This window comes from Hirsutella rhossiliensis (genome assembly GCF_020360975.1).
Source record: "Hirsutella rhossiliensis strain HR02 chromosome Unknown scaffold00015, whole genome shotgun sequence".
NCBI classification, from domain to species: domain Eukaryota; kingdom Fungi; phylum Ascomycota; class Sordariomycetes; order Hypocreales; family Ophiocordycipitaceae; genus Hirsutella; species Hirsutella rhossiliensis.
The window spans coordinates 473,586-613,707 of NW_025408681.1; the positions used below are offsets into that span (position 1 = coordinate 473,586).

Sequence of the window (140,122 nt, forward strand, 5' to 3'; positions counted from 1 at the left end):
CCATGGGCTTTTAGCCATTCCCTTGACAAAGCGCGTGCTCAACCCTCACTCCTACCAGCTAAAATTGCCACACGAATTAGAGTCAATTCACAATTCATTCCACACCAACCTCCTGCGACCATCACCAAACGACCCGCTCCCCGGCCAACACAGCCCACCGCCCCCGCCAATAACGCTAGATGGAAAGGGAGAGAAACTCTGGGCGATTGAAGCAATAATGGACTCTAAACGCACAAAACAGAAGGGTTTCCAGTACCACATACTATGGAGAGGCTTCGATCCTGAGCAAGCAACATGGGAACCACTACACAACGTCGTCAACGCTCACATAGCCGTCAAAGACTTCGAGAAGCACAACAATAACAAACCCAGACCTACGAAACAAGAAGTGCAAAATGCTCGCCTCCAGGCTCAGCAAGACGTGGAAGAATCAGAAGCGATGGAGTAAAGGAGGCCCATATGTGAGGGAACGATCATGTGACCTTTATCTCCACTTTTACTCCTGTAAAGTAGCGTAAGTCAGAGTCTTCCTTAGGAATCTCTTTCCCTCTTTGTAGACAATCACTTTACCCAAGTCGCACTCGACCTTGTTCGTGCTCTTGAACCGTCACAAGAACCTTCCGTAGTTGATAGAGCGCGACAATCTCTTCCGATAAGGGCAGGAGGCACTTGACTTGCTGGTGAGTATCAACGAACTCGGTATATTCTGCCTCAAGCTCCAGGAATTGGTCAATCATGTCGTAGGTCGAATTCCAGCGAGTGTCGACATCGTAGGTTAGCTTCCGATGGTGCGTGCCAGGCTTTCTAATCATACGCGTATGGTTTAATTAAACCATATATTGCCCATATATTGTCAATAAACCTATACCATACTGAATCAGCCGTATGACCATATATGGCCATACGCGGTGTAAAGTTCCCCCGAGGCTGAAATGCTTGGCGAGTGGATGGGTGTGTTACGGCCAGGCACATACGAGCCTTGACGGCTATAAAGATGTATTGGCACTATGAACGAAGACTCAAAGCTAAGGAGCAAGAAAGAAAGACTAGACTACACGACCGAGCTGGCCCTTATGTGCATATGCACGAGGTTACCTCAGCAGCGCTCAGGTAAGCACGAGGTCGCACGTGGGCACGTGATGCTGCTTTGGCACGTGACACTGGTGAGGTTCTGCGCTGGTGTCTCTACGCTGGCGCGCAGGGTCGTGACACTCTTCCCGGATGTAGTCCGCTGTTGCTTCGCTGATGCCTGCCGGCCACCCCTGAGGTGGTTTATGCATCTTTGGCCAGGAAATCTTCAGCTTCTGCATCGATGCGCCGATCACATTCGTTAATGCTGCAAAGTTACGAGTAGCCAACTTCCCTGTAGGCGCAGGGGGAACCGAATCGTGCAGACTAGTCCGCAGCCTCCCTTGCGCCGGGGTTCAGGAAGGGGACGTGAGGCAGGATATTGTCCGTTAATTTCTCTTCCCTCGTTTTGGCCCAAAGTATGGCAATGTACATGCACATGCCTGGGAAGTATTAAGGGTGGCGAAGCTTGCAACGGATGGAGCCTCGTGACAAGGGGAGGGCTGCCCACGTCGGCATCAACTTCGGGAAGAAGACGGCGACTTCTGCGAGACCTGCATTTGCGGCTAATGATATAGCAATACTCTGCAATGTATGAAAATTAGCTGGGGCTCCAAAGGAGCGGCTCTAGAGAGCCCTCGGGGACACCCCGTAGGGTGGGAAAACGCGACATCGTGATATTCACACGCTCCGCTTGTTAGACGCCACCATAGACTGCTGGTTTGTATGATACCTATCCGGATTCCACGTCGTGTTTCCCAGCTCTGCTATCAACTCCGTCTTCCATTCATACTTTGACTCAACACTCCACTTCTAGGTCGTGGGTATCTTGCGGCACTTACGTCTTACACGCTACCTGCGGGCACATGCGAGAGCTTGTGGTAGCGAATCTAATCGAGACAATGTCACAAGCTCAGCGTCCTGCTTTCGACTCCTACGCATGTGCGAAAGGCTCTTCGGCCCTTCAGCAACAACCCAACCTACACGCCGAAGCCACGACAGCTGCTCCAAAGTCCGAGGGCCAGGACAATAGTAAGAACGGCTTCGTAATATATCATGGCGGTAGCGAACCTTTGACTGACGTGAATAATATAGGGGACTCAGGTAGCGCCGCGGGCGAGTCGAACAATGCGGGTGAGCGCGGGCCCAAGACGGCGCGAATCGAAGAGGCCATGAAATCTCAATTCGAGGGCCTCCGTCAGACATCCAGTCGTTTACCCGGCACACATGCGGAGGTCCCTACCGTCGCCTTCCAAACAATTATCTTTGGTATCATGCGGCAACTCTTCAAAGAGATTGAAGAGAATTCGGAGAGAGCACGCGTATTTGCGCAAGAGTGCTCATCAGTTTTATCACCTCAGGATCTCCAGGCGATTGCACAATTCCAGGGACAACTTGGATCCCCAGACACATTCGGAGGAGACCCTCCATACCCTGTGGCCGAGAACATGGAGATTTCTCGTCGGTATGTCCTTTACGAAGACGGCTGTTTTGATCGCGAGGGGACGGAGAACGCATTTGTAAGTTCTCTCAGAAGCAACCCTGATTGGGAACTAACCCGAGCAGCGACGGCTTTTTCAAGCTGTTGAGAAGACAGCGAAGGGAATAGACCTTGAAAAACTGAAGAGATATGCGAGTGAAAGCTTGAGAGATATGGATGAAGATGCCACGGCAAGAACGAGCATGTACTGATATAAACTCGCCTTCTAAAACTAGCTACAGTACCGGCTCAGCAGAGACTTCCCCCTCCCAGAAGGGCGACGCTAATTTGACTGGAGGAAGTATCCCATAAACTTAACCTTCCGTAGCTCAAAGATATGCCGAGCCGTAATGAGGGTGACTTAATTAAGTACGTCCAAAAACTTTCACGTAGGGTCGCGCGTCCCATATCGTCGTTACGGCGCAAAATGACTATTTGAGACGCCAAAGTGCATATCCAACCGTCCCCTGTCCGAATCCCCGAGAAGGCTGCAAGGGCTGCGCCATGTTTTTCATCCGTCTAGATTATAAAGGATTGGAGCTGCTGGAGCAATTCTTCTGGCTCTCCCCTCCAGAACTCTCCTTGCCAGTCTACTAAAATTTGTTAATTTTCCCATTTCTCGTTCTCTTACACGCTCACAAATATTATGCTTAGGGACGATTTGCCCCCCCCCCTTTTTTGCAATCCTTTCCCCCTTCATTGGTCAAAGAGAGCATTCCCAAACAAAGGAATGTCAAGCCAAATGTCGATCCTCGCAGTAAGTGACATTAGCCCGGGTAATATTGTAGACGGGAAAGGCCTTAACTAACAGCAGAGTCCCTCTCTCTTTCTCTGCTCTAGCGTGAGAACAAATTAGCCCGAATTCGAGACAACCAGAGGAGATCGCGCGCCCGACGGAGAGAGTATGTCGAGGACCTCAAACGGCGACTCAGAGTATACGAGACTCAGGGCATCGAGGCCTCTACCGAGGTCCAGATGGCCGCGAGGAGAGTGGCCGAGGAGAACAAGCAGCTCCAGGAGCTCCTCAACAGGCATGGCATTAGCGATGACCACATCGCCCATTTCTTGCAGTCGGGCACCTTGCCACTTGATTCCAACCAAGGCCAACTCTTTCACGCCGGCGACCCTAGGGCCGCTGTACAGTCGCTGCAACAGCTCCTGATGCCGCGACAACTGGCCAGTCTAGATCAAGACTTCTCTCCATCTTTGCCGAGACAGTTGATTCGGGACCCCTCTACCACTGGCGGGTCGACGACGAGTTCGTCCGTCTGGGAGCCGTCGCAGCTCGTGACGTCCTCGTACGGCTATCAACATCACATGGGCGTGGCTACCACAGTCATGGAATCGGCTGTTCATTCTACGCATCCACCGACAACCCTATTGAGTCGCGCGAGCACCACACGACAAGGCCGCGTCTATGGCGAACAACCGTCCTCGTCGATGCTTGACAATCCCGGCCAAGCCATGGTAACAACACAGCCTATGTATACCAGCAGCCGTACGGCAATGCACTTGCATTACCCTGTGCCGACTTATCCAAACGCAGTGATACCACATTATGATCCCCAGGGAGCACCTGCTGACACGCGTTGATGAGGGCCCGCAGGGGCTTATCGCCAATTCCATCGGTTGTATTAAACACATATTGAAGATTGGCACTGTTGGCCATGGCCCTAACCGATTTATTAAAGCCTTCTGATATCCTTTACATACGAGTAGAACAGACTTTCCTGTCGGGCTTCTGTGTAGCCCCTGATGTGAACTTCAGCAATCATCCCGTGAGCCACAGCAGTGCGGCTCTAACCGTCTAGCGGCATCTATCTGTCCAATTGACTCTTACGCCATCTTCCTCTTTCGGAACTGTGATATACTAGTCCTTGGCTGATGCCTGCGAGCCGCCCCTGGGAGGGAATCCATAGCGGTTGGCCTTCCTCTTTGGCCACCCTTCCATCAGATGATGCTTGCATCCTTGGCCGGAACACCGTCAGCTTCTGCATTAATGCGCCGGTCACCCCCTCACTAACGTCATTAGCAGCCAACTACCAAGTATGAGCAGGGACAGACTTCCAAAGTGATTAGGGAGTCTTAAGTCAGACTATCTTGTAGGATCCCCTGTACTGAGGGCCAGGGGGTGGGCATGAGGCAGGATCACGCATTGATCTCTACACCATCAGCTTAGCTTGAAGCAAGGCAATATATATGCATATATATTGGAAGTAACGGGAAGTGACGTAGCTTGCGGAGATACTGCCACCGAGCCATGGGGCGGGATGCTGAAGTCGAGATTAACAGCTTCAAGAAGCGTGTCAAGTCGGTGAACAGATTGCAGGTGGTTGCACAACGTGGTGGCCACATTGCGTCTCCAATCTGCAAGGCATGGTCGAGCGGACGATTCGAGGGAAGGGAAAGTCGGCCCCAAGGTCGTGCCCGGGGAAGCCGGGACGGCTAGAGGGCAGCCTAAGGGGTGGTCTCGACTCAGGCCAGAGCCGGCGTAACTACCTGCTCCGTGGTGTCGATGGCTGGGATATTTAACACCGGGAAGAAGGGGGTGTAAGGAGAAAGTTTACAATGGAGGGGGCGTGGGGGAGGTGCTACACCGTGCTAGACGATGAGGCCGGATTCTGGCCACTTGATACACCTCATACTGCTTTGTTGCTCTAGCCTGTAGCATCAGCGAAATTTTATCCTGCGCGGCTGAACGAGAAGATACCGGTAAAGAGGCCAGAGAAGGCGAAATTGACAGGGAAGGATGGCTGCGACGGGAACCGGGTTGCCCATATCGGCACAATAACTCCGGGAGTAAGAAGTAGCACCTCGGTGAGACATGCGTTACAGTTGGGGCAAGAACTGGGCATAACGGTTGGAGTTTGTTACCTCCGATCATCCAGCCAGCCTGACGACCGTGACGTGCGCACGGCAACACAACCGTGGTTCTCTCAAAGTCAGGGAGGAAGTATTGCCTCGCCAGCTCTGTTCTCATCTACTCGCCATTGATCACAGGCTTCATTTCCCGCCCCCGTTATTTCCAAATTTCACTCTACTGTATGCTCTATTTTTGAGCAAAATATGACAACATGGCACGACAAAGACGGCGACAACAAAATGACGGGAGAGCCAAAGCGGACGCGCAGCAAATCTTCTCGAATCAGGGCTCCCGGGAAGACTATAGGCACCTCTCGATGTGCTACCATGCCCCACCCCCCTTTCGGTAACACCCACCTTTCGGTAGCGCATTAGAAAATATCCCCACCAAAAACCATCAATTTCACTTACACCGATTCCAGCCAGCTTTGAAGATATTCACAAGCCGTCACTTGGAGTAGATAGAGGATTGATTGAATTCTACTTTTCGATGGTTGAATGTTTGTACAAGGGTCTGTGGCCTGTGCGTACCTTGCACGCGAAATTACCATCCAACCCCCTAATCTCCTTCCGCCTCCTGACGATGATTCTTCTCGTTATTCCTCCACCACATGACCAAAATGACCTTAAAGCGGCCTCGGGTATTTATACGGAGGATATTATGCCTAATGCGATAATTGATGTCACAAAAACGGCTTGTCGCAGTACCGCGCCGCCCAAAGTATGACATACCTCAGCAGTCTATTTCCGACAGACTCAAAGGCCAGGTAGCCCTGGCTGATCAGATCCAGCCTCGTCAACTCTTGAGTAAGTCTCAGGAAGCTCGCTTGGTTTCTTGGATCCTCCGCCAAGAGTCTCTCGGCTATGCTCCCTCCCACAGTCAGATCCGCGCATGTGTGGAGGCTCTTATGAAGCAACTGAACAACGAGCGGACAGTGGGGCGCAAGTTATGGATGCCTTCCTGTCGAAGAAGCAACAGCTGAAAGAGGACCTCCAGCGGTCGCGGAGTAGAATCTCCATCTCCTTCGACCTCTGGACCTCGCCAAACCCGTACGCAATCCTGGGTGTCGTCGCCATGTGGATTGACGCCACCGGCAAGCGACGAAGTACCGTCCTGGGCATGCGACGCGTTCATGGCGAGCACAGTGGCGAGAATCTTGGGTCGACCGTTCTCGAATTACTGAAGGAATATGACATTGGCGGAGATCAGATTGGATACTTCATGCTGGACAATGCTTCATCCAATGATACCGCTGTTGAGTTTATACTCAAGGAGCTCTGCCCATGGATGAAGCCGCAACAGCGTCGCCATCGCCGACTGCGCTGCTTGGGTCACATTGTCAACCTCTGCTGCCAGGCGTTTCTCATCCGTCGAAATTGTGAGAAGCATTTGGCAAAGCTTGAAAAGCACCACCAGCGCGGAGATTACGTGAAGGTAGAGGAGCTGTGGAAGAAGTTTGGATGTTAGGCCGGCTCCATAACCTTGTGCGGTACATCCGGCTTACTCCTCAAAGGCGGGAGGAGTTTGCAGCAATTATTATCGGCGGCCATCTCTCCGAATTCGATGGGCTCGAGCTTATCCAGAACAACTCCACACGCTGGAATTCGTGGTTTCATTCGATCACACGAGCGTTAAATGTTCGAGAACGTTTGGAAATCTTCTCAGCTCGTCATGTACCAGGGAAAGGGTCTCAAGGGATTTCGAACTTCAAACTAGATGGACAGCACTGGTTCGAGCTCGAAAAGATCGAGCTCGCACTAAAAGACTTCTTCGCGGCAACTATGCTTGCTGAAGGAAACAAGACATCCCTCGCTGACTGGTTTTCGACTTTGGACTGTCTTCTTCGCGAGATCAACGAGACGAAGGATCACTACCATGACGTTCACGAGGAAGACGACAACGACAACTTCACGTGGAAGTATCTCCAAGGTTGTGCAGATGCTGCGTGGTCAAAGTGCGAGGAGTATTACAGCAACCGACAACGGAGTTGGCAACTTCGATTTCCTGAAGATACTGATCTTCCGCCAGCGTATTACGCAGCTCAAGTACTCAATCCGTATCGAAAGTGGGCATGGTTCAGGCAAGAATGGGTTCTTCAGGGCGACGAAGGAAGACAGAAGTGGTATGAAAGCGCACAGCTGGCGGTGAAGCAGCTCTGGGAGACAGAGTATAAGGGAAAGTACCCTGTTGAGGCGCTACCACCTCCAGTCAGGAAGGACAAGGATCCAGACCCGGCATTCGATCGGCAGAGGGAACATAAACGCATTCGCATAGACGGCCCGGCTGCTGCCACCGATCTGTATGAGCAGTATATTTCGACCGACCGGCTGCATGACGAGGAGGCAGGTTGCGATGAGGCCATCGCCTATTGGCTATCCCGTTATGACTCGCAAAGAGACCTCGCCCGCTTCGCTCTGGATCTATTTGCAGTTTCCCCAATGTCAGATGAGTGCGAACGGCTTTTTAGTAGCGCAAAGCTTGGTATAGTTGATCGTCGAGGTAGGCTTAAGGCAGATATCATAGAGGCTTGCGAGTGTCTACGTGCCTGGTATGGGAAGCCTCGGGCTGAGGATAGCGAAGATAGCGGGGATAGCGAGAATGAAAGCGATCAAGCTGACAGCTAGTAGCCAATACATTTCCCTATTTTTGCAACCCGCCTCATTCTGAGCGGTCTTGGCGGTATTACTGGTATTACCGGTAAGCCATACCGGTAAGGATATCAGCAGGTGGTATGGTATGGTATAGAGGTCATACCATACCATACCGGACCATTCCGATCACTGCCATCATCCAAAAACCCCTGGAAGGCCAAGGCATGCGCAGCTGTACAGATTGCGGTCAATGGCGCCTCCAATTATGGAAGACAAGTCCGACCGGACCGCTTGAAGACCTGCAAGGAAGCCTTGAAGCAGGCCAGGTGGAAGAGCCTTCTCGATGCAGTCAAGGAATCTGGAGGCAGTCAGCAGCAGACCAGCAGCACAGGGGAGCCGCGGAAGCGAGGGGACTTTGTCGGCGTGGCCATCAGCGCTGAATGCCTCTCTGATGGAACAACAGAATCGGTTTTTGCAGCATTGCAGCAGCAGCATCCTCTTTACGACTCCACAATCTACGACGGGGGTGCAACCACGCACGTCGTCAACAACAAGGATCTGCTGGCCGACATCAGGGAAGCATCAGAGTCTGACTACATCCTGATTGGCGACAGCAGCCTCAAGGTCCAGGCGAGAGGAACTCGAAGGATGGAAGACATACTTGATGGCGAGGATGGGAAGAACACACGGGCACTTGTCTTGCTCGATGTGGCCTTCGTTCCACGATTCCACACGAACATCGTCAGCGCAAAGAAGCTTGAGAAGAAGGGCTTGTGGCACCGTGGCTTTGACAACACGCTTAGAATGGGAACGTACGACGACAATGACGTCCTTTGTCGGCTTACGGAAAAGTACGATATCTAACTGGCCTCACCACTTGGCGTCCACAGGGGAGGCGTCCTAGCCAGCCACCGTCAGAGTGTAACCAAGAGGTCAGAAGTAATGCCCCTCGGGCTGGGACGAGTGGGAATGTCAAACTATATTCCGCCCCAGTCGAGGAGGTGTCCCGACCCACATGGGCACCGTTCTTGTGTATATAACTGGGACCTTCGTCCCCTTGACTTGGGCAGTGGTTAAGGCTAGTTAACTCTTACATGCATGGCATCTTCCTGTTCATTTCTGACAGCGTTCAAGTCCTGGCGTGGAAACTTTTCAACGAGCTCGTAAAGCCTCATGACAAATTCGTGGCTCGCACCTTGATTTTAACGTAGTACTGAAAATCATTCTTATCAGATTAACATCTTTCAACAATCAGCAGCGTGGGCCGTTTTCCCTTGCCTCCTCGCCGCTGAGCAGGCCGTCATTCTCGTTACATCGGATCGAGCCCCCGTGGAGGACCTTGCTGCAGTGGATGCTTATGGGTCGTCTGCAATCGAGGAACCTCGCTCCGGAGAGACAGATACTTCGATGAAGGAATCCGCTTCGAAAACTGAGCCTAGGTTACGCTCAGATTGAAGGACGGAGATAAAAATGAATGGCGGGCCGTAGCATCAACCGAGTGGATGGCTTCTGGTGCTCAGTGAAGGATGGTGGTCAAAAGTCAGGGGGGAAGGAATGAAGGGTTGCGTAAATGGCTGGTAAAATTAGCGCGAATGCACCAGTTTCCTTCCGTCGCACGAGGGCGCCGCAGTTGACGTATGCCGCGAGTTCCGCGTCAGCTTTGACAGTGGACGGCTGCCCAAAGCCTGCTCGGTTAACAACATGGCCATCGGTTGTGAGCATCGGTGCCCCGAAGAGCTTGATGACCTCTCTCCCGTCGAAGATTGCCCTGCATGCGTCTTTTGGCTATATCACCAAGTTCACAGTCGACAACAAGACCCGTTCGGGAATAAGCTACCGCAAGCACGTGAAAGGACATATCGTCGTCTTTCCGAACAAGGTGGACGGTCTTGTGGCCACGGTTCTTCCTCATCCCCTACTGCATGCCATTGAGAATATCCACGTCTCCTGGAGCGGTTCGGGTAAGCCTGGCTCCGCAGACGTCAGACACCTGCTTCAGGTGCGCAAATCTCGAGTGGCAGCTGCCCTGGCATGGCTGCAAAGGAACAACCCGCTTTACGAGGATGTCGCAATCAACCAAGCAGAGATAGATGGCTGGCAGTATGCCAACGGCTCCAGTGTTCCGACCGTCATCATGGACCGCATGCAAAGAAAGGAACCGTCGACCGTTGAGAAGACACAAACGGACCACATAGTCCCGGACACTGATCGAGGCTTGGAGGAAAACAGCCCTAGAAGCATCGATGAACTCGTGAACTCGATCGATCCTACTTTCGTCGCTGAATCTTGCGATTTCGGCTGTACTCTGTCGACTGAGCAGACTAAACCCTCTCCTGGTGAGCCGCGACTCTTGTCCCCGGCTCGGCTGCCATCGGCCAGAAAGTTGACACTGTCTGTGAGATGTCTACGTCCGGCATGTTTCCTCTCAATGGACCGGCTGCCTTCGCGGAGTTCGATAAACTGTCGTTTCTGGCCGACATCGTGAACGCCAATCCGTATCGACATGGAAACTCTGTGCCGTGCGTTATGCAGGTCCAAGCTACGCGAGACCAGCCGTTTGTCCGAGTAGAGCGTGGTGCGGATTTTGCAGACAACCTACACGAAGATTTCTTCCCTCGAACATTTCCGAAGCTTTTTCTGTGGGGAAAGAAAGGGCGGCCCGAAATCGAAGTGCAGCTCGAGTCACGCGATGCTGCCGACCGTTATCCGAATCACTCTCTGAATTACTGGGCCAGATACGTATTGCAACGGCATGGAGGCCGATTTGCCACCCATCCTGTCTTTTGTTTCTTAGTATTCAACACCCTCCTTCGCTCCTCCAACCGCAGCCGAGTGGGCCGAGAAGCCCCTGGCTGACAAGGTCACGGTGAGCGACGAGTACAAGAGGCGCCTGGGCATGGCGGGTGGAAGCACGGGCGAGGCGAGGCCCAAGATATAGAAGTCCTTCACGTGCAATTGCGCCATCATCGTGTCTATACATGACTGTGGCCGCCCACGGACAGACTGACAATTTCTCGTGTTCCGCCGAGCAGGCCACCCGATAACCGAGCCACTCCGGCATCCAAATCGACCACGTCTGCGTGCCCCCTACATATCCAGCAGCACCAGACACTCGGAATCCAAACCGCCCCCGGGCTAGATGTAGTACATGGAGTCCTGCAGCGTCTCATGGACCTGGCGGCTCGCGGCGGGCGACGCCTTGCCGGCGGTGGAGACGCTGTCAGCGTCGCTCGCATCGAAGATCTCGGGCCGGTGGGCGCGGGCGCGCTCGCACACAATGTCGGCGTAGTAGGCGGGCGGGCAAATGCTGACGGCCTTTGTGGCTCGGCCGTACAGGTAGCAGAGCTCGTGGGTGAGGCGCTCGAGCTCGTTGGCGGCTGTGGCCTTATACTTTTGGCGGAAGATCTCGTCGAGGATGACGGTGTAGTGGGCCGGGCGCGCGGTGCCCTTGAGGGCGTGGTGGGCCGTCAGGAAGAAGTCCCAGTAGCGGGCCTGGGTGACGCCGCGGTCGACGACGGTGCCGTTGCGGATGTTGCCCGAGTCGGACATGGCGTCGCTGCTGGTCGGGAAGAAGCGCGTCTGGTGGCGCTTGACCGAGACGACAATGGTCAGGCGCGGCGGCGACGCATTGGCCGGATACTTGGCGCGGCAGGCCTGGCGGATCGACGGCAGCTCCAGCTCGAGCACCTGCGAGAACTGGCCCTCGGACACGCCGTCGCGGAAGATGACGATGTTGTCGGGAAGGGCGCCCTGGTTGTGCTTCTGCCACAGCTCGAGGCGCGTCTTGAAGGCGTCGACGAGCTGCCCGCTCAGCATCTCTTGCTTGGACGGCTGCTCCCACGACACGGCCGGCCATTGCGCCAGATCCTTGTCGATGCTGGCCACGAGCCCGACCAGGCTGGGCGCCTCGCGCGCGTCGCGGGCCGTCGTCATGTTGGTCGGGTGCGTCACATCGTAGCCGGCCACCATGGTCCTGCCCTCCTTGAGCAGGCCCACGTCCTCGCGGAGCCGGTGGTTGACGCCGCCGGCCTTGAGGTTGACCTTGAGGCCGACGTTGGCGTAGTACATGAAGTTGTTGGGCTTTAGCAGGTGCTTGGACGTGACGACGCTGGTGTGGATGCCAAAAGTGCAGTCGCCGAGGCTCTTGATCCTCGAGTACAGGCCCTGGCTGTCCTTTTCTGTCAGGACGAAGAAGACGTACTGGATCCGGTTGTTCTTGGCCCACGTGAAGAAGTTTTCGAGCCCGTCGCTCATGGCCCGGTCCCAGCTCGTAAACATCTTGCCGTCGCCCGGCACTAGGGGCGAGTCCTTGATGCGGATGCCCATGTTGCTGCCCAGGAACTTAGCAAAGTCCTTCATGGCCGGCACCTCGATGATGGGGCTGTCGCTCCGCTTCATGATGTTGAGAAAGGTCCAGCGCTCAATCATGGCCCCGGGCTTGACCACGCGCACGTTGCGCATGTTCCAGCTGCCGTTGAAGGGCGACACGTCGGACCGCTTCTGCTGGTTGTTGAGGTAGCTGATCATGGGCACGTTGAGCACCCGGCCTCGGACCGTGAGGAGGCCCTTGTCGACCGAGATGCCAAAGGGCTTGAGTCCGTTGTCGTCGAGCCCGAGCGTCTTGCGGCCGTCGGCGCTGATGGACGTGGCGTTGGAGAAGGGCGAGCGGCATGCCACGTCCAGCATGGCTGTTGTCTCGTTCATGGTGAGCCGCGCCTTGACCGACTGGCCCGGCTGGATCTCGATGACCTCGGCAGGGAAGAGCGTCGGCTTGTCGGCGCGGCCCAGGTTGACCAGCGGGTAGTCCTTGAGGGTTTTCTTGTACTCTGCAGCCAAGGGTCAGTCGCCCATGTATCCCAAGAAATGGCAGCCAAACTCACTCATCTTGAAGTAGTCAAAGACGGAAATGTACTGGCCGCCGCCTTTGCCGTCGTTGAGGAAGAACTGCACCTGCTTGGGCCCCGGGTACTCGTAGTTGGGCGCAAACTTGAGTGGCTTGCCGTCGGAGGGCTTCTGGCGGGACAGCTCCGACTGGCTCACGATGGCGTGGATGGACTTTGTCCGGCGCACCGCCTCGCCCGTCGACAGCGTGATTTCGGCCCAGACGCGCGTCTTGGGCATGAACTTGGCAAAGGCCTTGATCTTCCTCATGGCCTGGTTGTCAAAGGCCTGCGTCGGCCGGATCTGGAAGCGGTCAAAGAGGTCGGCGAGCCTGCCGGCGGCGCGGAAGACGCCGTGGCTGACGTTTGCGTTGAGCAGAAGCCGGCCGGTGCCTAGGCGGGCCGACTGGAAGAAGCCCCGGGCGGCGATGAGCTGGTGAAAGTCCTGGAACAGGTTGGTGGCGGCCTCGTCTTTGCCAAAGGGGAAGAAGCGGGCGCTGCCGACGGCCGAGATGTCGTGCAGCTTGGAGCGCGGGCCGTGGCCGAGAATGACGTTGAGGCGTCGACGACGTCCGGGTACTTGGGAAGAGGCCGTCGACGGGGCCCTCGCTCATGGTGCCGACGTACTTGAGCAGGGCGTCGAGGGGCGCCTCTGTCGGGCCGTGGATGGTGGCCTCGATGACGTCCCACTTGTCGCCGCTGGTCTCGACGGCCAGCCGGAACCGCACCGGGTTCTCGGCCAGCTTAAGCTTCTGGAGCGAGACGAGCTGGCTCTTGTACTCGGTGGCGAGCACGAGCGTCTTGTCGGCGGCCTTGAGGGTGGCGAGCAGCTCACGGACGGCAAAGTAGAGCTTGCGGCCCTTGACCTCGCGGCTGGCGGCCTTGGACGACTTGGACGGCTCGCCCGACGACGTCTCGGAGCCGACCTGGACAAACTCAAAGGTGTACTTGTACAGCACCATGGGTTTGAAGGTGACGTTGAAGTAGTTGGACCACAGCGTGACGGGCTGGCCGCTTGTGCCAAAGGCCGGCCTCAGGGGAAACACGTCAGTGGACCGGGCCTGGAGGGGCGGCGCCTGGATGTTGGTCTTGGCCATCTGCGCCGCGAGGCCGGCGGCCGAGGATGTCTGCGTCTTGATGAGGCGGTCCTCGAGGGCCGTCACGGCAGCGTCGGGCTGCGGGAAAGATCCATTGACTCTGCGGGCCTTGTCAGCGGGCCGGGTGTCGAGCACGGCAGACGGGGGCAATATACACACCTATACGCCAGCTCGATCGTCGTGTCGCGCGGCCGGCCCCCACGACCACCGCGGAAGCCGCCTCCGCGACCGCCCCGGTCACCGCCGTCGCCGCGGCCGCCGCGATAGCCACCGCGTCCGCTCCGGTCCGAGAAGCCGCCGCGGCCGCCCCGGTCTCCGCCGCGGCCGCGTCCGCCTCTCGCGCCGCGGTCTGACATCGCAACAGCCAAGTCTATCTCCAGGGACGTGTCAAAAAAAATTAACGCGGACCGAGCAAGGGATGTCGCGACAGGCCAGGGTCTTGCTCGGAGCACGGCAGCGGGGGGCTTACATGTTATTTATATATACGTGCACGCCGAGGCGGTGAGCAAGCAAGCAGCGCAGTCTCCGTTTGCGCGTGGCGGCAGAGGCCGTGAAGAGGAATGTGTGCGAGGCAAGCGCAGGCGCAGGGCAGGCCGTTTGCTGCCTGTGAGCAAGAGCACGGGCTCGCACGAAGTGAATGGCGAGATGGGCCGGTGCTGGGTGACGGGCGGCGGGCGGGGAGAGCGCCTTGCAAGAGCTGTGTCCCGTCCTTTATCCTCTTTAGCCAGGGCCTGTTCCCGCAGTCTTTGCACCTCGATGCGCCCGCTGTTCACGACACACTAGAGAACAGGGCCGGAGAGGATGCTGGCTGGCCTGGCATCGTCGTGGAGGAGGCGAAATATGCAGACGAGACGAGGGTGAGGTGGTAGTTCAAACCGTTCCCGCTTTTTTGGTGGATTGTCGCATATCAAGCCTGCCTAGGATGATTATTCATGAAGTGGCGATGTTACGCTGTTGCCTGCTAGGCAACCGCTACTGCGTAATCACGCGACGGACCTTTTCATTTGTGTATAAAGAGCTGCACAACTCCGTGCGTTCGTACATTCCCTTCTTGTTCTTTAGATAATTCTCATCAATTGCCTGATGCCATCTCTGACCCGTGTAGAGCCAAATGTCTGACATGGATACCGGTAGTAGACAGGGTTCAAAGCCACTACACGAAAATCCACATGTGGACTCACATATGGATCCATGTCAAGTACACTCCACTCCATGGAGGCACTGCCACATGTGGAAATCGTGGAAATCGTGGATTCATCGAGGCAATAATGGGGATATGTCCAGGGTCAGGCTCTTACCAGGGTTCAAACCTACTACACAAAATCCACATATTGACTCACATATGGATCCATACCACGTCCGTGATCTTAGTCATCATCCACATCCATTCCATATTCTCAGATGTGTAGTGGAGTGTAACGTAATCCAACCCCTTCCCGGTCAGACCCCCTACTCGGTCAGAAAAATTCCCCACCGCCGCGACCCACACTTATGGCAAGACAAACCGAGCACAATAACCACGACATATTTACTCCAAGAGACAAGTAACTCGATTTAGGACTATCTATTACACGTACGGGCAGTGTGTTCAAAAGACCTACATTTACTACCGGTAGCATAAAAGGATGCTCCATGGTTGGCGATAGACAAAGAAAGTAGTAGTATTAGACACATTCGTCACCCATCGTCATCACGTTCGATCATAAACGTCCCTTTCTCATTCCTGGCCGTCCTCCATCCCCAGGAATGCTGTCCTCACCATCAGAGTATCCTCCGCGAATCCACAACTACCCGCGCCTCGCCGCTTGCATGCTCTGCCCTTCCCTGAACCTGTCGTGTTGCCCGAGTCCAATCTTCTCTTGTTGGGCACCAGCTGCGCAAGTGGCCATCGCACTGGTTCAAGCAATATAGCACGCTCAAAGTCGATCATCATCACACCGTCCGTCTCTTTGTTGATTAGCATGTTGGCGCTTCGCACGTCTTTGTGCACTACACCTTCCTGATGTATCGCCCGCAGGGATGCAAGCGCCTTGGCCTCGAGGATTCTTCTCGTGCTGCCTGCGACCTTGGCCTCGTCAATCATGTCTCCTCCCCATGAAAGAAACGTCATGTGCACGACGTAAACCCGATGGTCGTAGTAGTAGGTCCTCTTCAGCGGCCGAAGGTCTACGGCACCGAGAAAGACGGGTACGTTAACGCCCTGAACCTGCTCTAGGCGCTTGTAGACGGCTGCTTCATGCTCAAGGTCTCGGATGAAGGCCTGCACTGTGCCCTTGCACACAAACGTGTAGCCGTACGACAGAAGGGTCACCTTGAAAAGCACTCCTCGAGCACCGTGCTTTCCTAGCTTCGTGATCCCGGCATCCAGCGTCTGTCGCAGCTGCTTACTCAGAAGTTGCAGCCATGTAGAATGACTGATCGGATGTGGCGCGCGAGTGCATCCTCGAGGTCCGCCATGACACCCCTCGTTGGGACAACGAGGATCGAGGGTGCCTCCCCGAACCAGTCCAAGGAGGCATGCTTGGGTGCAGTACCGCCGTTCCACTTCCTCACCAGTCCCTTGGCGTGGTCGGCGTGCCAGGATTCGTTGACTTCGTCGAGGTACATTTGCATCGCCTCGTCCACGTTGTCCGCGTTGTCCATGTCCTCCTTGCCGCTCAGAGGGGCTCGGCGTATCCGGAGGCCGATATCCCGACTCGTCGTCCGATGATTCCGACTGATCTCGTCTAGTCGCAATTGTGTCGCGCTCGTCGCCTCTTCTACCTCGACGGCGTCTCCTCCCCTGCCGCGTAATCGGCGACCGGTCAAAGTCCTCGTATGTCGTAGGTGCCCAGCTGGACGCGCTGTCCGACGCCATTCGTTCGCTCTCGGGAATCGATCGCAATGTCGTTTCGAAATCCTCCGCCCACCTGATGAGATTCGCCGTCGCCCGATCACGCTCATCCTGCCCGTGTTCCACCCGTCTGCCCGGCCTACCTAGCGCCATCAGGCTGAACGCGAGATACTGTCCCACCGCGGAGCTAGACTGCATATGCTCTGGATGAGCCAACACCTCCGGCCCGGGCTCTGCCAGGTGATAATACAATGTCTCAGGCTCTGCCCAATCCACCTTGAGAAAGACGGTCGCTTCGCCAGTTGTCAGCAACCCGTACTCGAGACCGCCCTCGATCATGTAGTGATACGTTTGTGTGAGGGCAGACGCCGTCAGTCTCTCGGCGTGATATTGAAAACGGCCGTCCGGGTCCATAGATGGCGGGATCGTCTTCCGATTGACGACTTCCTTGTAGATATTCATCGGCCGTAGTCCGGCGCGGAGGTGTGGAGCTGTGAGCTTATGGGGTGCCTTATACTCGGACACGTAGATCATCGTCCGCTTCTCCGGGGATGGGTCATCACCTGACCGATAAATGCAGATTTGGTCGGGCCGCAGCCGATGAAGATCTCGTCGGTGGTCCGGTGTTTGCGGCGGTGTTGACGGGTTCCCCCGGGCGACTACTTCCTCGGCGACGTCGCTGATGGCGTGAGGGTGGTTCTCGAAGACGATCCCGTTTCCCATGTCGAATGCGTCGCACACCTCGTCAATCTGCCTGAGTTGCTCCATAATGACTCTGACAGGATCTTCGACACTATTATGCATGAAGTATTCCAGCGTCTTCTCATCTGCTATCGGTCGCTGCGCCACTCTCCGTCCTAGACCGGCTAGGAAGTTTTGGCTCTCGAAGACACGAATGTCGACGGGCAGACATTCGTAGAGAGTATTGAAAACGCTCCCCTGCAGTTCCAGGAAGCGTGGCCAAGGCTCAAGACTAGTAGGGCACAGCTTGTTTCGGGGGTTGGTGATGGAACCCCTTGACGTAAGCCTGCGGTCTCTTTCCACCGTGAACTGGGAAAAGACATGGTGATGACAAGCAGCGATGTACTCGTCGAATGTGGTCGGTCGCGTCTGTTCCTCTGCTTCTTCGGCGCGTTGCTGCTCCTTCTCGGCGCGTTGCTGCTCCTTCTCAGCGCGTTGCTGCTCCTTCTCGGCGCGTTGCTGCTCCTTCTCGGCGCGTTGCTGCTCCTTCTCGGCACGATCTCGCTCTTGTTGACGCTCTCGTTCTGCTTTTTCGGCGCGTTGTTGCTCCTTCTCGGCGCGTTGCTGCTCCTTCTCGGCACGATCTCGCTCTTGTTGACGCTCTCGTTCTGCTTCTTCGGCGCGTTGTTGCTCCTTCTCGGCGCGTTGCTTTTCGCTTGCAATGCGTTCTTCTGCCTCACGAAGTCGCCTCTCTAGCTCCTCGATCTTGTTTGTTTCCTGCATGTGGTAGTGATGTTGGCTGGAACTTGTTAAACGGGTGTTTTGAATGGTGACGACACCTTCATGGGAACGAATACTACAAAAAGGCTAACTTACAGGCAGTTGAGACGGCAATTACCTCAGCAAGCTCAGGCCATTAGGGTCGTGCCTCAGGCACCGGACCAGGCTATACCTAATCGGTACGGTCCTCGACCAAATGGCCTGAGGTCCGTGTCAATGGTTTTGGGCGTGAGTCAAGATGAACACAACGCGTTTCCTGCAAAACGATAGACACATATATCTTGGCTGAGGCAAGCATTACGCAACGCTCAATAGAATCATGCCCATTTTGAACGGTACTTCTCTACGGTTCGTAGGCTATATGGCGGAAGAGTGGCTGGGATGATGATTGTGCCAAAGTCTTAGCTCTCCACGTACCAGAGTTTTCCACAAGATACAGGCATACGGATGTAAAAAAAAAAAAATTCGGATAGGGAGTGCCTTAATAAACAGCCCAGTGAAATTAAGGACATATATAAGACACTTTGATGTGATCATTGATGGATATGGAAAAAAGTGATACTCCAGAGTCGCGAAAATTGTCGAGTAGTCAGTGTGAGGTGTTGGACAGAATCCTCAGGCCATTTGGTCGAGGACCGTACCGATTAGGTATAGCCTGGTCCGGTGCCTGAGGCATGGGCAATTGATATGCGCGCCGAACCACTTTGCTACGGACGCCGTCTTACGGACGCCGTGTGGCTGACCCTCCTAAATCTGGCAATTAATATTCCTCTTGCATGCGCCTAGCCGCTTCCAGCTGACGCGAATCAGACCTCTAAGTAGCCTTAAGGGTCGAGGCCATATAGAAGTCATGACGAAAAAGGGTGTCGCATATCAAGCCTGCCTAGGATGATTATTCATGAAGTGGCGATGTTACTCGCAACGCCGCTGTTGCCTGCTACCGTAGGCAACCGCTACTGCGTAATCACGCGACGGACCTTTCATTTGTGTATAAAGAGCTGCACAACTCCGTGCGTTCGTTCATTCACTTCTTGTTCTTTAGATAATTCTCATCAATTGCCTGATGCCATCTCTGACCCGTGTGGAGCCAAATGTCTGACAAGTAGTTTTGGGTTTTTTTCCCGTCCAGAAGAGCCTTTCGTTCCTCAAGGCATTCGTTCCTCAAGGCATTGGCGACAGGAGAAAGTTGGCGACAGGAGAGAGTTGGCGATAGGAGATAGGAGACAGGAGAAGTGAAAGGAAGACAGGAAGAAGAGTGAGGTCGAGAAACGAGATAGGGTGAGAGACGTAGAGCATTATCGTGAGTGAAACCGAGACAGAGCGGAGGGGAGGCAGGCTAGGGCTAGCCGCTAGGCCGCTGGAGGGAGATCTTTCTTTGCAAAGGCGCAAAGGGCGTAGAGAGACGGCAGGGTTGAAGAGATATGTGGGTGGGTAATGCATGTCTGGGCGAGTGGAAGGCTCAGAGGATTTACAGGTGCTATAAGTCGTAGATATAATCAAAATAAGGAGTATATTGGGGAAGTTTTGACTCGATTGTCTTTGTGAAAAGGAGAACAAGAGAAGAGACTGTGTTATTCGAGCCTTTGGCACTTGAGTTTGAGGATAATGAAACATGTTGTCATGTTGTATTGTTTCGTTTGTTGCTTTATAGAAAATTCTTGGGCGGACGTCGGGCGCGGAGCGGTCGGGAAGAGATGGACGCGGGAGGTCTGATAGAGCCAGAGGCGGATGTGCCTGGGTGATTGAATGGTTCGGTGTCCGTCTCTGACTCTGCGGGGTCTTCCGGGGACAGAAAGGAGGAAGTGCCGGACTGGGCGGAGTCTTGATCGTCACAGGCGGTGATTATGGTGGAAGTTTCGGGAGAAAGTCGCGGTCTCTTGGTATGGGTTTGGTAGAGATCGGGCAATGACCGACTTGATGTCAGTATAAGGGGATCGACTGGGCTGGATGCAGGCGACGTGGGGAAGGCGGGGCTTTGGGCGGCCTTGCGCTTTTTGGTAGATGTAAACCTGGCCAACTCATCGCTATAGTCCGAGGGATTGCCGACCGTGCCCTTGGGTGTCGTCGGCAGTAGTTGTGTCGCAGAAACCTGGTTGGACATGGCCCTGTCGAGGAAAGTCCACGTATCGGGGACGACGATGAAGATATAGTCTTGGTCGAAAGCCGGGACATGTTTCATGATCTGGTGATCCAGTAAGCCGGTGATTTTGCCCGTACAAGTGAAGAGAGCGTTCGGCTGGAACTGGCTGTCGTGCCTCTCGGTCATCTTCTTGCATAGAGAGGTCCAAGGATTGGCGTGAATGGGGAAGATGACGAAAACTTGGAAGGGGTGAAAGCCCTTGAAGGGTGTTTTTGCCGGGAATCCCAGGACAAATATAGGTGGAGAGTTGGACAAAGCCGCAGCACCTCAGCTGGCTGTCGTCAAGGGCCGCAGCCGAGTTTCCATGCAGGAGGTCGCGGCCGGAGCCGATGACAGGTCCCGTGAAGGAGACAATCGGTTGTATCGTTGGGAAAGCATCCACCGAGTTGAGGGTGCGAGTGACGACTCTGCGGATATCGTCAGGGAGGGTAGTGGCGACAGAGAGGTTTGGAGAATAGACTTACGGTTGGTAGCTGTGATCGCGGACTATAAGCGCGGGGACGGTGTATTCTGTGATGTTATCATCGACCGACTCCAAGCCATCACGTCGCTCGATTTCCCACGTCAGGGCAAAGGGATGAACACGGCCGACCATAAAGAATCATTGCTCGGTCCATTCGGAGGGGATTATCTGTTGGTTGTATATGGAAAGATTAATGCTGAAGAAGATGCAGGTCGATGAATTGTCAGTATCTGACCGGATTGCTGCATACCCTGGAGTCGACAGCCATGAGGGCGTTGGAAGGAAGACCACCTTCCTTTGTCATCACACTTTCTTGGCATGCAATTGTTAAGAAAGTGGCACAATTTCTACCAATTTGCTTAACACGTGCACGACAACCTCTGTAGCCGCGCTCTGCGCTGGCTTCGGCTGCGGCCATGGCATCTGCCACGAGCTCGCATGCCAGCTCGGATCCCTTTGATCTGGGTGCTCATACCCCGCCTAACCTTGCTCGCTTAGCCCGTGCATCTCAGCTGCGAAATAGTTCTCCCATTGTGACCCGTCCCATTGGTCTCTCTTCAGCATTCCGGCGGCCGGCAGCAACGCCGTCGTCGCCCCTCATCCGCCTGTCCAATGCCGCCGCTACGGAAGGAGCGCGGCGTGAACCGTCCCGAGCCTGCCCGGCACCACCGAGACCGACGTGCTCCAACCGGTGTCTATCATTGATGCAGCTAACAAACTCGCCGGCGACGAAACCGATGCCCACAACGCCAAAATGACGGTTTTTCGGGCCTTCTGCGAATCATTCGAGCAGACTGCGAAGCAATTCACATCTGGTCTCGAACACAGCTTCGCAGAGCACTTCTCCAACCGTTTTCTCGACCTCTGGAGGCAGACGCCCTCCGATCTCCGACTCGCATCTGCGCCGACGTACAGCAGCGTGGCCGCCGGTCGCACCGCAAGCCAGCGGCCATGTGGCCACTCTCCCACGGCCGCTGCAGCCCCGCAACAAGAGCCACAACAGCCAATTTCCCGTCTCCAGGGACGACCAATCCCCGCCCGCCGAAAGAAGACCTCCGGGTTTTGTGCGACTCCCGGCCGAAGCACCGGCGAGGGACCACAATAGCTACGCAATCCGGACCCACATTGCCGCCAAAGTCGGCATCGACCTTCACCAAGTCCCAGCCGCTTTCAAGGTGAACTCCGGATGGGCCATCAGAACAACAGATGCGACCATTCGGGATCTTATCGTCCAACGACAGTCAGAGTGGTCCCAAGACATGGGCGCGACAGATGTAGAAATCAGCCAGAGATGGTACACCTACGCCGTGGCAAACTGCCCTATATTCTTACCGACCTACAGGGAAAGAATTGGACTACGAGCCAGCCGCCAAAGATGAAATCGCCTGCCAGACCGGCCTCAAACCCATCAGGGTGCGCCCCGCCAGGCGCAAGCCGAACGACCCCCTGACCTGTACCTTGATTGTCTCATTCCTCGAACCGACTGATAAGCCCTGGAGGCTGTTTGGATCCAGTCGGCTCGCCCAATACATTGAGAGATCTAGCCTGCCCAGCCAGTGCGACAAGTGCTGGGACTTTCACGCCCGACACACCTGCGACCGACAAGCATCCTGCAAGCGGTGCGGACGGCGCGGCCACGACGCGGAAGCTTGCGTGGCCCTCGAGCGGTGCGCGAACTGCCTTGGGCCCCACGCCGCAGACTTTGCGAAGTGCCCTGCGCGCCCGAAGCGATCACACGGCGTCATTCGCCGTCTGACGAGAGAAGAGAAATCTCGCGTCCGAGAGCTGGGCGCTCAACTGTCCGCCCGGCGAAAGGAACAATACGAAAGAGTAGAACGATCCGAGCAGCCCGAACGGGATGCCACCTGCTCGCCGGGTGGTGTCACCGAAAAGACAGTAACGCCTGGGCCTGACAGGGAAGACCGCCTCGGAATCGACGCACCTCACCCCCCGACCTCAAGTGCTGCCCGGGACGACGGACAGCAAGCCCAACCTCATGACGAAGCCCCACGGCGCGGTAGCGAATCGACCCTAAGCTCGACCAGGACCGTAACCCCGCCTTCCGTCATGATGGCCTCGGCACCCAAACCTCCGGGTGGAGGCCAACGACACAGATCTGCTTCTCCTACGAAGAAGCGACGCATCATTGAGGACTCTGTCTCTCCATGACGAGATACCCACGCACAAATCAATGTGGCAATAAGACTCTGCGAGTCTTCCAAGCGAACGTGGGCAAGATCTCGCCGGCGCACGACTGCGCCCTTGCCCTCGCCGATTCCGAACATTACGATGTGGTGCTCCTCCAGGAGCCATGGACAGAAACAAAGGGCGGCCGATGCCTTACCAAAACACATCCCGCCTACGACACCTTCTCCCCGGTTGACAGCTGGGAAGACAATAGCACCCGACCCAGAGTCATGACCTATGTCCGCCGCAGGCCTGGGCTGATGGTAGATCAGAGGAGGCCCGCGGCAACTCGTGACATTCTTTGGCTCACGGTCAACGACATCACTTTGGTCAACGTTTACCGCCAACCGTCATACGACGAGGCCCTCGACATACTACTCCAATGGCCCGCGCCAAACAGATGTCTGGTAGCAGGCGATTTCAACGCCAAACACCACAGCTGGCAAGCCGGCCGCATCGAGGGCCGCGGCGAGGCTGTAGCTGCATGGGCGACAGCCAACGGTCTGAACCTGCTCAACCCGGCTGACGTCCCGACAAATCCTCATGGCAATACGATCGACCTTGCCTTCTCTAATATCGCCTTGGCCAATGCCGTGGTGGAAGACCATCTTGCCACCAGCTCCGACCACTTCACGCTCAGCACTACCCTGCCTGAGCTCGCTGTAGCGCCCCCACCCACTGGGAAGGTTCGCCTTACCTCTGACGAGGAAATAAGACGCTTCGTAGAGATGGTTGAAAACGGCGTGGCGGCTATCGAGCCGTCAACCGCTTCCCCTCAAGACTTGGATTCACTTGCCTTAGCAGTGACTAACCTACTTCAGTTTGCCGCCAAAGCTGCAGGCCGGCCGGTCCGCAAGGGCGCACGCAGCGCGCCCTGGTGGACGGAGGAATGCTCCTTGGCCGCGGTGGAGTATCGCGCAGTGAGGAGAGTCTACGCTCTCGGTTTCGGCCGAGAGGTTCAGCTCGCGAAAAGGAAGTTCCAGAGAGTCGTGCGGCGAGTCAAGCGCCGTTACTGGCGCGATCTGATTGACAGCTTCACGGACAGTGCGTCCGTCTTCAAGGCGGTCCGTTGGCTGAGATCGCCCGGTGCTTTCCAACCACCGCCTCTGCAAGTGGATGATACCGTCTATGAGACCCAACTAGACAAAGCCAACGCCCTGCGACGAGCAACGCTCGAACGTCGCACTTCGCAGGATGACATCACGGATCCGTGGGTCCCAGTGGACACAGCGAGGACGATTCCTTTCGCTCAGAACGTTTCCCTGGAGGAGGTCCGGGACGCGACCCTTCGCACGGGTAACACCTCTCCCGGCTCCGATAACATTACGGTCAAGATGCTCCGTGCCGTCTGGCATACCATTGGAAGCCTCGTCCACAAGCTGTATCAGGGCTGTCTCGACATCGGTCACCATCCTAAGCCTTTCAGGGAAGCGGAAGTGGTTATGATCACGAAGCCGGGGCGTCGGAACCTGTCAGAGGCCCGCGCCTGGCGTCCAATCTCTCTCCTCTCCTGTCTGGGCAAAGGCCTCGAACGGCTTATTGCGCGCCGTTTGGCGTGGGCATCCGTCCACTATGGTGTCTTGCACCCACAACAAGCTGGCGCATTGCCGAAAAGGTCCGCTGTTGACCTTGTCGCCGCATTGGTACACGACATCGAGGAGGCTTTCTCGCGCAAGCAGGTCGCCACACTCGTGACAATGGACGTCGAAGGCGCCTTCGACACTGTCCTTCGTAGCAGGCTCATTCTTCGCCTTCGGCAGCAAGGATGGCCTCGGAATGTCGCTCGTTGGGCTGGCTCCTTTATGCATGACCGAGCAGCACGTGTCCGCTACCAGGATGTCATGACACCCTCGTCACCCTTGCAGTGCGGACTGCCGCAAGGATCGCCAGCTTCTCCCATACTTTTCCTACTATACACAGAGCCAATCTACCGCCTGAGCAACCCCAAGGGGCGCTTCGGCTATGCAGACGACACTGCCGTCCTTTGCGTCGGAGACTCCCTGGAGGAGACTGCCCACAGAGCGTCGAAACATGTTCACGAACTCATGACATGGGGCACCGCGAACGCGATAACCTTCGACCCCAAGAAGACTGAAGTCATGCACTTCTCCCGAACTACACCGAGGAATGCACCTCCAGTCTTCCATGGCGAGGTAGAAAAGCGGCCAGGCTCAGCCATGCGGTGGCTCGGCATCTGGCTTGACAGCACCCTGACGTTCAAGACGCACGTCGAGAAGTGGACTGCCAAAGCGCAAGCAGTGGCCTACCATCTCAAGGGTTTGACAAATACCAACCGCGGCCCCTACCAGGTGCGGTCCGGAGAGCCGTCCGCGCCTGCATCGAGCCGCAATTGTTCTTTGGGGCAGAGGCGTGGTACCCGGGCATGACCTGCCCGCGATGGAATAAGCCGGCAAAGGAAGGGCCATCAAGAATACGGCACCTCATCCGGCGGATGGACAAGTCGCTCAACACGGCCATGCGAGCCATCCTCCCGGTCTGGAAGACGACGCCGCTCAGCGCCAGGCACCGGGAGGCGGGCATACCGCCAGTTTCGCACCTGCTCCAGGCGTGTCGAACGCGCTTCGCAGCCCGTCTCAAGTCCTCGACGAAGCGCACCCGCTTGCGGTGCGAACGAAGCCGATCCGGGCCCCTGTCATCAACAGGGCCATTAAGTTAAAATACCAGCGTCCACGACAACCTTTCCGGACCAGACTGCGTCGCACTGACGAGCTGCTCCCAAGGTGCGCCAGGCCAGACCTTCTCGCACGTAGGTTCGCCAGCGACCAGCGTGGACCCTTGCAAACTGCGCCGAAAGAAGAATCGGCGGCAAACTTCGGCGAGTGGCTCCAATCAGTTGCTCCACGGACAGCAATCGTCTACTCGGACGGATCCCTCTCCCCGGAGGGAGCCGCGGGGTACGGCTATGCGGTACATCAGGATGGACTCACCGTCCTCAGCGGTAACGGCCGTCTTGGGCTTGCTGAGGTCTTTGATGCCGAGGCGAGAGGCTCCCTAGAGGGTCTGCGTGCTGCGTTGAGCCTCCCGGCTGCAGACCAGATTGTCGTATGCCTCGATAACCTCGCGGTCGCGACGTGTCTTCAAGGCATGCCGTCAGATTCCTCCCAGAAGGAGTTCCTGGAATTCCAGGCCTTGGCCGCAGAACATGGTGCCACTGAGATCCGCTGGATCCCCGGCCACACCAACATCCCAGGTAACGAGCAGGCAGACGCCTTAGCAAAGGCAGGAACCTCTCAACCCGAGCCTGCAGACGCTCTCCCGACGCTGGCATATCTGCGCAAGGTCGCTAGGCAGCGACCAAAAGACGCATTCAAAGCCTGGTGGGAAGTTTCTGCACCCCAACAGTACAGGGTCCTCGACCTCGATGCCACGACTGGCTGCCCGCCAGAACTTACCATTCCACGACCTCTGCTCCACCATCTGCTCGCAGCAAGAACCCACCACGGGGACTTCGCTGATTACCACGAAAGGTTGAACCACGACGATGCGCGACTGACGTGCTCATGTGGTCGACGAAAAGAACCAAAGCATCTCTTCTATTGCCGGAAGATCGCGCCGCGACATCGGATGAGGTTGGCACCCTCACCGAGCGCGGCGGTCAACCGAGCAATAGGCAGAGACTTCGACCAGTTCGTCAAGGTGGCGAAGGCAAGCTCGTTCTTTGGAACGATCTGCCCTCGCCACTAGGCGGCAGCAACCGCTTTCCCTCCTTCCCTTCCCCTTTGTTTGCACACACACCCATTTTCTCTTACCCGACTCGGCCGGGCGGAGGGTGCTCTCGGAACCGGCCCTGTGAGGCCAAAACGAAAGACATGGCTGTCGCGCCTGAACGTCCCGCTGACGGGCAGCAGGCTGAGCAAAGAAGCGCCTTTGAGCCGATGAAATGCTGAATGGTGGATTGTTTACGTTCTGTGGAAGGGGCAGAAGACGCGGATTGGTACTCGTTTCGTTTCGCGTATTGTGGGCCTACTCCGCGATAGTAGACTTCCAGCAGCTCAGCACGTCCTGTGCCCCGTCTCGGGGACCTGAGCGACCTAAAGGTCGCTGGACGGAAAATACAATAATAATAATAATAATTGGAAGGAAGACCCTCGCCAGGGTTTCTGCGTTGAGCCCTTTGACACGATGCTCATTCTGGTAGGCGAACCTAGCCGGGCAGCCGGGCTGGACAAAGGCCATCATAGACATATCAGCGCCAGCATTTTTCTAGCTGTCAAGAGGTTGCCGCGGGGAGGACGAGGTATCGACGTTGAGCTGGGAGGCCGACATCGTGAGAACATGGCAGATGTAGTCACGGTGGAAGTGTAAAGGAGGGGTTACGCAGAGTAGAGGTAGGCATCCTACAGAGCAGATTTTCTTGCTGCTCGAAAGACGGCTCGCGGCTAGGGTCGGGGAGACTTAAGAGTCAGTGAATGCTACCTAGGTGATGGATTAGAAGCGGGGGTATGCGGGAATGAGCTGGCGAGGTTCTCGAACAGTCTCGACCATCTGGTTCTGTGGTCGTGAGTGAAGTAGGGAGCCGGGGGTTGGAAGTTGAGTAGGGGTGACGGCTACGCTGCGAGAAGTTGGAGGTCGGCGAACGGTAAGGTTTGTGTGGGTAAGTCTGCGGAGAAAGAAAGTCCAGTAGTACCCTTCGGTGTCATCGTTGCATGAAGTAGATAGCAAAGGCGGCAATAACGAATGAGAGTGAAGGAAAGAAAGAGGTTATGGTAGTATTGTCGCGAAGCACGTCTGAGATCTTGAGCTCGAGGTGACCATAAGGGGTATACAGCTAAGGGCCCCGACAGGCTAGATCGAAAAGCAGCCTGTAAAGAGTTCTGAGGCTGCAGAAGGCTATTAGGAGACCATTAGGCAGCCACATAGGCTGTAGAGAGACTGCATATACGGGGAAGCTGAAAGAGCCCTCGGCGACTAGGGAAGTCAGTATGCAAAGGGGCTGGGAAAGGAGCCCAGCCTCCTAGATATTGTACCTATACAACTGAAAAGGGGATATCAATAGGGAACCAAGGGATATAAATAGGGAGCCTAGAAGAGGGCATTGCAAGAGGGACAGACACGACGGAATACAACAAAAACACACCTATTATTAAAACAATCAATGCCCACTTGCATGCTCTCTTCGTGAGACTCTGAAGATCCCATAAAATCCCGAGAATAGGCACCCTTCTTATATTATAGCATCCTCCGTTTCCTGACGGCGTACTCCGAGACATCTCGGAGGTATTCCTTTTCCAAGCGCGTGACAATGCATCAGGGAGAGGTACTTGTGATCGCAAGCGACGCGTCATTTGGAGATGATATCGAGACCCGTCGTTCATCGCAGGGATATGTGATGATGTTGTTCAACGGACCGGTCATATGGAAAGCTGGACTCCAAGACACAGTCACGACTTCAACCACCGAAGCAGAAATTCTCAGCCTAGAGAGAACAACCAAGGAGAGTTACGCCCTGGACCGACTATTAAGGGATATCTCTCTTGATCTCGGGCCTCTGAAGATTTACTGCGACAACCTTCAGTCGATCCGACTAGTGGTTGAGGAGAACCAGAGAATCACGACCAAGTTGCGGCACGTTGACATACAGAACATGTGGCTAAAACAGGAATTCAAGAAGGGTAGGTTCCTAGTGGAATACTTGAAGACTGATCAGATGCCAGCAGACGGATTGACCAAAGCGCTATCGAGAGCGAAATTCGAGCACTTCCGATCGATGCTGAATCTGACAGATATCAAGACGGAAGCAAATTTGGAAGTGGGATGTCGATGACCTTCTAGGTCAGGCTGGTTGTGATAGCTTCTAGCAGCGTTGACTTGATCACTCAACGCTGGGGGGTGTGTCGCATATCAAGCCTGCCTAGGATGATTATTCATGAAGTGGTGTAAGAGGCTGGCCCGGAGTTTACTCAACAAGCAGGTGCCTATGTGTTGTCTATCTAGAGCTAAAGAGGAAAGGAAGCTGAACTCGAGGCGAAGCCTCGAGTCCGAGCTTATATCGCCTCTTATAGAATGTTCTCGCAACTCCGGGGCCCGCGAAGCGGGGCCGGTGTTTCCATCCGAGCATGATCCACCGGACCCGGTACAACCGGGTCCACCAAGCCGGGCACAGCCCGTGACATTACCCCCCTTCTCCCCTCCGACTAGGCCGGGGTCGGCGGGTTTCTTGTGCTCTTGTCGACTTTTCGTAGCTCTCCCTGGGGCCATCATTAGTCTGGATCGGGCCGTACTTGTCCTCAAATATCTTCATAGCAATTGTCCCTTGTAACCACTCAACTGGTTCCCAGGTCGGATTTGCGTAACCGGTCCATCGCACTAGTGCTTGCCTAAATTGTCCTCGCCCACGCTTCTTCCATCTCGCGCAGAGTATCTCGTCAACATCCCAGAGGTCCTCCCCAGCCTCGTCTTGTATTGGTGGAGGCTGCGCGTCATCCACCTTCTGGCCAGGCGCCGGGTCTTGGTGAGCCCGTCGCAAAAGATCGACATGAAAACGCCGGTAGATTGAACCACGAACGTCGAGTTCGACGACGTGCGAATTGATGATCTTAGTGACTGTATACTTGTGGTGCAGCCAGTCGAGCTTCTTACACGGTCGCAGCGATTTGTAGTTTGCCATGGAAAGCCACACCTTGTCGCCGACTTCGAATCGCTCCGCAGCCTGTCTTTTCGCATTCGCAGCCTCTTCTTGTTGTTGCTGGGCGGCGGCCATCACTGCTTGCATGTACTCGTTGACCTCTTGCAGGCGAGCGAGCAGGGCGTCTGCTTTGCTCTCTTCTTTGTCACGGGGTGGCTCGTCCGAGTCTTCGACGCTTATTGGGTCGACGTGAAATCCATGCTCCACGAAAAGGGGCTGATTTTGGTCGTCGCGGGTTCCCGATTGTTGAGCCCCAGCTGCGCGGCGGGAAGCAGCTCTCCCCAGTCGTCCTGGGCGTACGAGACGTAGGCTCTCAGGTAGGCCTCAATCTCCTGGTTCATTCTCTCCGGCCCTCCGTCCGTCTGGGGGTGATAAGCGGTGCTCAATTTCTGCGTAACGCCAGCAAGGTGGCAGAACCTCTTCCAAAATCTGCTCAGCCAGTTGCTCCCACGGTCGCTGACGATGGATCGTGGCATTCCGTGGAATCGATAATGGCATAGGAGGAAACGCTTCGCGCACGCCTCGGCCTCCATGGTGTCCATCACCTCCAGGGTCACCGCCTTCGTCAGTCTGTCCACAATTACCCATAGGTGCCTTGCCTTGCTCAGTCCAGTCGGCGGGAGATCCGTGATGAAGTCCATGGACAGATGGCTTCGAGGTCGATCTGGAATTGGCAGGGGCTTGAGAAATCCCCTTTTTGACTGTCGCCAGACGTGTGCTCGGCCGCAGGTGTCGCAATTGGCCACAAACCGGCGAACCAGCTGGGACTGCCCAGGCCAGTAGAATCGCCGAGCCACGATTGCCAGCGTTCCTTCTCTGCCGGGGTGACCCGTCGCAACGGAGTCATGCGACTGTTGCACGATGCGGGTTCTCAACTGGTCCTTCTCGACCTCTTCCCGATTGCCCCTCTCCCCAGATCCTCCTGGCACCCAGATGCGGTCCCTAAATGTCAGCCTCTTACCGGCATCGATCGCACATTCTGAAATCTGTATCTTCAGGCCCAGCGAGGGTGGGAAGACACGCTCGCGATCGCGGACTGCTTTATAGGCTGCTCGGAATATCGAATCCTTCTCCACCGTTCCGTCCCAGAGTTGCTGCAGGTCCGCTTCCTCGAAGACCTTCATCTCCGGCAGGGTAGAAGTTTCTGAACAGTCAGAACTCATCGCGTTGATACGTGCTCTTGTCGATGACGAAATCGCACTGTCCGGTATCAACTGTATCATTCTTCCTTGTTCCCGCTCGTCGTCGATGCCCTGTGGCTTGTCTTGTTCACGGCGGGACAACGCATCGGGCACGGCGGCCTCGCTTCCCGGTCGATACTCGAGCTTGAAGTCGAACTGGGACAATTCGGCTGCCCAACGGCTCTGCCGTTCCGTGAGCTTCTGGCGTGTCATGAAATACTCCAGGTTGCGGTGATCGGTGAGGATTGTGAATGAGCCGCAGCTTCTGAGCTCGGCACTCCAATTATCGAGGCATCTCATGATGGCGAGCATCTCCTTGTCGTGGATTGGATAGTTGTACTCTGCTGGTGAAAGTCGTTTCGAGAAGAAGGCGCACGCGTGTCGACGTCCATCTTGGTCCTCTTGCGCCAGGACGCCTCCCAATGCATAGCCTGAGCAGTCCGTCTCCAAGAATGTCTGCAGACTCGGGTCCCACTGCTTGAGCACGGGCGACTCACAAAATCGTCGCTTCAGTTCATGAAACGCCTCGTTCTCCGCCCGCCCCCAACATAAGGCAGTTCCTTTCTTCAGCAGGGCGTCTAACGGCTGAGTGATCCTAGCGTAGTCGGGGATGAAGATCCTGTAGTAGTTGGCGAAGCCCAGAAAGCTTCTGACACCCTTCACCGTGGTAGGGGCTTCCCATTCGCGGATGGCGTGCTGCTTCTCGGGGTCGCACGCGATTCCCTTCCCTGCATTGACAATGAATCCAAGGTACTTGACCTCTTGTACTGAGAACTCGCACTTCGCTGGGTCTAGATGTAGGCCGGCGTCAGCGAGTGCTTGGAGAACCTTTCGCACCTTGGCCTCGTGATCGGCCTTTGAACCACTCGAGTAGATCAATACATCGTCTAGGTTCGCCGTGACGAAATCATCCAGCCACTCGCGCAACACGCTGTTCATGTATCGTTGGAACGATGCCGGGGCGCCGCTTAGGCCGAAGGGGCACACGAGCCACTCGTAGAGCCCGAACCTCGTGCGGAATGCCGTCTTCCATTCGTGCCCGGGGGCCATGCGGATTTTGTGGAAGGCGGCTACGACGTCCAACTTGGTAAACCACTTGGCCTTGGCCAAGTTCTGCAACGTCTCGGCGATGAGTGGCAGCGGGTATCGGTCGCGCTTGGTGATTGCGTTCAGCGCCCGATAGTCACAGCAGAATCGCAGCCCTCCACTTGGCTTCCTCACGAACAGCACCGGCGCTGCGGCCGCCGAGCTACTCGCTCGGATGAACCCTCTATCCAAAAGGTCTTTTAGGGTCTTTCGCAAGACCAACAACTCTTCGCGTGACATGTTGTAGAGCGGTCCCCATGGCAGGGGCGGCTCGTTGCCATTCTTGTCAGGCTGCAAGTTTACCTCGTGGTCCACACCTGGCCGGTGTGGCGGCAGCTTCATGGCCTCCTCTGGTGAAAACAGGTTGCGGAACTCTTTCAACACTTCCGCTGGAACCATCTTGCTCGGATCAACTGGCGGCTTCGGTTGAAGCGCCTTTTCTATGTCTGCCAAGCTGATCGCTTGTATCGAGAACGCGTCGCACGTCTGGCGTCTCTTTGCACGCCGGCACTCTGCCGTGAACACGGCTGCCGACACAAGTCTTGCGCTTCGAATTGCGCGTACTTTGGCGGGCTCTTCCTGCCCCACGAGGCGTATCGTCACGCCTGCTCTTCCGTGGTACACTTGCCGCTTAGCAGCGTCGTACACGACCTGGTTCCTCTCCATCCAAGGCCGGCCAAGGAACATATCCTGGCCGAGGCTTGGGACGACGTACGCAAAGGTGCGTTCGTCAAAACCGGCGGTCTCCACAACGACAGCCACAACTCCCGGCGACGTGACACTTTCTGAGGACTCCGAAATCCCCGATCTCTCGAGGCTTCGAATCAACGAGAGGGATCCGAAACTTCCGGACGACCGCTTCGTCAATCACGGCATAGCAGTCACATCCACTATCGACTAGGACGCGTATCGGATTGCCTCTGTTGAGCCGTGCGTTAACGAGCACGGGTCGACTATTCATACGCGGCTTGAACGCCTCCCAGTCTTGGACATCTGCCTTCGAAGGCCCCGGCGCCCGCTTTCGCACCGGGGCTAGTCTTTTCCCATCGGCTCGTCATCCCCATTGGATGTTGCGGCCGACTCCGAATCATCGCTAGCATCCGGCTGCTTCACCCGGGCGGCTCCTGACCGTTTTTTCTTCGCTTCGCCAGGAAAGACCAAATGAGCTGGGCATTCCGCGACGAGATGACCCTTCCGGCCGCATCGGTAACAGCGGCGCTCGTTCTTGGGCGCCGCATCTGCGTTGCGACGTTTCTTCGGCTCGTGACTTGTACGGCTGACATCTGCCATCTTGGTATCTCCGTCTGCGTCGCGGCCTCGACTATCATGGGTTGCACCACCGCTTCGAAGGGCGTTCCTTTTCTCTACATTCTAGACCTGAGGACAGCCTTTGAAGAGATTGGACCCATTCCGAGTACGTGGAGCGAGTGGGCGCCGCGTAGACAGTTGCCAGTCGCAACTCCGGACTCAGGGCGCCCTCCAGGTAGCTGATTTTGACTTCTTCCGGCCAGGTGGCGCCGCCGGAATCAGCGAGTTCTTTCTCGAAGCGAGGAGCAGTGTCGCAAAGCTTTCCTTGTCTCTTTGCCTCAAGGATCGCAATTTGTCCAGCGCGCGAGTCCTGGCGTTCGGGTCCCCGTAGCACTCTTCCAAATATTGGAGGTACTGGTCCGGATCTGAGTCTCCACCCCTTCCTCCGGCTTCTACATACGCGATCGTCATTTGCTGAGGGGCACCCCCTAGTCGCGCGTAAATGTAGGCGAACTGGTCCGCCTTATTCCCAATTACCCTTCCGTCTACACGAAGCTTGTTCTTCATCTCGCTCAGCCAAGCGCGAAACTTGGATCGAACGCCCTCGAATCGCGGTGGGTCTGGGAGAGTCGGCCTAGTCTTCCGCAATGGTGTGTCGACCAAACGATTCAGTTCATGCAGAGGTTCCGCTCTGCTCTCCGACTCGGTCCCCAAGAGCGTTGGTCTCGAGGTCGTCAGACTGTCTTGCAGCAGTTGAATCTGCTCGCGCGTGGCGTCGCGATCGGCATCGCGGTCGGCACGCAAACCTTGCATCTGTTCAGCCATCTGGCTCATCATCTGCATGACGAGCTGGGAGGTTCGCTCCGGGGAGCTCCCGTCTGCAAGGGTTGAGTCCATCGGTAGTGAGCTCTAGATATGTAAGAGGCTGGCCCGGAGTTTACTCAACAAGCAGGTGCCTATGTGTTGTCTATCTAGAGCTAAAGAGGAAAGGAAGCTGAACTCGAGGCGAAGCCTCGAGTCCGAGCTTATATCGCCTCTTATAGAATGTTCTCGCAACTCCGGGGCCGGTGTTTCCATCCGAGCATGATCCACCGGACCCGGTACAACCGGGTCCACCAAGCCGGGCACAGCCCGTGACAAGTGGCGATGTTACTCGCAACGCCGCTGTTGCCTGCTAGGCAACCGATACTGCGTAATCACGCGACGGACCTTTCATTTGTGTATAAAGAGCTGCACAACCCCGTGCGTTCGTTCGTTCACTTCTTGTTCTTCAGATAATTCTCATTCAATTGCCTGATGCCATCTCTGACCCATGTGGAGCCAAAATGTCTGACACCCCGCATGTCTAAAATAAGCGTCGATGCTAGTACCTTGTAAGACAGGCAGCAAGAGCACCTAGCCGAGCAGAGTCTCCGCACGTTGGCTTCGGCTTCGCATTCACGCGCAAGGTTATCCACCTGGCAGTTGCCACTAACCGCTAAGTGCCGGCTCGCAAGGCGCCGGTAACGACCACGCCGTTGCCAGTAATCGCTCGGCTGCGAGTTCCTGTCAACCAGGGGCTGCCAGTAACCTATGGGCGTCGGTTGTCGGTACCTCAAAGGGACCGGTAACCTCCGGGCGCTTAGCCATACGCTGCTAGTAACACCCATGAGAGGTGCCAGTAACCATTGTGGAGCAGAGTTCGGTCACCAGTACCATGCCCCACCCCCCTTTCGGTAACACCCACCTTTCGGTAGCGCATTAGAAAATATCCCCACCAAAAACCATCAATTTCACTTACACCGATTCCAGCCAGCTTTGAAGATATTCACAAGCCGTCACTTGGAGTAGATAGAGGATTGATTGAATTCTACTTTTCGATGGTTGAATGTTTGTACAAGGGTCTGTGGCCTGTGCGTACCTTGCACGCGAAATTACCATCCAACCAGGCTTTCTAATCATACGCGTATGGTTTATATAAACCATATATTGCCCATATATTGCCAGTAAACCTATACCATACGAGATCAGTCGTATGACCATATATGGCCATACGCGGGGGAAAGTTCCTCCGAGGTTACAATTTCGGCGAAGAAAAGATCATTCGGCGATTGATGGTTGCATGCCAACATCTCCCGAGAAATATATCGGAACTACAGCAACATACTCTGTTGTTCTATTGACGTTCGGGGAAGATTCCACAATGAAAAAGACCGAAATGACTAACTGCTCTGTGTGTATTCATCGTTACGGTAGAAATGAGTAAAGATCGCGCGACATTACAGATCATGCCTCTAATCTCGCCGAAGAAGAACAAAAATCTCAGATCAGTATCGCTCAAGCGGTTCTAGGGTAACCGACGTCACATTGGACGTCACCTCCCAGAATCCCGTATAGGCAGATCGGAATAAATTGGAGCTACTAAAGACCTTGAGATATCCAGTTAGCACCTAACATTCTTCGTCACTCAGGGTTTCATGCCATTATTCATCCGGCTTTGTGCCGTTTGCGACTCTGATGACGAGTCCACCCATCTTCCGCGGGCCAGCTGACGATGACAGTTTCGTATCCGCCACAGCCATAGAGGCCTCTGGGATCCAAGACGCACAAGGCTTAGCATCGTTCGAACCTAGTACCGCGACAACTTCCAAGCGCAAAAGAATGACCACAGCGGATGCCACTTGGCAACACACACGGAAACCTCAGGGATCCGAGCCTGAGCGTTGTGGGCCAAAACGGGATTTGGTGTTCTACTGCAAGTATTGCAATAACCCGTCCTATTCGACTTACGTCTCTACCACATTTCGCAACCATCTGCTGAAGATACACACGATAGACGTCGCTGGTCTTGAGTCAACCCTGGCCAAGAAAACATGTCATAACCTTCTGAAAGACGCTTTCAACAAAGCCGGAGAGGTTGATCTTGTCAAGTTTCAGGAAAGAGAAGAGCAGGTTTTGCGAAAGGCAATCAATCCGAAGGCCGCAATGGAAGCTTTGGTTCAGCTTGTCACCGTGCGAAACCTCCCATATAACTGCAATACCTGGCCTGAGTTGCATGCTTTGCTCATGGCAGCGAATTCCACTGCGGAAGGGCTGATCAGCACCTCACATGGCCACATTCAAAAGCTTTGCATGAACTCCTATGCAATCCATAAAGATATCTTACGAAAACGGCTTCAATCTTCGCCTCCAAGCTTCACCTCTGCCGACGTATGGAGCGCGCCGAATCACAAAGGTTTCCTCGGAATATGTGTCCAGTTCATGCAGGACGACCAAAGAAACCCTTCTCAAGCATTGCTGGCTTTACCTGAGCTTCCTGGCATCGATGGTCCCGGTAGTCACGGTGGAGGTGAACAATGGAAGCTGCTTCAACCAGTCATTGAGGACTACGGCATATCAAGTCTGCTAGGGTACTTCACAGGAGACAACCACGGTTCCAATGATGTGCTTTGCCGCCTGATGAGCAGCTTTCTAGAGAGTCAAGGCATCGCATGGAATGCAAAGCATCGACGGATCCGCTGCCATGGCCATGTGGTCAATCTTTGCGTCCAGGCTTTTCTTTTCATGGACAACAAAGAGGCCGTACTCGAGGCATGTAGACAGATTGAGGAGATGGATGAAGCGCCGTGCGACTTGGACATGATGCAAGGGTGGAAGAAGCGGAAGGAACGTGGCTGGAGCCAACTTGGTCCGCTCGGCAAGGTGCATAATATTGCGGTTCATATCAGAGCCAACGATTACAGGTACAACACTTTCCGTCAGCGCGCAGGGAAGGTTCTCGGGCTCGACAACGACACACGCTGGAACTCTTGGTTCCTCCTACTGGATACTGCTCTTGAAAAGGAGGAACACGTCAAGTGGTATCAAGACAAATACTACGAGACACTTGTCAATGACTATCTGGCACCTCGAGACTGGCAAGCCCTTCGAGATATAAGAAACTTCTTGCAGCCATTCTGGAGAATAACACTCCTTACTGAGGGCTATCGCTCAACACTAGACCGCACGCTCTTCACGATGGATGTCCTTCATAAACACTACCAGCAAGCTTTCGAGAAATACAAGCTCAATCAACAACTTCTCGGCCCGGTGCTGACCAGCTGGCACGTTTTCGACAAATATTATCGGCTTTCTGACGAGACCCCGGCATACGGTGCAGCCCTGATTCTTCATCCGTCTCGAGGAAAGGCTCATATTGAGAAAAACTGGCCCAAGTCATGGCATAAAAGAACCTTCGACGCAGTGAGAAAGCTCTGGGAAGAAGAGTACATGGATCTGCCGACAATTTCTGTCACGCCTTCCAAGGTTTCAGTACTGCAACAGGACGAGTACGACTTACTCGCACAGGAACTCGATGTCATAGGCAAGGGACCAGACGCAGACGAGTACGAAGCCTTCACATCGCAGTCGCCTATTCAGATTGACGGTTCACCACTTTCCTGGTGGCATCGTGATGAACACCGTGAACGTTTCCCTCGGTTGTCCAAGATGGCGATAGACATACTCTCAATACCCGCCATGTCTGCGGACCCAGAGCGCACATTCTCAGGCGCAAGGCGCACTATCTCTTGGGATCGAATGCTTCTCGGAGCATCGACAGTCGAGAGAGAGAGTGCCTGAAAAGCTGGATCCGCAGCGGCATCACGGCAGGGTTACGAATAGAGGAGGTTGAGCAATACGGGTCCGAGTCGGCCGAAGAGTGCAGTAATAACACCCCCTTGGGCACGGGAAGTATGACCCAATGACGTCATTTCTTGTATGGGCAATATATGGTTTAGTTCACCATATGAAAATAAATCATACACCATAAACCATACAGGTCCATATGACGTATGGCGTATGGTTAGAAAGCCTGCATCCAACCCCCTAATCTCCTTCCGCCTCCTGACGATGATTCTTCTCGTTATTCCTCCACCACATGACCAAAATTTCCTTAAAGCGGCCTCGGAGTATTTATACGGAGGATATTATGCCTAATGCGATAATTGATGTCACAAAAAACGGCTTGTCGCAGTACCGCGCCGCCCAAAAGTATGACATACCTCAGCAGTCTATTTCCGACAGACTCAAAGGCCAGGTAGCCCTGGCTGATCAGATCCAGCCTCGTCAACTCTTGAGTAAGTCTCAGGAAGCTCGCTTGGTTTCTTGGATCCTCCGCCAAGAGTCTCTCGGCTATGCTCCATCCCACAGTCAGATCCGCGCATGTGTGGAGGCTCTTATGAAGCAACTGAACAACGAGCGGACAGTGGGGCGCAACTGGGTCTCTAAATTCATCAATCGCCATCCGGACATCAAGAACAAGCGTGGGAGACGTCAGGAAGCTAACCGATTTAATGCTTTTACGCCTCGGGCGGTTCACTGGTTCTTCGATATCAGGGAAAAGGAGTATGGATGGATTAAACCAGAAAATACCGTGAATGTTGACGAAGGCGGTATTATGTCTGGCTTTGGTGAGTATTTGGCTTGTCTTTCATTACTTTTACTAACCAGACTCTTTTTGCCAGGTTTGGATAGTCTTGTGGTTGGGAGTGCAGACCCAAAACGGAAGGCCCTTCTGAAAGGGCCACAGTCCCGCAACTGGACCTCATTTATTGAAGCTATCACCGCGGACGGCCGTGTCCTTACCCTGGCATTATCTTTAAGGGCAAAGAGCTTCAGAAACAGTGGTTCTTGACGGAATTCGGCAAAATAGCCGACTGGCATTACATAACGTCGCCCAACGGATGGACGGACAACCATATCGCTATTGAGTGGCTTGAGAGGGTCTATTTGCCCCAGACGCGACCAGCCGATGCCTCAGATGCTAGACTGATCATATTAGATGGACATGGAAGTCATGCAACGGTGCGTTTCTTTATCCACCTCTGTAGGAATTACCGTTAACCGGGACCAGGATGCATGGATGGCCACATGCTTTTGAACAACGTTTATTGCTGTTACCTTCCTGCCCACTGCTCTCATGGCCTCCAGCCGTTAGATAACGGTGTATTCAATGCCTCCAAGGCAGCTTACCGGAAAGAACTTCAGAAATTGACCTGTTTGACCGATTCTGCGCCTGTTCATAAGGTCAATTTTATACGGGCATATGCTAAAGCGCGCGAGGTTGGAATGACGGCAAAGAATATATTGTCCGGCTGGAGGGTCACTGGGAATTGGCCGATCTCACGATCCAAGGCATTGCGGCATCCAGAAATTCACGCGGACATTGTAGAGACGTCTCCAAAGTCCGCGCCATTTTTGGGTTCTGATGATACGCCAAGAAACAGCCGCCAGATTCGCGATTTCGGAAAGAACAAGACTCCTGGCACCCGGAGACGATACGCCGTGATAGCTAGAGGCTTTGAAGCCAAGAACAGACGCTTGCCGAGCACAGCAACAGAATCGCGAAGCTAGAGGAAGAAGTGGCCCGGCTGCAGAGAGGCAAGAAGAGGAGAGCAATTCCGAACCCGAACAGACGGTTCATGACTCTCAGTGAAGCTTTGGTGGCTGAGGAAGCCATTCCCCAAATTAAAAGCCAAGAGATAGCCGTTGTGCTGAATTCTGACACAGAGGAGGAGGCGGTCTCAGAGGTGGAGACAGCTTCAGTGATCGAAGTCAAGGTGGCACCGAAGCCCTTCCAGTCACCACCAGATCCGGGCGAATGGTAAAAAGCGCCGGTACATATAAGAGCGTCCATTTCTCTACGGAATGATATAATTTTTGTGTTTATAATGTTAAGTTCTGATCATATTTCATGTAGTTCAAATGGTAGACTTTTGGTGGAGAATTTTTCAATTGCGCTACCGAAAGGTGGGTGTTACCGAAAGGGGGGTGGGGCATGGTATACCATACCAATACCAATTCATACCAGACCATTCCGATCACTGGGTCAGAGACCGAACCTGACCGCCTTGTTGGGTTGGTATGGACCTTTCCATACTGTATCCGTATGTGGAAACGCTTCTGTGAGGGAACGATCATGTGACTTTCATACTTTATGAAATGTCTCACTTTGATTCATGTAAATAGCGAAAGTCAGAGTCTTCCTTAGGAACCTCCTTCTCTCTTCGTAGACAATCACTTTACCCAAGTCGCACCCGACCTTGTTCGTGCACTTGTACCGTCACATATTGTCTACCAACTACCCTCCTCAATAGATCACCGTCCGCGACGTGACTATTGATTTCGATAGTTCTAAACCGCACTTGTCGCTTTCAAACCTCACCAAAACACCCTGCAACCAAATTCTCACCTAAACCACCACACCGTCAACAACCCAATGGCTACCGCTGCCCCACACCCGTCGATCGAGTGCCCCCTGCCCCCTCAACGCCAGCAATACCAATGAAACGTTCCGAAATGCCTTTGTTGCTAACCCAGCCGGTCTCATGAAAGAAGTCTTCCTCGTATGCAATGCCGCATACAGTATGCAAGCGGTAATCGATTCACTACGTGCCTCGACCACGACGACAATAAGGGACATGGAGGACCTCCAAACCCGCCTAGAAAACACGCTCATTTCTAAAAGTGATGGAGACGCAACGATCGCCCGTCTTATGGCAGAAAATGAAGCATACCTAAAGATCATTCAGTCAAAGGGCTTCACACCGCACACCAGAACACCCTGATCCTGAGGCCTTCACCGGAGAGGACCCCACGCTTCTGCCGAATTTCCTCCAGCACCTCGAGTTGAAGCTCGAAATGAATAAAGATTGGTGGAACTCGGAACCTCAACGTATGGGATATGTCGTCTCATGCCTTAAAGGCAAAGCACATGACCAAGTCCGCTACAACATTAAAGATGGGGTGGTTCTCTTCGACGATGTCAATGCCATAAAAGCACCCTTCAGTCAGCCTTCGGGGATATTGACGCTAAAGCTACCGCCCAACTCAAAATCTTTGACATGAAACAAGGCCATAGATCCCTTACGACATTCCTTCCCGAATGGTATGCCGTCGCCAAGCTCACCGAGTGGGATAGTGGGGCGCTCATTGCTCACCTCCGACGTGCCCTCCACGACAACGTTATCTGGAGACTTTCTCTCACTAAGGGCAAAGATACACCTACCGAACTTAGTCAATTTATGGACCTTGTCCGTATCTGCGATAACGAATGCCGTCAAGTCAATGCCAATTACTTCAAGAAAAACACCGACAACTCAGCAAGTCACAAAGCAACCTTACAACCTCCACCACGCCACAATCGACGACCTCTAACGGCGGGGATTCAATGGATTTGAGCGTCATCACCTGGGGGCCAAAGATGTCGCCTCTGGTCGTAGACCCCAAACGGAAGCAGAGAGCGGCACGCAGAGCCTATTGCACAACGCATGGACTCTGCCATTGGTGCAGCTCGGGCAAACATCGTTCCTCAATTGCGACACCGCACCATGGAGGACGGAAAAGTGTAGTCTCCGACGGAAGTCGCCGCAGGAGACGCAAGAAAAGGGCGATCTACTGCTCTCTTCTCTGGACACCAACCAAGCTCATTTGCTACTGCCTTGTAACCTAATCGAAGACAATTCCACCGATTAAAACCGAAGCAATGCTTGACTCAGGTGCCACCGGAAAGGGGTTTATAGACGAATCCTTCGCGCACACCAACAAACTCACGCTTTATGAATTACGAAACCGTCGCCGGCTGAACGTAGTCGATGGAAGACCCTCCTCGGCTGGCGACATCACTCATGTGGTGAAGCTCAACATGGACATCAAGGGACACAAGGAGAAGATGCTTTTTTACGTAACGAAGCTTGGGAAGTATAATGTCATACTTGGAAAACCCTGGCTAACAGATCACAACCCAATCGTCAATTGGAGCACGAATGTGGTCACTTTCAACTCTGATCACTGCCGCAAATACTGCATGGAGAAAGGACAATACCAACTGCCTGTTTCTGGAGCTCCCTCTTTGTCAAGTTCTGCAACTACGACTATACTGCCACGCCCATCAATCCCCCGAAGAGTCGGCGCAGCCGCATTCCACATGCTGACCAAAAACCGCGACGTCGACGTATTCTCATTATCACTGTATGAGATCGACAAAAGGCTGGCTGAACTTGGGGTCATCACAGAAGCCTCCACCTTCGTAGAACCTAAAACACGCCGACGGGTCCGATTCGACTCTGCACTCACAGACATGGACAAGATGAACCGAGAGCTCCAGCTACAGGACGGAATCACCCCTTAACCCCAAGGACCAACAAACACAGGAACTCCGAGCTTCCCGGAAAATAGCAGCCGATATGTACCTTTCAGGGCATCACTCGAAGACATTCACAAAGCCCTCGAACCCAAGACTTTGATCGATCCTGCAACAAAAGTACCACAACACTACCATGAATTCTTGAAGGCATTCGACCAATCAGAGGCGGATAAACTCCCCCCACACCGAGACTGCGACCACGAAATTGAACTTCAACCTGGAACGACTCCACCACATGGACCTCTGTACGGGATGTCCCAAGACGAACTTCTCGTCCTCCGGAAATTCCTTCAGGAAAACCTTGACAAGGGTTTTATACGCGCTAGCACCTCACCGGCGGCCTCGCCGGTGTTATTTGCAAAGAAGCCAGGAGGGGGCCTTCGTTTTTGCGTGGACTACCGAGCTCTTAACGCGATAACCATCAAGAACCGCTACCCGCTACCGTTAATCCAGGAGACACTTTCTCAGCTAAGCCAAGCCAAGTATTTCACCAAACTCGATGTCGTCGCAGCGTTCAATCGAATACGCATCAAGGAGGGTCAGGAGTGGATGACGGCGTTCAACACAAGATATGGTCTCTTCGAGAGCATGGTGATGCCTTTGGACTATCAAACGCCCCAGCTACCTTTCAAGCTCGAATCAACGAAGTCTTACGCCCATTCCTTGATAGATATTGCACAGCCTACATCGACGACATTCTCATCTACTCAGACGACCTCGCCACCCACAGACTCCACGTCAAATCAGTACTTCAAGCACTTGAAGCCGCAGGCCTACAACTTGACGTCAAGAAATGCGAATTTGAGACTACTGAAGTTAAATATCTGGGCATGATCATCTCAACCACTGGAGTACGGATGGACCCAGAGAAAGTCGACTGTCTCATCAACTGGGAGGCCCCTATCAACGTCAAAGATGTTCAAGCCTTCTTAGGATTCTCGAATTTCTACAGACGGTTCATCAAGGGATTTTCACGCATCGTACGACCACTTGTTGCCCTGACACGGAAACTAGTCAAATGGAACTGGACTTCATCGTGCCAAGAAGCATTCGATATGCTCAAAAATAGCTTCACTTCAGCGCCAATCCTCAGACACTTCGACCCCGCAAGAGAAGTGTTTGTCGAATGCGACGCATCCGATTTTGTCTCTTCGGGCATCCTCTCCCAGGAAGATGATCAAGGAGTGCTACACCCAGTGGCTTTCATGTCCAAGAAGTACGACCCCGCTGAGTGCAATTACGAGATCTATGACAAAGAACTTTTGGCTATTGTACGCTGCTTCGAATGCTGGAGACCCGAACTCCAAGGCACGCACCACCAGATTACAGTCATCACTGACCATGCCAACCTTCGATATTTCATGACAACCAAGCAACTTTCAAGACGACAAGTCAGGTGGAGCGAATTCCTATCACAGTTCCAATTCGCTATCAAGTCAGTGCCTGGGAAAGAGAACGGAAAACCTGACTCACTCACACGAAGATCACAAGACTTGCCGAAAGATGAAAATGACGACCGCATCCAGTACCAACAACAGTCGCTGCTTAAGCCTTGCAACGTAGACTCCTCCGTACAAGAACAACTAAAGCTTGACCCCGAGCTCTCAGAACTCTTTGCCAATCTCTCCTGGGAACAAGAAATTGCACTATGTCCCGCCATTCTTGACGAAATTCAGCCAGAACCAATCAACCACAGAATCACAAGACTTCTAGACAAGGGCTATGAGGAGGACGAATGGTGGATGAAAATCAGGGACGAGATGCTCAAACCCCATGGCACTCCTCACTCGAAGGAAGTTTCTCTATCGGAATGCATGATAAACGAAGGCCGATTATATTTCCGAGAGAGGCTATACGTACCCGCAGGCGAACTACGGACCCTTCTCACTCAACTCGCCCACGACAGCGTCGAATCAGGCCACCCCGGGAAAAACAAGCTATACGAACTCATTTCACGCTCTTATTGGTGGCCAAGGCTTAGCGCCGATACGAAACAATTCACACGCAATTGCCACGGATGCCTGAGGAACAAGACCTCCCGGTTACGGTACCAGGGGACGTTGAAACCGCTCCCAGTTCCCTTGCAAAGATGGAGGACTTGTCCGTTGACTTCATTGGCCCAATTCAGCGCACAGCTCGTGGATTCAACGCAATCATGGTGGTAGTCGATAGGCTGTCAAAGGACAGACATTTCACGCCTTGCAAGACCGACATGAAAGCACATGACTTGGCAACGCTCTTCGTACGAGATGTCTGGAAACTCCATGGACTACCGGATTCAATCGTATCTGATAGAGGACCACTGTTTGTCTCGGAATTCTGGAAAGCGGTTTGCCACCGCCTACAGATCAATATCAGCCTCTCACAGCATATCACCCCGAAACTGACGGCCAGACGGAAAACGCTAACTCATTTCTCGAACAATACCTTCGCCAGTATGTTAGCTTTGCTCAGGACGACTGGGACGAGTGGCTCCCATTGGCCGAATTCGCAGCCCGTAACGTTGTTAGCGATTCAACGGGAATGTCTCCATTTTTTGCGAACACAGGCTACCACCCCCGAATGAGCTTTGGTCCCCCTCGCGCAATACCACTCGCGGCATCCAAAGACCTGGCAGAACGCTGCAACGAGGGGAACGAATTTGTCGCCAAGATGCAAGAAATCACTGATCTACTTCGGACAAACCTGCTCTCAGCTCAAGCCTCACAAGAACAGTTCGCCAACGCAAATAGATCACCGGCGCCAGCGTATCGAGTTGGAGACATGGTGCTACTTAGCACACGCAACATCGATTCGACCAGACCCATCCCCAAACTAGATCATAAGTTCATTGGCCCTTTTCGAATCGAGCGCGTGCTCAACCTCACTCCTACCAACTGAAGTTGCCACATGAATTAGACTCAATTCACAATTCATTCCACGCCAACCTCCTACGACCGTCACCAAACGACCCGCTCCCCGGCCAATACAACACACCGCCCCACCAATAACGCTAGATGCAAAGGGGAGAAACTCTGGGCGATTGAAGCAATACTGGACTCGAAACGCACAAAACAGAAAGGCTTCCAGTACCATATACTATGGAGAGGCTTCGACCTTGAGCAGGCAACATGGGAACCACTACAGAACGTCGTCAACGCTCACATCGCCATCAGAGACTTCGAGAAGCACAGCAAAAACAAACCCAGACCCACGAAACAAGAAGTGCAAAATGCTCGCCTACAGGCTCAGCAAGACGTGGAAGAATCAGAAGCGATGGAGTAAGGGAGGCCCATGTGTGAGGGAACGATCATGTGACTTTCATACTTTATGAAATGTCTCACTTTGATTCATGTAAATAGCGAAAGTCAGAGTCTTCCTTAGGAACCTCCTTCTCTCTTCGTAGACAATCACTTTACCCAAGTCGCACCCGACCTTGTTCGTGCACTTGTACCGTCACAGCTTCCCGGAGGTGATAAGCTTCGACAACACTTACAACACAAATCGCTTCAAGCTCCCGCTCTTCCAGGCGACGGGTCAAACTTGCCTCAAGTCGGTCTACAACGCTGCCTTCGGCTTGATCGATAACGAAAGGCGTGAAGGCTTCCAATTCCTCGCTGTAGGGATTAGGCAGTTGGTTGAGAGGCATGGAATTCAACTACCCAACGTTGTGATCACGGACTTCGACCAACAGATGAAGGCGGCACTGGAAGATCAGTTTCAGACGCTCAACAACAGCTTTGTATCTTCCATATCAACTCGAACGTACTACTTAACGCCAAGCGCAAGTGGAAGCACGCCAAGGAAGACAGCGACGGTGGCTCTAATACTGAGCAATCGCAGGCAACGTTAAATTCGCGCGACAAGGAGGCGGTCCTTGCTGCGGGCGTACAAGACGAGCCGCTGTCTCGGAGCAACGTCTCCACGACCGTACCCCACAACTACCGTGGTGTCCTTGAAATGTGGAAGCTCGTGGTTTCGCAGAGACAAAGGAAGACTACGAGAAGGTTTGGGTGCGCTTATGCGACGAGTTCGATGACCAGGAGGCCATTCTGATCTACCTTTACAATACCTACTTGCCCCTGAGCCCGCAATGGTCTCAGTGCTTCATCAAAAAGCATCGTAACTTCGGTATTCGCGTCACGTCTGGCACGGAGGCAAGCAACAACAACGTCAAGAGCTATCTGCTCAATGGAATGAACCATTTATTTGGGCTCATCGAGGCGATAGAGGGCATGTTGGGTGATCAGGAACGAGATTTTATCGACAATTGTGCACAAGATGAAGTTTTAACCACGCGTACCTACTCTAGCCCTGGTTCTGAGTACCTGGGCGAGCTCCGCATGACTGCATCTCAACAGGGGCTTAATCTCATAGCCAGGGAACACCGCTACGCCTTGAAAGCGATACCAAGCAGGTCTCGCCCTTGGCCAGAACCAATCGGAGACTGCGGCGAGAACTGTTCCGTATCCTGGCAACTGGGGATCCCTTGCCGCCATACGATCTACTGCAAATTGGAAGCAGGTGAGTTCCTAAGGAGGTGGGATGTCCACCCACGGTGGCATCTACGGGAGCCTTCTTCACGGGACCCTTACCGCCGAATCCTGGATCCCAGGATCGCAACGAGCCTTCGTGGACGACCGAAGAATACGGTACAGCCTGTCCCTACGAGTATGGTGGTTAATCGAGCGGGTAGCCGACGCCGAAAGAGTCAGACAGTGACGGGCAAGAAGACGGCCATCCTCAGGCCGGGCAAGACGACAGGCGTTCGGGCTACTGGGCGCAGAAGTCGGCCGAGCGTACGGAGGCAACGGTCGCAGTGGGAGCTCATAAGTGATGACGAGAGGCAAGCGCCGCGACCAAGCTCGACTGGTCGTTCGGGTTCCCGTAAGCCGCCCGCTGCCTCGGCGAACTCGACTGCACCGAACCCGCGCAGCGAGACAGGCATCAGTGAGTGTGTTATTGTTCGGACGAGCGAGAGGGTGACTAGATCCATGGCATCTTCGCAGGGTACGTTGGAAAGCTGGCCATCCTCGCGCCTGTAACGGACTAACGGTAGGTTCTGACTGTGCACATATGTCGATGTCTGTTGCATAATTTCTTCTCGAATTCAGTAGTGATGACAAGGTTATCAGATTAGCGGTAGAAGATGTCATCTTAGTGAGCGAATGCGTGTGTTGTGGTGGTCTCACCGCCTTTGGTGGGCTGACGGGCCGTGTTGGTGGGGCTGGCCGGTCGTCCATACAGCCCGTGTAAGGCAGGGTGGTTTTCCATATATGGAAAGGTGTGCAATCCATACTGGAGTATCGCCCCACATTTATTGCAAGTATTGCAATACACCTTTCCATTCTTGGTCCGTGCGCATCCCGCAACAGCTCACCTATATGGTCTCGGCAAAACGTGCCAAACACGACATGAATCAATGAAAAATCAAGGAACAGTTAACGTGAACGTAATGACAGACGACCGGTCAAGGGGATGCCAAGCAGAAATTTGCTCCTTTTGCAGGAAACAGGCGTAGAAGTTGAGCCAGGATTTTACCCAAAATCTGGGGACCCGCCACCACCCTCGGCCCCTTGCAAGATATCGTTCTTGAGCCAATGCTTTAAACATTCTCCCTTTTCGACTTGTTTCGCGTCCAATTGGGCTCTTTCCCATGAGATTGTGCGACGCGCCCCTGAGAACACCCGCTCAGGTTCATCACTCATCGCCGGCATTGATAGGATGTCTATGGCCATTTGTGATAGCTTGGGCCATCGTTTTCTGTTGCTCTTGAAGCCACCATGACAAGGCCGTCGTCGGCGTAATGTCGTACGGATCACATGAAATGTAATCTTCGTACTCGTCCTGGCTTGACGGTCGAGTGCAATTCTGCAGGTTCCTTGAAATGCGATCAAACGCGTCAAGGTCCTCGTCATCATCGTCATCTAGTAAATGTTGCGAGAGGAGCCATCCACAGTGTCTCGGTATGTGAGCCAAAGGTCTTTGACCTGTTTGAACGCAGGTTTTGCCACTTCTTCTTCCAATTTGCCTGGATGTATGTTGTGCGATAGCTGGGATGAAGGATCAAGGCAGCTGCATAATAGGGCGATGCTTCTGTCTTGCTATAATATTTGTCAAAGACTTCCCACCCTCGTTTGATCCTAAAGGACAGCTCGGTGTCTGATTTGTACGTGACCTATTGCACCATCTCAGCGCTTGCACAAGGAGATCAGAGGAATGGAAGGCATGGTACCAGGGCTTCATCAAAGCATCGGATCAAGACGTCCATCGTGAAGAGCACTTTGTCCAGGGTCGCATGATCCTTGTGTTGCTAATGTCGCTCGGGCGAACGGTTGAAGGATCTTCTCAATTATTCGGAGCCGGGCCCAATCTTCCGGCAATAGAAAATCCGCAGAAAGATCTTCGAAATGATTCTTGGTGTAGGTGTCCAGAGCGCTGGCAGTTTCCTGCTGAGTGGCAACATGCAGCATCTGATACCAGCTATTCCACCTCGTACGATTGTCAAGTGGAATGCCCTCTCAGCGAGTTCCATAAACTCTCCACTGCGTCCTGATGAACTCCGGATGTTGACAACCAGGTTGTGGAGCTTACCAAGTGGTCCAAGGCGGCGAAATTCGGTGCGCTGCCTTGAACTTTTGCCAGGTCATCTGCGTCTTCGCATATTTCGCCCTCTTTCAAGTCAATAGAATTCTGGAACAGGAAAGCTTGAACTGCCAAGTTGATAACGTGGCCTAGGCATCGGAGGCGGTGAACTTCAGGATCCCATTTGACGCCCTCTTCCTTGAGATACGTGCTCACTGCCCGGCAGAGGGTGTCATTCGTGCTCGAATTATCCCCAACGATGCTTCCAAGGCGTCGCAGAATACCAAAGTCCCGCAAGATGGGAAGAAGTGTAACGAATTGCTCCTCCCGGAATGGTTCGCCACAGGCCGAAGTGCAAGGAGAGCTTTCCGTCGTGCTTCTTGTGCGTGGTCAACAAAGTGGGAGCAAACTCCGAGAAGAAGGAGCCGATTGGGGGACGTCCAAATGTCAAGCGAGAGGTGAACCTTGGATTTTGCTGACTGGAGCTTCATTCGCACGATATCCTTGGCCGACTGGAAATGATTGTCGATAATTCGTGGAATAGTCGAGTGGGCGGAAGGGAGATGGTCCTTCGCGACCGGGTTCAAGGTCGAAATGAAGAGGTGAAATTCGCGGATTCGACAATTCGATAAGGAAGGTTTCGTGCGACGATCAGCCAAGCTAAGGCTTTGTTTATCTTGTCTTGGTCCAGGTAGCGTTTGAAGACCTCCGACTCAATCTCCGTTGTGTGGCCCAATTCCCGTGCTTGCTGGTAGAGTTGCTCAAACCCTCAAAGATGGATGATTGAAGAGGGGTCAAATCTTCCACGACTCGAATATCGTGCTTACCCTCCAGATGTTTTCGAAAGTTAGTGGTAACTGAAGTGCTGTACGGGTTCGTCTGGGGACAATGGCTGCAATAGAGAAGACGATTTCGGCCCTTAAACTCTTCCTCCCCCTCTGCTGCAACGCGAGCATGCTTCCACGTTGCGATAGCCGCTTTGCCTCTTGTATTGCGAGATCTTGATGTCGTAGAGTCCGACAATATAGATTCAGCATCGAAGAAGGATAGCACACTTGCAGAATCCATAGTTCGACAACTGATTCGTCCGACGCGTTGGTGCAAAGTGGTGGGGAAAGCGATTTGTGTTTGTGTGGGAATTAGCGGGGTTCAAGGCCCTCAGACCCCTGGACGATGGCGCTGTAGGGGTCCCGGTCAGTGGCGCAATTTGGCCAATTATTGACTGAGCATTGAAATACTATGGATCCATATCCATACCCTGTCCATGCCATAGTATGGAAAGGGTATTTCCATACTTGGGTATGGAAAACCACCCTGGTGTAAGGAGCGCCCGTGTAGTAAAGTGGTTGGGCCCGTATATCAATTGCCATTCTGATATTAGCAAATACCACATCCTTGCAGCTTGCTTCAATCCGTACAAACTCTTCAGGATCTGAGCGTATTTCCCGAAATATTGCTGGAGCTCAGTTGGCACTTTCATGAAGATCCTTTCCTTTAGGTCTGCTGCAAGGAACGCAGCCACAGCATCCATCTGGTATACCTTCCAGCCTTTCTTCGCCGCTAAAGCTAGAATGATCCTCATCGCATCGAGCCGGATCGTGGGTGCGAAGGTTTCCTCGTAATTGATCCCGTGTTTCTGTGTGAACCCTCTCGCGACTAGACGTGCTTTATACCGTAGTATCTTCCCTTCTTTGTCTTTCTTGCGATCAAACACAAGCTTGGCATCAACTACTTCTTCTCCGTGCACGTCAACTTCGTTGATTTCCTCCGAGAATGTCTGTCGTCGAATGAGATTCTGAACTTCCTCATCTATAGCTCCTACCCATTGATCCTTCTCACTGCCTTCCATCGCCTGTCGGAAGGTAAGCTTTTTCGGGTCGAAGTCGTACAGGTCTGTATTAGGCTGGAGAAGCGTCCTTGCTACCATGGCTCTTTCCTTCCTGCCACCAGACTTGCAAATAGATAAATCAAATCAAATCCGGGGTCCAATTTGATTTGATTTGGATGGCAAAATCATGGATCTGATTTGATTTGATTTGATTTGAGTCGATTTGGATCTCATTTGGATATCTGGATAACTCCACTTTTTCCCACGACGAAATACACTGAGCCGCCCGATAAGGTCCGCTTTGAGGGCCTCTCTGAGCTGTGACCATCTGTCCGGCAAGGCTAAATATTCTCTCCGGCTCTGAAGACATTGCCGGAATAGAAAAGAGGTCGATTGCCATTCGCGACAAGCGTGGATACTGGCGTCTGCGGAGAAGCCAGTACTGGATGGGATTGTCCACAAGACAATCGCCCGGATCGGTACTGGCCACCCATTCTGCGTATTCGTCACGCGTGGAGGACGGTGAGGGCGCAGGTTGGGCGCCAAGTTTCCTAATTGAGGTCATGAAGTCATCTAGGTCCGTTGTCTTCCTTGCAGCTGTGGGCTCCTCGGGTATCGTATCTTGCTCGACCGCGAGGGTTCGGTACTCCTCCCATAGCTCTTGCACAGCCGCCCTTCCTCTGGCCAACCAGTCCGGATGATCGGACCACTGCGACTCGACGGTGGACCAGCGAAACGCGGGATGGAGGACGAGGCTTGCGAGGTACGCAGGGCTATCCTCCGTAAGGGCGTAGTATTGATCCAGCTTCATCCAGCCGAGATTGCAGCCGATTCGCAGGTACGGTTCCTCGTCCCGTTCGTGCTGTAGCTTTGCCTCTTCTAGGTGCTTCAGAAGCCACCCATTGTGAGCAAAACTTCCCAAATCGCGCCGAATTTGCCTTGTCGTGGCTGGCCCTCTAGGCGCTTTGTCGCGATCTTCAATGGTTTCAGGATCGCCAAATACTCTGCAATAACGGACCAGTCCTCAGTGACCATCTGGTCGTCCACAATTGTAGGCTTCTTGCGGCACTTCTTCGGCATCGGCTTTGCCCCGTGCTGTGTCCTTCTCGCCACATATTGATTCCACTCTGTCACTTCCGCTTGACCAGCGAATCGAGTGCATTGCGAAGCATGTAGCCCCGCTCCATCATCGCTTCGGACGAGTTCCAGCGAGTAGCGTTGTCCATGACCACATCGTAGGTTGTTTTGTCTTCGAGGCCCAGGGCGGTGTTCTCGATGGATTGGAGCATGTGGAGCCTTTCAATGCGCTGCCCAGACCTTTCCACCCAGTGAACGATATTGTGCAACTTGCCGATGGGGCCCTTGATCTCCAGAGTCTGACCTCATCTTGGATCTCTTGGTTGGCTTGGCAATCCTCTTCGAACGCGTCGGCGTCCGTGCCGAAAAGGATGGATCGGGCGACGAGGTTGATGATGTGGCCGCAGCAACGGAGCCGACGATGCTGCTTGTTGAACCCCAACTCAGCGCCCAAGTCTTCAAGGCACGTGTCGTTGCTCTCCGCATTGTCTGTGACAAAATATCCAACGCGATCCTCGAACCCATACTCGTGGATTATCTCGCTGACACGGTCGGCCAGGTTTTCTCCACAGTGGCGACCTTCAATCCGTGGCAAGCCGAGGAGAAACGTACGGAACTTCCCTTCGTCATCAATAAAGTGTACGGTAAGGCCGAGCAGAGATGTGAATTTTCGGGAGGACCAAGCATCAAAGGAGACGTTGATGCGGCTGAGCGACCGACGAAGCAATTCCGTCACGACACCTTTGTGACAATTGAAGGAGCGCACAATCCAGTCGCGTATTGTGCTATGAGTGGGAATACTGCCCGAATCCGCAATTGCGCTGTTCGCGTAAGCCATAAGGTCACGAAAGTACGGACTCTCCAGTTTGTGGAATGGTATGTTGTCGCATGCCACCCAGCGTATCAAGAGATGTTGAAAGCGAAGTGGTTCAAAGGACGAGATGAAGGCATTCATCAGAGCCTGATCCTTCGGTCGGTTGGAGTCTAGGTCAACCACGTCGAAAAGAGTGCGTTGCTTCTTCCTCTGTGGTAGCATTGGCCCGCCTTTGTTGATGTGGTGAATTTCTTCCATGTGACTGTTCGCTGACTTGTGGATGCAGCATCGTACATATGGGTAATTGTCAGTGTGGCTAACAATCAATCGAGTTCAATTTCGATCATCGAACTTGATTGATTGAAGGTATGTCCAACTCGATTGAAACTTGACTTGACCAGTCAATGAGCTTGATTGACAACTTGTCAAGTACTTGATGTACTATGCCTAATCCGGTAATTGGTACAGGCACTCGCGGTGCAGAAATCCCGCGCAAAATTTTTGGAGCTTGGAGTGCTGAATGACCGACTTGGGCCCCCCGGAACGCGTGTGGCAACGTTATCACGCGTCGAATTGACGCGTTGTTGATGGCTGTTTGGTGTGATAAGAGTGGGGTTCATTTTCGCTTGTGTTGGGACGGTTTGGGGGCCCCCGCGCGGGCCCACTTACGCCTAATGCGCGCTAAGCAACCACTTTCGGCCCCACAATATTTGAGGGCGAATCCCACGATTCGAAGCGATGTAATTGGCGGATTACTTCCCGATCTAGGGTAGTCCTCTCTTTGCCATGTGGCGTCAAGTACTTGACGACTTGACACTCCTTGAACTCGATTGATTGATGACTACTACCTAACTTGACTTGAGAACTTGACTTGACGAAAAGTCAAACTTGATTGAGAATTGTCAAGTTCGAGCTTGATTGTTAGCCACACTGGTAATTGTAGCCTTCTTCCCGTGGCAGGCCTTGCAAAGCCAAAACCGATGACCGGAATCGGTTTTCTCGATATCGAACTGTCAGAGGGAGCAGACTGACGGTCTAATCCGCACACGTATAAACTCCGGTGAAAGAGGCAGGTCAGACACAAGGACTTGAGTCAGGTATCGATACAGTAGAGGAACATTGCCCTAATCGGGATACACGGGAATTGGCACTGATTCAGGGCCACCACGGGTCCCAGATTGGTATCTATTCGTATAAATACCCCTCAATGTCGCACAGATAGATAAAAACATGCATCATCGTTTGGACTCAATTGTGCCTGCCCTTATCCTTCCGCCCGCGCTCTCAGCTTGCTGAGAGTTATGAGCCCGGTTTGCGGTGCTCTTTATCCTTCGCATTCCTCTACCAACTGTGAGGCTATCACGAATCTCAACGCACCATATATCCTTCACCCTTGGGGTTGACGCGAGGAAGAGAGCAAAATTCAGGGCAACACCCACAACTACGCAGAGTCAACGTGACGCGTGCATCCCTCGCAGGAGGTAAAACACACGATGACACTAGGCCCCAATATCAGAAGGGGAGGTGTACATCACCACACTCAAGGAAAGCCTTGACTGGACCCCATGGATTAGGGTATCAAATCATGGGCTCAAACGCACCACATCTGGGAGTACGTTAACCCAGAAGGGACCGTGGTGCTCGAGGAGCCCTGAGGCCTAGCTGGGAAGAGCTACTCGAGAAGGTAGGGCAGAGGCCCCACTGAGGAAGCTTTCCCAACGAAGAAAATAAGTATAAGGCAGCAAGGAAGACTTCAATGAGAAGCTTCAAGATGCCAAGGACCTCTTTAGGTACAAAGAGAAGACCTTCCAGGATCAATTGGACCGCTTCAAGGCTAGAGAAAAGCCATGATGCAGATCGAGGAGGTGATCAAGAAGTCCATCAGTGAGGGGCTCCAGGGCGAGACCCTGATACAGCTGACGCCCCGGGACAAGATCAAAGAACTCAAACAGAAGGTTCTCCTCAGCGGAGGAAGAAAAGAACCTTATCGATGAAAGGTATCATCAAATCATCAACAAGAAAGGAACCGGGACTGGAAGGCCTGGGCAGAGCAGCTGGACCAAGTCATCCTGATTCAAGAGACCTAGCGGTCTCGACTATTAATGACACAAAGATTCGTCAGGACTTCCTCAAAGGGACCGAAGAATGGGACCCTAGCTGGCCCATGACGATTAGGCTGCTGGACGCACTCCTGGAGAGAACAGGACTCCCAGCAACCCCTTTGCGCACCCTGATTGCCGACTTTAAAAGGGAGGTTGGATTCAGGAAGAAAGGGAAACCTCAGAAGACCCCAGGGTCAACAACGCAAACAACGCTCCAAGATCATCTGATCAGAGGACTAGGAATGGCCCAGAGGGGTCACACAAGTGCCCGGCATGTAAGCAACACTGGGTCAAAAGGATGAGTGGTGGGAAAGCTGCTGGACCTTTAGAGCGATGTTCCAGAAAGACCCCGAAGGATGGATTCCCAGGGACCACCTTAAGGAGGCCATCAACCAGCACCTTAAGGAGAACCCTTGGACAAGACCAAAGCCATGGAGTGGAAGCCAAAAGCCAAAGACATCACAGTCCCGCAGAATAACAACAACTCGAGCAAACAGGCTAATACAGTGTCGCACGTGCATAGCACTAATACGAGTGAAGACTCTCTCGAGGACAAGGCCATCTATGATTCAGGGGCTAGCGTACATGTCTTTAACGACCTACGATGGTTCGATGAGGATACCTTCACCTGGGGATCGTCAGAAGAAGTCCGGGCAGGAGAAAACTCCTCCAAGTCAAGGGGGTAGGCATGGCCGTTATCCCAGTGAAAACGGGATCAATTTGAAGCTTGAGAGCAGCTACTACATCCCAGAGATGCCAACAAGTGTGTTCTCAGCTCGTCAGGGGATTGTTGCGAAGATCTATTGGAACCAGGTTAACGGCACACTCTACCATGAGCCCACAGGGCGCACTCTGGTCAGTCTGCAAGAAATTGAAGACCAATACGTTATTGCAAGCCTCTCAAAGCGGCCCCAACACAGCGTCTTTGTCACAAGCAGGGCTCCTAAGCCACCAATGGGTGGGCAAGCAGACCTTTGGCACAGACGGCTAGGACATCCGGGGCCAGAACCCCTTAGCCACCTAACCAAGATGGGGGGACCGGCCACGTGTGAATGCGAGGTCTGCGCAACAGGCAAGGCAAAGAGGCAGGTCTCCCGTGAGGAGCCCACTTTACGACCCAGAGGGGCCGGAGCTCAATTTAGCTTCGACTTACACCCAGGCCCGGTGGCCGGATTCGGGGGTGAAAAGTACTTTGCGCTCTTCACATGCATAACGACCAGGATGAGGTTTTATTACGCGTTGAAGAGCAAAACCGAGGTCCGAGATGCCTTCAAGAAGCTAACATCAATGCTAGAAACTCAGTACGGGATAAAACTGATCAACCTGGCTTCTGACGGAGAAAAGCCCTTCTAACAAAGGAGCTAGTCAAATTCATCGAAGGATTGGGCATTCGGGTCTTCCAGTCAGCTCCATCCACGCCCACGCAGAATGGGCATGCAGAAAGGTCCGGGGCCGTGGTCAAAGAAAGGGCCCGGCTTATGAACCTGGACTCCGCATCCCGGAGGAGCTCTGGACCGAGACCTACCGCACAGCAGTGTATTTGCTCAACCGTACGCCACTTAAAGGATCTGATCATAGCTGGAGAAGCCCACACGAACGATGGTGGACCTATATGAGGGACCACAACCTCTATACGGCCACATCAAGCGAGTCCAGCCGAGCATAAATCACCTGCGTGTCTTCGGCTGTGTGGCCTACCCAATGACAATCACTGCGTTGGAGCATGTAAAGTCACATAAGACGCAGTCCCCGCTTGAGCAGAGAGCTCATATCGGTTACCTGGTGGGCTACAGATCGACCCATCAATATGTCGTGTGGATACCCTCGATCCGCCAGACCAAACTGATGGTCTCGGCGAATGTACAATTTGATGAGTCAACAATGTACGATCCGAAGAGGGAAGAAGACGCGGAAGCCTTCCAGGTCTATACATACGATGTTCTTCGTCAAATGGTGGCGATAGACGTCCCTGACGACGAAGACATAGAGGAAGCAGGAGTGCGCAATTACTCCGATGATGAGACAGATGACGGAATGACGCCGTACACCTCGGAGTCAATTGCGGCACCTCTGCAGACGAGGCGACACAAGAAGCACCGAATTTGAAGACTTCGATGAGGGCTACAACGGACAGTGCCTATATTTCGCCTCCAAGCACTTCAAACAGTAGGGTGGAGGAAGAAACCTCGCCCTCCCCACCAAGCTCTGTCACCACTAGCGTGACCCAGCAGGAGGTCACACACCACGGGAGTCAGGACCCGGAGGTGGAAAACTCAAGCATTATCTCGAGCCCTACGCGGACCGACCCGGAGCCTCAGGTATCATTAGGCACGCCGATCCTAGACGTATTGAATGAGCGATTGAATGAGCCGCCTGTCGATCCGGGGTGGTGCGCTCGAAGAGCCACAATGGTCAGAATTCGAGGAGCTGTCTCTGGGGGTGGGAGAGCCCGACCCCAGAGTCACAATCACAACCTGAAAACGACCCCGCAAGGCGAGGGACAAGTCTCAGGGATAAACCCCCAATGTGCTTGAGGGCAAGAGACAGAGGAAGCCGAAGAAGGCCTTCATCAATAACATCATTGCTAATGCCTCGAAGCACAGGCTTCACGTTGAGGATATGCCTCCTGTGCCAACCTCCTTTAAAGCCGCGATGGCTTCGGAATACGCCTCCCAATGGATAATGGGGATGGGGCGTGAAATTGAGGACCAGATGAAGCTCGAAACGTGGACCAAGGTGGCCAGAAAGATGGTTGAAGAAGCCGGCCACTTCATAATCCCGTTGCGATGGGTATATGCATATAAACTGGATGAGCAGGGCTACGTCACTGCTTTAAAGCCCGACTTGTGGTCCGTGGAGACCAGCAGCCGGAAGACAACGAGGACACATACGCGGCCACACTACGAGCAAGAACCTTCAGAGTGTTAATGGCCCTCTGCTGTCTTGAAGACCTTGAAACAGAACAGTACGATGTGAAAACAGCGTTTCTGTATAATAAGCTCAAGCATGCCATCTATTGTCAGATGCCACCAGGCTACCTTGAGCCTGGGCTATGCTTGAAGCTTCTCAAGGGACTATACGGGCTTCGAATCGCTCCAAGGCTGTGGTTTGAGGAGCTCTCGGCTTCTTCAAGAAGCTGGGCGCTCAACAACTCGTCGAAGATGCCTGCGTGATGACTTATAAAGGAGTCATCATCTTCTTCTTTGTGGATGACATCGTGATGATGTATCCAAAAGAAAAGAAGGCCGAATGGGAAGAACTTCACGCTGCCATTATGAAGGAATATACCATCAACCACATGGGGGAACTTCGCTGGTTCCTAGGGATTGAAGTCATCAGGGATAGGGCCCAGAAGAAGCTTTGGTTCGCTCAAGTCTCGTATCTCTCGAAGATGGCCAAGAAATTCCACATTGAGGACGATGATCAGATCCTTGGCGTGCCCCAGATCCCGATAACGACCGAAGAGCTCAAGCCATACGAGAAGACGGCTACTAGGGACGAGGTTCATCAATATCTCTCTAATTGGCTCAATTCTTCACCCAGCGATTCACACCAGACCCGACGGTGCGTTCCCGGTTGGAAAACTGGCACAATTCAGCCATAACCCGGGCCCGAAGCATAGGAGAGAGGCCAGGAGATGCCTGGCATACCTCTATCACACGAGAGATCGCTGCATCTGCTTCTCAGTCAAAGAAGCTGAACGCAGGTTCCTCTGCGCTTCTGATTCATCCTTTGCAGACAACCCGGAGACTCGAAAATCCTCACAGGGATATGTCTTCTTGTTTCTAGGCGGACCCGTTGACTGGAAGGCTACGAAACAAGCGACTGTGACGACGTCGTCCACAGAGGCCGAATTGCTGGCCCTGTCAAGCGCGGCGAAGGAGCAAATGCAATTTTCCCGGCTAATTAAAGAGCTTGACATCAAGGTAGAAGGCACCAATGAGCTATGGTGCGATAACCTGCAGACCATCAGGCTCCTGACTGAACTAAGCGCAAAGCTCAAGACGAACCTTAAGCACATCGATATCCATCGTCACTGGCTTCGACAGGAGGTTCAGGAAGAAAGACTCCAGATCACATGGATCAAGTCTACGGAGAATCCCGCTGATGGAATGACAAAGGCCCTTCCCAGCAAAAGCACGAAGCTTTTGTCAAGCAGCTAGGGATGCAAGGGAGACCGGTGGCACCAATTGAAGCCGATGCGCCGGAGGACAGTTTCGACAGTATCACCACCCAGAGAGAGATATAGATGCTCTCCGTCTCACGAAGAAAGTCAGCAGAAAGGTCATATTGTATTCCGTGTCTCTGTTCTCCTCCCTTTCTGCCCTAAACCCAAGCCCCTATTTATATCCCTCTTTCGTAGTAAAGGTAATGTGTTCAGGGAGGCTGGGGACCTGGGGTTCCCAGCCTCTCGACTGAGATGTTCCAGTCTTTAAGAGGAGCTTTCCAGCCTCCTCGTTCAGACCTGGTTATCAGCTCCTTGCTGCCCTAGCTACCCATGGGTGACCTGGTTGACTCGACCATGGGCCGTTCTTCATGACACACCCTTAGCTGTAGCCTACCCCATAGGGAACAGCTAGATCAGCCTTATAGGGCCTCCTAGACGGAGGGACATCATTTCGGAATTAAGAAGGAGAACCGTAGGACTCCTTCGCAAAGCTGGGCCATGTATACGCGGCAGGAAAGTGACCTCCCAAATATTACTGAGCTAAGCCAGAGGGAAATCCTCCTTTATTGCAAAGCTAGTTGGGGTTTTGCTTTCCTGCTGGCTCTGATCTTGTCAGCTAGGAGTTCCAATCGGGCTTCGCTGTAATCGGCTCCGTAAGTCAGCTACCCCTATCATTCGGAGGAAATTTTGTAGCTTTTGGAAAGGGAGGGCCTTCGTAAGGCCGTCCGCTCGCATTCGGGCCGTTGGAACCCATTGGATTTTGATCCTTCCTTGTTGAGTCTCTTGACGAAGCCAATGCTGATGGATATCAACGTGTCGAAGTCTCGTAGAGAGCTTTGCACTAGCTTCTTCAAGCAGTCTGATGGTTTGTGTGTTATCAGATTCAAGCAACAACGGCTCTGGGATTTGAACTTGCAGAGATCGCAGCAACCGACTAATAAATATAGCTTCTTTTGCAGCTTCTGATATAGCTAGCAATTCGGCTTCGGTGCTTGACGTAGTGACTGTGGCCTGCTTCGAAGCTCTCCAAGCAATTGGTCCGCCAAATAGTGTCATGACGTAACCTTGGGAACTTTTCCTATCGATTGAGTTGTCCGCAAAGCTTGCATCGCTCGAACAGAGGAAGATCTCAGCAGCAGCCTTTCGACCCATGTTACCCCCTAGCCTAATACCATATGATCGTGTGGCGTAGAGGTAAAGGATCACTCTGTCGGCTGCCTGCTGGTGTATTTCGCCGGGGTTCTGGTTGTGCCTTGCTAGTCGAGAGACCGCAAAAGCAACATCCGGCCTCGTTGAGATAGCCGCAAATAGTATAGATCCAACCTTTGCAGAAATCTGTGTAAATAACCCTTCTCTGCTTGGCTCGTTGAGGAAGCAGTTCCTCAGATGCCATTGGAGTATCAGGGGATTTGAGACGAGCCTGCTTGGGTCTAGGAGCTTATGGGCGATCTTCTCGATATAGGCGTCTTGCGTCAGCCAAATCGTTCGTTGAGATCTATCCCTAAGGATGTGTATCCCGAGGAACCACCTAGGCTCTCCAAGAAGCGTCATTTGATATCGAGCTTGAAGCCCTCTTATCGCTTCCTTTGCAACCTCCTGGTCTCCTTTCTTATAGGCCCAGATGATATCGTCCACGTAAAAGAAGACAAGAATTGCTCCCTTTCTCATAACACAGGGTTCTTGTGGGACTGTCTGAAAGCCTAGGGATTTAAGGGACCCGGTAAGGTGTTGTTGCCAAAGGAGTGGCGATCGTCGTAGGCCATAGAGGGCCTTCCTAAGTAGCAGAACTCTGCCTGGCTTAACGAATCCGGGAGGCATCCTCATATAGACTACCTCGTCCTCGAGTGGGCAGTTGACGAAGGCGTTGACTGCATCCATTTGATCAAGCTCGAGGTCGAATTCTGCCGAAATCGCCATTAGGGCCCTGAACGACATCCCGGCTAAGGTCGTAGCCCGGGTAGGAAGGTCCCCTTTCCTGCTGGTTGCCGCAGACCACGAGACGAGCTTTGCACTTTTGAAGGATCCCGTGCTTGTCTGTCTTGTAAATAAAGACCCACTTGCAGCCTAGAATTTGCTTGCCGGCAGCCCTCTTCCAAGGAACCTCGAGAAAGGACCCCATCTCCTCGTGTGAGGCAAGGTGGTCTTTCTGAGCTTTGATGAATTCCTCTTTATAAGGGTGCCTTTCGAGCTGCTTCTGTGTCTCTGGCGGTTCGGGTAGGTTCTTCTTATGCGGCCTTTGTGTCTTTGGCTTGAAGATTCGTCCAGCATTGAAGGTTCCATGGAGCATATTCCTGATCTTCTGGGGATAGAAGTCCCGAAATCGGTCTTGAAATTGATCTTCCTGGCGTATCCCTGTATGATCAAGTGGCTCCTGCGTTAAGTGCTCCAAGAAGGTAACTCTTTTCTTCTTAGGAGTCGAAACCGAAGGATTTATTAACGCAGATTTCTCCCACCCCTCAGGGGTAGCGACAGGAAGAAATACTGATAGAACGGCTTGAAATTCATCTTCAGAGGGCGGCGGCGTTAGCAAGAGTTCCTCGTTGGCTTTTTCTTGGTCTTGTGCCTCCTCCTCGTCAGATTCTTCTTCAAAGAGGTCTTCTTCCTCAGACTCGGATTCTTCATCAAGGATTTCCTGATTTACTTGCTGATCCTCTGGAATAGAGACATTTTCGACTAGCTCGTCGATATTTGCAAGCAGCGGTGGTTGCTCGAGCTTGCCGTCGAAGAAGGTTCTTTCGTCGAATGTAACGTCCCGGGTTGAAATAACCTTCCGAAGCAAGGGAACCCATATCCTAAAGATATTCGTAGAACTATAACCAACCAGGTAGCCGATGTGAGTTCTTGGATCGAGCTTTGTAGCCTTCTCCTCTTCAACTGTGCGTTGGCAGTCATTGCGTAGGCCCTACAGCCGTACGCCTGAAGAGTTGCATGCTGGTTGTGGTCGGGTTCCTTCTTTTTTGTAAATAGCTCCAAAGGGGTCATCCACAGCTGTCGATGCAGATTCTCCTGATCAGAAGGTCTTGATAAGTCCGGTCTGGCTTTTGGATTCCGTGGGGTCCTGTTTTTCAAATAACAGGCCGCTTCCACGGTCTCTTTCCAAAGATCGTGAGGAAGCTTTGCAGCTATCCTCATCTTGCGGGCCCTCTCCATTAGGGCACCTCCTGATCTCTCGGCACCTCCATTCTGGGATTGGGTGTTTGGGGACGAGGGTTCTGCTGAGATACCCTTCTTTCGAAGCCACTTCTTAGTTGCCTTAGTAAAGAGTTCTCCGTCTGAACGAATGGTCTTTACACTATAGTCAAATCGAAGCTTCATCCAGCTAACGAAGTCCCTAAGTGCCCCCCAGTTGTGTTTGTTTTGATAGGTCCGGAGAAAGTAGGGGAAAATCATGCCTGAATAGGCGTCTGTTATGAACATCACTCGAACGAATCCCTTATAATCAGGGGATAGGTCGGTCCAGTCGATCCAGATTTCTTCGCAAGGATGACTTCGATCCTTATTCGGGTTCGCCTTGAGACCTGTCTATAGGCCCTTCCTTGGGCGCATGGTTCGCACTCAACGGTCCTTGGGCCCTTAATGCGAATACCCTTTCGTTGGCCAAGCATTTCGAGTGCTTGAGGGCCAGGGTGACCGAGGCGAGCGTGCCAAAGGTCCGAATCAGCTGTTGCGACAGGCCTAGGGTCTCGAGAGGTCCTTCTTCGTGCCTTTGTAGCTTTAAAAGCTGCCTCATCGAGGTCGTCTTGCATTGCAGGTTGGAAATCTAGCACAAACTGACGGTGCTTTCGGAATAAGACGCAAATTGGTTTCCTCCCTTCCTTATAGGCCAGCTGGGTTGGATTTGTAAAGGTATCCCAGTAGATCCCTTCTTCCTGAAGAGACTGAAAAGAAACAAGGTTGGCTGAGAATCTCGGGCAATAGGCAACCCGTTTTAACCGTAGCTGCCGGAGGGTTCCGTCTGGAGCTGTAACCGTAACATTGACTCTTCCGTAACCCTCTATCCGGACTTCTGTGTCTCCTGTGACTAGATATTCGTTCCTGGCCTTTCTAAAGGAGCGGAAGCGGAAAGGTTATTGCAGACGTGTAAGGAGGCCGCCGAGTCTAGGAGGGTCGAGTGACGGAGTGGGTAGTCTATAGAGGTCGGTTTCTGATCGGCTGAATAGACGAAGGCGGGATTTGCTGTGCCAACAATCTTTCCAACTGGCTTTAGTTGCTAAGCCAAACCTTTGTTGATCTCATTGACTCTCCTCTGCAGCTCGGGGTCACTTTTTAGAGCCTTTTCTGCTTTTTCTCGTAGCTTGCTGTTTTCCCTGTAGTAGGAAGGTCTGTTTTTCTCGAACAGCTGCCAGCACTCTGAAAGCTCGTGCCTATTTTCGCAAGCAGGGCAGCGTTTTCGAGACGAAGATGAAGGATTTGTATCCTCCTTTCGCTTTCTTCTTTTCGGCTGTGCTTCTGGCTCCGAATCGTATATTGGGTCATCTGTAAGAAAAGCCCCGCCTCGCTTGATTCCTCTTTGCGGTTGTTGTTCCGCAATTTCTGATTTTTCTTGCAACAATTTGGAACGTCCAACGGAAGGTGAGGCTGCGGGTGCTGGTGCCGCTACTCCTGGTGCGGGGCCGCTGCTGCTTCCACGGTGCTGCTGCCACATATGCAGGTCGATCAAATGCTTGTTGCATCTTTCTAGCCGCATCCTCGTCAAGGCGCCTGCTCTCTTCAAGGAAGATTGTTGCATAGCCATCACTAAGGGGCTTAATGATTGTTGCAATATCTCGCAGCCACTGGCCAGTAAGCGCTTCCATTAGGAAGTACTGTATAGCTTCCTGTATGATCTCTTCCCATTTGACAAGCCACTCAGGGATGTTGTTGCTCTTTGAGTAGCTTCGAAGGTGACTCGAGTAAAGCTTCCTGATTCGCTCAGTCATAAATCCTTTGGTAGGGGCGGTTGAAGATTCCAGTGTTGTCATCCATTGACGAAGTGTATCTTCCTCACGCAACGAAATCATCTTTGCTGTGCCGATTGACTCCGTAATTGCCGTTCTAGCTTCCTTAATTAGCTTCTTCTCATATAGGTATTCCTTACGCATATTTTCATAACGTGAAGTGGCTGCCGAGAAAGCTTTCTGCTGAGCCGAAGTGAGGCCTGCATAGGTTATAACACCGGCAGCAAACTCGGAAAACGTAGGCCGAGCGGGGGATTGTAACGGGACTGTTCCTTCCTCAAATACTATTCCATGGATGGTCTCGTCAACCCTCGCACGAAGCTCCTTATTCCACTTATCCCAGTCCTGAGGTTCTGAGAGAATCGTGCGGCGGGTGGAATTGGTGTTCTTCGACATTGCGATTTGAAGGGTAAAGGGATAAAGGTATGAGTGATCAGATGGATTTGATCTTCGATAAATGGGGAGTGCCTGCTGGCACTGTTGAAGGCGCAATATTGTGCACACGGAAGTTCCAGAAACTCTGTTTCTCCCGGGCTCATAACTCTCACGAAGAAAGTCAGCAGAAAGGTCATATTGTATTCCGTGTCTCTGTTCTCCTCCATTTCTGCCCTAAACCCAAGCCCCTATTTATATCCCTCTTTCGTAGTAAAGGTAATGTGTTCAGGGAGGCTGGGGACCTGGGGGTTCCCAGCCTCTCGACTGGAGATGTTCCAGTCTTTTAAGAGGAGCTTTCCAGCCTCCTCGTTCAGACCTGGTTATCAGCTCCCTTGCTGCCCTAGCTACCCATGGGTGACCTGGTTGACTCGACCATGGGCCGTTCTTCGTGACACTCTGAGCATCACCCAGGCACGGGATGGACCCATCATTTTGCTGGTATTGACTTGTTAAAATGCTCCTGGTCACAACACCAAGGAAGACATCATGAAGAGCATCTCCTCAACGGTAGTAGCCTCACTCGCTGGATATTTGATAAGATTGGATGATTCGTCTGTCTCTTTTGCTTGTTTGCCTCACTCACCCAGTGAGACCGAGGCAAAGGGGTGTGTCAGAGGAGCAGACTGACGGTCTAATCCGCACACGTATAAACTCCGGTGAAAGAGGCAGGTCAGACACAAGGACTTGAGTCAGGTATCGATACAGTAGAGGAACATTGCCCTAATCGGGATACACGGAATTGGCACTGATTCAGGGCCACCACGGGTCCCAGATTGGTATCTATTCGTATAAATACCCCCTCAATGTCGCACAGATAGATAAAAAACATGCATCATCGTTTGGACTCAATTGTGCCTGCCCTTATCCTTCCGCCCGCGCTCTCAGCTTGCTGAGACGAACCCATGCTCCCATACCCATCCCGTCCGCGCTCTTTTTCTATACTTGCGTATGGAGAAACCCGAGAGGCGATTCCAATCGATGCCTTCATATCCAACGTAGTCGATCGAAGGTGATGTGTCAAGGTCGGGGAGCTCGGGAGCGCTAAAACTGGTGGACGGGACACTAGAAAGGGCGGCTGACAGCGCCTCGCCTTCTGCTGTATGCGCCATTGCAGTCAAGTGCAGAGCTGTCCCATTTTGGCCACCGGCTACAAATATTTCCCCCCGTAATATGGCAGACGCACCCAAAGATATATTTCACGATCAAACGTGTCAGGTAAAACGCAAAAAGAAAGCTTAGTGACACGGCCTGGAAAAGCAACTGCCAGTAATAAGCGACCGCTCTGGGCCAGGGCTGGCTCCCAAAAATTATTGGCCCAGGTCGCCATTGTGGGGCGTATCCAAATAATCAGATATCCAAATAAATTTGGATGTTGCGATTTGATTTGATTTGATTCAGCGCAGGGGCAATTTGATTTGATTTGATTTGGATAAATTTGATTTGATTTGATTTGATTTGATTTGATTATGATTTATCTATTTGCAAGTCTGCCTGCCACTCTCCCCTCGCTTCTTCAGACGTTCTGCCATGCGCTGTTCTTCTCTTTGCCGCCGTTCCAGCTCTGCTCGCTGCTTCTCTGCTCTTTTGAGTGCCACGGTCTCTCGTCGAATCTGGGATCCCCAGCTTCTGTAGCTTCCTGGTCCATGGTCCTATCCCTGACCGAATCTTCGGCATCAGAGTCATCATCAGTGAGCTCCCCTTGCTCCCTTTTCTCTTCCTTCTCATCGTCATACTGCGATTGTGATTCTTGGCTGATTTCATTGTCCGTATACTTGCTCTCATCGAATTCCACGAATCGAACCTCGTGGACCTTCTTATCAGCTGGGTTCCAGACTAGATAGATTTTATCTGTCTCCTCTTTGTATCCAACAAAAACTTCTTGCCATGCTCTTTTCAGAAGCTTTGTTCTCTTTTCTTTGGGAATAAATACCCAGGCAGGACATCCGAACACTCTCAAGTGCCCTGATCTTGGCTTCTCTCCACGCCATAACTCCCATGGGCTTTTAGCCATTCCTTGACAACTCCCCTATTTCTCAGATAGGCCGCTGTTGCGTTCGAAAACTCCCAGTATGCTGCCGGGAGGTCCATTTCGTGACGCATAGCAGACCCCCTCTCTGATATGGTTCTCATGCTCCTCTCAGAGATACCTACATCCCAGAGATGCCAACAAGTATGTTCTCAGCTCGTCAGGGATTGTTGCGAAGATCTATTGGAACCAGGTTAACGGCACACTCTACCATGAGCCCACAGGGCGCACTCTGGTCAGCCTGCAAGAAATTGAAGACCAATACGTTATTGCAAGCCTCTCAAAGCGGCCCCAACACAGCGTCTTTGTCACAAGCAGGGCTCCTAAGCCACCAATGGGTGGGCAAGCAGACCTTTGGCACAGACGGCTAGGACATCCGGGGCCAGAACCCCTTAGCCACCTAACCAAGATGGAAGGACCGGCCACGTGTGAATGCGAGGTCTGCGCAACAGGCAAGGCAAAGAGGCAGGTCTCCCGTGAGGAGCCCACTTTACGACCCAGAGGGGCCGGTGCTCAATTTAGCTTCGACTTACACCCAGGCCCGGTGGCCGGATTCGGGGGTGAAAAGTACTTTGCGCTATTCACATGCATGACGACCGGAATGAGGTTTTATTATGCATTGACGAACAAAACGAAGGTCCGAGATGCTTTCAAGAAGCTAACATCGATGCTAGAAACTAGTTCAGTACGGGATAAAACTGATCAACCTGGCTTCTGACGGAGAAAAAGCCCTTCTAACAAAGGAGCTAGTCAAATTCATCGAAGGATTGGGCATTCGGGTCTTCCAGTCAGCTCCATCCACGCCCACGCAAAATGGGCATGCAGAAAGGTCCGGGGCCGTGGTCAAAGAAAGGGCCCGGCTTATGAACCTGGACTCCCGCATCCCGGAGGAGCTCTGGACCGAGACCTACCGCACAGCAGTGTATTTGCTCAACCGTACGCCACTTAAAGGATCTGATCATAGCTGGAGAAGCCCACACGAACGATGGTGGACCTATATGAGGGACCACAACCTCTATACGGCCACATCAAGCGAGTCCAGCCGAGCATAAATCACCTGCGTGTCTTCGGCTGTGTGGCCTACCCAATGGCAATCACTGCGTTGGAGCATGTAAAGTCACATAAGACGCAGTCCCCGCTTGAGCAGAGAGCTCATATCGGTTACCTGGTGGGCTACAGATCGACCCATCAATATGTCGTGTGGATACCCTCGATCCGCCAGACCAAACTGATGGTCTCGGCGAATGTACAATTTGATGAGTCAACAATGTACGATCCGAAGAGCGAAGAGGACGCGGAAGCTGTCCAGGTCTATACATACGATGTTCTTCGTCAAATGGTGGCGATAGACGTCCCTGACGACGAAGACATAGAGGAAGCAGGAGTGCGCAGTTACTCAGTAGAGGCCGGTTTCTCTGTCTCTCGGGTCTAGGGGGACCACAAGACCGCCAGACTGCATTTACAAATAAAACATTTATATCAATAGATTCTATATATACTATTTCATATTTCTGAAATTTTCAAAAATATTGTCAATGGTTGTGTTGGTCGCAGGATTAATTTTCGCTGTGGCTTGCCGGTCGGACAATTTGTTGCATGACATGGTGCGTTGCATGACGCAGTGGGGTACGTTATGTCTATATAAGACCTAGCCTTCCACTCCTTCTGTAGCTAGAGATATCATAATCAAGAGATCATTCATTTCGTCTTTCCTAGTCCACGAGTGTGGACAACATATAGACTTATAGAGCCGAATATAACTACCAAAATCTCATTCTGGCTCGGAGGAATAAAACTCGGGTTACATATGTGGACACAATTAGTCGGCTGGCAGATACAGCACTGTACTCATAGTGAATTATCTACACAAATAACCTTATTCCACTCGGCCAACTCCGAAGAGGCACCTGCTTGTTCCACGGTTACGCGGCTAACGATTCTGCAACCCCGGCTGAAAATGAAGATCGTCCCATCGTCACCTCGCATCCGCGTGTCTTCGACTTCATTTCTGTCCGCAGCTTTTATCCTCACAATAACACATGCAGCCGATGCCAGTGCCTTGCGGTAAGTGGCTAGTAATGTGTTGCTTCGAAGATAAATCTCATGGGCAGGCTTGGGGCCAGATGGCTTTGCGGCTGCGCTTTATGACCTTAACCCCTTAATGCGGCCCTCCCCCAGGTTCCGTATGCTTTTCATCGCGACTAGAGGATATTAGTATAATAGGAATCCGAACCATGACAGTTTCTGCTTACGTGTGATCTGTATGCACCACATGATGCCGATGCCGCGGAACCCTTCTTTGGGATGATCTCGAATACTGGCAAGTCTTCCCCCCTGCAACGCACCGCTCACATGGTTGGGTCCTGCTACATCTGGATTTTCTTGCCCTGCAAGCTTGGCAAGCCCGGTCGGTTCTTCGGATGATGTTGGATGTCTGTGAGAAGAACAAGAAGCCCGGCTGTGGTCGTTCATCCTGCCCTGCCACCTGTTGCACAGAGAGCTGGTCGTCACTGTTGTTGTCGGCGTACACGGTTGTGGGCTTCGTTAGCACGGCGCCCGTGCCTATTGACTGGACTGTCGCACTCTTGGGACTCGTATCGCCATGGCTGTCGACGCGGGGAGCGTTGATCACAGGCATTGACTGCGAGGTGACGGCTCTGACGGTCAAGCCCATGGTGGGCGACATCTGAGGCGCGTTCACTGCACGGCTATCCGCTTGCGCCACTCCCGACAAGGGGGACTGTGTACTGGGAAAGTGACGAACCACGACTGACTCTTCACCGATATTGCGATAATCTGTCGCCCTGCTCTCATATGGTGGGCTCGGCTCGTACACCACACTAGGAAACGGACTTGGCTCCTCAACATCAGCCAGGCTTTGAAGCCCGGTGTGTCCCATGCGATGCGATGCAAACCTTTGAATGGGATTTCAAGTCGTTTTCATCAACGTACGCCAGTAAGCAGCCCGCCACCAGACATACATAGTATCGATCGCGGTCGGAATGTGGTTGCTCCATGTTAGATGGCGCTACTGCATATGCGAATGCTGACCTCTGCTGGACTTGTGCGGCGCCGGATGCGAAGGCTTCGCTGCTTCCCGTGCAAGTCAGGAACTCTGCTCAGTTCACTGTCTTCACACTGGCCCGGCAAGTTGCAGTTATATTCAGGGCGGTGGCGAGGAGTGCCTCCGCGTATGTTGCCAAGTCAAAGACTCGCCCATCCTCAGTACGAGGGCTAGCTTCATCCGCCATCGGTGAAAATCGGCGCAGAAGACGGCTAATATGCCGTAGTTCGGATACTCAAGCTCGGTGGAGGGCTTTGGCGTGGGTGCCATGGAAATACGCAGCCTGGGCCGAGGAAAGTTTTGGACTTTATAGTGCTCGACCTTCCACCACAAGGCTGAAGCCCGAGGCGACTAGAGTATTAACAGTATACTAGAGCCAAAACGCACCTTGAGGAGGAATCAGGCCGAGATGGGTATGCCAAATCATGTTTGATGGAAACAGGCAGGCATACCATGCGCGCGCCCCATGCAGGATGCTACTCGACCTGAATTGATTGCTGGCTGCGGCACCTTGTAAGCTTCGCACAGGATAATGAATGAAAGACCATTGCTCCTAAAGTAGCTCTTCCCCCTGGACCAGGCAGCTGGACCTCTCAAGGCAGCAGCGGAACCAACAGGTAATGGTCGGAGTCTTACATTCGCGTAACCACCGAGACTGCGGGTTGCAAGACAGATCTGGGCTCTGTACGCTTGAATGCCTCGCCATATCATGTTCGCTTACGCGCACTCGGCTGACGTTCGCTACGATAACGGATTGGCATTTACTGATCAACTACAGACTTGTGGAGCCAATTCTATGAAATATAGTCATAGAACGGGTGACAGCTTTGAAGGGAATGTTTGTATTTACAGGCAATTCCCAGCATCAACGTGTACATTTCTGCTGTCACCACTGGACGAAGCATGGGAATCAACTGCCAGGGGTGCTTCCTGGAGGACCGTAATGTGGTATCGTCGAGTCTGAATATGTATATGTCGGTAGAGGGCGTTGCAAGTGCATTACCGGACGGTCGCCTACAAACATAGCCTGTGTGGTGACCATGGGTTGGCCGGGACTGTCCAGCATCGACAGAGACGGACGCTCACAATGAACACTGCCCTGTCGCGTGGTGCTCGCACGACTTAACGGGGTTGTCAGTGGGTATTTGATTGAACCCCAAGCCCATGACTGCGGTAGCCATGCCCATGTGATTTTGATAGCCGTATGAGGATGTCGTGAGCTGCGATGACTCCCAGATGGACGACTTTGTCGTCGACCCGCTAGTAGTGGAGGGATCCCGACATGACTGTCTCGGCAAAGAGAGGGAGAAGTCTTGATCTAGACTGGCTAGTCGACGCGGCACCAAGAGCTGTTCCAGCGACTGGACGGCGGCCCCAGGGTCGCCGGCGCGAAAAGGATGGTTTTGGTCGGCATCAAGTAGCACGAAAGTGCCCGACTGCAAGAAATGGGCAACTTGGCCGTCACTAAAGCCATGCCTGTTGAGAAGCTCCCGTAGCTGCTTGTTCTCCTCGGCTATTCTCCTCGCGGCCATCTGGATCTCGGTCGAAGCCTCGATGCCCTGGAGCTCATATACCCTGAGTCGCTGTTCGAGCTCCTGGACATACTCTCTGTCCGTCGGGCGCGCGATCTCCTTTGGTTGTCTCGAATTCGGACTAAGCTTTTCTTCTGCTAGAGCAGAGAAAGAAAAACGGAGTTTCGTGTTAGAAAAGGCCATTCCTGTCGATGGCATCACCTGGGTTTATGTTACTTACTGCGGGAGCTGACATTTCGCTTGCAGGCTTGTCTGTAGACTTTTTTTCGGCCAGTGAAGGAGGAAAGTAAAATAAAAATAAAAATCCAGTGAATTGTCCCGCAAGTAGAGTATGGGCCCAATGCTGGGTGTCGGGAAAGAATGGGGGTTGGCAAAAGGAAACCCGAGGGAATGGACAAAACTCGTTAGATCTCTGGCAAGGGAAGCAAGTAGGATAGCTACAGCAGCTTCACGCCTTCTTTGACTGGCCGCGTGCTGGTCATGGCGTAGCCCTTGCAGTATTCCCAGGGGCTTGGACAAAGGACAGTCGGATTTGCATTTCATGGGTCACATCTGCCCCGTGTTGGTGGGAATTGGAACACTCGCCCCTAAGTAAACGTGATGAGTCGGTTGGTTAGCTGGACCGAGTCTTGGGAGCCGCTCGCTTTAGAGCCCTGCCTGTTTGCCAATATTTCATAACTGTTATATCCAACCAGTATTGCAAAACATCCGTACCTCGGCAGCCGCGGACGCAGGTTTCACAGAGGCTACCTTCTTCTTCCGAGGTGGATGCCGACGTGGGCAGCCCTTCCCTTGTCACGAGGCTTCCTTCCCTGCGAGCTTCGCCACCCCCCAGCACTTCCCATGCCAAGACGAGGGAAGAGAAATCAACAGGCAGAATCCTGCGTCACGCTCACCCCTGACTCCCACTGCAGGGGCTGCGGGCCAGTCTTCATGATTCGGGAGAGCCGGTCCGCCCAGTCACTCTAGAGATTTGTCTCGTTGCCTATTTGGAAGTCGGCTGCTGGTGGATTTGGGATGTGATCGACGCGTAGATGCAGAAGATGGAGGTGTCCTGGTCGGGGTACACGAACCATCTGATGCAAGGGATGGTTAAAGACTTAGGCTGACTGGTAGACGTCCCCTAAGGGGTGGCTCACAGGCATCAGCCAACAACAGCGGACCACAGCCCCGAAACAGGAGGAAGGTGCATGAGCCAACCCGGCTGAAAGTTGGCATGAAGTGGTCAAGGTCGCATTGTGGAGGACTTGCGGGATAATTTGCTGGAGCTCACATCGGGGGTTACAGACAAGCTCGACCCGGGAAGCCCGTTCCACACTCGTGCGGAAAGCAGAGGAACATAGACACCAACCCACCTATTCTTTGTCTTCCCTATCACTCTCCTTGTTCTTGCAGCTCTCCGAGAGCCAACGAGCGGTGGACGATCTAACGAAGGCCCTTTTGCCCGTCATGTCGACTGACTCTGCCTCGACGACTCAGGAAGATGCGAGTCCCTTTCACACTGAGTTGGTTGCCTGTGGACAAACTGGTCATCTCCGTGCCCTCGATAGGATTCTACGTCCTGCCTCGCCAACCTCGGAGGTTTGGGACACCGAAACTCAATACAACAGCGTAGGCCATCGCGACGAACAGGCGCAAGGCGAGATTGCAGAGTCACCTACAGCAGAGGCACATCCGGTGCTCGCACCCAGCCATCTTCATGACTCTTCCTCTTGCAGCGACGGGAAGGAGAATCGTCCTCCTGGGCTTGTATTTCAGGTCGCCGTATCCGACACTTGCCATCGAGTAGAGGCCAACGGTTCCATCGATAGCGGACAGGACGAACAAATTGAACTAGAGTTCGGCTTCCCCTCTTCGCAAGCCTGTTCAAATCACCTTGAGGTTCTCCCAGTGTTCTCCTCCAGGCTCGTCACGATGCACCAGACAGCGCGAGCGAAGGAGCCATGATGAAATCACCGGGAGGAAGGATGCATGGCTTCGATCGCCTGAGCAAAGATGGCAAGCTCCTAGGCAAAGGCACAGGAGGCAGCGTGTTCAGAAATTTCGGAGGAGCAAGCGACCGGCCGTGGAAGAGTGTTGAATTTGAATATCTTTACCAGCCCATAGAATGGGAGTGGTCCCCTTGATGCCTCCTCTATGAAACATTGATTCCACAAGCTAGCATCAACATCCTCGGTCTTCATACGAGACTTGTCGGGGAACTGCCTCGTATTGGCGATTCATGCGATGTGTGCTGGTAGTTCAATACGTTGTAGCCTGTAAATGCCCCCTGCTGCCTTTATTTACAGTTACCGTGCATTCAAGGAACAAGTTTTGATGACAGCATCGCCTCAAGCTCCGCATAACTTGCCCCATCACTCCACGAATACTGTAGAGCCTCTAGGACACGGCTTACATATTGGACATTCGGTAAGCAAAGGCCACAGCGTAAGGTAAATCGTCCTTACCGTTAATCCGAAGCATTCCATTCCAACCAGCCGCTGACGCAAGGTATTTTGCTGGTATGGGTCACGGTAGCAATGCCTACAGTGAGGAGTGGCCACAACGTTGCCAGTTGGTCGATACCCATCGTAAAGCGGCCCATCAATGTGATGATCCGATCGGCAGCAGTCTTTACTTCAGTGTTAAGGGCCGCGCCTCCAATCCTTCTTGTGGTAATTCTTTCGAGATAGATGGTGCATGCTAGACCACTGTACGCATGCTGCTGTTGTTCGAGCTTCGATGGCCTTATCGTTTTCATCAGTCTCATATCCCGGCATGTCCTTTTGCGAGTCCAAGGAAGTCCTTCTTTGGGACATGCCTTTCAGACGACTGGTGGAAATTTGCGTGAACTAAGGTAGGCACTTCAGCCGATGAGAATGTAACTGGACCGAAGATCATGCATACGAGATGATTTGCACGGAAGGCTTCTTTTCCTTTAATGCATGCTTTGGAGGCAACTATGAAAGTATTCTCGAAGCGTTTGCATCGACCTGAACAGGGCATCTGCGTTTGACCCAAACCTGGGACGCTTACATTAACGGAGATAGCCGTAGGCAGAGAGTGGATAGTGACGTAAATTACCGTCTGTCAGATTCAATGCCCTCGGATAATACCAGGTGCTCCGTCGACCGTTCAGTACCGTGGTCTGTCACCGCAGACAGTTGCATCTCTCTGCCTACCCGTTTCCTCTGGTGCTCTCTCATCATACTGTCCAGAGGTACTGCTGGCACAACTAAAATCGCCAGACAAAGTCCACACTGACCTCCAAATTGGTGTCCCACCCAACCAGTTGCAAACACACTAGGAGCCCAGATGATGCTAGGAACACCAATCCACTTACCGCTCCAAGCCACGGCAATCCCTGGTTTGACGTCGGCACCTCTGGCTGGGGCTGGTTAGAGCGCTGGCCAAAACGACGAAAACACTGCGTCTTCCTCCATATCGCCATAACCATAATAGTGGAAGTCAAGTGAGACACCATTGAAGCAGCCCAGCAGTATTCGACACCAGATAGTCTAAATTGCCAGACTGTCGCCCCAATAAAGGGAAGGTGAAAACCTAATACCAGTCCAAAAATGATGAGTCTCGCCTGATTGACAGCGTGAGAAAAATACGCGTATATCAAGGGATCGACAATTTGAATAAGCTGTAAACCATAAGCATATTGGGAGATAACTAGACGGGCCTGAGTGAGAAGTACCTCGATGATGTCGACGCAAAACATGGTGACCCCTTTCCAGGTCGTGAAGAAGGGGTAGGCAAGGACGCTCGGTAGGAGTGCATTTCTCGCACTACCGAACAAAGAGGCAAATATTACTCCTGCACCCAAGAAGATACAGGCCGTGGAAATCAATGCCCAAGTTCGCCTACGCGAAGCTTTTCGCGGCTTGACTCTGATCATCCAGTACAGGTAGGAAGCCAGAAAGACCGTGGTCACGGCAAACACGACACCAGCCTCGGTGACCTCCTTGATTGTAATCTCGTCTTGCATGTCGAAATGCGGCAACCGTGAACGGCGGATAGAGCGGAGTTCGGACTTAGATTAGAGTAGTGAGAATATGAGCATGGGGCTTGCCCGGAACAAGACGTGTTTTATATGATGTTGAGTCATAACAGCGAGTGTTGGTATTTGGAAAATAGCGCTTAGATGAAGAGAGCCGCTGGACGTTGTCTAGCCGCTTTGCAAACCGTTGGCAGGCATACCCAGAGTGAGGTGGTGATGGGGTGCTTGTGCATAGCAAGGTTACACCATAATTGCCTTGAGACTGGGTTATAGTTGATATGATTATCTACATATATGAGGCGGGTGAGCTTCCTCCACCTTGAAGCGGCATGGTCAGAGTCGGGTGGGCGGAATGGCACGTCTTCAACAGGTCAATGCGGTTGGCCCCCGGTTATGAGGTCATCCAGTAAATCGGCATCACCAGCAGGGCATACAACCTGGTTCATGCACTATGGCTTGCATACGTCTACGCTCGTCTTGACTAGGAGGTCGGAACGCCATGGAGCTGTGTAGAAGGCAACTAGCCCGGGTCTGCAGTAAAATTGAAGGTGGCCGTGACGACACCAGAAGGTTTCTGGTGGAGATGGATTAAACAATGAAGGTCAAGGACACGAGCAACAGGTGTCCCTGATCCATTCCACATTTGGATTTGTGAGACAACAGTGCGGCTGCAGGAAACGTGACTCTCAGCTGTGAAAATTCTGGAAGATGAGCTTCGTGCTGGCTCGCAGAGCCAAGAACCTGGCTCACCCCTGGTCGTCCCTGATCTCGGCCTCGTCGGGGCCGTGGGTTGTCAAACGGGAAGGGAAGGAACACAAGGTAGATCACTGAGAAGAAAACGATAACTAGTTACTTGGCGATTCCTCCGGCTTGTTCGTCTCCTCAAGAATCATCTCCAGGGCCCTTGCTAAAAGTACTCTACCCTCATCACTGTCTAACTTATCAACAGAACACGATCCTTGACCCTCCATAAAACCGCGCTCGCACCGCAACTCGCTAGTTTGACGATTCTTGTGGTTTCTTCCTGCCATGTTTCGCGCATGCTTATTTCTATTTTGGCCATGATGCTCTCAAAAGCCGGGATGTTTACTCCACACCCAACCTGAAAGGCCCCACAAATTTCTATTCTCACTGAGCTTTCGACACTCCCAGTAACGGAATAGAGATGCTTTATCTCTAAGGTTGTGGAACTTGCTGCGGAATATTTTGTCCTGCATACACCTCTCGCAAGTTTCGGTGATGATCTGAAACGGTTGAACTCCAAGCTGGCATGGCTGTTCATGGGTGCATTGCTTCTGATTAACCTCGTTGAGGTGACCGCACCTAATCGAGCCTTGGGTGATAATATGTGATACCATCGTTTTATTGCAGGCAGGTTGATAGCGCTTTTGAGCGGCAGAAAGGTTGAAATGGTGATGACTTTGTCTACACATGCACCTTTCAATGCCTTCTTTATATGTCAAACTACAGCTCCGGAGCTGCTAGCATTCTCTATGCACCTATATGCCGTTGGCCGTGTCCCCTGTGGCGTACAGGCAAGGCAGGATTAATGCGACTTGACGCACCGTACAGTTGCCGCCGAACTACTGCAACCAACCAAACCAAGTGGCCATCATGGCTCAAGACCGGACCTCCTTCGGCGTCAGACGATGCCACTAGATGGTGAGGCATGACATACCATTTTGAGCAGGTGGTGACCCCATGCCTTTTTCCCCCTCAATATGGGGGGGTCCACTATCTGCAGGCTCTTCGCATCAGCCGCACGAGCGCCAGGAATGAAGAGCTTGGAAGGTTTGGCTAGGCTGCCCACCACCAACGATTGCAGGATCTCCGCCTTGCAGAGAAATCCAAGTACAGCCTCACTAATCCCTCCTACTCGTGCCCGCCCCCACTTTAAGGGGATTCGCTTTGGCTCACCCACTAAAGTGGGGCGTGGCACGGGTACGTGGTCGAGGCCTGCCCGACCCAGCGACGTAGGCCAATCATTCGAAATATATGTGGTTCCTTCCTTCCTTAACCTACCTCCTAAACCTTCGGAACAACAAGTCTTGATCGAAATCCCGGCAGGTTTAGATCCAACGCACCGTTCAGCCCTAACCTTCTTCGGAGCTACACGCATCTTCGCTACCAATAACCTTACCACATAGGATTAGGTGCGTATCCCTGACGTAAGACTGACAGTCTGCGCACGTTTACGGTAACTAAGGCGTCTTGGCACGGGGCAAGGGGATTTAGATTCTCGGCTTTCCTTAACCCTCCTTACCCCCAGACCCCGCCTTGGTAAGAAAATTTGACCTTCGTCACCTTCCTCTCTTCATGAACTTGCCTTCCAAATCTGCCTTCCAAATATCAAATCTTCAAGCAGATCATGGAAGGCGACTCGTTGACCTCCAGCGTTAACGGGCCTCAGACAAGCCGAGTCGCACTGCTCTTCAACCAGCTAAGCAACTATGAGCGCGCGCCTAAAGGGTTCATGAAGTCGTGGCGAGAAACCCAACAAGCTGGAGAGTGTTCAACCGCAAGAATATTCCTAGACGAAGGCAAATTCCCAGCCTGGTTCGCATATTTTCTCACCAAGAACGCTGCAGAAACCCGGTATCATTTCCATGGGAAAGCTGAGTGTTCTCGTTTGATCAGTGATCTGGAGACTGAGTCTGTCGCGTCTCGAAACTGTTGGCGGCACAAGTTGCCGCCGCGATTGACCGGAAGTAGCTCAGAAAATCAACAGTCTGCATCACAAAAGGATCAAACCGCTTCAAAATGGAAGCATGGTCCATGACTCGAAGAAAAGACGCAGTGAGTCGTCGGCCATATCCCAGTGAGCCTTCTAATACGGAACAGGTATAATAGACAGTGATGATCGTCCACCACCTTCCCCTGCCAATCTGCGCAGCCCGACCACGACGCCAAACGTGCCGGAACTGTCTCTCGATCATGTGCCAGATCAAACGTCGCTATGCTCTTCTGTCGACCTATCCTATTGCTTCGCCGAAAATGAACATGTGCTTGTCAATGCGTCCCTCGCCAATGCTACGCGCCTCTTTCCACGAGACCTCTCGAACGGTATCAAGAGAAATCATGACCCAATAGACGGAAACGTTCTGGCTGCCGCCATATCAATGACATTTCCCAATGCGCCGTTCACGGAAAAATTTGGATGTCAGATGGCACTGAAGTCACAGACGACAAGGTACAGCATCTTGCACGAGAATTATTCGAGGTGCGCTTAGAGACGAGGGCCGGACTTCGGTATGTGTGTTTCGCCGGCGGCTGCTCGAAAATACTGCCCAACCCCAAATTCACATTCCAGGGGTGTCGGCGCAACGTTATTCTGTCCACTTCGGCTCCGATATATCCAATGCAATCACAGCAAGCCCTCTGTATCAGGATGAAACCAGGCAATGGCGCGACAGTACAGACTGCGTATCAATGGTAATCTCGCACCAAGCTCACGACGGAGCTCTCATCTTCGTATCTCTGGGGTTATGGGAAGGAATTCAGATCAGGAAGAAATTGTATGTTTGATGGTGTGGATGCTCAAGTTCCTTCTTTCACCCTCCCATCCCTGCCGCCAAACAAAAGACTAGTGCCCTTCGGCACCGTCCCCTCCCCATCGCAGGTCTCGTGGGCTTTCGTAGGGGTTTTTGTATCGCCAGTATTATAGATTTGTATGAAGGAGTTCCTCCAGTACACCATTTGGCCTGATCCATCAATTGTGGTGGGAGTTTTTCCAGCATCGCTGAAGAAACTTTCGTCTTTCGTGAGATCTTGTATCTCAAATGACTGATGATCATGTTAGGCGAATCCTGATTTACAGAAGGGAACAGACCATCGGAATCTGATCTTTGCACTCAAGAAAGCAAAATTTAAGGATCGTGACTGATGGAAGCCTTCGGCGCCCGGCGCGGTCTGGTCGAGAGCGTTGCGAATTGGAGGCGAACGACGATTATCGTTGAAGATGAGGCGGCAGTATTTGAGCGTCACAAGCTGCACAAAGTCTCCTGATTTTGGATCGCGACCAAGGATAGTAGAGTCCTTTGGGATGGGCGTGATCAGATCGACGACATGGTTGGGGGAGGTGGCGAAGGAGGGGTTGGGCATGGATGCGTCTGGCAGGAAAATCTTAGATTCGAAGTGGGGGCACGCCATAACCTCGGTATTAGAGGGGGTCGCAAAATTGACCGTGGCCTTAGGTCACGTGGGGGAAGGGATGAAAGGGAGCAGAGTATTATCAAGGGGGTGGTTATCCGTACAACACATTTTGGTAAATGTACAACAGAAAGTGGAGTAAACGTGGCTTGGGTGTACCTAATACATGGCCAAAGGTCGTAGGCATGCAGGCATAGCACTTACACAAGGCCACACAGGCAGAGGTTGCAAGGCCATAACAGCCAGACGTTGTGAAGCCTGCAGAGTGTTGCAAGGCTATACAAGAAGAGGGCACACAAGCAGAGGCCATACAAATCAGGCGGCTTGCAGCCTCACAAGGCTATAGCCTGCCTGCTGCCATGTCGTATTGCGCGAGAGGCGGGTGATGCGCACGTACTAAGTACCTTCTATACATTTGACTGTGGCGTACTGTGGCGTATAGAGCCAGCCAATAGAAAAGGTGGCGCCACGTCTGCCCTGCCTTTGTTGTACATTTACCAAAATGTGTTGTACGGATAACCACTCCCATTACTAGGGGCCTCAAAGTCAGCCAATCCCGTGACAGCTCCACAGTCACGGGGGCGGTTGACCTAGAAAAGCTCGTTGACCTGGAAAAAGAAGTACATAAGAGCCCCGCCATTTTGCTAGAACTTAAAAGTACCTCTCTTCCTCGATAAGTGCAACACATGTTCGCTTTATTGCAAGCTAGTCATAGCAATGCAAATGCATCACCATACTGCCTTTGAGGTGTTTTTGGTGTTTTGGCATCGAATTGAGCTCTATTCGATTTCTTCTTCCTTCCCAGCCTCGAGCGCGTCTTATGATTCCTCTTTATCGCATCTCGATGCCGTCAGCTTCCAAGGAAAGCGTCTGACGGCAAATAGCACGCTTATTTGCCTCCATCACCACTAATTCGGCTGCTTCCTTTACAATCTCGCGATCATAGTACTCCGGCCACATGATCGCCTTGCTTTGCCCTACGCCGCGGTTGTGTAGCTCGCGGAGAATCCTGTAGCTTGCGCACATCCACTCATTGCAATTGAGGTGTGCGCGCTTGTCGCCCTTGGCCCAGAGACCTCTGATGTCTCGAATCTTCGCCTCTGTGATGCTAATCCTGACGTTGAAGCGTACCTTGCGAAGCCAGCGGCGTATATAGCCAGCTTCGTCGCGAACCTCCTTATTCCTGACTCTCTGTGCCTCCTCTTCTTGTGCCGCTTGTCTATTGTATTCGTCTCGGGCGACTCGAATTCTAGCGTCACCGTCGCTTAATGGGCCGTATCTCGCTACAATAGTTGTCTGTTGCTGGAGACTGGAGCGCTTGGCTTGTTTCTCTTTATCTTCGTCATCTCGGCCGTTGCGGTGATGCCGTTGAGAGCGAGGGTTTTGTCGGCTTTCCGCGCCTTCTCATAGACGTATGTGACGGAGGAGTCAACGGCATGTGGAGTCAACTGATGTGGCTAGACGAAGCTGTACGTAGGCGTGATACCTCTGAATCGTAGAGAGGTTGAGTCTCGGCGTTGAAACATTGTTCCAGTTGAATCGTTGAATCGAGGCGGCGTGTGTGGCGATGGTGTTGATGGTCTTGCTGCCTGAGGCCCGCCCTGAGGCTCGCTTTCGATCGAGCCCGGCAGGTCCTTAATGGCCACTTCTTCTGTGAGCGACGAGAGCGTGTCTTGAAGCTGGGAGAGCACGATCCCGGATTGAATGGGAAGAGGCCACATTTCTGCCAAGATGAGAGAATTGTGTGCTTTTGAAGGTGCGAGTGCGGACCTCTTGGAGATGATATAGAAAATCGGACTTGTTAAAGTCATATGCCCCGTCAGCAATCTCACGATGTAGAACTTGTTGATGCCAGTGTTTGTATGACCTAAAAACGCCGACATCAAGAGGTTGAAGCTGATGTGTAAGATGGGGAGGCATTGGGAAGACCTTAATGTTGTGATCGAAGCAGAAGTGAACCATCTCTTCTGTATAGTGATTATCACAGCTATCCATAAGTAGAAGCCGCTTCTGAAGTGGATCAACCGGTCTCGTGTGTTTCTCGAAGTGTTTGATCCATTCAATCGCGATGACATCGTTAATATACCCCTTTTGGCTGGTTGAAATGATGGTATCGTCGTCAAGGCTGTTGGTAACCCAACGGGCAGGAATTTGGACTCCAGGGAGTATCACAAACGAAGGAATGCAACTCCCAGCTGCAGAAATAGCCTCAATCGCTGTGACCGACACTGTATCGTGAGCGTCAGATAAAATAGGGGTATCAATCTCGCGGAAGGTCCAAATAAATGTGCCTTTATGTAGATATCCCACCATGAAGCCTGTCTCGTCGAAATTCCAGGTGTTCTTAGGGAGAATCTCGTCTTTCTCGATCGTTTGAGACCAGCCGCGAAAAAAAGCCTCAACGTGGATGCGATCTTGCATAGCCTTCCGTTTGATGTCTCGCGCTGCTGCTCTTCGACGGTGGAAGAGTTCTCTATGCCGCTGTATAAAGCGCTTGGCCCAGGCTCGCGATGCTGTAGCTCCCACGCCCTTTGCCTTGAGAATGGCGTTGGCGTGTTGTTGGAGCGCACGACCCTGGATGTGGTGCCCTGTGTGATGCGGCGATGTGCCCGCAAAATACCTCCTCTTCATCCGAGGAATCAAGCAGGGCACGGTTGCCCCATTCTCGGCCGTTGAGTGATGCCCATTGACTCGATAATAGAGGCGCTTGTAGGGCACGCCAAGCGCCTCGCCGCGGCCACAATTGAGCCGTAGAAGCCCTCGTAGTAGAGCTCTGCTCCTGCAATAGTTCGCGTCTCGAGGTTTGCGGTTGTATGGCGCGAAAAGTTGGGTAAGCCGGTAGCAGAATCGATCCATTTTTGGACAGCAGACTCTTTAGCTTTTGAAGAAGCCATAGTCAAAGAATTGGCCTTCCTCGATGACTATTGAGATAGTGACGTGACGATAAAATGGAGTGTTATGACGCCATCGTGAAATGGGTTCTGAATTATTGCCATAGGGGTATATGCGGGGTCGAATTGTAACTATGGTAGATATGATCTTAAACATGTCTACTTTTATTGTATGATGCGTGCACACTAATTGAAGTACCCAGGTTTTTTCAGGTCAACGAGCTTTTTCTAGGTCAACCGCCCCCGTGACTGTGGAGCTGTCACGGGATTGGCCGACTTTGAGGCCCCCTAGTATCAATATTGTGCCGCCCCACTTTTTCGGATTGACACGAAGCGAAATCCGAAAAAGTGGGGTCGGGCACGAGTAAAGAGTAGTCTGTAAGTATTGAATGGCCCAGGGTCAAGCGTGTGTGGGTACGGAATGCCCTTGCCTTGTGCCTTTGCCTTGAGGAACGATGTCTTGAGGAACGAAAGGACTTCATTAGCGCGCGGGAAAAAGGCCCCAGACTTGCTTCACCCTCAGAATTCTCCGCCTCTGATTGGCCCACCAGGTCTCTCTCCGCACCTTGGACACGAGCATGATGCCGTCTGGAGTTCGGCAGCGCGATAGCTACACGTACAAGCTGTACGGGTCGCACTGCGAGGGCACAACCATTCCATCGATCTTCGTCGTCCGTGTCCCTCGCAGCTCGAGGGCCACGCGCTCAAGCGTTCGGCCCTGCACCTTATAGTCCGTGCACGCGAAAGGCTGCTGCGCACGGCAAACCCTTCCGGCTGACGTCGTTCTGCTGCCACGGCCGCTTTTGTTGGCAGTCTATCTTGACGCTCATCGGCGTCAGCAAGATCGTGCCCGGCGGCATCCCGACGAAGTGGAGGCCCTTTGTCGTCTCCGATTCGAGAATGATCCCCGCCGGCGGCCCGAAGTGAAGCATCATGTGTGTGTGTGTGTGTGTATTTTTCGTCCAGCGACCTTCAGGTCGCTCAGGTCCCCGAGACGGGGCACAGGACATGCTGAGCTGCTGGAAGTCTACAGTCTACTTATACAGTGAAAATAGGGCGGCCCACAGACCGTGAAAACACCCATGCCATCTGTTCCCGCAGAACGTAAACAAACCATCATCCAGCATTTCATCGGCTCAGAGGCACTTCTTTGCTCAGCCTGTTTCCCGTCAGCGGGACTTCCAGGCGCGACAGTTACTTTGTCTTTCTATTTGGTCTTGCGGGACCGTTGTCGGAGACTGCGAGGGCAGGCTCAGAAGTGAAGCATCATGTCGGCCGAGATCCGATGTCCCGGTACGCCTTGTCGACAATGACCTCCACCGCCGAGTAGCTGGCGCCGTTCACCAGCTTCAGCCCCTGATGGGTGTTGTGGTTCACGACGACCGGCATCCCGGCCACGAACATGAAGATGGCCGGCACCGGGATCGCGCTGTCGTCGCCCTGGTTGAGCATCATGATCGCCTCCTTCTCCGTCGGCAGCTCCTCTTTCCACTTATGCTCGGAGATGAAGATGCGCATCATCGACTGTTGCTACCCGGAACGACAAGCTCGCCTCCATATTTAGGTTCCAACGATTCCGGTTCAGCGGCGTCACCACGGTGATGCCCGCCTCCCACGGGATCCGCCTGCCCTCCCGGTAGCACCTTGAGTTGAGGAGGTATAGATCCGTGCGGTCCTGCACGCCCAGTCGGATTCGCTTCAGCAGCCCCTGCAATTCCGGATCCCCGGCGGCTCGCATTTGCTCGTCCAACATGACGACCGTCGTAAACCTCTTCCACAGCGCGTGCGCTTTGTCGTGCTGGTGCCGCTGCTCGGCCCTGAACGAGTTGTCTACGTCCCACGAAAAAGCCGCGCTCGGCAGGAGGATCGACCTCTCTTGACCGGCCGGAACTGCTGAAAGTCCCCGCAGAAGAGAACGATGGGGATCCCCCCCAAATCTTCCGGCGATCCGCGAAGCCGGCAGAGCTGCTCGTTCACGGCGTGCAGCGTCCGTGATCCGAGCATGCTCACCTCGTCGATGACGAGCACGTCCTTCTCGTGCCAGCTCATCCGAGACTGCCCGTGGATGAACCGCTCCGTCCGTTTTGGCAGCCGCACCCCGTCGAGATCTTTGGCCGTGTTCGCGCCCGCCCCTTGGTCCTTGCTAAACCCGCAGGCGGAGTGGATCGTGATGCCATTGATCCGCGCCGCGGCAGCCCCTGACGGCGCCGTGATCAGCAGACGATTCGAAAGGCTCTTCCTACTGAACAGCTCGACGAGTGCCTCTATGATTCACGACTTGCCGGTACCCCCCTCGTCGCCGACGAACTGGCACAGCTGGCCGGCATCGCACCTGTCGCTTCGTCGCATCAAATCGAGCTGGCGGCATATTATTAGGAAAGCGATCGACTGCCTTTTATTCAGCGTCAACCGTGTTGCCAACCCCCTGCCCGCCGCGAAGAAGGAGGCTGATGGTCCGAACAGGACGCGCATTCCCGCGTTTACGTCGCTAGCGGTCTCGTCGGAGTCTGCCATCGTTATTTCGATCTCGTCCTCCCCGAAGCCAGTCATCACTCTCCGCAACGCAGCGCGGCGGTCGCTTCCCCAGGCCACGGGTGTGCTCTGTATGCCTTGGATCATCCGCTCCTCTCCTCCGAGGCACTTGCCTGCTGCGACTTGATGGCCTTGACCTGATCCTGCGGTGGTAGTGCGGCCCCGGAAAATATCCGCCCTGGCATGCTTATCCGCCTCTCCCTCGTTCGGTCATCACGGTGGCCGCGAGCTCGGCCGTCGAGCGCAGCGCCGATTGCTGGAATCGACAGAGCTGCTGCATCATTGCCGTGAGCTCCGGCGACTTGGCCTTCACCTGATTCGTGCCCACTGCACCTCGGACGACGTCGATCAGCCGCGTTGCGTCTCCGATGCTGTTGGACTGATACGTCGCTGCGGATCCCGCGCCCGCGCCCGCGCCCGCGCCCGCCTCGCTCGCCCCACCCTTCTCCACGTGTGCGACCGTGGGGTCGCCATCGCTGGACGAGGCTGCCCATTGCTTGGCGTCACGCTTTGCGTCTTCAGCTGATCGTCGGAGCAGCTGCACGTGGTCGACGAGACATGATATTCTGGGAGCCAGCGCCTCGCGCCCGCGCCTCGCGCCCGCGCCTCGCGCCCGCGCCCAGATGCCATTGATATCGCCTGTTTCTTCGCATAGGAAGGACTCCCACGGCACGAAAAGCGCTAGGTGCTGCACGGCTGCCCTGTGAGGGGGGGCGAGTTAGCCTCTCCGATAATGCCTGTCGGCGGAGCAGTTCCCATACACACCTCCTCCGATGGCAGGACTCCTCGTCGCCGTGGGCGAAGTCCTTTGCCCGATCCCGACCAAACCCCAACCAAGAGACCGCGACTTTCTCCCGAAACTTCCACCATAGTCGCCGCCTGTAATAGTCAAGGCTCCGCCAAATCTGACACTTCCTCCGTTCTGTCTCAGGAAGACCCCGCAGAGTCAGAGACAGACACCGACCCAGTCAATCACCCAGACACATCCACCCCTGGCTCTATCAGACCTCCCACGTCGATCTCTTCCCGACCGCACCGCGCCCGACATCCGCCCAAGAATATTCTGTAAAGCATCGAACGAAACAACACAACATGACAAGGAACATGTTTCATCATACTCAAACGCAAGGTGCGAAAGGCTCGAATAGGACATTCCCTTCTCCTCTTGCTCACCTTTTCACAAAGACAATCCAGTCAAAACTTCTCCAATATACTCCTTATTCTGTTTATATCTACTACCACTTAAGGGATTTTCCGATGATCTGCCGGATCTGGTGATCTGCCGGATTGCGACGACTTCGCACAGCCTCCATGGCGTAGTGGTGACACGTCTGGAGCCTCTGCGTCGCAGAGGGGTCGGTTCGAAGCCGTCTGGAGGCACCCCTGAGCGAACAGGGTACACCCGGGTTCCCGCCCGTCAACAGGGAACAGCGTCATGAGAGAACACAATCGGCGTACCAACCACCATCAATGACTAACACAACCACGCTTCAACTTCGACACATCGCGCTTCAGTTGCTGGGAATAGGATGCTAAACACTTGGAGAAATTGACCTTCAAGCAGGTCTGTCATGGAGCAAGACAGTGGTACGGTTGGCGCAGCGTAAGATGATCTGTGGGGCTTGGGGAGTCAAGGAACAAAACGTGCTGAACTGTACTCTGGACTGTGTAAAGGCCTTATAGGGACGAAATAAATCCTACCTACCTACCTACCGACATTCTGTCTCAACATCAATCTGGAACGTCTCAACAACCATGGCGGCTATTGACGAAGCGCTTGCTTTCCTGAAGTCCTCAGAATCGGTCAATTACGCTGAAACAGTTCGCCAATTTGGCTGCGATGAGACCACGTTGCGCCGCCGCGGCGCCGCCATCAAGGCAAACAGCGCTCAAGACGCGATGCGGACTCCCTCTATAAATCTCGACTTTCAAAACAGCAGGAACTAGATCTTGTTGCTTATATTCAGAAGCTTTCGTCACGTGGCATCCCGCCTACGCTGTCTATGATCAAGAACTTCGCTCAGGATATGGCGAAAATGAAGGTAGGAAAGAACTGGCCGTATAGCTTCGTCAACCGCCATCGTAACGAGCTTGGTTGTACCTGGTTCGATGGATTTGATGTGGCGCGAAAGAGAGCCGACAGTGCTTCAAAGTATAGAGATTATTTTGAGCTGGTAAGTTGATGCACAGCAGCATCTCATTTCCGTTGCTGACGGTAGAAGTTACGCTCAAAAATTGAGGAATACGACATCGCCCCTTGCAACACGTATGTATAACATGGACGAAAAAGGCTTTCTCTTGGGTGTCATCAACCGAACTAAGAGAGTGTTCTCTCTCAATCAGAAAAAGCAAGGCAAATTGCTCGGTGCATCGCAAGACGGCAATCGATCCTGGATCACGTTCGTAGCTTGCATCTGTCAGGACATGACATCGCTGCCTCCTTTTCTCATCTACCAAGGCAAGCCAGGACAAGTTCAGGATGCTTGGCTTACGGAATTTGACCCAGAGCATCAATCAGCCTTCTTTATGACCTCGGATACAGGCTGGACCAACCACGAGCTTGGAAAAGAGTGGCTTGTCGGCGTTTTTGATCGGTTTACTAAGGCAAAGGCGCGAAACGGCCGCGATTATCGCCTTCTCATTACCGATGGCCACTCGAGCCATATTAATACGGACTTTCTGGAGTGGTGTGACCAGCATCGGATCATCGTTGCGGTGTTTCCTCATTCTACTCATCGGCTCCAGCCCTGGACGTATCTCTATTCGGTCCCTTGTCGACGGCATATACAAATCAGCTTATCCGGTGGATGGCAAAAACACAAGGACTTGTTGGGCTGTCCAAACGCGAATTCTGGACCTTGATTTTGAACGCATTGGAGGCGTCCTTCTCCCCGGAGAACATCGCAAACGGGTGGATGCGGACCGGCCTCCTGCCTTTGGACTCCGAAGTCGTCTTGTCACAGATTGTGAAGAAGGAATACGACGATTCCGATGCAGGCAGCGATTCGGAAGACTCCCTAGCATTGCAGCAACCTACCGCTCGAGAATTACGACGGCTTGTCGACAAAGTGGTCGATAAATCCACCGCCAATGCTGAAGTCAGTGCTCAGAAGCTGAAGAGCACTCTTGAAAGTCTTCAATCCGAGGTTGAGCTGCTCAGATATGAGAACAAGGGACTCCGTGAGACTATAATTCATGAGAAACAGCGCAGGCAGCGTGGTACAGCTCTGAAAGATTATCTCTTTGACCGTACGGATCCTAACTCTGCTCAGGTCTTCCGCCCGCAAAAAGTGGCTCAAGCTCGAGTGAAGAAAGCGGCTATGGAGGTCCAGAAGAAAGAGGAAGCAATCCAGAGGGAATTCCAGAGGGTTCAGCGACAGAAAAAGGCGGAGGAGCAAAAAGAGCAGGCGTTGGAAAGAAAGAAGCAGCGAGAGGAGAAAAGGGAGCGAAAATTGCAGGAAAAAGAAGCCAAGAAGCAAGAGAAAGCGGCCAGTCGACAACTTCGAGACGATCTCAAAGGTGTAAACCGGGAAAGTGCGCAACAAGCCGCGGCCCCAGCGGGTGCCTTCTAAAGCTCGAGAGAGAGTCCAGGGACTCTAGACGAAATAGTCGTCGCTCTTCCACCAACCCCAGAGCTTCCGGTAACATCGCAGCCGCCAGATCAGCCAAAGGACGGGTTAGCAAAGAAGGTAAGGAGTCATCGATGGCCTTGATAGCGTGAACCTTGCGGTGCGCCCTGAGTTCGTCACCAATGCGGCAAATAAGAGACGTCTGAGGAAAACAGATATAATTAATTTGAATTGATTTAAGGCGTTTAGAATTGGGATTTTGATGGTTATGGCCGCATGGGTGTGGATTGGTGTCCAGCTTACTTGTCTGTCCAGCTCACTTATCAAGTACGTTACACTTCAGTGAAGTTCAGTCCATCATTTGAGCCCTTCTCTCCGTGCCTAGTGCTGCGGGCCCTCACGGGTGGATGCTACAGGTTTCTTATGGGTTTCGCCGCCCGTTAGAGCTGGTCGAACAAATGTACTCTCTAGTGACTTTGACCTTCTTCTGAAGGCGGTCCGACATTGCTGGACTGGCTTTCCTCGGCTTCGGCTTCTGAGAGTCTGCCACATGGGAAGTATTTTGCGTCTCCCCGTTCGCCGATGCTGGAGCGAGCTTTGGTAGCTGAGGTGGCTGAACAATGCGCTCCCATTTGCTCGAAAAGTTAACGTCGTTGACACGTTCGTGGCCATGCGACCTATGCGTATGACCATTCATAGTCGCAGGGTATTCATCGATAGCTTCTATCCATCGCCAAAGCCGTCTGTCTGCCACGAAAAGGGGATTATGTTCGGACGCAAGTGTGATCTTCTGAGCCAATGCAAGTCGTCCCTGCCCGACAGCACTGAAATACTCTCTCTCACGCCTTTTGACTTCGCTTTCGGGCTCGTCGTCAGCTGCCAGTGCTTCCGCCAACGCCAGTGCCTCAGGGTTTGTGGCCAGTCCAGCGAGGATCGCGCGAATATGGTTGGCACCGCCACCATCTTGAGAAATGGAGCAACTAAGTGCAAGTTGATGGAGTGCCTCTAAGTGGTGGTAATCCTGCAGGGCATCCAGGTTCACTAGGCGCATTAGATGTGACATCATGTCACCTATCGTCCAGTGCTTGGGCTCGGGTACAAAACCGCCGATAGTCCTGCTCTCGTCTTCAAACCCGGACCGAAAGGCGTCGACTGAGGCCGAGTCAAACACCAAATCCCGGGGGGTGTGGTAGACCAGGGGGTGCCGAGTAATTGAACGGGCGGAACAGTGGACGAGAATGCCCAGTCGATAACGCATGTGATATTGAATTCCCCATCAACAAAGATGTTCTGGGTGCTGAGGTCATGGTGACATAGAGGAAAGCCGAACATCCGCGGGATATTCGGCCGAGTCAAGTGAGGGATGATTTGGTCGCGAATGAGATAGCTAGCAATGCTGTATTGCAGGCGATTTTTGCTCGACTCTGCCTTGCCACCAAGAGCAGCGTAGTCGTTCCACCGTCGCTCGGCAGAGCGATATTTGGTGAAATCTGAGTACTCCTGGGGGATGGGAACAGGCGCGAGGAGAATGTGGTGTTCCATTGGGAGTCGCTCAGCATGTAGAAGAAGGGCAGAGACGAGGAGGAGTAGTAGTCGGCTCTCCATGGTACGGGCCACGCGAGATATCTTCAATATCGTCGCGGCCGTGGAGAACATGACCGGGGGAGAGACACTCCTCGATGTTGTAATCTTCGCCATCCTGTTCGAAGAGGGATCCAATTGTAGCAAACCGTAATTGGAATAGCTGACACGCGTAGTTTCCAAGCTGTCTCATAATCTTCCCCTTCTCGTCCCGAGTCATAGCCCGTACCGGGTCTGTAGGACTTGCAGGCTTAGGGCGCTCATGGTTATACGTTTGCCAGTCGTACGTTGCGAGAGGATTGCCGGCAGCCTTGCTCATAAGGATGTACGGGATTCCGATATCATTCTGGTCGGTCACGCTTTGCTCATGTCAGCAGTATCCCTAGGCTTGAGGCTGGAAGACACAAAGTTACCAATAATGGAACACCTCTGGAACAGGAATAGAAGTGTGTTTGCGGATATACTTCAGCGTAGCGGCCTCGCTAGCCAAAAGACGGCAGGCGGCAGTATCGCCAACAACAGCATATCTCGTCCTGGGCGATCGGAAAACCCACTCGACACCGTCATCGAACTTCAACAATATTGCCCAATTCAAAGCGCCGGACATCGGGGCTTGAGATACGTCGCAAGTACATGGCTGATGTCGGAACCGTTCTGCTAAATGAAGGAGTTGTACAAGGTTGAAATCGCCATGGTAGAATATATCTCTCTTGCGGCGTTCAGCAGGCATAGACTCCGGCATCGAGGCTCAGCCGTGGTGTTTACCCCAGAATTGCATAAAGAAAATGGGCGCCCGTCGATTTTGTTGGGGAAAGATTCTTGCCTTAGGCAACAACAAGAAGACGGTGGGGCTGCTTACAACCCCGAGCCCCGCACTATGAAGTCCGGCAGCCAGTCTCACAACACTCGAGCAGCACAACAGAAACAATCAGCCATGCCTCGCAGAAGGGCACTGCAACCACCAACGCCGGAAAACATACCTCCTCTACCTGCTGGGGCGTATAAGAAGTTATACTATTCCTACCCTGATACGGTGTATTACCTGCAAGATCGTGTGTTCTGTCGTCTCCGGGGGCGAACCCTTGACTAATGGCGCGTAGCCAACGACACTGAATGGAGCCGAGGAACCGTCGATCAAAGTACCAGTAGTACCACTCTTCATTATGTAGGAATGTCTTTGCTTCTCAGCAGATTTCGTATAACTAATGTTTGCTAGGTGATTGACGAGTCAGATGGCCTGATATATTCTGTCTACGCCCAGTACATCCGCAAACGGGCCGACGGGGACTAAGGTTTAGCTAAGTTATCTCACTGGCTCAGCAGAGAAATATAACGCATCAAAATGGTCCCTATAGGCTCTAGAGCCTCTACTCGTTACCTATAGGGAAAACCCGGTGGCCCAGGAGGAAACCTATATACAACCTTCTCATCTGCCTCGGCTAGCGGGCGGCCCTCGTCGCGGTGTTGAGCAAGATGGGTCGCAGCCGCCAGCCTGGTGCAGGTGGGAGACCTCCGTCCCAAACCGGGCCGGGTCGTCAGGTCCCGTAGGCGCGTTACACCCGAATAGCCGTCAACTCGCGCGCGGCACGGCGGAGACTCTATCCCGCTTATACCTCCTCCTCTTGGAAGCTCTTCTCACTGGTGTTCGGTCGGTCGCCCACGGCCCGCCAAGACCCCGAGTGTTGAGCCGTACTAGGGCGGGGGCACGCTTGATGCCATTATGGGAGCCGTTCGCAGCTGTTCGTGATTGGGAGCCGACAAGAGTAAAACCTTCACTGCTACCGTGTTCTCTTTCTACTCTCCGTCCGCTCGTGGTCGTATTGTTGTCGCGGCGCTGGCAGACCAGCTTCTTGCGAGGTCTGCTGCTACCTTGTAGCGGGTATTGACCGAAATTTGAGAAACCATCGGACGAGGGATGGGGCTGTGTCGGTCGAGACTCTGTTGTAGAGACGAGTTACGTGGGAACGGGTTGGGCGAGGAAACTCGGGGTGTCGTTCCTAGACCCTTCCGCCGCGGCCTGGTGGGGGGCAGCAATGCTACTCGGCGCCAGCTCACTTTCTGGCTGCAGTGGAGACGATTTTGCTTATCAATAAGGGGTTGCAACTCTTACAGCTCAGTACTACCAGGCAGCCAGATGCGAGGGTGCTGTCAATCACCCAAGACGTGGACTTGCTGCACTGTTGTGAAGACAGAATCGGCCGCAGGTACGGTAACGGGAACCCAGGCGCCCATGATCGGCGGAAGGGTCTAGGAGCGACACCCGCGCTTTCTGTACCCAACCTTCTCTCCCGAATTTCACTTATGCGACAGCTGGTAATTTGGTCTTATTCGAACGCGTAGGGTCCATGGCGCAAACCCGAAATGGCCGCGAGTGGCGACAGCGCTGGTGCATAGGCTCAACGGAGCCTCGTGAAGCTGTATGGCGTGAATGGACGAGAAGGTGGGAAAGAGAGCTGCGAGACACGAAGGCGCGCAACCCTCGTCGTACTCTCCAACCGTCAGACACCGAACCGCCCGGGAGAAGGCTAAAGGCCCACGCCGACCTCTACAAGCACGAGAGCTCCACGCTTATCCAGCTCCGCACCGGGAAGATAGGTTTTAACAGCTTTCTATCACAGGAACGTCCCCAGCGCGACGACCCCTCTGCCGGTGCGGTGGCGGGAAGAAACTGTGTTCCACGTCTTCCTCCACTGCCCCCTACAAGCTGACAACCGCAGGCTCCTCCCAGCCGCCCTCCGCACTGACGCCCTCGCACTGACGCCAACCTCCGTGCGCTCCTTATGCAAACTAGGTGCACGAGGGCTTCCGACCCAAGATGACCTAGGCGTTGGTGCCACCGTATGGCTTCTGCAGCGGACTCGGGTCTCGGCTGCGCGGATGAAGTGAAGGCAGTTGCCGACTGGGTGTGCGATTCGTAATCGACTTGGTTGTATTCGATGATAGGCTGGCGAAATCGCCTCTCTGTGCGAAAGATCGTCTTTCCGTCTCTTGAGACGGCGCCTGTTGCAGGGTTCCAATTGTATCCTCTTTTGAGAAAGAGATCAAGAGATGCAACGTTTGTGTGGAAGTTTGGGATGTAGGCGACGTTCTGCAATCTGAACTTATCTGAGCTTCCGATGCGGATGAGAACGTCTCCGTATCCGTGGATCTCAAGCAGTGTGTCTGCCGAGAAGGCTGCTTCAGGCTCATCGCAGGACTTGTACGTGCCTTCCGTAAAGCGTACCGAATTGTTGCAAATGTGAAAGTCCGATCCGGAATCCATGATGAACGAGTCACGGAGTGGATAGACTGGTGATGTTGAGAAGGCTGACTTGATCTGTGGATCGGGTGACTGCTCTTGCTCCTGGTCCTTCTCGCCTTGGTTCTTTTGTCCTTGGCTCTGAGTCCAGCGAAGGCAGTACCTCGGAATTCCGGTGATTCTTGTCGAGACTCTTCCTTCCTTTTACGATTCCTGATGGACCGTTCGATTTTGCCCTTGGTAGTAGGGTCTTTGAGCTTCTGATCGATTTCTTCCTGGACTTTGCTGTCCGGAGACCATCCTTCAGGTCGTACCGAGTCAGAGAGATATGGACATTCTGAGTAGAAATGCCTGTGACCGCAGAGGCACGGTGGTTTTCCTCCTTGGTTCCTGTTGGGTTTTGATGTTCGGGTTGTACCGGAAGCATCGGGCTCTCCTTCACCTTGGAAGGTGGAAAATGCACCTTTGGTGTCTGAGTTGCTGGTGGTTGATCGATACGATCGCTCGAAGATCTCACTGATCTTGATTCCGTCAGGGAAAGTCTTTTGCCAGTCGTCGTCCGGATTGGACAGGGCATTTGCTTCCATCTGATTGATCCAGACTTTGGAGAAGGTCGAGTCGATTGCGTTCACAGCTTTGAGGAAATGGCGAGTTGGTCGCAGGTCTTTCACGTCGGGTAGGTCGAGATTCTTGGCTTCGTTCAGGACGACTTGCCACTTCGAGATCCATTCTTCGACTTTGGACCGGCTGACTGCCTTAAGCGTTGCGTAGTATCGATCTGTGACTTCACTCTCCCGAGCCCAGTCGGTTGGTTTGACTCGGTTTTTCAGGATTGTGAGTTCCTTGGCCACATCATCTTCCTTGGCGATAATATCGTAGTATTTGCCAACGGTCTTCACGATGTGTTCTTGCAATTTTGCGAGTGCCTTAGTTTTGTCCTTGTAGGTCTGGAGCTGGCTTCGATGCCGTGCCTCAGGATCTGAAACTTAGTAAGGCTGTCCCCTTGCAGTTGGTGTATGCCGGTGGCATTTTCCTGCACTTCTCCTGGCGTTGGTTCGACTGGCGGCATCAGAGCCGGCTTGCGCGCAACGGCAGGGTCAATGAAATCCCAGATTTGTTGATTCTTCGCAAATTTGCGAACAATGCTGATCCATAGATCCCAATTACCGGGCCTTTGAGGTGACCCGGGAAGAGACTTCGAGGTCGTCAGCGGCCATTTTGGCGTGCTTATTGTTGGTGAGGCAAACGCAGTGGAAGCAATGTGTGTAGTAGAAACCCGGCTTAGCAGACCGGGCTCATAACTGTCACACAACAAGAGGCACGGACAGTATGGATGACTGAGCAACGATCGGGAAGGAGATCCTGTGAATCGGGCAACGAAAGACTCTTGATTCTCTATCTAAGTGATGGTGAAAAGTTGGCTTCTTATACTTGTGATTTTGGGCTGAGTGGCGATGTTGCCACCCAGGCAGCATAGATGACGACGTCACCTAGAAGGTTCGAATCCATCACTAATATGGCATTACGAACTGCTTGCTGCCTGTTAGGCAGCACAGTGAATGAGCATTCCGATCTTGACAGGCAGCAAGACCATCAACACCATCGCCACACACGCCGCCCTCGATTCAACGATTCAACTGGAACAATGTTTCAACGCCGAGACTCAACCTCTTTACGATTCAGAGGTATCACGCCTACGTACAGCTTCGTCTAGCCACATCAGTTGACTCCACATGCCGTTGACTCTCCGTCACATACGTCTATGAGAAGGCGCGGAAAGCCGACAAAACCCTCGCTCTCAACGGCATCACCGCAACGGCCGAGATGACGAAGATAAAAGAGAAACAAGCCAAGCGCTCCAGTCTCCAGCAACAGACAACTATTGTAGCGAGATACGGCCCATTAAGCGTCGGTGACGCTAGAATTCGAGTCGCCCGAGACGAATACAATGACAAGCGGCACAAGAAGAGGAGGCACAGAGAGTCAGGAATAAGGAGGTTCGCGACGAAGCTGGCTATATACGCCGCTGGCTTCGCAAGGTACGCTTCAACGTCAGGATTAGCATCACAGAGGCGAGGATTCGAGATATCAGAGGTCTCTGGGCCAAGGGCGACAAGCGCGCACACCTCAATTGCAATGAGTGGATGTGCGCAAGCTACAGGATTCTCCGCGAGCTACACAACCGCGGCGTAGGGCAAAGCAAGGCGATCATGTGGCCGGAGTACTATGATCGCGAGATTGTAAAGGAAGCAGCCGAATTAGTGGTGATGGAGGCAAATAAGCGTGCTATTTGCCGTCAGACGCTTTCTTGAAGCTGACGGCATCGAGATGCGATGAAGAGGAATCATAAGACGCGCTCGAGGCTGGGAAGGAAGAAGAAATCGAATAGAGCTCAATTCGATGCCAAAACACCAAAAACACCTCAAAGGCAGTATGGTGATGCATTTGCATTGCTATGACTAGCTTGCAATAAAGCGAACATGTGTTGCACTTATCGCGGGAAGAGAGGTACTTTTAAGTTCTAGCAAAATGGCGGGGCTCTTATGTACTTCTTTTTTTTCCAGGTCAACGAGCTTTTTCTAGGTCAACCGCCCCCCCGTGACTGTGGAGCTGTCACGGGGATTGGCCGACTTTGAGGCCCCCCTAGTAGTGCAACCGGTTTACAGCCTCCATGGCGTAGTGGTGACACGTCTGGAGCCTCTGCGTCGCAGAGGGGTCGGTTCGAAGCCGGCTGGAGGCACCCCTGAGCGAACAGGGTACACCCGGGTTCCCGCCCGTCAACAGGGAACAGCGTCATGAGAGAACACAATCGGCGTACCAACCACCATCAATGACTAACACAACCACGCTTCAACTTCGGCACATCGCGCTTCAGTTGCTGGGAATAGGATGCTGAACACTTGGAGAAATTGACCTTCAAGCAGGTCTGTCATGGAGCGAACAGTGGAATGGTTGGCGCAGCGTAAGATGATCTGTGGGGCTTGGGGAGTCAAGGAACAAACGTGTTGAACTGTACTCTAGACAGTGTAAAGGCCTTATAGGGACCTCCCTCCGGGCGAAATAAATCCTACTACTACTACCGGTTTACACTGATAGTGCACACTGAGCCATCAGCTCAGATCAAAAGCAAATCTAGAGAGTATCCAATTGGCCAGATCCTATTTCCGCCAGTTAAAATTCAATATTAATTGCTTTTGGCAGGCGTTGACGATCCAGTGTGCACTATCAGTGTAAACCGTTTGCACTATTAGGAGCCCTGATTAATGCATACCGCCACAAGACCAGCACCCCCCTGCCTTCTTCAGATACTCCTCCTTGCTATCATCGCCACCATCCTGTGCTTTGGACCTGTTGTTCCCTTTGTTCCATGCACTGCGGCCACGACCTGCGAATTGTGCGGTTTCTCCCTTGATTGTCGTATCGACGAGCTCCAATTCTTTGCTTTCCAGAGAGCTCTGCACCTTTTCCATTGTCAACGTCTCTGTCGAGGCGTTCAAGATCTCGACCGTAGTGTTAAAAGCGTCGTCCATGCTCATTTGCAAGAAGCAAATCAATAGCTGTTCATGGATAACAATGTCCTTGTCTTGGCTATTAATCTGAGCTCGAAGTCGCTTTAGGTCGTCGACCTTCTCCTGCACAGTTCTATTCGTCTGCGTACTAACGTCGTATAGCATTCGGATCAGCTGTCGAAGGCGCGCTTTGTTCGATGTCGCATATCGCTTAACGAGGGATTGATAAATTGCTCGTGGATCGGTGAGATGGTTGACTGAGTTCTTGTGGATCTGGTCAATACTCTGTCGTATTTTCATTCTCGCAAGAGAGACATTTTTAATGTCCGCAGCATTCTCTCCTGGCGTTGATAAATCTGACGATTCCGCTGTTGCCTTACCGGTGACGCAGCTCATAAGATCGTCACTCAACAAGTTATCTTCAAGATCCATCTTCCAGCTGTCAAAGGAGTCTCTTCCATCAAGGATGGTTCCTTTGTAGTCTTTCTTGCCCATAGTGCCGGGTCTTTGCTGTCAACCGTCGATTCTTGACGAAAAAGTGTTCTCATATGCCGAGTTCAATCGTGCAGTGGAAGCATAATAAAAGCAACCGGGCTCATAACCTGTTGCGATTGAACTTACTTCTATTCTATTCTGTCTGACAGCTCTCAACATACATATATACATAGCGGCACGTCCGTGCCACTATCCAGTGACTCACCACTTGTAGGTGCTGCCTAAACATGTCTTGGTCCATGTCTCAACACTGTTCTCAGGGATACCAAAATAATGGGCTCTCTTTCGTTTAGTGACGACCAATTGATCTTTGCCAACTCCGATCCGAAATCCGGTCTCGTCCATATTCCAGATATCTTCAGAGGGTATACCCTTCTCTTGGATGACCTTGTGGAGGCTCTGGAAATACTGATTGACGCGGGTGAGGTCTTCGGAGGCTTGACGCTCTGAGTGGAGCTTCTTTTGAAGCTTCTTGAAGTAGCCGTGACGTTTGAGAAAGCGAGAAGTCCACCTGCTACCAATAACGAGATCGGCTTGACCAGATCGCTGATGCAAGATGTGATTTGCCGCATCGGTGACGAACTCTGGGGGTACCGCAAGGTTGATATTATCAAGGCGATCGATGTAACGACACAAAGCCGCCTCTTCTGGTCGCGATAGCTTCAAATTCGTGGCTGGTCTGCCTGCTTTGGGACGACGGCCTTCAAGGCGGCATCGCAATCGATTGCGTGGTACGCCGAATTGCCGAGCAACCGTGGTCACCTTCGCACCAGAAAAATGCTCAATATATCGAAGAGCTTCTTGGATACGTGCTTCCATCTCTGCAAGTCAAAGGATTGTGATCTGGTTGAAGTGTAGGTGATTGAAGTTGGACGGTGAAAAATCTGGCTATTGCGGTGTACTGGCTACTGCGGTGTCCAGCACCAGCTTTTTTTTTTTTTTTGTATTGCGCCCGGAGGGTTCCCCCATAGAGCCACTACGCTACGGCAGGCTATAGGGGTGACTGTTGCAAAACCCCAAAATCCGTCACCCAAGTGTCGAAATAGGTTAGCGGCATGGACATCCTGCCCCGCAGTACACTGCTCCATGTACCTCAGCGTTTATCTCTTTGAATTTTGTCACGTAGCAGAAGGTGCCAATACACCAGGGGCAACATCAACGCTCAATTGTTCACCTCCTCCTCGCCTTCCTCTTCATCGTCCTCCTCGTCCGGCTTATTGAGCTGCTGAGCATGGGGTTAGTAGTGGAAATGTATCTGACGACTTAATCCCGCTCACAACCCAGAGCCGAGCAGCCTCGGCAATGGTCTCCAACGCCATAATCTTTCGTTCCTCGGGGCTCTTCTCAGCTCACCTCGTCATGTGGGCCTGGGAATGCTGGTGTATTTGACCTTGCCAGATGCTGGGATCGAAAAGGGTTGGCCAAGCCGCACCGGCCACAATAGTTCGCGCCGACATATATGGTGGTGAAGAGGTCATAGTGTTTCTTTCCGGCTTGGATGCAATAGAGATGCTCTGGGGGGAGGTTTGGATGGCCCATTGTGCTTGAATGAAGAGAGTAAAGACTCAAGCAGGAGGTAACTGTGCTAGTCCGCTGCTAATCCGCTGCGAATAACTGCAGTAAGCCGCTGCTGGCTTGGGGCGTTGCGCATTGCTAACACGGCAGGGACAATGCAACAGAGGCTGCAATCAGAAGGTCGAGATTTCGACTCGGCCCCGACTGGTGGCCATTGGGCTGTAAAAATACCTCGGCAATTCCGGCGGCGTTGCCATTAATTCGGCTTGCATTTTTCGTTTGTATAGCGTGGGCATTTGCAAGTTTTCTAGCACTGCATCTAGGGTAGGAAGCTGGGCGACTTCGCTGTTCTTTCTCCCGGTCGCTGTCCGATTCCATGACAATGGCAAACGAGAACTGTTTGGTGAAAAAACGTGTCGCTCACTCAGATCCACCCGAAAACAATCAGTCACTTGGTCAAGTCTGGGCTCCGAGAATTGCACTGTGAGCTTTATGTGCCAGCGGTGATAGGTTGACTACTGACCTCTTTACAGTATTACTGCTTTGACTGGCAGTTGGACTCCCAGAAGATCAACGCGCGGTCCGCCGCTAGTCCGCAGTACATTTTAAATGCCGACTCGAAGTACTCAAATGACTAGGGGGAAAATCGCCTAGACCAAAAAGAGATGGACAGGGGGTTTTGCAACAGTCCCCCCTATCGCCCACCGTACTACGCTAAGCTACGTACCTACTGTACCTGGTTCCATCGCACCTGAAGCCCCACGCTTCTTTTCATCTGTTTCCAGCCTCGTTCGCTGTGACATGACAGGCCTACTTGAAGGTCAGTTTCTCCAAGTGTTCAGCGTCCTACCTTCAGCGACTGAAGCGCGGTCTGCCAAGTTTAAGGCTGTTGTGTTAGTATGATTATCCCTTGATCAGTACATGGTCCCTCGTCGGTCCATACTGAAGCGTTTTGTTGCCAATGCGAACTGTATTGTCGCCCGTACAGCCCCCATATCGGGCTGCCACTTGTCGTCGTCTGACTCTGCCTTGCCTCCTAGGAAGAAAGACAGGTTTCCCATCTTTCCGCGAGCATATCGAAGCATGATTTCTCGTTGTACCGTCCATCTTCTGCATCGAAAGAGGAAATGTTCCACCGTTTCCGCCGACTGTCCGCAGGTGCACTCATCCGATTCCTCTGCCCCGATTTTGCGAAGGTAGCCATTCAGTCGTGATTTGCCAGTTCGAAGTTGTACCAACACTTCAGATTCCTTTCTAGTTAGCTCGTCGTACATCTTGCGGGTGTGCTTGCCCGGCAATGCTTTATCGATGCGCTTTGAGTGCTTTCAACCCCTTCTGGGATCTGACGAACGCGAGTGTGTTCGTTGAGCAGCAGTCGTAACGTCGTTGCTCTTGCCTGAAACGTTGCTGGTTCAGCGATGCATTCATCTCGCGTCGCTCTTTTCGCTTGCATTTTGGCCAGTGGCCCTAGAGTGAACTCCTCATTCTTTGCAGGCACCCAGCGAAGTCTGACTCTGCAGCCTCTTTTCGCCAGATACTCAACAGATCCGTATATCGCCCGTATCGTGCACTGACCAGACTGCTGCCGTGGCCGCCCGATGACTTGCAGGACAGAGCGGTTGCTTGTCACAACTGTGAGCTCTCGGTCATGAAGACCTAGAGGCACACACCTCAGGGCCATGGCGATTGCCTCGAGTCCTGCTGTGTAGGCATTCTGCTCATCACTGGAGCCGAGAGTGGCGGAGTAGCTGGCCAGCACCCCGTCTGCGCTGTCGCGGGAAGCATCCCGAACGACGCCTCCCAACCCGACCTTGCCTTTCCTTTGAGAGCTGGACGTCGCGATAGTGATGCCCTCCGAGTAATCCGGCTTCACCACCTCCACTCGGTCTGTCTTATCCGTTACCTGCACTCGGTCCTCCCACGGCGCCAGTGCGAACTCGTGGATGACTTCCAGGCGCTTGGTGTCTATTCTTCCCATCGCCGAGGCGAGCTTCTGCATTGGCGAAGCATACCTCCTGTTCAGCTTGAGCCTCAACGATGTCAGAGGATGCGTCTTCGGGAGCGTCCGCATCCTTATCCAGAATTTCGTCGCTGCTTGAGTGTGCCGTTCTCGAACTGATTGCACTCCGGCCTCGGCCTCGGCCACTGCCGTTGCAACTGTGCGGAAGCCTCCGTGACTGCCTGGGCTCCAATTCGCTGGGCCCTGCCAATCCACGACGCTTCTTTCGCCCCGCACGCGTGCGACCACACGTTTGAAGCATAGTCCATGGTTGGCGCCACGGTCGCGACGAACAGTTGCCTCGCCATCCGTGGCGAGGCCATCTTCAGTCGTTTCAAGCACATGGCCGCGGCCAGCCCCTTGGCGGCCGCACTGGCGATGTGCTCTTTGAAGCGAAGCGCTTTGTCCATGATGACTCCCAAGAGCTTCACGTTCTTCTTCGGCTTGATATCGTTTCCTTTGATGGTGAGGGCAATTCGCTGTCGCGCTCCGCGATGCGTGTGAAGTGGATGACGGATGTCTTATCCGCTTCAAACGTGGCGCCGCTGCGCTTCTCCCAATCGAGCGCATCCTCGATAATCGACTGAATACCATCTCTGTTCGACTCTGCCGTTGGTCCCGTGACCCAGGCAGAGTAATCGTCCACAAAGGCGATGGACCCACCGTTGTTACTGATCCGTCTTTGCACCAGGTCCGCGTTGAAGAAAAGAAAAGCCACTGGCGACAGTGGCGATCCCTGTGGTAGACCGGCCTGCGGCAGGGCTTGGTGCTCGGATGTGTGCCCGTTGACAACCACCGACGCGGTCCGTTCCGAGCAGAATGCGTCCATCCAGACGACCAATCTGTCCGGGATGCCTTGCTCTCATCCTGTCAAGCAGCCGCTCTTTGCAAACTCCATTGTATGCCCCTTTAACGTCAAAGCTGATGAGGCTTAGCACTCTGCCCATTCTCCACGCCTTGTAGATCCGCTCCTGCAGAAGCACTAGTGCTTGGTCTGCCGATCTACGTTTCCTAGCGCCGAAGTGGTTCGCGGGCAAAAGCCCATGGGCCTCAACTGCGTAGCTGATGCGTTCTGCTACGACTGCTTCCAGAATCTTGCCAAGGGTCGACAGAAGAGAGATCGGTCGCCACGCCTTGGCCAAGGTATAATCTCCTTTACCAGGTTTCCTCAAGGGAATGATCTTGGCCGTTCGCCATTGATGAGGCACCACGCCCTCTCGGAGCGATGAGTCGAAAAGCGTCCACACCGGACCTTGACCACGTGCCAGAGCTTCTTCCAAACCATCGCAGGAAGACCGTCCTCCCCAGGCGCTTTCCAAGGCTTCGCCGCCATCACCTTATCCCCAATCTCTTGCAAGGTGAGGTCCGGCATGGCTATCTCTTCTCTTTGCGGACGTTCACCCTCCGGTTCGATCCTCGTTGGCAGAGGCGGGAAGAAGGTGCTCAGGAGCTCCTCTGCTTGCTCGCCCTTGCCTTCGGTGATCGAGCCGTCGGCTCTCTTCAACGGCGGCACCTTGTCATCTGTCATCTCCGTACCAGACTTCACATACTTGACTGCCTTCCAGATGTTGCTCTCGTCCGTGACGAAGTCATCCCAATGGGCCTTTTTCTGTCTCCGCAAGTTGTCGTGGTACTCCTTGGCAGCCTCCTTGGCGCGTTGCTCCAGATCCGGCCGTGACTGGCCGGCTCGTCGCTGTGCCCTCGCTTGATTGCGCCAGTACGTGTATGTCCGCCGCAGTCGTGTAAGGTCCTTCGTCCACCATCGTTTCGCGTAAGGCGGCGGCTGTGCCCGGGTGTCAGATCGTGCAGCACCTTGGTGACCACCCGCATGAGCTGATCCGCCTGCGTCTGCACCCCCACGTTCCACGGAAGAGGTCGAAGCTCGTCCTCGACCCTGGCTGCGATGGCGACCCACGGCGCGTTCCTGAGCAGCAGGCGCTGCGGAAACATTCGCTCCGGTACTTGAATGTCAAAGGTCGTCTGGATCGCTCTGTGGTCTGATCCGTGCTCTGTCGGGTGAATCACGCAGGATATCACCTCGTCTGCCAGTTCTGCCGATGCCAGCACCAGGTCGATGGTGCTCTCCTTGTCCGGCCCTGCCACGTTTTCGTCCCTCTCGGGAGAAGGCTGCAGAGACCAACGTCGTCCATCAGGTCAACGATGGGCTGACCTTCCCCTTGTCTTCTCGCTGACACCTCATCTCCGCCCCAGAGGAGATCGTGGCGATTGAAGTCCCCCGCCAGAACCATATCTGTGCGGTTTCCTGTTCCATTGCGGAAGCGATCGATCACGTCGCGCAACACCTCCATCGCGCTCGCCAGCGCCTCGTCGTTCTTCCCTTCCACATACACTGACACCACCATCACCTCCCTCCTCTCGAGTCGAACTATCGCTACTGTAAGGTCAGCCGACGGCACGGATACTTGCTCTGCCTCAAGGTCACTTCGGATCCAGAGCATGCTGCGGATCGGCCATGAGGCGTCACGAACACACGTCGGAATCATCTTTGTCCAGTTACGATGTCCCATAGGACTCGTCACCACCTTTCCGTCGATATTGCGCGCATGTGGCTCAGATATAGCCAGTGCGACAAAATCCTTCAGGTCTTCGTCGTTCATCAGACTCTGCTGCACCACATCACTCTTGTGTGCATTCAGCTGTAGGATGCGGAGGGACTCAAGCATCGCTGCTCGGGTTCCTCATCCTGCACTTCCAGCTAAACGACTCATGCGGTCCGCCGCACGGGACGCATTTGGCTCAATCGCTGTGCACTCGGTGGTGATGCCCAGCGTTTGCGCACTTGCCGCATGTCCGCTGCTTCTTGCATGAATATGCTTTGTGACCGATCTCCTGGCAATTGAAGCATTGGATCGGTCCCGTTCTTGGCTCGAACGTATAAGTGGTGGCCGACTCTCCCGCTAGGTCAAAGTAGTAACCGTCCAGAAGCCTTTCTGCATCGCTTTTCTTGGTGACGTATACTACCATGGATCCGTAGGCTTTACCAGACTCTCGTTTGCTCAGCCAGGAAATCTTGCCAATGGTCACTCTGTTTTCCGCACTCAAGGCTTCGATCGCTCCGGGCAGGACATTGCCCTCCGTGTCGAGGATAGCTGTCCGGTTGGCGTTGTCGACCCGGACCGGATACAGCTGGTCTCTCATGACTCGCGCTCCCTCCACGGCTGTCTTCTGCGCCGCCTCTTTGACCAGCTGAAGCTCGGCTTCGTCTCTGCAGACGATCTTGACTCGGTCAGCGTTCCGGGATTCTCTCACAACTGCTGCGCACCTCCAGGTCTCATGTCCGTTCTTCGCTCTCATCTCAACCTCGATGGCCTGTCGTATCTGCCCGATTTGCGCTTTGTTCCTGTTCGACTCACTTACACGAGACGTGTCAATGGTACAATGGACAGACTCGTTGGTTGTCTGCTGTTTGGTTGGACCAGGTATGCTGCGTGTACTGGAGGGCGGGCGGTTTGGCAGGGCGCGCGCGACGTCCGCAAACGTTGTTCGAGGGCCGCTTGGCAAAGTCACCTCGCCCGATACATCCAGCTTTTGCATCAGCTGGTGTAGCTGCTCTTTCACTCCAACCAATTCTCTCTTAAGATCCCGGTGCTCCTGTTTCATTTCCTTGTCGTGCTCTTCGCTCTTACGTCGAAACTCTTCCTTGGATTCCTGGACCTGGGCTTCCAAGCCTCGGATCAGATCTTCCTGTCCCTGAATGATAGTGCTTTGCTTGTAAACCGTGGCGCTCAGCTTCCTGATCGTGTCGCTTTGCTCGGATACTCGATGTTTCAGCTCCACCATCTCACTTCCCATCTTCGCCAGCATCTCTAGAACCCTCTGCATCATCGATTTGGCGGTCTCCGCATTGCTGCGTGACTTCACCTCGTCGCCTCTTTCGCTTTCGTTGCCCACCGATATGACTCGCGTCGTTCGGGTCGAGACACGCTTGGGAGCTCGCGGTCGCATTTTCCAGCGTTCGTAACGTATCCTGCACTCGTGCGCTGGGCGTCATCCTCGCGTCGGACGCGTCAATGGCGACGGGCTGTTGGATCCAGCCCCGCCCCACGTCGGCCGGAGGCGCCATTTCAGGCTCTGCCATGATGGCAATCAAGAGCCACACCTACCCCAGAGTAAAGAAATATGAAGAACTATAGTAGAACGTCGAGGAGCGTCGAGTCTCTCGCGCAATCCCTGCACCAGCTTATGGAGCTGGTGAGGAACGAACGCGAGATTAAGTGGGGCGTGGCACGGGTAGGGGCCGTAAAGTTGCGAACTTTACGGCCCCCTAGTACTGTACACTCGTCCACTACTGTAGAGGAGTAGAATGTGGCGGAGCTACGGTCTGCATCTGCAAGGCCGCATGACTCACACCACCCATGCCGGCCAGGGAACAGTTGGAAGCAACATCCCACCCCTTCGTCCTATTGTGGCTGTTCTACCCCGGACGCATGTGGAGCTGTCGTGCATAAGCCGTCAACCAACCTGCAGCAACACGTCCACAACCTTCCTCACATTGAGAACCAACAGCGATATTTGGAGCAACGCGGAACTGGATGCCGATTTCGTCCGTTTGCCCGCCGCGCCAGGACAGCATCGCTGTTGGTGTGCATGTACCTAAAAGTAGAGTTCTTGAAATGCATCTCGAAGCGGACGCGGTCTGGCAAGGTGGATTCTGGCTCTTGGTCACTTTCTCACCAACGACTCCGAGACCCCGCGTCGCCCGCCTTCATTTCCTTCCTCTTCTCATCTTCTGTTATACTTTACAGTACCCCGTCACTATCATCTCTACATTGCCCCCATCCGCACAGCCGTCGGCGGGAGGCCAGGCGCCCGCACCCTTGTAGCTGGCCATTGACACGCTCATGTTATGATTGAATCAACGGCGTCTCAGCTCCTGACACAGCAAGTCATATGGACAATACTGTATGTGACGATTGAGCAATGATTGGACAGAATGTCCCCCACTAATGAGCTGTTGCACTGTTGTGAAGCCAGAATCGCCCGCGGGTACGGTCACGGGCACCCATGATCGGGGAAGGGTCTAGGAGCGACACCCGCGTTTTCTGTGCCCAACGTAAGTTACCTTCCCTTGCTTCATACGGTCTAGGTACAGGATAATAAAAATCGCGTACAGGACGGCTAAGGGCTCGGACATGCTATCTATGCATGCCACCCGAAAAGGGGGCGTGCAGACTTTAACCTTGTGCGAGGCTGACCCTAGCAGAATCAGGGTTTGTGCAGTGAATCTGGCTTGCAACCTGGGCGGAGCCTGCCCATAATTCGCAACGGGGTCAGGGCAATGTTTGCAACTTCAATCCTAACCGGTTAGGGCCTTGACGGATGCCACCATCCACCGCCAGCACAGCTTGGTCACAGGTTATGAGAAAGCTCTGCTTCTCAAAGCTCTCTGGGCGATGTTATGCAGTAATAGCCTGCCGCTCAGATCCCACAACTCAGACCTGGCTCAGTCGCACGATCCGCATGACTGACCGCAGGTGCTGTAGCATTCGGGGTCACACACGGTCCCAGGACACACACGGTCCCAGGACATACACGGTCCCAGGACACACACGGTCCCAGGACACACATGGTCCCAGGACATACACGGTCCCAGGACACACCGCATGACTGACGGCAGGTGCTATAGCATTCGGGGTCACACATAGTCCCAGGACATACACGGTCCCAGGACACACACGGTCCCAGGACACACAACGGTCCCAGGACACACACGGTCCCAGGACACACACGGTCCCAGGACACACACGGTCCCAGGACATACACGGTCCCAGGACACACCGCATGACTGACGGCAGGTGCTATAGCATTCGGGGTCACACATAGTCCCAGGACACACATGGTCCCAGGACACACACGGTCCCAGGACACACATGGTCCCAGGACACACACGGTCCCAGGACACACAACGGTCCCAGGACACACACGGTCCCAGGACACACATGGTCCCAGGACACACACGGTCCCAGGACACACACGGTCCCAGGACACAATTGGATCCCAGGACAGGACACACATGGTCCCAGGACACATCTGGGGTCTCAGGTCTCATCGAAGCCGGCCGTCGCCATTTCGACATCGTCCTCCCCGTGGCCGGCCATGACTCTCCGCGATGCAGCGCGGCGGTCGCTTTCCCGGACCACGGTTATATCTTGTACCGGTATGCTTTGGATGATCCTCTCCCTCCTTCGAAGCACTCATCTGCTGCGACTTGATGGCCCTGACCTGATTTTGCGGTGGTAGTGCGGCCCCGGAAAATACCCGCCCTACATATTTATCCGTCTCGCCTCGTTCCGGGTTACCAGGCGGCCTCCAGCTCGGCCGTCGAGCGCAGCACGGATTGTTGGAACCGACAGAGCTGTTGCATCATCGCCATGAGCTCCGGCGACTTAGCCGCCATCTGATTCGAGTCCACTGCACCTCGGACAACGTCGATCAGCCGCGTTGCGTTTCCGATGCTGATAGACTGATACGTCACTGTAGATTCTGCGCCCGCATCGTCCCTCCCACGTGTCCGACCGTCGGATAGCCATCTCCGGAGGTGGATGCCCATCTCTTGGCGTCGCGTTCTGCGTCTTCGGCTGGTCGTCGAAGCAGTTGCACGTTATTGATGAGACATGATATTCTCGGAGCCAGCGCCTTTCGCGCCCGCGCCCAGATGCTGTTGATGTCGCCCATTTCTTCGCACAGGAAGAGCTCCCATGGTACAAATAGCGCAAGTTGCTGCACGGCTGCCTTTCAATGGTGAAAAAAAAATTGGGATCTCCCATATCCGCCGGCGAAACGGTTTCCGCATAATCCCCCGACGACACGAATCCTCATCGTCGTGGGCAAAGTCCTGCTCAGGTCGCCGTCAAGGCAGACGGTGGCCTGCTTTCCCGGCCGCCTGAGCACCTGAACCCAACGTCTTCCTGGCGGCCGCCCATCCTCGACAGGGCCTCTCCCAACCTGCACAGCTCCCGTCGTTGCTATCGCGTTTGAGTCTGACGAGCGATACGTAGTCGTACAGGTACAGGCCTAGCAGGAGCTCTCCACGGTGCTGATATGCCTTGACGTGGGAGCTCCTGAGGCCTGCTTCTTCGACGACGATCGACCCATCCAGGGGATCATCTGCCAAGCCTCTCGCTGCGAGCCGTTGTAGAAACCTGTTTTTGAACACTTCGTTATACGCGCCCTTGACGTCGAAGCTCACAAGACCAAGCACTTTTCCCATTCGCCATGTTTTGTAAATGTTCTCTTGCAGGAGCACGAGCCTGCTCTGCGAAACCCCTCTTCCTGGCTCCAAAGCGGTTAGTAGGCAACAGCCCAAACGTTTCCATCGCAAAGGAAATCCGCTCGGCCATCTGTTGCGAAGACCATTGCGCCACGCAGGCAAAGTGGAACGCGCTCGCTGCAATTGACACATATCTGATGTCTGTCTTTCTTCCCGACACCATCACCGCCTCCAGAAGACTCCAAATGGGAGGGTAAAATAGTGTACGCCTGCGACCGGAACAGACTGCCACCGAAGACACAGTCGAACGAGCACGCCAAACCTCTAGTCGCAAAACGGGTTACAAGTTCTCAATATTAGCTAAAGAGTCACTAGATGGACACACTTGGACTCTCAGCCATCGACCAGACAAGGAGTGCGCTGAGCACAACCACTCACCAAGCGGGGACCCGTCGGCGCGCCCAGTGCATCGCCGACTCGAAGAGCGCGACGCTACAAATATTTCAGATCTTGTGGCGTCTGGTAGTCCTCGGGATATCATAACATACCTTCATAACCATTCGAATACCTTGCCAGCCAACGAGACATTTACAATCGGATTGCGGCGACGAGAAGGGACCTACACCAAGGCCGGAGCAGCATTCAAGCACTGGTTGGTCAGCTGCATAATGAGGGCATCTGGTGCCGGGTTCGAAAAGATGTAGACAATCGTTTGACAGGCATATTTTTCGCCACCCGGATTCTGTTGCATCGATGCGTCGTATATCTGTAGGATTGTGCACTGGCCAGACTGTTGGCGTGCCCGCCTGATTACCTCCAATGCCGAGCAGTTGCTCGTCATGATCGTCAAATCTCGGCGACGCAGTCCAGCCGGCCAGCGCCGTTGCCACTGCCGCGATTTCTGCTATGTACCGGTTCTGCTCATCCCTCAATCCGAGGGTGACCGAGTAGCTGGCCAGCTCGCTCGTGCTGTTGAGGCTAGTGTCGTGAACGACACCTCCCATTCCAACCACGCTCTGCGAGCTGGGAGTGGCGACGACGATATCTTCCACGTCGTTTGGCTTGACCACCTGTATCTGATCCCGCTCGCCCACGACGCGGTCGTTCCGTGGTGCCAGAGAGTACTCGTGGATGATCTCCATTCGCTCTGTGTCTGACTCCGCGATGATCGAGGCAATCCTTCGCATCGACGAGACGAGTCGCTTGCTCGCTCTGACCTTTGATAGCGTCCGCAGGCTGATCTAGAACCTCGCCGCGACTTGACCGTGCCGTTCTCGAAACGATGCGATGCCGGCCTCAGCCTCGGCTATCACTGTTGCAACTGTGCCGGAGGCTCCCGTGACAGCCTGTTCCCCAACCTTCTGGGCCCTGTCTAGCTAAGCCGCCTCTCTCACGCCGCACGTCTGCATCCACACACTGGAGGCGTAGTGCATGGTTGGTGCTACCGTCGCGACAAACAGTTTTCTCGCCATTTGCAGGATATCGTCTTCAGTCTTCGCAAAGACATGCGGCCGTGAGCCCTTTGGCGGCCGCTCTAACTATCTGCTCCATGCACCGAAAGCTTCGTGCCCATGACCACCCCTAGGAGTTTCACGCTGCTCTTCGGTATGACCTCTTGTCGTTTGGTCATGAACGGTGTGTCGCTGTCGCAGGTGCGCTCCATTACTCTTGTGAAGTGAATGATAGTCGTTCTGTCCGCTTCAAACGTTGCGCCGCTGCATCTTTCCCACTGGAGCGCTTCGGCAATGATTGATTGGATGCCCTCTCGGTTCGCCTCCGCCGTTGGCCCCGTCACCGAGGCTGAGTGAGTAGTAGTCCACCAACGCGATCACGCCACCTTTTGCATTGATGCGTCTCTGCACCAAGTCTGTGTTGAAGAACAGGAACGCAATTGGCGACAGTGGTGATCCTTGCGGCAGACCTGCTTGGGGCAAGACTTGTTGCTCGGACGTGTCCCCGTTCACTACCACTGAGGCCGTCCGTCCCGGAGCAGAATGCATCCATCCTATCCACCAGTCTATCTAGTATCCCCCTCGATTCATCCTCTCCAGCACTCGCTCTTTGCAGACCCCTTTGGTCGCGTGAAGGTGGAGCAAGCTGAATAATCGATTTACCGCCGTCTGCCACTGTGCTAGGTGCCACGCCGGCGCTCCACAGCTTGTTGCTAGGACTCGCTGCTCCTGCCTCAGTCAGGACTGGCTCTATCGCTTCGTGATGGTTTGCTCACTTCACAGGGCTCGAACGTGCGCGGGGTTGAATATCGGATCTGATTTTGCGTGGCGGAAGTTCCAGGAGGAACTGGCGTAGAACTCTCCCGGGCTCATAACTATTGCACCAAAGTAGAACGCGCGCTCCAACAAGTGGTGCGCAATTGACAGTTATGGCATTTGGTCTGTGTGACAGACAATACTACTTTGGCAAGCTCGATAGGCGGGTAAGCCACAGATCTTCTATGTATCGCCGACTCGGACAAACATGCAGCATAATGTTCAGCCGCTCAGTACTGGGCGTGGGAACGAGTGAAATCAGTGTCTTAGAAAATGGTGCCAACTTAGTCATTAATGGTTTTGTCGATACCCTGCACACAAGCTGGGTAAAGCCTGTCGCTGTTTACCGGCAACTCAGGGCAGCCAAGGGCCTCAGGCGGTGATCCGGCAGCTCAGGGCAGCTCAGGTCATCAGGGCAGCCCAGGGCGGCTCAGGATCGGCTCAGGGCGGCTCAGGGTACTTCGAGGGAGCCCGGGCTGTGCTCAGGAAAATGTATGTGCAGGTGAATTTCCGAGGTCCGAGGGGTAGATTCTGGTTGCTGTGTTGTGTAGGTGAGATAATTGAAGGATGATGCTGAAGCTTCGGATTCTCGCTGCCAGCTCTTTTCGTACTCGAGATTGGCTGCACGACGGCTTTGTCGGGAAGAGGTAAGATAGGAGCGTGCTTGAAGTAGCTTTATAAAATACTACTTGGTTCGCCCTATGAATATTTGTCCATGTTATCCATCATGCTGTAAGTAGGAGGAGCGAGTTGGCCCTCAATAGTTACAAATGCGGTACACTATTATTCCTCACTCATTTTGCGCCACTGTTGTTTGACCGCCGACACCGTCCGATTGAGCTTGGAAGCGATCCAGGACTCCGACTTGTTCTCCCTCTTCCATGCTCTTAGGCGACGTTCCTCTAGCGCTGACCACCGGCGGCGCTTGCAGCACCTCCTTTTACCGCTTTTGACGATTAGAGGATCGTCCTCGTCGTCGCTACCAGAAATGCTATTATCACTCCCATTGCGATTCTCGTCGATAGGACTCAGAGACTCTGCGTTGGCAGGTACTCTGCGACTGCTCTCTGGAGCCGTAGACCTTCCGCGCAAGTTGTAATGCCGCTTCAGAGTGTTGCTCACGGGTTGGCTATGCCTTGCCTTGCCCGAAACATCCTTAGGGAATGGGTTGGATAGTAAGGACAGTGCTTCAAAGAGAGCTGCACGAAAAATCGCGCATGATTTACATTGTCCAGATTGTTCCATCTCTTGCGTTCCACGGAACGATATTGCGGAATGGGGCCCATTTTGCAGCGACCGCTGTGTGCCGTCTAGGGAGGTTGACTCGTCGTCGCAGAAGAGAAGCAATAGGGTCAGAGCCAAAGCTTGCAGGAGAACTGATAAGGCCGCCCTGATGAGCCGCGGTTGGATGGGAGCCGCTCGTGGGATAGCGGGCAAGTGCCCTCACAGCCGATCGATTGTCATCGAGATCGTGACTGCCATTGAGGCGACGAGTCTCCAATAGTTGAGGGTCCTGGTCTTGAAAATCAATCCCATCGTCGACTGGGATCAAGGCACTATCGTAAACACCCGGTTGATGCAGCAAAGTGCGACGTTCAGCCGCGGAGGGTAACTTTAGACGTTTTGTTTCCTGTTGATCATCAACGCCACTGCCATGATGGCTGTCCCCCAGTAATCGCTTTGTCCTGTTGGATATCGGTGCGATGACGTGCTGTTGACCTTCATTTAGCCAATGCTGGAAGCCCGCATCGTCATCAAGGAGGCTCTTCAGAGAGGCTCTCAGCATTGGCAGGTGCAGGAGCAGATGCGCTCGAGCCCGGCGAGGAAAGAGGGGAGGAGTGAGGACCTCTGAGTTGGTCTATACCGAGCCTTGAAAGATCCGCCGACTGCTTGGCGGTACCGGCTTTGGGCCAGGTCAACGCTGTCTGGATCAAATTGTCATCGGCAACATCTGCCGGAGGGACCATCACTGCTGCCGGAGCGGCCGGGTCCATCAGCGTTGGAGACTTCTCAGTGGCCTTGCTATCCCCCTTCTGGATATCTTCCACCCGTACGATGGAACCTGAATAAAATTCTGTCAGTCCCGCGAAATGAACAGTGTGGCAGGGGTTGACTACCTGATATTGCCTGAGGATTGTCCGCTGCAAGCTGAGCCGCCGCAGGCTTCAACGCACTGCCGAGGTGTTCGTCGACTTCTTCGCCACCAGCATTGGAAGCATAACACCTGTTCATGGGGTGCGAGACAAACTGCATGTCATCGGACCAATCGTGGCCGGACCAATCGAGCGCCATCACGACTTCCTGGTCTTTGAAATGTCAGCAGTAATTTATCTCAGTACGATTTCCCTTCAGCGGCATACCGTTCATCTTCGACAAGCCTTCTGCATTATGCTGTGAATAGTGGTCTTCACCGCAAGTTTCTAGTAACGTGGCATCATGACGACGCTCCTTGGGCGCGAGATCTGGGTGTTTTTTCTTTCGCTGCCTTTGCGGCAGGGGAACATATGGTTTGAACTTCAGGAGCGGCCATGATGTTTGGAGACCAGATGCGTGCGTAGTCTGTACTAAAGGTATGAGAAAGGGGGAGAGGAAAGCTGAGGTGGGAAGCCTTCCATATTTATCAAGGGGGGCAGTCACCCTCTCGCGGCGCGTCAACCAGATACCCAGTAGCAAGGGACTTTGAGCTGAGGTCGGACAAGTCGTTCTGCAAACAATTCCATCGCCGAGAGGTAGGAGCCGCAGGATCGAGACCGTTCCATATCAGTCATTCCCCTCTGCCACTGTCCCTGAAGGTTACTAAATTTGGCTCCGACGATGGTCAGCTCTCGGAACGACAGGGGACTAAATCGACCTCCCGTTCCCGCCTGATTCCAGCTGCAACGCACGACCAATGGCGGAGTCTGCAGCGCTGCAGCTACTTGGACTGGCAGGACCGGCGAAAAGAGAGATTCGGGCCGACCGATTCGCAAGGCAGAATCCATGGGCGCCGCTGGTTGCACGCTCTTGGGCCCCCTGACAGCTCACGTCCCAACACTTTCACAAGGGTGCGAACATGGAATATCACCCTCGCAGGGCAAGGCCATTGCATCCTGCGGGCTTACCCATAGAAGGCCCGGTTGAGTCACACCGATCAGGTTTTGCAATGCCATCCTCGCCCCTTTACGACGGGTTAGCGGCGGGAGGATCGTCAGGACCCGGTCCGGTCCAGTACCAACAAAGCAGGCTGTGCAGGACGCTTCAAGGTGATTTGTGCCTTGAAAACTGCCAGCCCGCCGACGGTGGGCATGTGATATGATACGCGTCCTACCCAGATCCTTCTCGGTACAGTTTCCCATATTTGGGGTTAAACGTGATCGGCTCGGAGCTGCAAAGTTGCTGTATCTTAATTCATAGCCAGGAGGATTCGGCAGTCTGTCCCACGGTGGCAGGCTCGCGCCCTCGAAAGGAAAGTCCTGTTGGTGTTTTGGCCTGATGAGCAAGATTATTAGTAAGGGCCTCGTGCTTGGATGTAGGCTACTGCGAGTCCATCCTCTTTCAGTTCTGCCTCGTCATACTTACCGTCAACAACGCGTTCGGTCAAAAGTCCGTAGGGATTTATCCCTGCCGCCTAACCGGCGAGCCGATGGTTCGTCCCCCCGCTGCATAATGAGAATCAAGCTCGGAGAGACGATCCATTCATCAATGCGTGAGAAACGTCACTCGTTGGTCGAGGCGGTGTAGGACTGACGAAGATCCCTGCCATTCGGAAACCTTGCCCAGCGCAGGCTTCAGTGCCGCCCCAAGAAGTCGATCGGGAGAGGCGAGACGAGATGGGACATTGGTGTGTCCCAAAACCCCGGTCAAACTGTTGATTATGTGATTTCGGTTCGGCGTTAGGGGCCGGCTGCGTTCCTGCTCTCTTGATTTCTCTCGGAGAATCCTTGCGGTTGCGCACGACGATTGATGTCAATGTCGATAAGGCCTCCCTACTCTTGCACCAAGCATCAGCGGGTGAGCAAGACTCCGCCCTCATTTCCTATTCCGGGTCCGTTCGCATTGATAGACCTTCTCGGCCTCTTAAGAGTATCCCGTATTTCCAAGAGAGGCAAAATCGATATGTAGAGGAACGTTAACACCGAAGCACGAAGTCAGCGCCCGCGGTGTCTAGCCACTCTTATCCGCATAGGGAAATTGGCAATTGCATGTGGCGTGGCTTTGCCTGATTCAGTAATTTTGAACAGCCAAACCAATGCGCATCTAGTTGCATCACATCCGCCGTGCTCTTCCTTTGGCGAGATGTCGGGGCGTTGGTTGTACGGCCAAGGAGGATGGTGGGCGAGCCGGTCGCGAAGCCGACATCGTGGAAGCCCATAGAGAGAAAAGTTTCGAGTCGCCGGTGGCTTTGTGGCAGATATGGCGAGGCTGAAGAACAAAACCTCCCAAGTGTAGTTGCGAGGTAATTCTCGTCGTGTGGCAATGACTGATGGGCGAAGGAACAGCGCGTAGTTGAAAAGATGACTAAGTCAACATGAAAAGGAAGAACATCCATGGTACATGAGGAATACCTGGGCAGGACCTGGGCTTTTATGGGTGACGCAGAAGCGGCGGGGAATGGAGGGGCCGAAGATTGCCCGATGGGGCAACCACCGAATGTGGTGGGCCAAGACCACCATTTCCGGAGGCGGACAAGCCGTCTTAACTTTTACTAATAAGTTAATACTAAACAATAAAGTATTAATCCTTTTATTAGTTACTACCTTAGAGGATAAACGTATCTATATTATTCTATAGAAATAATAGTAGTAGTTTAAGTATTAACTAGGTAGCGAAACCTTATAGAATCCCTATAAATTCCTTTAAGAATATAAGAATAAGGTAAGGGTATATATAATAGCGCTTAATCCTAAGCTAATCCTGTCGCGAAGCGTGGCCTGATTTCGCAGTTCTCGGAGATATCCCTTGGCACGAGGGACCTAGGAAGCTGAAAAACAGGTTTTAAGGAAGGAGCTAAAAGGAGGTGCAGAGAGGAGGGTGGGGGCAAGAGGGGAAGCAGAAGTGGCGATGGCTTCCTATGGAGGTGGCGAGAGATAAGACGGATGTGCCGGCAACGGCTGGAAAGGAGGGGAAAAACCGGCAAAAAGCTCGGTAGTTAAAAGGACATTAGTAGCTTCTTTAAGCAGGATCTTCTTTGTTAATTGAGATGCTAGACGGGTATAAAGAGGGGCGTTGGATAGAGGAAAGAAGGACAATCAAGAAAATACAACAATCACTCCCCTACCTTTATTGCTGCCCCCGCAAGATTCAAACATCTCTGCCCTGCCTGTCCGACCCCTTACTTCTACTTTTACCTTCGTGCATTTTATATGCACTTCTCGCATCTCTCTTCGCGAGAGTTATGAGCCCGGGAGGGGGTGGCAAACTACCCCCTGCAACTTCCGGTGACTGCGCGTTGCGGGGTAATACCCGTAGATAGCCGTGTACCCTCTCTTGGATTTCCTTGGGTTATTGGCGTGGCGCTTGGTGTTCGACTCCCGCGTCGTGGGCTTAGGTCCAGGAATCCCGGCGGAGCCGCGATCCCTGAGGGGGTGTGTCGGAAAACGCGGTTGTCAGTCATATGTGTCAATTGCAGCGCACCTGTCGGAGCGCGCGTTCCACTTTTGCCTGCGTGGCGCAATGGTCTTCGCGACAAATCCTACTACTAGATAAAGACAAAGATAAAGGGATTTTATAGGAAGAATAAGCCGAAATCCTACTAACTCTTTACTAGTTTAAAGATACCTTCTTAGCTAATAAATCCGATTTATTACTAGCTAAAAAGGGAATAGATTACTTAATTAATTTAATCCTTAATATAAAACCTCCTTATAGACTAATTTACCTTTTATTATAAAAGGAACTCTAAGTATTACGCGACTAGATTTAAGACGTAATAAAAAGGAAAATAATCTAGGAGTTAAAGAGCCTAGCTAAGGCGCCTATCCTTTTTATTTTAAAAAAGGATAGTACCTTATAGCTATATATAGACTACTAAGGACTTAACTAAGTTATATAAAAGAATTAGTACCCTTTACCCCTTATTTTAGAGATTATTAACCGCTATTAAAGAGCTAAGTATTTTTCTAAGATTATTATATAGAATACGTATTAATATATTCGAATTTAAGAAGGAGATAAATAAAAGACCGCTTTCTAAACGCGTTATAGATATTTTAAATACCTAGTAATACCCTTTAGACTTACTAACGTACTAGCTATGTTTTAGAGCTATATTTATTAAGCGCTTAAGGGGCTTATAGATATAATCTATATAGTCTACCTTAAGGATATTCTTATATACTCTAAGATAAGAAAAGAATATACTAAATACTTAGGATAAGTAATAGAAAGGCTAAGGGCTATAGAGCTTTATATAAAACTATTAAAGTATATCTTTTATTAATAGTTAGTTAAGTTCCTTAGGTTTATATTATCTATTAATAGGGTATTAATAGACCCTTAATAGGTAGAGGTAATAGCTTAATAGCCTAAACCTATAACCTACTATAATATTTAGGTTTTCCTTAGGTTCTATAATTTTACTAATAATTTATATATAGGTACTTAGGAGTTATAGCGCCCTTAATAATATTATTAAAGGGGAGTAAGAATAAAAAGAAGCTAGGGAGTATAGAGCTAAACCTAGCTAAAAGGGTAGCGTTTTAAGCTCTTAAGGATACTTTTTAAGGAGCCTTACTCCTTTAATATTATAATCTATAAAGACGTATTAATATTAAAATAAATATATCGTAATTCGCGATATTAAGGATTATCTCTTAACCTAATAATAAAGGGCGTTACTATCCGATTATATTCTAGTTAAGGAAGTTTACTAAAGCTAAACTTAATTATAGTATTTTAGACTAAGAACTCTTTACTATTATTAAGTTATTTAAATACTAGCGATATTATATTAAAGGGGTAGTATATAAAGTAAAGGTATTATCGGACTACTATAACCTTTAGATATTTATATACTAGACCTCCTTAAATAAGAGGTAAGTAAGATAGTATATATATTTAGTACTATTTAACTTTTTAATTAAGTATTATATAGGTAAATCTAACCTAGTAGACGCGCTATTAAGAATACTTAGATATAAGGGCGAGAAGCCCCTATCTATAGAACTATTACTAGAGCTATAAGCGAAACTAGCTACTATTAATACTATATCTATATAAAGAAATAATAAGGCGTTTTTATAGGTAAAAAGACGCTTAACCTTAAGTTAATATAAGCGTAGTAAAGTACCTTTATATAAGGAAAATATATAAGATTATCTATAGTAAAACTATAATAATTTAGGCGTAAGACCTAAACGATTAGCCGATTAAGTTAAAGAGAGAGCTAGTTATAAATAGTTACTCTTAAAGAAGACCGCTAAAAAAGCGGCCTTTTATATAAAGGTTTATATAGTAAAAGTTCTAGAACTATTACTAGAGTTACTAAAACGCACTTAGTTAGTTAATATAGCGATTAATAGGCTAAAGGAGACTAAAGACCTTTCGAATAAGAAGGGTTTCTAGTTAATACGCTTAAATAGACTACTACTATAAAAGGGTCGTATTATAGTACCTTTAAAGGCAGCCTTATAGTAAGAGCTAATATAGCTCTTTTATAATAATCTATTAATAGGATACTTTAGCTCTTAATATACTAGCGAACTATTAGTAAGGAACTTCTATTAAGATAAAATAACGAAAGATATAAATAAATACGTCTAGTTATACTTAGTATATTAAGGTATAGTATTTAAGAGGTATCGCTCTTATAGTACTATATAATTATTACTATATCCTATATAACTATAAGAAGAATTATTAATAGACTTTACTATAGGTCTACCTAAAGTATAGTATAGTAGATAAGACGTTAATACGATCTTAGTAATTATAGACCGATATACTAAGTATTACTTCTTCTTTCCTATCTCTAAGATAATAATAGCCCTAGAGCTAGTAGAATTATTCTATTACTAAGTTAAATTAGTATATAGACCTTTAAAAAGTATTATCTTAAATAAAGGGTCCCTATTTATAAGTAAGTTCTAGTTAGATCTCTATTTTATCTTATAAGTAAAATATAAGCTATTAATAGTATTTTACCTATAAACTAATAGGTAAATAGAATAAATAAACTAAGCTATATAGTACTACTTAAGATACTTTACTAACTTAGAATAAACTAACTAAGCGTTACTCCTATATATTACTTAATTTATATATAATAATATAAAGAACGTAATAACTAAGTTATTACTTAATAAAGCGTTAATAAGTTACTAACTAAACTTTTATATTAATACTAAGGATAATATTATTTAAAGGGGGGTACCTAAAGTAAGAGTAAGAGTTACTATACTATAAGAGCTATAAAAGAGGCTTAAGAAATACTAAGGAAAGGCTATTAAATCGTAAGCGAAATACTATAATTTAAGGTACTAACCGCTTATACTAAAAGTAAGAGACCTTATAGTATTATCGATAAAGAACTTACGCCTTAAGGACGAAAAAAGAAAACTCTTACCTAAGTATATTAAACTGTTTTAAGTCCTATAAGCTATTAGAAAGTAAGTATATTATCTTATACTCCCTAAGAAGTACTTACGCCTCTATAATATATTCTATATTAGTCTCTTAAAGCTATAAAAGGAGCGTAAAGGCACTTATAAAGATAGCGAAACCCTATTAATACTAGACTTAAAGGATAAAAAAGGTAAATAGGAAGTCTAAGAGATTAAAAACTAAAAGAGATCTAAGGGCGATACCTTTTTCCTTATTAAATAGAAAGGATAGCTAGCTAAGTATAACTAATAGGTCGATGCTAAAGATATAGCGAATAGCTAAGACCTTATTAAAGAATATACTACTCGCTTAACTAAGAAAAAGAGGCGTAAGACTAAGTAAGGTAAGGAAACCTACTAGCGTAAGGAGACGCTATTAAATCTATAATAAATTATTATTAAATCGCTACTAACTTATTAATATATTAGTACGCCTAAATATCTTATAACTATATATAAAATAGTAAAATAGGAGAATAAGGGAAAACTATCTATACTACCTATTAAATATTATTAAGGAAAATAAAACTAAACTATAACTCTATTAAGGCCTTAACGATAAAGAAAAGAAGGATAGTTATAGCTAAATAAAAGAAAGATAAGACCTATCTATTACTTTTAACTACCCCTCTTCTTTACTAGTATAGTAGGAACTAACTAAGGCGCCCCCTCCGCTATACTAAATACCTTTAGAAATACTAAAACTACCTTATCCTCCGCTCCTTCCTTATCCTCTATATTAAGACCTATTATTATTAGTATAGTACTTACCTTAGCCTTAGTAAATAGTAAGGTATATTACTATAAAGTATAACTTATATCGCCGTCGATAAAGTAGAGTTTTAACTAGGATTCTTAGGCCCTATACTCTAGGCTTATATAGGCAATATTAAATAAGAATATAGGGTTAAAGTAAATAATAAGCTTATAGCGCTTATTAATTAGTATATAGTAGTTAGCACGCTTAACCTAGTATATTATTAAGCGGTCGCTAATAAAAAGGTCGGATAAAACTTATAATAATAGACTTTTATATACCTATAGTCTTAAAGGACTTATAATAAGCTATCTTAGTAGCGTTAAAAGCCTTAGCTAAATACTATACTATAATAGCGAGATAGCGCTAATTAGCCTCCTTAAAAATAAGTATACCTACGTTTAAGCTATCGTCCTTAGTATCCTCGTTACCGGTCTTTAGCTTATTAAGCTTATATAGGTGCTTAACGATAGTAACTATATTAGCCCGGTTACTAGATATAAAAGTAGCGGCCTTAAGAACGATTAGCTTATTAATCGTAATATTTAAAGTTAAAGGGAAACTTACTTAGTTATAGGTCGCGGTATATCTATAGTATTACTTAAAGCGTATTAAGGAAACCCTTAAGAAAATATAGCTAATTAAGAGCACCTTAATAAGCTTAGGCTTAGTTATACTATACTCCTTAACGACTATCTTAAAATAATATATATACTAGAGCTTACGAGGGATAACCTTATAGGCCTTAACTAAGTAGGCTTTAACCTTAGATTAGGTACGCTTCTTTATAAGAGCGCGACCGCCTTATACCGCCGCTTAAGTACCTTTATCTCTAACGCCGCTATTCTTAAGTTTATTAGTAGGAGGGGTTAAATCGCGGCTATCTTTATTATTACTATTATCGTTATCTTAGCCCTTATTTAGCTAAGTATTAAGATAGTCTTAGCCCTTATTTAGCTAGGCCTTATTATTAATATCGGCCTACTTATTTTAAGGAGCGGCCTAGGCGATAATCTCTTATTAGCTAGAGCCGCCCTATTGAGATAGAGTAGCTAGGTTATTAGTACTTACCTAGGAGCGCCTAAGTACGATCTCCTTACTAGTATTAGTATCGCTAATAGGGGTAATAGACTTATAAGTTTCCTAGCCTATAAAGGTAGGCTTATCGATAGCTAGAGTCGGGGTATTTAGTAGGGTAATAAGGGCACGACCCTCGCTAATATTAGGTCTTAGACTAGAAGTCTCTTAGGACTAGGATTCCCTTATACCTTTCTTAGCTTTCTTTGCTAAAAGGGAACTAGCGTTACTATAAGACTTTTAAGCTAATCGCTTACGCTTTAAAGGTAAACCCGCCGCTACCTACTCTTATATATAATATAAGAAATTAGTATTATAGTATTTTATCTTCTTTAATATAAAAGGTATTATTATTAATAAATCGTCGATAAAAAGTAATATAAAAAGGTATAAGGGATTAATAAAAAAAGGTATAAAACTCTATAGTAATTATAAGCGGAAGAGTTAAAGAAGAAAAGAAAATAAAAAAAGTAAGAGATATATACGCACGCTCTTTATATTATAGTTACGCGGCTAATATATAGGCGATACTATAATAGTTACTTAGCGGTAACTATTAGTATAATAACTATTAACGTTATAAAGCGTAGATTAATATATACTTATATAGGCGTATACGCGAGATATATAACTAAAACTACCTCTCTTCCTAACTAAATATATATAGTATAAGGAAAGTAATATATATTAAAGATATAGCTAAGACGTCTATATAAGAGGGGAGACAATTATAAAAGCGCTACTAAGAGGTATAGGCTAATAAGGTACTTAGTATTAATATATTAGTAGGGTATTAGTAGGGAATCGTGCCTACCCTACTTATATATTATAGACCTCTTACTACTTTAACTAAAGAGGAAAAATCCCTCTTCTTATAAGCTTTAGTCTTATAATAAGGAGAATATAATATATATAGCGTAGTACCTTTAGCTATCTCTACTACCTAACTAATTATACCGTAATATATATTCCCTTATAATAATTATCCCCGACCTTATCTTATAATAATATCTTCTTAGGCTCTACCTTATTTTTTTTCCGCTATAAGGCTTAGTAAGCTAATTTTTATTAATGCTAGCCTTTAGCCGGGCTAGTAGTCGGGTTATTATACCGGCTTCGCGCCGTACTTATTAAGTTACTAGTATCGGCCCTAGGTTTTTATTTTCTTAGTTAAGGGGCCCGGACTAAGGTTAAGGGGAGGTCCTAACGAATTTATCGCTAGGTCTAGGTAGGCAAGGTCCGGGCCGGCCTACTTATAGCGGGGCTAGACTACTAGTATATTTATAAGCGCTTCTAGAAGCGTATATTAGCTAATTAATAAGTAGGTTAGCGTAGTTTACTAATCTAACTAAAAATTAATCGTGCCCTTAGCTAGATTTAAACCGACTCTAGCGTTATAGCTAATAGACTTCCTAGGTATATAACTACTATACTACGAGGGTAATTAAAGGAATTTAATAAAAAAGGTTTAGAAATATTAAATTTACCTACTATAGTTCTTATATAAAGAGATATAAAAAGTATATAAAAAATATATAAAGGTAAAATTAAAAGTAAGGGGATAGATAGGTAGGGCTAAGCTATTTAACTCTTATAAGGGTAGTAATTAAGGTAGGGGAGTAATTATTATATTACCTTAATTATCCTTCTTTCCTTTATTTAACGCCTTTCTTTATACCTATTTAATATCTTAATTAATAAAGAAGATCCTACTTATAAAAGCTATTAATATCCTTTTAACTACTAAGCTTTTTACTGGTTTTTCCCCTCCTTTTTATCTATTACTAGTATATCCGTCTTATCTCTTACTACTTATACTTCCCCTTATACTCCTACCTTTCTTTTTATACTTCTTTTTAGCTCCTTTTTCTTTCTTTTATACTAAGTGTTTTTAGCTTCCTTAGTCCCTTATACTAAGGGATATCTCTAAGAACTATAAAATTAAGCTACGCTTCGCAATATACCCCCTTAGCTATAGCTTGCCCCTTAAGGGCATAGCTAATACGGCTTTAGGCTAGTAAGCGTATAAAGGAGGTTCTTAGCTCTATACTTCTCCCTTTACTTAAGGAACGTAAGGGCCCTTTTAGGTCCCTAGGCTCTTTTAGACCTACTTAAGGAATAGGGGCCTAAAGAGGGGAAAGTCCTATAAGAAAGAGGGCCTTCTTAGAAGGGAAAAACCTAATTAAAATAGGGGGCCCTTTAAAGGGAAAAACCTCTTCCTTCTTTTTTAGCTATATACGTTACCTTCTTATATAGGCTATTAGCTCCTCTTATAGACTCTTAAAGCGGGCCTTTAAGAATAGCTTTTCTCGAACGTTTTCTAGCTTAATTTACTATAAAAAGACAGCTAGCTTCTACTTTAGTAAGGGCTTTATAAGACCGTTAGCTTTTATTAATACTATTAGAACCTAACGGATAGAAATAAGTCCCCTTTAGACTTTTTAGCGTAACTAATACTAGTTAATATTAATATACTATAGCTAGGTTAATAGCTTACTATTTTCCTCTATAAGAATTTATATAGTCTATATATTATTATATTTTATAGCTAATAGGGACGGAATTTATAGTTATAAAGATATATATAGCCGGCTAAGGAAAATCGCTTCTTTTAACGCTTTTAAAAGAGCTAGTAGCTTTGCCTCTATACTTTAAGTTATAATAGTAGCTTACTTTAAAGCTCTCTAAGTAATAGTTCCTTTAAAAAGGGATATAATATACCCTTATAAGCTCTTTTTATTTAATAAATTATCTATAAAGGATAAATCTCTTAAATAAAGGAAGATTTTAGTAGCTAATTTCTTTCTTTCCTACCCTTCTAAGTATAGACTATATAATCTTATTAAATAGAGATAAAGGATAGCTTAGTTTACTACTTCTTAATACTTAGGGCTAGGATTCTATTTATACCTAGCTAGCTAGGAGACTATAAAAGAGATATCCGGTCTAATAGAAATAGCTAAAAAAAAGTAAGGAGCCTACCTTTTATTAATATTAGTATTTTTCTTACTCCCTAGCTTAAAAGGACGGATTAAGTAAAAGCTCTTTATTTAATATAGGTATAAAGGGAAGCTTCTTATTAAGGGAATTAAGAAGGAATTTATAAGCGACCTTATCTATATAGGCGTCCTAGGTAAGCTAGATAGTTTATTAAGACCTATTTTATAGGATTTATATCCCTAGGAACTACTTTAGCTCCCTTAGCTTAGTTATCTTATACCTTTATTATAGGCCTTTTATAGCCTCCTTAGTAGTTACTTCTTTTTCTTTTAAGTAGGCCTAGATAATATCGTCGATATAAAAGAAGACCGTGATTTTACCCTTATATATTATATATAGTTCTTAAGGGACTTTCTTAAAGCCTAGGGCTTTAAGGGAACTAGTTAAATACTATTACTATAAAGGGAGTAATCCTTATAGTCTATATAGAGTTTTCCTAAGCTATAGAACCTTTCCTAGCTATTAAAAGCTTAGTAGAAAGTATATATAAATAACTTCTTCTTCCTTAAGTAAGTAGTTAATAAAGGCATTAACTATATCTATTTAATTAAGTTTAAGGTCGAATTTTACTACTATAGCTATAAGGGTCTAAATGTCGCGAAGCGTGGCCTGATTTCGCAGTTCTCGGAGATATCCCTTAGCACGAGGGACTAAGGAAGCTAAAAACACCCGGTATAGAAGAAGGAAGAAGGAGCTAAAAAGAGGTGCAGGGAGGAGGGTAGGAGCATAAGGGGAAGTATAAGTAGCGAGAGATAAGAAGGATAAACCGGTAACGGCTAAAAAGGAAGGGAAAACCGGCAAAAGGCTCGGTAGTCGAAAGGATATTAGTAGCTTCTTTAAGTAGGATCTTCTTTATTAATTAAGGTGCTAGATAGGTATAAAAGGGGGCGTTGGATAGAGGAAAGAAGGACAATTAAGGCAATATAACAATCACTCCCCTACTATAATTGCTGCCCCCGTAAGATTCAAACATCTCTGCCCTGCCTGTCCGACCCCTTACTTCTAATTTTACCTTCGTGCATTTTATATATACTTCTCGCATCTCTCTTCGCGAGAGTTATAAGCCCGGGAGGAATAATATTCCTATACCTTCCGGCTGCTATAAAAGGCACCTTTCTTGCATCCCTCGTAGCTTCCTTTTACCCCTCTTATTAGAAAAGCCGATTTTTACCCGACTTTTCTACCCTTCCCCGCAATAATAATAAAAACCGACTCCTCTGCTATCCCTACGGTCCGTAGGACGATTCTAGTAGAGCCCTAAGATTGGGATAAGTGGGTAAAGGAGCTACGGGCTCGTGTAGACAGAACTATCTATAATTTGGTCTTCTCTAATAAGCAGGACCCTCTCGAGCCCCCTCTTCGTCCTAGGGCAACGGACTTTATAGAGGGAGCTACCCTCTTCTCCGAGCTAACCTCTGCATAGCAGAGAGCTTTTTCTGCTGCCTTAGGTAACTACGAAAGTTATCGAAAGGAATACCTTTACGAGACAAAGCTACTAACGGCTGCTCGTACGGCAATAACGGAATCCGTTAATGCCGTAAAGCTAATCTCTCTTTAAGAGGAAGAGACCCCTTAGCAGTGGCTTTTAAAGCTCGAGACCTTAATAGCTCCCTTAAGAGGCTATATAACTAACCGTATTAGGAAGACCTATACGGCACATCTAGGAGCCTTTTCTACTAGGAACCTGCTAGCTTCTTCGTGGCTAGCTAAGTAGGAAGAAATCCTCGAGAAAGCTAACTAATACTTCCTAATAGAAGCTCTTTCCGGCTAGTAGCTAAGGGATATATCTCTACTAATAAAGCCTATTAGTAACGGTTACTCGACTATCTTTCGAGAGGCTAGCCGGGAACTAGACGAAGAGGCTGCTAGAGTATAACAGTAAGCAGTCTTATTCCTTCGTGGCCAGCACTCGACATAGACAGCTCGACCTGCAGCTGCTATAGCCCCTGTTGCTGCGGCCCCCGCTGCTGCTGCTGCGGCTGTTGCTCCTTCGGCTCCTCCTCCCTCGAGAGCCTCAACCCCGTCTTCAACAGCTGCCCCAGTCCCGGCCCCGGCTTCGCCTTTTGCACCGGGCTCGGTCCCGTCTATCAGACCGGCCCGACTAGTCCCCCAATAGACCTTTTAGTCCGTTAGTCGAAAAATCAGGGAACTAGTCGAAATCGAACCTCTTCGTCAAAATCAGCAATAAGGGGTAAAAAGGGGGGGTTTTTAAGCAGACCTTCCGGACCGGGACGAGGATTCCTCGAAGAAACGAACGAGAAGGAATCGACCTACCTACTAAGCATGCAAAAAGCCCTATCGGCTAGAAGACTGCTAGCAGGTCTTCGAGGAAAACCGACCCGAAGGAGTCAACCCTTTAAAGAGGCTACGAGAAATAGTACAATAATCTCTTAAGGAGGACCCCTCGTTGTAGAAGAAGATAGACGAGATTCGGGTTGCTAAGAAATAGCAACTAATAACGCCGCTGCCCTTATTCGAGCCGCAAATTCGAGGAAAAATCGTTGGTATAGCAAATCCGGCATTCGTCTTCCCCACGGATTAGCAAGACCAACCGTTAGGACCCTCCGACTATCCCCTACGAAAATCAGCTATCCTTAACTCTAGTGCGTCCCTCGATATCTGCAATATACTCTCACGATTCCGGTCCTTTAAGAAGGCACGAAAGGAATATCTTATTGCCGGGGAATTAACCGTATAGATAGAGGGATACGGAAGGGTAAATTTTACGATAAAATTACCTCATAGATCTATATAAATTCTTCGAAGAAAAAGGGTAGCTTTTTGCCCTCGATTTTTAACGAGCCTGATTTCCTTCCGCCTTCTTCGAGAGGAAGGAATCTTCTAGGATACGACGTCTAAGCCTACGAGGCTAGTCTAGAAGAATTAGACTATTAGGCTTATCGAGGAGAAATTCGGTTAATTTATTCTCGAATTCCGACCTATCCTTAGGAAGGAACCACTCGAAAAGTCAGCTTTCCCTGCTAGGAGGGTAGGATCTAAGGACCCTCTTCTAGCAGCCTAAGGAGACGGTCTTCTTTAGCACGCACGACTCGGTTACCCGGGCCCCCTAGCTTTATATAAGCTAGGCCAATAATAGGGCGTACGAATAAGGGGCCTAAAGACCGTCGAATGCGAACACTGCGGCTAAGGAAAGACTAGGAGACGAATTTCTAGACGGACCCTAATACGGCCGGACCAGCCGTATAAGGAAATTTAGGTCGATTAGACCGACGTCTCTAGGGACTAGGAAAGCTTCGTTAGGGTAATGTTTTTCATAGACGCCTTTTTAGGGATGGTTTTCCCCTATTTCTTACGGACCTACCTAAGTAAGCATAACTAGTCTACCCTTAGGGACTTCGTTAACTAGATAAAATCCTACTTCGGCTACGAGGTAAAGAAGATACGGTCTAACAGAGAGCTATTTACGAAAGATATCTTAAATTAGCTACGAAAAAGGGGCATTTTACCCCTCCCGTTAGCACCGAATACCTAGGCCTAGAACGGAGGGGCAGAAAGATTAGGGGGTGCTATAATAGAAAGGGGCCGTACGATAAGACTTACTATAAAGCTTCTATACGACCTTTAGAGGGAAGTCGTTGAGACCGCCTATTACCTTCGGAACTGGACCCTAAGGGACCCTAGGGGACTAAGGGACTATAGGGACCTAGAGACCCTTTTTAAGACCTAAGGAATAGATTGGAAATCCCCCCTCGAGCTCTTTATAAAGAAAAGGGCCTCGCTAGCCTACCTTCGTGCCTACGGCTGCAAGGCATACGCAATAACTACCGATGCATAGCTAAAAAGGAAGAAGAAAAGAAAGCTTAATCTTAGAGCCTTTATTAGTTACCTCGTTGGTTATAATTCTACGAATATCTTCCGGATCTAGATTCCTCTTCTACGGAAGGTTATTTCGACTAGGGATATGATTTTCGACGAATCTAGCTTTTTCGACGGAAAGAGGGATTAATAGCCCCTCTTACTCTCTTAACGTTAGCTAATTTAGAAGATTTAAATCCCCCCTTCCTAATAGTCTTAAGAAGAGGTCCTAGATAAGGAAACGGAAGAAGAAACCGACGTCGAAGTAGTCGAGGATAACGCCGACTTTAAAGAAGAGGAAGCTGCTAGATTAGATAATCTAGAGGAAGAAGGAGACTATAGGAAAGCGGTAGAGCTAGAATACGCCTACCTACCTACGCCTCCTCCTACGTAAGAAGAAGATCTAAAAGCAGCTTTTTTAGTTAGTCTTCCCGTTTCGACCCCTAAGGGGGTAGGAAAGGCACCTCTCTCGAAGGATTACCCGGCTGCCTTTTTGTCCCTGCTTCGAGAAGCAAAAGAAGGTATAGGGCCCGATACGAAAGAAGACCAGTTTCTCCCCTATTTCGATCGTTTTTCCGACTTCTACCTAACGCTAATAAAAGACGGTTCCCACGGAGCGTTTATAGCAGGCCGGCTTTTTAAGCCTCTATTAGCAAGGAAGGTATATAAAAGAGACCTCCCGGACCTACTAGCAAACCAGAAGCAGCTAGAAAGAAACCCTTTTAGAGACCAGTTTTTCTAGGCCTAGAAAGACCACCTAGCCTTACACGAAGAGATAGGGTCTTTCGAAGAGGTCCTTAAGGAAAAAGCAAGAGGAAAACAGGTCCTTAGCTATAAGTAGGTCTTTATCTATAAGACTAATAAATATAGCTTCCTTTAAAAGTGCAAAGCCCGGCTAGTTATCTACGGGAACTAGCAAGAAAAAGGGGATCTTCCTACTAGGGCAACTACCTTAGTAGGGATGTCTTTTCGGACCCTTATAGCTATAGTAGCAGAATTCGACCTCGAGCTCGATTAGATAGATACAGTTAACGCCTTTATTAACTGCCTACTCGAGGAAGAAGAAGTTATCTATATACGCCTTCTACTAGGCTTCTAATAGCCAGGAAAGGTTCTACGGCTTAGGAAAGCTCTATACGGACTACGAAGATCACCCCTTCTTTAGCAATAGCATTTAATAGGTTCCCTCGAAGCCCTAGGCTTTAAGAAAGTCCCTTAGGAACCGTGTATAATATAGAAGGGTAAAATCACAGTCTTCTTCTACGTCGACGATATTATCTAGGCCTACCCGAAAGAGGAAGAAGCAACTACTAGGGAGGCTATAAAAGGCCTATAATAAAGGTATAAGATAACTAGGCTAGGGGAGCTAAAGTGGTTCCTAGGGATATAAATCCTTCGGAATAGGTCCTAACGGACTATCTAGCTTACCTAGGACGCCTATATCGATAAGGTCGCTTATAAATTCCTCCCTAATTCCCTCGATAAGAAGCTTCCCTCTACGCCTATATTAGACGAAGAGCTTTTACTAGATCCGTCCTTTTAAGCTAGGGAGCAAGAGAAACACTAATATTAATAGAAGGTAGGCTCCCTGCTTTTTTTAGCTATTTCTACTAGACCGGATATCTCTTTTACGGTCTCCCGGCTAGCTAGGCACAACTAGAATCCTAGCCCTAGGCATTAAGAAGCAGCAGACAGAGCTATCCTTTATCTCTATTTAACGAGATTATACGGTCTGCGCCTAGGAGGGCAGGGAAGGAAACTAGCTGCCGAAATCTTCCTTTATTCGAGCGATTCGTCCTTTGCGGACAATTCCTTAGACAGAAAGAGCTTATAAGGGTATATTATATCCCTTTTTAGAGGAACTATTGCTTAGAGAGCTTCGAAGCAAGCTACCGTTACGACTTCGAGTACGGAGGCAGAGCTACTAGCTCTTTTAGAAGCGTTAAAAGAAGCGATTTTCCTTAGCCGGCTGCTAATATCTTTACGACTGCAAATTCCGTCCCCGTTAGCTATAGAATGCGATAACACGTAGACTATACGAATTCTTACGGAGGAAAACAGCAAGCTGTCGACCCGGCTACGGCATATCGATATCCACTAGCATTGGTTACGCTAAGAGGTCTAAAGGGGACTAATTTCCGTCCGTTAGGTTCTAACGGTATTAATAAAAGAAGGCCCCCTTTCTTATAGGACTTTCCCCTCTTTAGGCCCCTATTCCTTAAGTAGGTCTAAAAGAGCCTAGGGACCCGAAAGGGCCCCTGCTTTCCTCGAGTAAAGGGAGAAGTATAGAGCTAAGAACCTCCTCTATACGCTTACTAGCCCGAAGCCGTATTAGCTATGCCCTTACTATAGGGGCAGGCCATAGCTAAGGGGGTGTATCGCGAAGCGTGGCCTGATTTCGCAGTTCTCGGAGATATCCCTTAGCACGAGGGACTAAGGAAGCTAAAAACACCCGGTATAGAAGAAGGAAGAAGGAGCTAAAAAGAGGTATAGGGAGGAGGGTAGGAGTATAAGGGGAAGTATAAGTGGCGAGAGATAAGAAGGATAAACCGGTAACGGCTAAAAAGGAAGGGAAAACCGGCAAAAGGCTCGGTAGTCGAAAGGACATTAGTAGCTTCTTTAAGCAGGATCTTCTTTATTAATTAAGGTGCTAGATAGGTATAAAAGGGGGCGTTAGATAGAGGAAAGAAGGACAATTAAGGCAATATAACAATTACTCCCCTACTATAATTGCTGCCCCCGTAAGATTTAAACATCTCTGCCCTGCCTGTCCGACCCCTTACTTCTAATTTCACCTTCGTGCATTTTATATGCACTTCTCGTATCTCTCTTCGCGAGACTAAAAAGACATCCCTACTAAGGTAGTTACCTTAGAAAGTAGATCCCCTTTTTCTTATTAATTCCTATAGATATCTAGCCGGGCTTTATACTTCTAAAGGAAGCTATATTTATTAGTCTTATAAATAAAGACCTACTTATAGCTAAGGACCTATTTTCGTCTTACCTTTTCCTTAAGGACCTCTTTAAAAGACCCTATCTCTTTATATAAGGCTAGGTAGTCTTTCTAAGCCTAGAAAAACTAGTCTTTAAAAGGGTATCTTTCTAGTTACTTTTAGTTTACTAGTAGGTCTAGGAGGTCTCTTTTATATACCTTCCTTACTAATAGCTATAACTTAAAAAGCTAGCTTACTTTAAACGCTTTATAGGAACTATCTTTTATAGGTATTAGATAGAAGTTAGAAAAACAATTAAAATAAAAGTAAAATTAGTCTTCTTTTATATTAGGCCCTATACCTTCCCTTACTTTTTAAAGTAAGGATAAAAAGGTAGCTAGGTAATCCTTTAAAAGAGGTACCTTTCCTACCCCCTTAAGGGTTAAGATAGGAAGACTAACTAAAAAAGCTACTTTTAGATCTTTTTCTTATTCTATAAGAAGAAGCATAGGAAGGTAAGCATATTCTAGCTCTACTACTTTCCTATAGTCTCCTTCTTTATTTAGATTATTTAATCTAGTAGCTTCCTCTTCTTTAAAGTTAGCGTTATCCTCGATTACTTTAACATTAGTTTCTTCTTTTATTTCTTTATTTAGGGCCTCTTCTTATAACTATTAAGAAGGGGGGATTTAGATCTTCTAAATTAGCTAACGTTATAAGCGTAAGAGGGGCTATTAATCCCTCTTTCTATTAAAGAAGCTAGATTCGTTAAAAATTATATCCCTAGTTAAAATAACCTTTTATAGAAAAGGAATCTAGATCTAAAAGATATTTATAGAATTATAGCCGACGAGGTAACTAATAAAGGCTCTAGGATTAAGCTTTCTTTTCTTCTTCCTTTTTAGCTATATATCGGTAGTTATTATATATACCTTATAGCTATAGGTATAAAGGTAAGTTAGCGAGGCCCTCTTTATTATAAAGAGCTTAAGGGGGGATTTCTAGTCTATTCCTTAGGTCTTAATAAAGGTCTCTAGGTCCCTATAGTTCCTTAGGCCCCTAGGGTCCCTTAGGGTCTAGTTCTAAAGGTAATAAGCGGTCTTAACGACTTCCCTTTAAAGGTTATATAAAAGCCTTATAGTAAGTCTTATTATATAGGCCCTTTTTATTATAATACCCTTTAATCTTTTTACCCCTCCGTTTTAAGCCTAGGTATTCGGTATTAATAAGAGGGGTAAAATGCCTATTTTTCGAAGCTAATTTAAGATATCCTTCGTAAATAGCTCTCTATTAAACCGTATCTTTTTTACCTTATAGCTAAAGTAGGATTTTATTTAGTTAACGAAGTCCTAGAAGATAAACTAGTTATACTTACTTAAGTAGGTCTATAAGAAATAAAGGAAAACTATCCCTAAAAAAGCGTTTATAAAAAACATTACCTTAATAAAGCTTTCTTAATCTTTAGAGACATTGGTTTAGTCGACTTAAATTTCCTTATATAGCTAGTCTAGCTATAAAGGGGTTCGTTTAAAAATTCGTTTCCTAGTCTTTTCTTAGCTATAGTATTTATATTTAATAGTCTTTAAGCCCCTTATTCGTACGCCTTATTATTAGCCTCGCTTATATAAAGCTAAGGGGCCTAGGTAACTACGTTATATATACTAAAGAAGACCGTTTTCTTAAGCTATTAGAAGAGGGTCCTAAGAACCTACCCTCCTAGTAGGGAAAGCTAACTTTTTAAGAGATTCCTTCCTAGGGATAGGTTAAAATTCGAGAATAAATTAACCGAATTTTTCCTCGATAAGCCTAATAGTTTAATTCTTTTAGACTAGCCTTATAAGCTTAGATATTATATCCTAAAAGATTCCTTCCTCTTAAAGAAAGCGGAAGGAAATTAGGCTTATTAAAAATCAAGGGTAAAAAGCTACCCTTTTTCGTCGAAAAGTTTATATAGACCTATTAAGTAATTCTATTATAAAATTCACTATTCTATATCCTATTATCTATATAGTTAATTCCCTAAGAATAAGATATTCCCTTTATACCTTCTTAAAAGACTAGAATTATAAGAGTATATTATAGATATTAAGGGAAGTACTAAAGTTAAGGATAGCTAGTTTTTATAGGGGATAATCGGAGGGCTCTAGTAGTTAGTCTTAGCCTTATTAATCTATAGGGAAGATAAAGGCTAGATTTACTATACTAACGATTTTTCCTCGAACTTATAGCTCGAATAAGGGTAGCGGCGTTATTAGTTACTATTTCTTAGTAACCTAAATCTCGTCTATCTTCTTTTCTAACGAGGGGTCCTCCTTAAGAGACTATTATACTATTTCTTATAGCCCCTTTAAAGGGTTAATTCCTTTAGGTCGGTTTTCTTTAAAGACCTACTAGTAGTCTTCTAGCTAATAAGGCTTTTTATATACTTAATAGGTTAGTTAATTCCTCCTTATATATTATTTCTTTAAGGAATCCTTATCTTAGTCTAGAAGGTTTACTTAAAAACCTCCCCTTTTTACCCTTTATTACTAATTTTAATAAAGAGGTTCGATTTCGACTACTTCTTTAATCTTTCGACTAACGGACTAAAAGGTCTATTAAGGGACTAGTTAGGCTGGTCTAACTAATAGGACCGGGCCTAGAGTAGAGGGCGGAGCCGGGGCCGGGACTAGGGCAGCTGTTAAAGATAGGGTTAAGGCTCTTAAGGGAGGAGGAGCTAAAGGAGTAACAGCCGTAGTAGTAGGGGCTATAGTAATAGGGGCTATAGGTCGAACCGTCTAGGTCGAGTACTAGCTACGAAGGAATAAAACTACTTACTATTATACTTTAGTAGCCTCTTTATCTAGTTCTCGGCTAGCTTTTTAAAAGATAGTTAAGTAACTATTATTAATAGGCTTTATTAGTAGAGATATATCCTATAGCTACTAGCTAGAAAGAGCTTCTATTAAGAAGTATTAGTTAGCTTCCTTAAGGATTTCTTCTTACTTAGCTAGCTATAAAGAAGCTAGTAGGTTCCTAGTAAAAAAGCCTCTTAGATATACTATATAGGTTCTCTTAATACGGTTAGTTATATAGCCCCTTAAGGGAGCTATCGAGGTCTTAAGCTTTAAAAGCTACTACTTAAGAGTCTCTTCCTCTTAAAGAGAGATTAGCTTTATAGCACTAATAGATTCCGTTATCGCCGTATAAGCAATAGTTAGTAGCTTCGTCTTATAAAGGTACTCCTTATAGTAACTCTTATAGTTACCTAAGGTAGTAGAAAAAGCTCTCTACTATATAGAGGTTAGATTAGAAAAGAGGGTAGCTCCCTCTATAAAGTCTATTACCTTAAGATAAAAAGGGGGCTTAAGAGGGTCCTACTTATTAAAGAAGACTAAATAATAGATAGTTCTATCTATACGAGCCTATAGCTCCTTTACCTACTTATCTTAATCTTAGGGCTCTACTAGAATCGTCTTATAGACTATAGGGATAGTAAAGGAGTCGGTTTTTATTATTATTATAAGGAAGGGTAGAAAAGTTAAGTAAAATTCGGCTTTTTTAATAAGAGGAGTAAAAGGAAGCTATAAAGGATATAAAAAAGGTGCTTTTTATAGTAGCCGGAAGGTATAAGAATAATATTCCTCCTAGGCTTATAGCTCTTATATAAAGAGATATAAGAAGTATATAAAAAATATAAAAAGGTAAAATTAAAAGTAAGGGGACGGATAGGTAGGGCTAAGCTATTTAATTCTTATAGGGGTAGTAATTAAGGTAGGGGAGTAATTATTATATTGCCTTAATTATCCTTCTTTCTTTTATCTAACGCCCCTCTTTATACCTATCTAGTATCTTAATTAATAAAGAAGATCCTACTTAAAGAAGCTACTAATATCCTTTTAACTACCGAGCTTTTTACTAGGTTTTCCCTTCCTTTTTAGCCGTTGCTAATATATCCGTTTTATCTCTTACTACCTATACTTCCCCTTATACTCCTACCCTTCTTTCTATACCTCTTTTTAGCTCCTTCTTCCTTCCTTTATACTAGGTGTTTTTAGCTTCCTTAGTCCCTCTTACTAAGGGATATCTCTAAGAACTACGAAATTAAGCTATACTTTATAATAATAGTAAGCTTTAAGCTTATTATAAGAATATACCCTTATATTCCTATTTTACTATTATAAAGAAATAATAGGCATAGGGAGGCTTTATAGAATAAGCTAGTAAAAAGAGGCTCTATAATATAGTCTAAGGGAATAACCCTTAAAAGACAAAGACCTTTACTAGATATATATACCTTCCTCTAGGAAAAGCGGGTCAGGATAAGCCTATCCTTATAAACGAAAATATATATAAAATGCATAAGTTAATTACGAGCAGAACGGATACCCTATTGCCTATTTTAGCCTAGTAGTTCCGAAGATATCCGCGATACGAGAATAGGTAGGGCATAGAACATTCTAGTTAAATCCACTACTTACGCTAGAACCTATAGTCTTACGTTAACTATTACGCTATAATTAGACCACCTACTAAGTTAGGAAGATATACTATAGATAGAGCTTTTTAAGTACTATAGAATATACTAGAAAGCTAACTAATTAGTCTACTAGTAGGCGAGCAATAGTCTATAAAATACAAAGGATTTCCCTTAGAGTAGTAGCTAGAATAAGTAAGTTTATATATATCTTTTGCAACGCTATTCTTTTAATATATTATTTAGCCCCTTATATACTCGTTATAAATTCCGGATAAAATCCTACCCTATACTCCTTTAACCGATCTTTCCGCTTACGTTATCGATTACCCGATTCTACGCTTATTGCTTATACCTTCTTATACTTATAAAAGCAAAGGAGTTAGCTTCTAAGGAAGATATATTATAATTTTAAAACGAAATAGGATCTTTATTATATATAGCCTTATTTACTAAGCTAGATATCTTATATTCTATAATTTCCTATACTAGATTCGTAGCTAAGCTTAACTAAATATATTTTAAGGCCTTAAATATAATATAGAAATATTTAAATAAATTCCCTAGCCTAAAGATTAAATATAATTATAATATCCCTTTTACCTATTTAAATATAAAGGGTTTTACTAACTCTAGCTAAGCGTTAGATTTAATAAATAGAAAATCCTTTTCTAGTTATTATTTTTATATATATAATAATATAATAAGCTAGGCTTACTTTAAGTAGAAAACCGTTGTCTTTTCTACTTATAAGGTATAGTATATTAGCCTTAGGGAGGTAAATAAAGAGGCTATTAATTTAAATATGCTTTTTAAATATATTACTAAGGATCGATTTATTAAGATTCTTAATACTATACTTTTTATTTTAATAGATAATACTACTACTATTAAATTAGTAGAAAATCCGGAATTTTATAAAAGGTCTATATATATAAGAATAGCCTATTACTATACTAGAACTAGTATAAGAGAAGGGGAAATTAGAGTTTTTTATATTAAATTAAAAGATAATATAGCTAAATTTTTTTTAGAGGAATTAAGACCTAAATTACTTTATAAAATTAAAGACGGTTTATCCTTAATATAAGTTCCTAAGTAATTAAAAAGAGCTTTTAGATATTTCTTATACTTTCTATATCTTTCCCTTACTAAGTCTTTCCTTTTTAGGTTTCCTAAAGAAATATTTACTAGGTTTTTATCTATTAAGATTTTCCTAGTAATAATAGGTTTTACTTTATATATAGTTATCCTATAAATAATTATTATAACTATAGATTTTTCCTATTATAAATATTTCTATTAGTATATACCTAAGGAATTCTTTCCTAAGAAAAGATAGGTTTTTATATATCTTATTAAGGTATAAGAATAGTTTTCCTAAATTAGGGTTTTACCCTATATATATATTACTATAAATAAACTAGTAAAGAGTATATAAATTTACTCTTTAAAGGAGGCTATAAGGAACGGTGTTTTCCTATTATAAGTAAAGTAGCTATTATATACTCTCCCGATTATATAAGCTAAAAAGTAGTATATTAATTATAGATAAAAACCTACCCTATAAAGTAAGAATCGCCCGTTATTTTATATATTATTATATATTAAACGGGTTGCCGGTTATTATATAATTAGGAATCGAAGGAATAGAGCTAGCTTAAAATACTAGCTAAGACTTCTTAAGAATACTAGCACGACTAACCTCCTTTAAATAGAAATATTAGTAGAACTAAGACACTTCTAGATATACTTAAGGTATTACGGAATTCCTTAGTCCTAGGGCTATACGGTAGTCTAGATCTAGTCCCGAAATATTCTTCCGTTTAGCTATAATTATCTATATAAGATAGTATGTCCGCTAGTAGATAGAGATAGAATTATTAACTTTAATACCTCTTCTATATACTAATATACTACTAATAAATTCCGTTGAAAATCCTACCTTATACTCCTTCTTCCTCTCTATTATATAGTTTTACGCGATTCCTTAATTTCCTAAAATTCCGCTTTTACTTATATACCTTAAGATAATAAGAGAGAGTACTTTATAACTAATAAGGTATAATATAAAGTCTATAAAGGAATAACTAATACTTAATAGCCTTAGCCCCCTTATACTTATAGGGCCCTTAAGGCCCCTTAAGCTCCCTAAGCTTAACTATAACCTTATTAGTATTATATATTATTATTATTATTATTAAGATTATACTAGTAACCTATTTAGAGGTATCTAGAACTTTAACGTTAAATAGGAGGGAAAAACTAAAGTGCCTAGAAGAAAACCCTCCCCTCTTTTATAGCTAGTCCGCCCTTATACCGGGTCGCGGTTATAATACGTAGGAATCTTACGCCGGCTATCTTAGGTATTGTTATAGTTAGTCGGAATCGTATTAGCCCCGCTATAAAGTAACCTTAGAAAGTAACTCCTTTACGTACGCGGGGTATATAGCGTTAATCGGTAGTACGAGCGTTTTTAGTTAACGGTTAATAGTTAATTATATAATTATCTCCGACCTTATCTTATAACGATATCTTCCTAGGCTCTACCTTATTTTTCCGCCGTAAGGCTTAGCGGGCTATTTTTATTAATGCCGGCCTTTAGCCGGGCCGGTAGTCGGGTTATCGCACCGGCTTCGCGCCGTACTTATTAAGTTGCTAGTATCGGCCCCGGGTTTTTATTTTCCCGGTCGGGGGGCCTAGACCGGGGTTAGGGGGAGGTCCTAACGAATTCGTCGCTAGGTCTAGGTAGGCGAGGTCCGGGCCGGCCTACTTATAGCGGGGCTAGACTGCTAGTGTATTTATAAGCGCTTCTAGAAGCGCTGATTAGCTAATTAATAAGTAGGTTAGCGTAGTCTACTAGTCCGACTAAAAATTAATCGTGCCCCTAGCCGGATTTAAACCGACTCTAGCGTTATAGCTAGTAGGCTTCCTAGGTATATAACTACTATACTACGAGGGTTATTAGTATTATATAGTATAATATTAATAGGTAGGAAATAGCTAACTTATTAATCCTAAAGTAAGCCTTAAAAATAAATATAGACCTTATCTTATTATAAGAGCCCTACCTTTATAAGATTAATAATAGCTATATCTTATATAGTATCTAGCTTATAATATTATAACCTTTATCCCCTTTACTAACTTTCTTAAACTTAGTAAGAGGCCTAGGGTTATAGCTTATAAAAGGGAGGAAGCTTAGATAAAAGCTAGCCCTAGCTTTAACCTTTTTTATAACCTTAATATATAGGCTATAAAGGTAAAAGGTATTAAACCGTTTACCCTTATTAACCTATATAATAAAAAAAAAGTTAAAGGGGCCTTAGTTAGCTAAGGCTAGTAAGGGCCCCTTATAATAAAAAAGCTACTACTAATAGCCTAACTTTTATAATAGCCCTTCTTATTAATAAGGGACTTTAACTTATACTACCCTTATTAAAACCCTTTTATAAAACCCTTTAAGGCTTATAAGGTAAAGGCCCTTATTAGCTAGCTTAACCGCTATAAGGCTTCCTTACTAATAGACCTTAAGGTAGCTATAGAAAGTACCTATTAAAGGAAAGGCTTAAAAGGGGCCTTAGTTATAGACCTTACTTTTTATAGCTTATTTAAATAGCTAACTTAAGGTATCTTCTACTTCTTAAAAGCTATAAGCTTAGACTATAAGCCTATAGCCTTTAAAGCTAGCTTAAGGTCTTATAAAGAAAGATATAAGAAGTATATAAAAATATATAAAGGTAAAATTAAAAGTAAGGGGTTAGATAGGTAGGGTAGAGAGATTTAATTCTTATAAAGGTAGTAATTACGGTAGGGGAATAATTATTATATTGCTTTAATTCCCCTTCTTTCCTCTATCTAACGCCCCTCTTTATACCTATCTAGTATCTTAATTAATAAAGAAGATCCTACTTAAAGAAGCTACTAATATCCTTTTAACTACTAAGCTTTTTACTAGTTTTTCCCCTCTTTTCTAGCCGTTACTAGTATATCCGTCTTATCTTTCGCTACCTCTATAGGAAGCTATCACTACTTCTACTTCCCCTTATACCCTTACCCTCCTTTCTATACTTCTTTTTAGCTCCTTCTTTAAAACCTATTTTTTAGCTTCCTAGGTCCCTTATACTAAGGGATATCTCTAAGAACTATAAAATTAGGCTACGCTTCGCGATATAAGGGTCCTTAATAGGCCCTTACTAGCTAGGCCTACTACTTATAATTATAGAAAAGTAAACTAAAATATATTTTAAAATACCTAGCTAAGAAGAAATAAGACCTTTTTATAGCTATAAAGAGAGCTATAAAAAAGGATAACTTAGAAGGGATAGCTTTCCTTTTAATAAGAACCCTTATAGAGGCCTTAAACGTAGTAATACTAAAAAAGAGGCCTTATAATATAAGGAATAATACTCCTACTATAAATAAAGTAGCTATAATATACTCTCCCGATTATATAAGCTAATAAGTAGTATATTAATTATAAATAAAATTCTATCCTATAGAGTAAGAATCGCTTATTATTTTATATATTATTATATATTAAACGGGTTGCCGGTTATCGTATAATTAAGAATTAAAGGAATAGAGCTAGCTTAGAATACTAGCTAAGACCTTTTAAGAGTACTAGTATAACTAACCTCCTTTAAATATAAATATTAGTAGAACTAAGATACTTTTAAATATACTTAAGGTATTACTAAATTCCTTAGTCTTAGGGCTATATAGTAGCCTAAATCTAGTTTTAAAAGGTTCTTCTATTTAGCTATAACTATCTATATAAGATAGTATATCCGCTAGTAAATAGAGATAGAATTATTAGCTTTAATACCTCTTTTATATACTAATATACTACTAATAAATTCCGTTGAAAATCCTACCTTATACTCCTTCCTCCCCTCTACTATATAGTCTTACGTAATTCCTTAAATTCTTAAAATCCCGCTTTTACTTATATACCTTAAGATATAAGGGATCTAAGCCCTAGTAAATTAATAAGCTAACTTACCTTTAAAAAGCTCTAAGCTTAGCTTAATAGGCTTATAGGCTAGCCTAGGATAAAGAGAGCTAGAAGAGCTATTATATAATAGCTAAGTAGGGCGGATAGGTCGGCCTAGGTAGGGGGCTTAAGGTAAAAGAAAGAGAGATATAAAAGGAGATAGTACGAGATATAAGGAAAACGTAGCTAAAGAGCGACTATAGTTAGATAAAGAGGTAGAAAAGAAGAGAATCTCTCCTTCTCTTAGCTAGACGATCTATATAAAGGAAAGATATTATATAATTTCTATCCTATAATAAGAGCTTTATAAAGGTATAAAATAGCTTTAAGTATACTATTAAGGCTACTAAAAAGTAATACTAAGAAAGCTTCTAAATAAAAGTAATAGGAAAAAATATCTTTATAGCCTTTTCTTATACTAAGGCTAAAGCTAACCTTACCCTTCTTAGTATCTTATATATAAAAAGAAGGGATAAAGGTAAAAGCTAATACCTTTAATATAAGACCTTCTTAATAACCCTTTTTCTAACCTTAGACCCTAGCCCTAGCCCCCCCCTTAGCTCTTTATAGAGCCTAGAAAAAGAAGAACCCCTAGGCTATATAAGTAGTAAGG

At 50.1% G+C, this 140,122-nt stretch overlaps 22 protein-coding genes across 22 annotated transcripts; 6 read left to right on the top strand and 16 right to left on the bottom strand.

Moving 5' to 3' along the window:
- Positions 1-6,359: 6,359 nt before the first annotated feature.
- On the top strand, positions 6,360-8,866 carry HRG_10191 (Ribonuclease H-like protein; the record flags this gene model as incomplete). The annotated part of the gene is made up of 4 exons (XM_044868662.1): positions 6,360-6,789; positions 7,128-7,397; positions 7,440-7,892; positions 8,235-8,866. The coding sequence occupies 4 exons, from the start codon at positions 6,360-6,362 to the stop codon at positions 8,864-8,866; spliced, it is 1,785 nt and encodes a 594-aa protein (XP_044716017.1).
- A 2,271-nt stretch (positions 8,867-11,137) lies between these two features.
- Positions 11,138-14,799, bottom strand: HRG_10192 (piwi domain-containing protein; the record flags this gene model as incomplete). The annotated part of the gene is made up of 7 exons (XM_044868663.1): positions 11,138-12,828; positions 12,883-13,015; positions 13,073-13,379; positions 13,510-14,079; positions 14,139-14,328; positions 14,388-14,417; positions 14,760-14,799. 7 exons carry the CDS (start codon positions 14,797-14,799, stop codon positions 11,138-11,140), a joined length of 2,961 nt encoding a protein of 986 aa, XP_044716018.1.
- An 897-nt stretch (positions 14,800-15,696) lies between these two features.
- HRG_10193 (kinase) lies at positions 15,697-18,276 on the bottom strand (the record flags this gene model as incomplete). Its single annotated transcript, XM_044868664.1, has 4 exons — positions 15,697-16,359; positions 16,533-16,705; positions 16,766-16,813; positions 16,956-18,276. The coding sequence occupies 4 exons, from the start codon at positions 18,274-18,276 to the stop codon at positions 15,697-15,699; spliced, it is 2,205 nt and encodes a 734-aa protein (XP_044716019.1).
- Positions 18,277-19,918: 1,642 nt separating this feature from the next.
- On the bottom strand, positions 19,919-21,008 carry HRG_10194 (uncharacterized protein; the record flags this gene model as incomplete). The annotated part of the gene is made up of 3 exons (XM_044868665.1): positions 19,919-20,611; positions 20,667-20,820; positions 20,878-21,008. The coding sequence occupies 3 exons, from the start codon at positions 21,006-21,008 to the stop codon at positions 19,919-19,921; spliced, it is 978 nt and encodes a 325-aa protein (XP_044716020.1).
- A 284-nt stretch (positions 21,009-21,292) lies between these two features.
- On the top strand, positions 21,293-26,556 carry HRG_10195 (reverse transcriptase (RNA-dependent DNA polymerase) domain-containing protein; the record flags this gene model as incomplete). The annotated part of the gene is made up of 12 exons (XM_044868666.1): positions 21,293-21,555; positions 21,751-22,170; positions 22,289-22,772; positions 22,860-22,893; positions 23,100-23,749; positions 23,885-24,131; positions 24,177-25,340; positions 25,430-25,607; positions 25,652-25,830; positions 25,882-26,274; positions 26,372-26,425; positions 26,516-26,556. 12 exons carry the CDS (start codon positions 21,293-21,295, stop codon positions 26,554-26,556), a joined length of 4,107 nt encoding a protein of 1,368 aa, XP_044716021.1.
- A 3,329-nt stretch (positions 26,557-29,885) lies between these two features.
- On the bottom strand, positions 29,886-32,375 carry HRG_10196 (reverse transcriptase (RNA-dependent DNA polymerase) domain-containing protein; the record flags this gene model as incomplete). Its single annotated transcript, XM_044868667.1, has 4 exons — positions 29,886-30,560; positions 30,639-32,045; positions 32,112-32,139; positions 32,200-32,375. 4 exons carry the CDS (start codon positions 32,373-32,375, stop codon positions 29,886-29,888), a joined length of 2,286 nt encoding a protein of 761 aa, XP_044716022.1.
- Positions 32,376-33,443: 1,068 nt separating this feature from the next.
- HRG_10197 (uncharacterized protein) lies at positions 33,444-34,067 on the bottom strand (the record flags this gene model as incomplete). The annotated part of the gene is made up of 2 exons (XM_044868668.1): positions 33,444-33,844; positions 33,890-34,067. The coding sequence occupies 2 exons, from the start codon at positions 34,065-34,067 to the stop codon at positions 33,444-33,446; spliced, it is 579 nt and encodes a 192-aa protein (XP_044716023.1).
- A 2,121-nt stretch (positions 34,068-36,188) lies between these two features.
- HRG_10198 (Ribonuclease H-like protein) lies at positions 36,189-37,823 on the top strand (the record flags this gene model as incomplete). Its single annotated transcript, XM_044868669.1, has 1 exon — positions 36,189-37,823. The coding sequence occupies one exon, from the start codon at positions 36,189-36,191 to the stop codon at positions 37,821-37,823; it is 1,635 nt and encodes a 544-aa protein (XP_044716024.1).
- Positions 37,824-38,620: 797 nt separating this feature from the next.
- HRG_10199 (DDE superfamily endonuclease domain-containing protein) lies at positions 38,621-39,123 on the top strand (the record flags this gene model as incomplete). Its single annotated transcript, XM_044868670.1, has 4 exons — positions 38,621-38,653; positions 38,708-38,724; positions 38,801-39,047; positions 39,097-39,123. 4 exons carry the CDS (start codon positions 38,621-38,623, stop codon positions 39,121-39,123), a joined length of 324 nt encoding a protein of 107 aa, XP_044716025.1.
- A 2,604-nt stretch (positions 39,124-41,727) lies between these two features.
- On the top strand, positions 41,728-42,372 carry HRG_10200 (uncharacterized protein; the record flags this gene model as incomplete). The annotated part of the gene is made up of 1 exon (XM_044868671.1): positions 41,728-42,372. One exon carries the CDS (start codon positions 41,728-41,730, stop codon positions 42,370-42,372), a length of 645 nt encoding a protein of 214 aa, XP_044716026.1.
- Positions 42,373-51,667: 9,295 nt separating this feature from the next.
- HRG_10201 (transposase-like protein) lies at positions 51,668-52,892 on the bottom strand (the record flags this gene model as incomplete). Its single annotated transcript, XM_044868672.1, has 3 exons — positions 51,668-51,847; positions 51,925-52,140; positions 52,185-52,892. The coding sequence occupies 3 exons, from the start codon at positions 52,890-52,892 to the stop codon at positions 51,668-51,670; spliced, it is 1,104 nt and encodes a 367-aa protein (XP_044716027.1).
- A 5,154-nt stretch (positions 52,893-58,046) lies between these two features.
- Positions 58,047-58,935, top strand: HRG_10202 (Integrase, catalytic core; the record flags this gene model as incomplete). The annotated part of the gene is made up of 2 exons (XM_044868673.1): positions 58,047-58,336; positions 58,395-58,935. 2 exons carry the CDS (start codon positions 58,047-58,049, stop codon positions 58,933-58,935), a joined length of 831 nt encoding a protein of 276 aa, XP_044716028.1.
- A 1,887-nt stretch (positions 58,936-60,822) lies between these two features.
- Positions 60,823-62,090, bottom strand: HRG_10203 (uncharacterized protein; the record flags this gene model as incomplete). The annotated part of the gene is made up of 4 exons (XM_044868674.1): positions 60,823-61,239; positions 61,339-61,672; positions 61,855-61,928; positions 61,980-62,090. The coding sequence occupies 4 exons, from the start codon at positions 62,088-62,090 to the stop codon at positions 60,823-60,825; spliced, it is 936 nt and encodes a 311-aa protein (XP_044716029.1).
- A 3,735-nt stretch (positions 62,091-65,825) lies between these two features.
- On the bottom strand, positions 65,826-66,412 carry HRG_10204 (uncharacterized protein; the record flags this gene model as incomplete). The annotated part of the gene is made up of 2 exons (XM_044868675.1): positions 65,826-66,145; positions 66,304-66,412. The coding sequence occupies 2 exons, from the start codon at positions 66,410-66,412 to the stop codon at positions 65,826-65,828; spliced, it is 429 nt and encodes a 142-aa protein (XP_044716030.1).
- A 4,072-nt stretch (positions 66,413-70,484) lies between these two features.
- HRG_10205 (uncharacterized protein) lies at positions 70,485-71,169 on the bottom strand (the record flags this gene model as incomplete). The annotated part of the gene is made up of 3 exons (XM_044868676.1): positions 70,485-70,688; positions 70,746-71,033; positions 71,155-71,169. The coding sequence occupies 3 exons, from the start codon at positions 71,167-71,169 to the stop codon at positions 70,485-70,487; spliced, it is 507 nt and encodes a 168-aa protein (XP_044716031.1).
- Positions 71,170-78,714: 7,545 nt separating this feature from the next.
- On the bottom strand, positions 78,715-79,020 carry HRG_10206 (uncharacterized protein; the record flags this gene model as incomplete). Its single annotated transcript, XM_044868677.1, has 1 exon — positions 78,715-79,020. The coding sequence occupies one exon, from the start codon at positions 79,018-79,020 to the stop codon at positions 78,715-78,717; it is 306 nt and encodes a 101-aa protein (XP_044716032.1).
- An 879-nt stretch (positions 79,021-79,899) lies between these two features.
- Positions 79,900-81,924, bottom strand: HRG_10207 (DDE superfamily endonuclease domain-containing protein; the record flags this gene model as incomplete). Its single annotated transcript, XM_044868678.1, has 3 exons — positions 79,900-80,471; positions 80,555-80,747; positions 80,839-81,924. 3 exons carry the CDS (start codon positions 81,922-81,924, stop codon positions 79,900-79,902), a joined length of 1,851 nt encoding a protein of 616 aa, XP_044716033.1.
- Positions 81,925-83,225: 1,301 nt separating this feature from the next.
- On the bottom strand, positions 83,226-84,308 carry HRG_10208 (PIF1-like helicase domain-containing protein; the record flags this gene model as incomplete). The annotated part of the gene is made up of 4 exons (XM_044868679.1): positions 83,226-83,489; positions 83,554-83,789; positions 83,831-84,157; positions 84,248-84,308. 4 exons carry the CDS (start codon positions 84,306-84,308, stop codon positions 83,226-83,228), a joined length of 888 nt encoding a protein of 295 aa, XP_044716034.1.
- A 5,304-nt stretch (positions 84,309-89,612) lies between these two features.
- HRG_10209 (phosphotransferase enzyme family domain-containing protein) lies at positions 89,613-90,248 on the bottom strand (the record flags this gene model as incomplete). Its single annotated transcript, XM_044868680.1, has 2 exons — positions 89,613-90,000; positions 90,055-90,248. The coding sequence occupies 2 exons, from the start codon at positions 90,246-90,248 to the stop codon at positions 89,613-89,615; spliced, it is 582 nt and encodes a 193-aa protein (XP_044716035.1).
- Positions 90,249-96,139: 5,891 nt separating this feature from the next.
- Positions 96,140-96,883, bottom strand: HRG_10210 (gag-polypeptide of LTR copia-type domain-containing protein; the record flags this gene model as incomplete). Its single annotated transcript, XM_044868681.1, has 1 exon — positions 96,140-96,883. The coding sequence occupies one exon, from the start codon at positions 96,881-96,883 to the stop codon at positions 96,140-96,142; it is 744 nt and encodes a 247-aa protein (XP_044716036.1).
- Positions 96,884-97,084: 201 nt separating this feature from the next.
- HRG_10211 (tc5 transposase DNA-binding domain-containing protein) lies at positions 97,085-97,702 on the bottom strand (the record flags this gene model as incomplete). Its single annotated transcript, XM_044868682.1, has 1 exon — positions 97,085-97,702. One exon carries the CDS (start codon positions 97,700-97,702, stop codon positions 97,085-97,087), a length of 618 nt encoding a protein of 205 aa, XP_044716037.1.
- A 2,769-nt stretch (positions 97,703-100,471) lies between these two features.
- Positions 100,472-104,363, bottom strand: HRG_10212 (reverse transcriptase (RNA-dependent DNA polymerase) domain-containing protein; the record flags this gene model as incomplete). Its single annotated transcript, XM_044868683.1, has 10 exons — positions 100,472-100,601; positions 100,692-100,854; positions 100,941-101,133; positions 101,198-101,564; positions 101,645-102,101; positions 102,158-102,493; positions 102,568-102,783; positions 102,841-103,083; positions 103,163-103,623; positions 103,681-104,363. The coding sequence occupies 10 exons, from the start codon at positions 104,361-104,363 to the stop codon at positions 100,472-100,474; spliced, it is 3,249 nt and encodes a 1,082-aa protein (XP_044716038.1).
- Between the last annotated feature and the right edge of the window lie 35,759 nt (positions 104,364-140,122).